Raw genomic sequence first — 101,558 nt, forward strand, 5'->3', positions numbered from 1 at the left:
AGGTGGCCCTCAGAAAGTTGCCCAGAAGAGAACGCGGCCCTCAGGTTGAAAAGGGTTCTTCATCCCTTTGTTAAAGAAAGAAGGCATGGAGTTGGTTGTGGAACTAAAAGCTCAGCCATGCTCCACCCTGTATGCGGGGATGCCCTAACACATGAGTAATGCATGCATTGAGCTACTGAAGCCAACAGAAGTCTTGCTTTCATTCCTGGGAATGAAGGAGGGTATGATAATAGCATCCCGTTAATGCTGTGTAATCTAAACATGAGGGAAGAAATTCGGAGAATGTTGTCCAGGTATACAATATGGGGGGGGGGGAATACAGTGCTATTAAAATATAACTTCTTCCCTTCCATCCTTGCCCCCCAATGATTGCCTGGAATGGCTCTGACTCTTCTTTGAAGTCACAGATACAGACTCACAGCAGCCCTCAAATTCTGAGATACAGGCTGTTCATCAATATAAGCCAGCCTTTATGTTAGCAAGGACTGCACTTTATCAACTTATCGGCTCTTAAGATTAAAACATCCTAGTTTCCCACAGGACTCTGGAGGAAGGAGTGGGAAATGAAGCAAACCAAAAACTTTTTAAAAGATATTTCTTTTTAAAAATGGTCTTCACTGTGAGCTACTTACTCGGAATAGTAACTGAGCAATGTACACGGCATTGTGGTGGATGTAAAAAGCATGACTCAGGGAATAGATATGTCTGGACAGACAGTTTGTAAAAGCTAAGTGTCCTCAGGGTTATCAAGATGATATGAAGAAACAGTGAAGAGGCTGACCCTGGAAGCATCAAGCAGCAACAGGACTGTGGGGACAGGGAAGGGAAATTTAACCCTTTGCCCTGCTCTGACAACCCTCCCCCCCAGTGCTGCTATTTGCATTGGGAAGTAAGCCTTAATTGACACCAGTGGAGGAGTACCTCCTGATTCAAATAACAGTTTTGAGGACTCCAGGGCATTTGTGTCAGCAGCTGGGCTGCAGCAGAGTTTGAAAGACTTATTTTTCCCCTCTCTGCCTCTCCAGTCTCGATCCTGCTTAGGGACTCCCATGGTTATTTACATTATATATATATATAATATATATATATTCTCTATCTCTGTCTCTCTATATCATGCAAGTTTATTGCATTCACCCACAGTTAATGTCACATCTAATTTGGTCCAGCTAAGACTGGAAGAAAAAGCAAGGAAAACAAGGGATGAATGCAAGCAAAAGCATTGTTTCAATTTGGAGTTGGAGACTTAGGAGTTACTAGTGGACTGCTGGTATTCTAACCTTCCAAAGTCCTTTAACCGGAGAGCTATGCTATTGCCAGTACATACAGAGCCATGTTGCCAGATCTAGGCATTTTGTTACTTAAGACTGAGTACTGAACTCATATTCCATCCCGAACACAGAGAAGACACTTGGTGGTTACAAACCTTGTGCTATCTGTTCAGCACAAGCAGGCTGCTGTCCTGGTGCAAGTGGCTTAGCATGAATAAGCAAGCATGTAGGGTACCTCCCCTGGTTCTGCTGCTGCTGTGTACCCCAGAGGTAAGCAATGGTTTGGCTTAGTGTTAACAGATGAACCCGGGCTGATGGGTTGTTTCACTCCAAACAATACACAAGCTGTAGTCAAAGTTTGTTCCTAGGTTACCGCTTTGTCTGGGGGAACTGAACCATCAGCCTGGGTTCACCTGTAACACTAAGCCAAACCATGACTTGCTCCGAGTGGGACTGGGGGCAGAGTGAAACAGCCACCAATTTTTGCTCTGTGTGCCCACATGCTTGCTTGTTCATGCTTAGCCATGGTTTGGGTTAGTATTGCATACAACCTGGGCTGATGTCTAGACTACAAGAAAGGTGGGGAACCATGTGCTCAGTGGTAATGTATTCAGTTAAAACTTCCTTTATGACAGCTTTAATAAGGAGGAGAGCTGGTATTCTGAACTATATAGTAAGCTGAGTGCTACTGTGCTTCTTAAAAGCCTAAAGAAGTGAGGAGATGGGGGCATATAGTTATGCTGATTTCATCACATGACTGGGATCCACAATCAATTGCCTCTCTACACATGACAGCTTTATAAGCAACCACAATATGGTAACTGGTCATCTGGCTCTAACCTCCGAAAAGTAAATGTTACCAAAGTGTTATCAAAGAACCAATGCACAATCAGCCAGTTTTAAGAGCAAAGTAAGCGCCATTTCAATATGTGCATATCACATTTTCAAGTTTTGGCAAAATATGTTCTGCTTCTAACATAAAGGTTGCACATTATATGTTCCATTATATAAAAGTATGGTCTAATTAGACTAAAATTTAAGCAGGGTCAAGAGAAGAATGTCAGACACTTGCATATTGTTAACGGTCATGTATGGGGAAGACATAGGTCATCTAAGAAAGCCTTTAAAGGGTCATCTCCTGCCTTGAAATGTGCTCCCCCCGGCCCCAAGTAACTGCCTTGCTCTCTGAAATGTGTATAAACGGGCTTGACATGTCAAAGACACATGGACAGCAATTCAACTTGGTAGAAGTCCATTATAAGTGTTTCTTAAAGAGGCTGTAGAAGCATAAGGCTGCTTTTTTTCCACCCCTGACCTCAGACAGAGAGGGTAGGTGGTTCACCAAAAGTGCACACCCTACACCCTGCTCACCCCAGGTCCTGGTTGTGGACAAAGAAATGAAGCCGCCTTCTAATCAGCCTCTTCTTTCCTGCTTATGAACCCGATGCAGCAAACTACCCAGGCACACCAGCACTCTTGCACTCGGGTCCTGCTGGTCGGCTTTCCATGGGGATCTAGTTGGCTACTGTGAGAACAGGATGCTGGACTAGATGGGCCACTGGCCTGATCCGGCAGACTCTTATATTCTTATGTTCTCTACTTTATCCTGTGAAACATCGAACTCTCATGGAGTGAGCCACATCTCTGTGTTCTTGATAATAGAGCCATGAACTGCAGGCATGGCTGAAGTCCCTTTGATGGCATGTTCCAATGCTTGTTCCCCTTTTGACTGGCTGCCAAGCTCCTCTTGCCCCCCCCCATTTTTCCAGAGCATCACAGGTAGGGAAGGGTGAGAAATTCAATGCAGTTTGCATTTCAAGTTGAATCTATCAACTTCATACATTCCAAAACACTATGAAAACCAAAACACCGCTATCCTTGAAATTCGCACTTGTTTGAATTTTGCAATGCAGTTTGCCAACCAATGTTTACAAAAATGCATATGTTTGGGGAAAGTGTGCATATAAATGAATATATGAGTGAAAATAACACACAAAATGCATTATATGATGTGAAATTGCTTGCAAAAATCTGTACATTAATCAAAAATGACTACAAAACTGTGTTTCTTAGGAGGTATTCACACTTAAAATGCTGGAGGACTGAATGTGGAGGACTGAATTTAAGATCTGAAAAAATGAGAAACTAAGAGAACTGAAATTCACAGGACTTTCTAACCATAATCACAAGTGAGTCCTTTGTTGTGCAGGAGACAGAACCCAGAGACCAGTACATAAGGGTATAATGAAGCCCCCTTTCAGGAAAAATAAGAGTGTAAGAATTGCCCTGTGGATCAAATGAAAGGTTCTTCTATTCCAACAATCTGTTTCCAACAGCAGGTAGCCAGATGATTCTAGAAGCTTGCAAGCAGAACATGAACGTGATGGTGCCCTTCACCATCGTGTGTCCACGTTATCTGATACTCCATTTAGCTATTCTAGCTTTCAACTAGTTTCTGAAAACTGTAAAAATAAATGTCACATTTTAGCAGTGGCCATTAAGAAGAAAATATGGAATTAGGTAAAACGCAACACTAAATATTAATTATTTTAATCTATCAATTTTTTTCCTGGACCAAGATCAAGGTTTTACTATTGGTTTTATATATCTAATAGCTTAATACTCCTTAATAGCTTGGCCCAGTTTACTTGAAAGATCACCTTGCATGGAACTTGCACTATTACAAGTGCCACATAATGTTCCTTCCACATCTGTGAGAAACCAATCTTTTAGTGTTGCAGAACCTTTGTTTTGGAACTTCCTTCCTAGTGATATTAGGCATGTACCCTTGCTACAGTGCCTTGCAAAAGTCCTCAGACCCCTGACCAATGCTCTCATATTACTGAATTACAAACCCAAAATCAGTTATTATAAGGTGACATTGGTTTTATGTTGGGAAATGTTTGTAAGAAACATAAAAAACCAAAACATGTTGCTTGCATAAGTATTCAACCCCCACACATTAATATTTGGTAGAGACACCTTTCACTACAATAACAGTTTTAAGTCTTTGGGGGTTTGCACACAGCTTTGCACACAGTGGCAGAGGGATTTGGCCCATTCTTGGCAGATTCACTCCAGGTCATTCAGGTTTGTTGGACGTCACTTGTGGACTGCAAAGTTTCAAGCAGCGCCACAGATTCTCAGTGGGATTGAGATCAGGACTTTGACTGGGCCACTGCAGAACATTCATGGTTTTAATATTGGAAATTGTTTAATCTGATTTTAATGTAGACTTTGTATGTTTTTAATTATATGTAATTTTTATCTGGAAGCCGCCATGAGTTCCAGTTTTGGAAAAATTGCGGGGTATAAATAAAGATAATAATAATAATAATAATTCGCCTTTTTGTTCATGAGCCACTCCACTGTTGCTTTGGCCTTGTGCTTAGGATCATTGTCCTGTTGGAAAGTGAATTTCCTCCCAAGCTTCAGTTTTTTAGTGGACTGAAACAGGTTCTCTTGCAGTATTTCCCTGTATTTTGCTCCATCCATTCTTCCTTCAATTTTAACAAGATGCCCAGTCCTTGTTGATGAGAAGCATCCCCACACCATGATTCTGCCACCACCATACTTCACTGTAGGATGCTATGTCTTGAGGCATGGGCTGTATTATGTATGAGCCACACATAGCACTTTTGAGTTTTGGCCAAAAAGCTCTATCTTGGTCTCATCTGACCACAAAACCTTTTCCCACATTGCAACCGGGGCATTCTCATGCTTTCTGGCAAACTCCAGACATGCTTTCAAATGGTACTTTTTGAGTAACAGTTTCTTTCTTGCCACCCTCCCATACAGGCCAGTGTTATGCGGAGCTCATGATAGGGTTGACTGGTGCACCATTATTCCACTCCCAGCCACTGAACTCTGTAACTCCTTCAAAGTGATTGCTGGCCTCTTTGTGGCTTCTCTCACAAGTCTCCTTGTTCGAGTGCTGAGTTTTGAGGGATGACCTTTTCTTGGCAGTGCCTGGGTGGTGTGATGCAGCTTCCACTTCGTGATTATTGATCCAACTGTGCTCACTGGGATATCCAAACACTTGGATATTTTTCCTAATCTATACATTTGTATTACATTATCTCTCACTTCTGCAGAATGCTCTTTGGTCTTCATTTTCCTTCAGATCCACAGCCTGACCAATGATCCTTCAACAGTGGGCTTTTTATCCTGACAGTATAACTTTAATGGTTCACAGGTGGAGGCCAATGGTAAGGTAATTGTGTCCTCGGTGGGGCAATTTCATTCATCTGTATAAACTGGGAGCTTCCACAGCACAGGGGCTGAATACTTATGCAAGCAACAGGTTTCAGTTTTTTATGTTTCTTACCAACATTTCCCAACATAAAACCAATGTCACCTTACAATAATTGATTTTGAGTTTCAGTGTTTCGAAATAAAATATACAGAACGAAATTACAATGTACCATTTGCAATTCAGTAATATGAGAGCATTGGTCAGGGGTCTGATTACTTTTGCAGGGCACTGTATATTGTTTTAAATGCCTGCTGAAATCCTTTTTTATTTCAGTAAGCCTGCCCAGACATACAATTTAGTTATGTATACTTGCTTTTAAAATGTTGCTGATTTTCCCTGTGTTTTACTGATTGTTTTATATTATTTTTGTAGAAACCTCTGAGTTACTTGTTTTATGATGAAGTGGCTTATATAGTTTTCTAAATAATAAATAAATAAATGATTTTTCAACAAACATGAGTGATATTTCTAGATGAATATCGGTTGTCATCGATCACTTCCTATATCTTTTTAGTTTTACTTCTGAGCATCAAGCAATATTGTACACTTTGTGTTGATTATTAGCATGTTAGCAGTTAGCAACAACTGTGATTCATTTCTACGTATCATGCACAGATTTATTTATTTATTTATTTGTAGGCTTATATACAAAATAAACATAGAATCTAGGCAGTAAATATAACACGTTCATACATCAGCATAAAAATACTTAGCCAACATCAGGACAGTGATACACACAATAGTCAATGGTTGTGCTATACTGCAAAGGGAGAACATTCAGCCAGAACCATCAAGCCAAGCATGTTGAGGCATACTTTAATATCCTACAGATGTTCATCCAGACACTTTTTGAATGCAATTCACAGCTTCCCTGAATAGCTTGTGCTTTGGCCAAACCTTTTAAAGAGGTCAGGGTCCCATTGAGCAACCCCCTGTACATGTATGAGCAACTTGCCAATATATGCCTAAAACTCTGTATCCCACACTAGGGATTTTCTTTCCTATAGATGGAGGTAACTGTTTCACGCATGCACAGGGAGGCACATCTGGCTCTGCCCCTTCTTTTGAAGAAAAAAGGGTTGGCTACTCTCATAAAGTATTGGATTAGAGAGACAATCATGAATTTAAATCTTTGCTCTAAGGGCCAGATTAAATGTGCAAGTACATTTAATGAGTCTGCTATGTTTAGCTATTTATTTAAATGTTTGCACACTGTCTTTCTGGACCAAGTTCATCCAAGCAGAGAACAAAATATAGGCATAAAAATGACAATGCAATATCATAATGAAACTTCAACATTCAAAGAAAGGATACAAAAAGACATTAAAATATAATGCAGCCAGTATAAAAAGCCACAGCAATGAAATGTCCATAAAACAGCAGCATGGCCAATAAAACATCTCAATTAAAGGTAATTTCAAATGGGTTTTCAAAGCCTGTTCAACTACTGCAATAGGGTCGAAATAATACCCTTTTGCAAGGAGTTCTACAACATAGGGGCCATTACAGAGGAAGCCCCATCCTTAGTGTCTGCAAATCTAGCTGATCTTACTTGTCATTCTCCCCCACTTCTTCACCCCCCAAATAATAGCCACAGAGTGGGGGTGCAATCAGGATCACCACAAGAAGTTCATCAGGACTATGGGGCCATTGTTTTTTAAAAAAACACCTTCACAGTCACAATTTAGGGAAACAAATGAGATGTGTTACATACATCCACATATATGATATTATAATGTCTAGTTTGGCCTTAGAAAATGGTGTTCATATTCTCCTTTCTTGCTGACAAAAGGAACAACTTGTGTTCTGTCTTCCCCATGGCAGCTTTCCATTCTGTCGTTGCAGCGATATTTCTTGCTTTCCTTTGAATAATCTAGACACTCAAAATGTCTGTTACACTGAAAGGTGATTAGCTAGTCCTGCAGATATAGTCCTCAAAGCCTCTCAAGGTAATTTGGAGAGGAGCACCCTGTACGGAAAAAATCAATAAGGTGGACTTGCTAGCACAGCAGAAATTATATTTGTGCACAAGCGCCACCAAGAGGCCATTCCCTTATTATTCATCTCTCTATTTCTTCTCCAAAAAACACTGAGACTATATGGACTTTATTTATATAGCAGGGAGGGATGAGGAGCCTTTGTGGCTGTCCAGGTTTTGTTGGACTTCACATCCCATCAGCCCCAGCCAGCATGGGAACTGAAGATAAACAGAGGAAGAATATGCAATTAATTTGGTCACATGCATTTCGGCTTAGTTACAGCAGGGCAAGGGTAGGCAATGTGTTTCTCTCCAGATGTGGTTGGACTACATTTGTCAACATATTCTCACCGCCCATATTAACACATTTCACCTCATCATTGTTATCAGCAACGGGTCGAGACTTCAGCTTTAATTTTTGCATTAAATACTTTGTTTGGGATGAACTTGGATAGGTATTTATTTACCCTGCAGGCAACACTTGTTTTCGATAGGGTGGAATGGTAAGACTGAAATCTGAATATCTGGAGGCACTAAAAGTAAATGCAGTTGGCAACAAAAATAATGGGAAGAAAACAGTCTATTGGCATGCATGAAGCACCAAAAGAATACGAAAAGTGCTAGGGTATAATTTACATAATCATTATGTACTGCAACGGGGGCAGGGAACCGTTCTTATTTTGAAGGCCTAATGGTGGTGGCAGGCAGAGCTGAAGCCAGTGGAGAGTCAGAGCCCAAAGTGGATGGAACCACTCCTCCCCCCCTTTATACCACTTCTTTCTTCCTCCCTCCCTCCCTCTCTCTCCTCCTCCCTCTCTCTCCCTCCCTCCCTGCCCAGCAGGCTGCCATGGGAGGCACAGCTCACTCTTGCCAGATTTCTAAACTGATTTTACGAAAGGTCCTCCTTCTTTCCATCCTTCCATCCATTTCAGCTTCCCTCTGGTTTTCCCCATCCAGCCCTCCTTCTCCCCCTTCATGCTCTATGCTCTTGCATGAAATAAAACCGAGGGTCACATACAGGTTCCCCACCCCTGTATTATATGATCATTTGAGTCTCTATTACAAAGCAGGGTAAGAATCGCCTAATATATAAAGGGGGGATGGAAACAAGGCCAGAGAAAATATTTAATTTTAGAAGAGAGATGATACTTTGCACCTATATAAACATTCTCACACAAGCCCTTTTCAGACATGAGTACTGTGACTCCTCTACTTATTCCCTGAATGCATGTAAAGGGTCTGCCTCTGGTCTCTGTGCATTAACTGCACACCTGAAAAGATCTCCTGCACGTACAGCTATATACTGCATTGCTTGTGCAAGATTGCAAAACATCGTGGTGTAACAGACCCTGCTGCTCCCACATGCTAGATGTTCACTGAGTCCACGGAGATTGGGGTCCAGAGCCTGCTGAACATTAATTGAATTTGCAGGGTCTAAATGTAATAATAAATAAATTATAACAATATTAGTATTCATATATATCCTGTGCCATTCCTAAAGCACAGTTTTAATAATAATCAGACCTGGCCACTATCATGCATGAATTACATACATCTACTGCAAATGCTTTAAAACTCTAAGCACCTTAGGAGGAACCAAGCTACCTAATGGACTGCCTTCTTGCGTATGAGTGTACTCATCCTTTAAGATTATCTGATCAGACTGTTTTGCTCATTTCTTTTGTTCAAGGTGAAATTGGTAGGGGAAAGGCCATAGCTCAGTGGTAGAGCATCTGCCTTGCAAGCAAAAGATCCCAAGTTCAGTCACTGGGGTCTCAAGATAGAGCTGGGAGAGGGTCCTTCCTGACACCCTGGAGAACCCCTGCTAGCCTATATAGACAGTACTGAGCTAGATGGACCAACGGTCTGACTCAGTATAAGGCAGCTTCCTATGTTCCTATGTGTGGGGATCTTTTTTGTGGTGGGACCCAGTATGCAGAGCTCCCAGGAAGTTAGCAATACTGTTGCGCCTGAAGACTTATTTTCCAGTGCACTTGAATTATCTGCTGTAGAGAGTTGTTTTCTTTAGTTTTGGCTTTGTAGATGAGTGTGTGCATACTAATTTTAATCTGCTGCTTTTTGTAATTTTTTTAGTGATTTTGTTTTCTGGTTTTGTTGCTATTGTTGATGTTATGTTTTGTCTTGCTAGCTGCTTTAAGGAACGTCCATTTCTGGAGGGAGGAAAAGTGATCTTAAAACAAAGTGTGACACAGGTGTCTTTCGAGGGCCCATTCTTTTATTTCCCATTCAGGGGCAACAACAACATGCATAGTCTTGAATGCCTCTTTGGGAAAGAAAGACAGACAGACACTGGCTTGGTTCCTTTATTTCTTAAGATGCTCAACCAAACAATTGGCTTGGGTTCCAGTTTGTAGCCTCTTATAGTTTATATTAAGATACTGTAGTTGAACATATTTATATTAAAGCACAATGTTGTATTTATTGTGTTACTTTAGAGAAATATGTCAAGTAGGTTCTCTTAAGGAAAGAAGCATGAAAGAATTCATCCACTGTGTAATATGATTATTTGAAGGAGAACAGGACAAGCATTTGCCCTTGGTTGTGGTTTTCACTGATTTCTCCAAGGTTTTTACATCTCTCTCTCTCTCTCTCTCTCTCTCTCTCTCTCTCTCTCTGCGTGTGTGTGTGTGTGTGTGTGTGTGTGATCTGTGTCTGCATTTTTGAAATTTTTGACACAATCCCTGAAGCGTTATCAAGACCACACTTTAAATAAGTTTTTTGGAACCTGTAGCACAACAAAAACAGAACACTGAAGAGTTTGAATGTCTAGCCCATGAAACAATTGAGAGAATCTTCAAGGCTAACAATGCACTAAAGATTGATCTCTGGTTTTGCAATGTTATTCTTTCATAATGTATCAAGTATTTGCATGAAGAAGGGCAGAGAAAAGTGCAAAATCAGCCAGTGAGATCCAAGTGCTTAATTGCATGTGGCTATGGTTGCTGTCTAAAATACAGGGCACGATCCAGCAAATTAAGCACTTTTTAAGCTGCAAATTAAGCATTTTTTAAGCTGCAATCCTATATAGACTTAGAGGGAAGTATGCATCACTGAACAGAGTGCGACTTACTTTTGAATAAGCATGTACAGGATTGCACTGTATGTCCCACTTTGCTCAATGGTGGAATTAAAGATGTGTGATATTACAGTTAAATATATGTATAAATCTGTTCCATTCAAATCAATTGTACATTAAAGGGTTTAGTTTTGACTCATATGAATTGTCATAGTAATCGTGTTTTCCATCTCACTTTTCAGCTGCTCTGACTCTGGGGGGGTGGGCAAAGCTTGAGAATGAGAGGGAGCCTTACCATTCTTGTTCTGCGCTGTGTACCTTTTGCCATTACCCGGCCTGACTTTTCAGACTGTTGCCTCTGCTGCCCTGTGCCAGTGTGCAGTCAATCTGGGCATGGCCTTTTCTCACCTGGCATGTCTGAGCCTTCCCCTCCCATGGCTGGGTGGTCACTCTGTCACCACCTCAGTGGAGAGAATCCTGGCAGGATGGCGATAGGGGCATTTCTGCTTCTGTGATCCTGGCTAGGTTTGTTTTCTGATTTGAACTTTTTCAAAAATCTTCCCAACAAGTGGCTCTTTTCTTGTATCAGTTCCTCTGTTGCCATGTGGTTTTGTGGCATAGTTGGTGTGTGCAGTGCCAGCCCTAAGATAAATAGAGCCCTGGACAAGGAGTGCCTTTAGCGCCCCCCCTCACATGGTCAGCTTTGCAGGCCCACCCAGAGGGTTTATGGGACACAGGTGTGATGCTGGAAGCCCTGCTGCTGCCCCCTACAAGGACCCAGACATGTGTGTGCAAAGCTGGGGGCCACATGCGAGAACATGCACAGACTACATGTGAGAATTCTCACTTGTAGTTCCTCGTTGCCATGGGATCAAGCAGAATGATAGATGTGATTCATTTTTTCTTACTTTGGGATAAGGGAATAGGGATCAGGTTGTGCTTCTCCTGAGTACCTCCTCCAAATGCCAAACCCTTTCCTGCAGAGTTTCTTTCTGCTCCTTGGGGCTCAGTCTCACAGAACTTCTGGCTCTTGCCTGCTGCTGGCCTTCTCCACTGCTCACCCAGGAAGGATTCCTCCCTCAAAGCCTGGCCTCACAACATTCCTATGCCTTTCCCTGTGGTAATTGCCACCGAAAATTACTTTCTAGTGGCACCTTGCCTGGAAATCTTAGTATGGCGTTCACTCACTACTTTAATTCTTTCCTCGGCGGGCCTGGAGTTCTTTCTGTGACAAGAACAGGCCATCTATTCTGCCACAGAATCCCTCCTTAAAGCCTTCCCTGTTTCTTCTCACCTTACCACAAACTCTGTAATTGGGGCTACTTGGCCTGGGCCAAACATAAGCCTGCCTGACCAACTTTATCTCTTTTGCTACACAGACATAAAGATGTTATCTTACCATGATTGGGCTGCTGGCCTAGCTAATAAGCAGGCTCTTCCCTTCCAGCCTCCCAAGGATACATTTTACAGCCAGCTTAAGCCTCAAATTAGCATCTATTCTGTTTCATACACAACTATATAAAACATTTACTTCATAATGGCTTCATTATGTCACAATTACATGTTGAGGTTTAGTGTCATATTACACTGTAATGCACCATTATGAAAACTTAAAACAAAATACCAGACTTCTGGCAATTAATGTGGCAGGATCAGACCAGAGGCCAATGTTATGCATAGGAAATGGGGAGTTACTTTGTGGGGGCCTGGGGGAAATTGTGCCAGTTGCCACCATCCCCAACAGCCCTGCAGCTTTGCAGTGTTGCCAAGTGGTATTGCTTGTGCATAGTGGTGCAACAGACCCTGCTACTCCCAGGCTTTTCCCCAGCAATGCCTAGCAAAAGGGCCCAGAGTAAGCTACCTTTCTTTCTTTCTTTCTTTCTTTCTTTCTTTCTTTCTTTCTTTCTTTCTTTCTTTCTTTCTTTCTTTCTTTCTTTCTTTCTTTCTTTTTTGCTGCTCTGCTTTCAGGGCACTCCTGCTCTATTTCTAGGATTCCAATGAAATCTCTATAATGAGTGTGGGTGGCTCTCAAAGGATGACTCTCATGAAGTGGTAGGCCTCATGGAGTTGTAAGCCTTTATTCTTTATTATGTTCAGCACACACAGAAAATGGCTTCTGCTGCAAGCTCCCCTCCCTGAGCTCCAACACTCCCTCCTCCTCCCCCCCATGGCTAGGAGCAGTTTGGACACACCTATTTTTGTGTCCACACAGCTATTTTTGTGGATGAGGGGCTCATTGGCACATCTGCCACTTAGCAGATTTGCAATAATGAGAGCCAGTGTGGCATAATGGTTAGAGTGTTGGACTATGACCTGGGCGACCAGGGTTCGAATCACCACACAGCCATGAAGCTCACTGGGTGACCTTGGGCCAGTCACTGCCTCTCAGCCTCAGAGGGAGGCAATGGTAAAACCACCTCCCAATACTGTTTACCATGAAAATCCTATTCATAGGGTCACATAAGCCGGGATGCTCAGAGGCACATGTTACTAAATTCTTCCAAGCTACACAGGAAGTGGATTGAACTGTGAAAGACAACCCAAATTGTGTTTGCATTTTGACAAATTTGTAGGGCAGTACAATATCTCAGAGGAGGTCAAGTTTCTTGTGCCCCTGGTGCATTCACTATAGCTGCTCAATTTGCCTGCTTTTTAAAGTTTAAAAGAAATATCTATGGGCTATAGGTACATTCTTAAACTGCAAGGTTTTTTGCCTATTAGTGAATACTTTTTAACATGCCAAGTATATGGGCAGATGAAGAAATGCTACACCAAAATCTCCAACAATACTATTTTTTTCAATTTAGTCTGGTGACTGTGTGTGAAAAGCAGTATTTTGCCAATTGCCTTAAGTACAGGCTACACTGTTTTAATTTTGTGTACACACACACATTGTGTGGCATTCCAGAGATTAAGGCCACAAAGATTAACTAAGAGGAACTTTGCATATGTGTAATTCTCTGCCCACTACACAAAGAAGTGGTGATTGGCTACAATCAGCTTTTCCTGTTTCAAACAATAAAGACTTATGTTTCTTCATACTCAGAAATCCATTATCCTCTTCAGCCTTTTTGGTTCCCACAGAAAATTTAAACAAACAGATTTGATTGTTCTTTCATCTTAATTATTTCAGCCCAAGCCCTTTTGCATAACACTTAGTGGTGATCTCCCAAAATGTCTGTAAGTTCCATTGAGACTTTCACCCTAATCTATTAAACTACAATAAGAACTCTGTCACAAAGTGACAGATTACAAAGAGTGCAAGAAGAACTAAGTCATAATTATTTGAGTAGTAATTGGTGTTTATGTTCCTTCTATGCTGATGCTCACCATATAAGTTTCTTTCTGCATTGAACACTAGCTCAAGCTCCTGGCTGGTTGAAGGAAACTGTAAAACCTTTAGGAAATGCCTTTCATTTTATTCATATGCAATACCTTTAATTTGATTAAAGTAATAGCATAACTTTAGCTAGCTTTTCCATATGTGAAGAGTGGCCAATTACTTGTCCTAAACTGGCTTTCTGGGGGGGAGGGGCAGAGGGAGGCAACAGGAAAGAAGAAAGACTTACGAGTTCTTCATAATACTATCGGTAAACAGAAAAGTTGTGAAAACCTGGCAAATTTGCATTAGTGTACTGATTTTGCATGCTTGATCCTGTCACACAAACTTTGCCAAGGTTACAGTATTTGTGATTTTGTTGGCAGCAAGCGTGGCCAGGGTTGATGGGAGTTGTAGTTCAGCAGCATCTGGAGGGCCAAAGGTTCCGCCACACCCTGTGCCAGCAAATACAATTAGGATTGCTGCATTTTGTTACAAAGAGATATATAACAGCTGGTTGTGTAGCAAATTGCTATAGTCTTTTTCATAATAATTTCATCCCACACTGCCTGTCACAGAATAGCTCAGTTTTTGCTAAATTGACCAAAAGGATGTAAGTGGCCTTTACTTGAACTGGCCCTACATTAAAAGGCAAGCTAAAGAGAGGAGGAAGTAAAAGTATGATCTCTTCATACATGCCTGCTTCCAAACTGTTTCTTCAAGAAAATCTGTTACCAGAATGGTGCTTGCTCCACCCCTTTACAGTCCACCACAGAAAGGGGGAACCTACTTCCTCTCTAGAAAACATAGGAGAACCAAATTCTGAATTGGATTCACAGGACTTCACTGAATATTTCCTCGTTGTGGATAACAAATGAGAACCATTCATAAAGCTGTGGAAGCAAAACGGCTCCACTAAACAATCCATACAGTTCTGAAAAGCTGTTTGCCTTTGGCCATTCGACCTCAGCCTGGTGACACTACACATACCCAAGTCAATTTGTATGCAGCCAGTGGCTGCTGATGGTTCCATGTCAGTGGGACAGTGGAATCCACTCCAGGTTTTAGTCTGAACTTTCAAGGAGCTGTCCAAGGCACTGAATCACCTTGAAAGTTAAGACTAAAACCCAGAGCAGATTCCACTACCCCACCAACAAAAAACCGCAAGCTGCCAGTGTATGTACTAGGGTTGCCAGGTTCATGGCCTGAGACGGATCCTGTACCTTTAGGAGAAGAGAAAGTCAGCCAAGTTCAGGTGTTCTTGCAACACTGTAATGAGAAAAACCACAAGGTGGAATTCTCCCTTCCCCCTGCAGAACTTTTAAAGATGCAGAAGACCTCTTGGAGGCCGGGCCTGGCAACCAAGAGGTCTTCTGTATCTTTAAAAGTTCTGCAGGGGGAAGGGAGAATTCCAACTTGTGGTTTTTCTCATTACAGTGTTGCAAGAACACCTGCACTTGGCTGACTTTCTCTTCTCCCAAAGATACAGGATCCTTCTCAGGCCATGAACCTGGCAACCCTAGTATGTACCCAAATACGTTAATGAAGTCATGATCCAGCTCAATTGCACATGATTACACATAGGAAGAGATAAATAACATGTTTTCTGATGGATGGAACTCAGTGCCAGTAGTAGTTTAAGATGTGACTGCATATGTTTCATGTTAATGCCTGCACAGATTTTCTCTCCTTCTACGAAGACTTGTAAAACTACATTAGTTTAAGGATTAATGAATTTTAGGATGCAGTCTTATACACACCTACCTGGAAGTAACTATCATTAAACTCAGTGGAACTACTTCTGAGTAGACATGCATAAGATTGTTCTGTTACTGATTTATGCTGCCCTAAGGGCCTAAAAAAATGGTTTAATGCTTATGCTACTTTAAGGATTTAAAGTGGCTCAACTACATATGCCACCTTTACAAATTTACAGCAGCTTAAGAGATTATGGACACTTGTACAGTAATCACACCAGAACTTTAATAATCATTATGTTGTAAGGCTATATTCTGTTTTCTGCTAGTTTTTGAATTTCCATAATACATTCAATTTAAAATCACAGGTCAATGTAACAATGGCAAAAGGCTGAAGTGCCTACATTAATGAACTCACATGAAAATACCCACGTGTTAATGCTGCTTATGTTCTAATCTAAAATATTGAAGAATCATTTGAAACTGATATGTACAAATGTGAATTCCAATGAAAGACATTTCCATGATCGTATATTTTATTCAAGCCAACAGAGAACTTGTGTGTGTTTCCTATGCATGTATTTTTTTCCTTGAAAAATGCTAATTCTGTAGTTTGCCCCTGCCACTTCTGGCCTTTTTGTATTGCCTTTACTCTCTTATCTGACAGCAATAAATTTCCACTAGAGTGGAACACCAACTAAGCCAGTGACCCCTATTGCCCAAGCCTTCCAGACAATGGAGAGGGGTCCTTGCAGACACTCCAGCAGTTTCTAAGCCTTATTTGTGCACATTTTCATTCAGCAGCTTGGACTGCGTGCAATTAGAGAGAGTTTTGTTTAAAGGGACCTCATGGGGTCGCAACAGATCACTGGAGCAATAAATTACTGGTTCTTCAGAAGCAGAGGGAGCGTGGAAATTATGGGAGGGGGTGGAGGAAGAGAAGGGATGAGGTGAAAGGGTAAATGCAATTGAACTGAATATAAGAATCTGACTCTTAGATAAAGAAATCACCAGCCTTGTAAATATTGGCACTCTGGACAATGCTGGCTATAACAGAAGCTGCAAAAATTGTTCACTTATATTTAGGAAATGTATGATACTGTCATTGCCTTCTCAATAAAAAAAATAACAGTGGAGAAAAGGCCTGTAGCTTTTTGCACTCAATCAGCAGCAATAAGAAGCAACCACTTCACCCAAGTATGTTTATATGCAAGCCTGCCCAGATCTTTGCCGTCTATGAAAGGAAAGCAAGGACACAGGATAAATGTAATATGTAACATTATGCTACAGTACCATACTTTTGCAGTCCACTCTATCTGATCTCGGAATAACAGCCAACACCTTCTTTTTCTACTCATGTCACCATAGACAGTTTTTTCTTCCATGTGAGCCCTCCAAACAATCCTCTGGTACACTGTTCTTCAACCTTGGGTCCCCAGATGTTGTTGATCTACAACTCCTATCATCCTTGGCCATTGGCTAAGCTGGCTGGGGTTGATGGGAGGTGTAGTCCAACAACATCTGGGGACCCAAGGCTGAAGAACACTGCTCTGGAATGTGCTCATCCAGATACTGAAATGTGTGACCAGGTTGCTATGGTTCTCACCAGCGGCAACTGGTGTAACACAATAGTTAGAATTGCTGCTGGCTGGGTCCTTGATTGCCCGGTTCACACATTACATTGTCCATACAAGAGCATGTCCAAGGATGGTCACAACACATTTTGTGTGAAATAACCCTAATATGGTTTCAGAATGTTTCCTTTAGCCATAGCTATGTATGTGAGAACTAGTAAAATCTTCTTCCCCTATTTTATAGCCATCCCAAGGACTGATTCTTGCATTATTTCTGTTCCAAAGCTTAAACTTAATTGCCAGATCCTTTCTGACACTGATGAGTGAATGAAATCTACAAACTTGTAGGATCATTGGATATGCACACTGTTATAGGAAGTAACCATAACATCATCTATGCTATCCCACAGATCTCACACATTCAGACTTTGGCCCTCTCCAGTATTTTATTGCTGGTGTATTCTGCAATATGTTTTTGATTAAATAATAGCACATTAGTGGTGGATTTATTATGTTTTATTAGTTCTGCAATGCTTCCCCAATGCTACCACATTATTGCTTTCAGGAGGGGCTATAGTGCAACAAAAGCAGGACACACACATCCCACCCAATACTTGTGGTATATAATGTTATGGGAATTCAGCAGGAAACAACTGGATATGCACTGATTGGAAATTAAGCACTATGACTGCCCCCAAACCTTTTGCAGGAGCAAATAAATATTGAAAGCAGGACCGCAGATGGTTCCTCAGACAGCATCATGAGCACAAATCACCCTGAATACAATTTTTTTTTAAGATGTCTGGATGGGCCCATAATCAGTGTGAAATGTTGGGTCCAAGTGCAAGGAGCAACAACACAACACAGATAAAAGTTGGCCCTAACTGTGAATATGAAGAAACAGGAGAAATGCATGAACAGGCCAAACATTTCAAATGTCAACCATAGAATTTCCCCCCAAGCAATTACTATTATTCTTTTGCATTTCATATGAAAAATGTACAGCGGCAAGAATGTATGTTTGATTTTAAAATGGCCCACTTCAGTTTTCCATTTTGCAGTAGCAACGTTTATACGTGATATATGCCAGTCATGTGGCTGACTCTTGAGTGCTAGATTTTTCTTTCACAAATATCCAGTGCTTCCTCTGATCTAGATCAGGAACCTAGCATTAGGAAGGGGGATTGGAGGCTTTAACCCTTTGCTCCCTACTGAGGTTCTAATCCAGTTTAAGAGTTTTGATGGGAGTTTTTTCCCCCATGTAAATAAATTGGGGGGGGAGGCAGCCAGATCAGGACCACAGTGGGTTCAAAGGACCACAGCAAAAGGTTAAAGCCCCCACATGAAAGTCCTATTCCAGATCCAGATTTCTGTTTATAAGAGAAAAACCCAGTGCTCAATTGAACCCGTGATTAATACCACATTTGGTTTGGCCTAAAAACGTAGTTCTATCCCCACACACCCAGGAGTAAGTCTCATTGGCCTCAGTTGGGCTTACTTTTGAGTAGGCATGTATTGCAACTGAAAAAAAATAATAAATCAATGCAGCCTAATTGCATGCGTTTACTCCAAAGTATATCCCACTGAATTCAGTGAGATTTTCTCCCAAGTAGTGTGCCTTTGTGTCATTTGTGAAAAATGCTCTAAGTTAATTGTCCTAGTGTTGTTGCTGAAATTCTTATTTCCTTGTTTGTATATACAAATTTCACTCATTTCAAACACTGTCCCATGTGTCAGTATGTTTCCCAGCGCTCCTGACACCAGGCATACAGCCAGAGCAGCATGGAAGGCATCAGAGAGAAGTAGGGATGGAAGAATCTGTCAGTTTTGGCGCTCTCTCCGTTTCTCATTATTTCCATCTTAAATTCAGTTCTCCACATTTCTGCAGCAATTTGCAACTTTTTTAAAAAAATCCCCATGAAAATTCTTCAATATATTAGTGCAAATTTCTCCATACATTTCTGTATGCAGTTTTTACTATTGCACACATTTTTGCAAGCAATTTCTCCTAATATAATGCATTCTTGTTATTTTCACTAATAGATTCAATTTTATGCACACTTTCTCCTAATCTATCCATTTCTGTAAACATTGTTTGGTTGGAGAGCTACATCGCAAAATTCAGTTAAGTGTGAATTTTGAAGAATAATTCTGTTTCGGTTCTCATATTGTTTCAGAAGAAGTGCAAATATGATAGATTTGACTTTAAGTGCAAACTGAATCGAATTTATCTCCCATCCCTAGAAAGAAGCGAAGGGAGAAAGGTCTCCCTCCCTTCCTCTAGTCCAGGAGTGGGGAACCTCAGGTCCAAGGGTAGAAGATAGCCAGAGCTTGGAAAAGTTACTTTTTTTGAACTACAACTCCCATCAGCCCCAGCCAGCATGGCCACTGGATTGGGCTGATGGGAGTTGTAGTTCAAAAAAGTAACTTTTCCAAGCTCTGAAGATAGCCCTCCAGACCTCTCTGTGTGGCCCTCAGAACTTTTCTCACACCACAACCATTCCCCAAGCCACACCCCTCTCCCCATGCCACACCCCTCACCGGTGCTGTTTCACATCTTCATTGGAATATGTCCTTGAACTCTGACAATGCCTCTTGCTTGCCTGACTGGAGAAGAGAGATGTGTGTACAGAAACTAGCCCACTGTACAAAGGTAAAATTTACATTACTGCTCCCAGGCATTTTAAAATGTATTTTAATAATTGTTTTTATAGTGTATTTTAAACAGTATCTTATTATTGTTATATTTTGATGTTGCTTGGTTTTGTTGCTTGTTGTTTTGATTTTTGATTCTGTTATATTTACTGTATTTATATAACTTGCTTGTTTTATCTTTTATGTACACCGCCCAGAGAACCTTTCTGGCTTAGGGCGGTATATAAATTAAATAAAATAAATAAATAAATAAATCCATACACTTTTGCCTCCCACCCACCACTGGTAGGCTGCTCTCAGAAGACTGCCCAGAAAAGAATACTCCCCTCAAGCTGAAGAGTGCTCCTCACCCCTGCTCTAGTTCACTGCCACTTCTGCCTCAGGCCAGGCGAGTGGGTGGAGCAGGTCACAGGGCAAGGAGCCTCACGGGAGTAGGTGGGTGGGACACTGCAAATTACAATGACAGGATCCAATTTGTGCTCAAAATAAACCAAATCATTTTCAAGGTTTCAAGGTTTTCAAAAAATAGACTGGCTTTTCTGAGCTCAATTTTGAACCTGAGCAGAGGAGTTCTTTCCATAACTGGCATGAGGGCAACATACAATGTAATTGCTTGCAATGGGGTGGGCAACCTTTTTTTATGTCAAGGGCCGCATGCCCCTGGGCTCAGTCTGTTGGGCAGTTGCTGGAGCCAGAGCCAAAAGTGTTCAGGGCCACACAGGTTTCTCTCCCTCTTGCTTTCTGCTGCTCCCTTCTCCCTCTCCCTCTCCCTCTCCTTCCCTGCCCAATGGGCTGCTGGGGGAGGGACAGACTGCAGAGAGGCTTTGCAGAGAGCCACATAAAATTAGGCTGAAGACTGCAGGTAGCCCGCCCGTAGCTTACAGTAATAACAATCAGTAAAGGTTAATCTCTGAAAGATGAAATTAGCAGCTGCCTTTCATATAATTTACCTGAGGATGATGTCTTCACAAAGTTAGTTAAGATCAAAATTAACCAAAACATTCCTGGGTGGGACAGTTCTCTCTCTCTCTCTCTCTCTCTCTCTCTCTTTTGTTTTTAAAGAGCCATGATGTGAAGCTTAGATTATATTAAGACCAGTTAATATGGATTTTTATTCAGTCAGGCAACTAATTATCATATTCATATACTTGCTTTAATGTATCCAAAAACACAGATAGTTGTGTTGGTCTATAGGAAAAAACTCAAAGTCCACATTAGGGTGCCACAGTAAGGTCAACCAAAACATCACAAAATAGTGAATATCATACCAGCTGTTTCTCTCTTCCCACATCCTATTTTGGTTAGGGTTGCCATATTGTCCAGTTAGCCAGGTTTTACCCAGACTCTAGCTATCCAGTGCCCGCTTAGCACATTAGCTGTCCTGGATTCCCAGCTTTCTTTAAAATAAAAAAAAAGCAAGTCTCTAGCCGTTGTGGATACACAAGGCAAAATGTGGAGGCAGTTTTCTAACCATTTTGTAAGAAATCAGCCTATTCCCACCTTCCATTGTTCTTAGCCAAAGAAGGACACCACACCTGTCCTGGAAAAATCAAGAATTTTAGTCTGCCTACTTGCTACATATGTAGAATCTAGCAGTTTAGAAAAACTGCACATGATCACTTGATCAGCACATGCATATCCATAGACTTTCTGGTTGAGTCAGCAAGGAGAAACAGCCTTCATCGCAATTGCCTCTGTGGCTCAGGGTATGTGTCTTAAATTGGGAAGTTGGGAAGATCTGCCTGCCATCATGGAGGATGGAATAAACGGGTATGAATCCACCAAACACTCCTGTGTTTAATAATGCCTTTAATAATGCACAGGACATTTCCCCAGGTGTTCTTTGCTCCACTTATGCCTAATAGGGTCTAGATCAGGGCTTAGGCACATACTAAGTTTTCTTGAGAAGGTGAAGGTGAAGGTGCATGCTGTTTGCAAGAGATCTGGTGTGCCTACTGCACTCAGCGCATCTAGGCTGAACAAATACAAGATGTAAAAGCACACCTCCCTGTAGAAAGGCTAGGGTATTAGCATTTGTATTTTTTGGCCCTGCCCTCACCCTGTTAAATGGTGCTTACTCCCAAGTAAAGTTGCATTGGAATGCAGCCTCACTCATCCTGTTGCCTGGCAGAGCCTCTGTGCAGCAATTCAGAAAAGGCTAAAAAGTATTTTTTGATAAATATCCTTCTTCAAAATGACTGGCAGGCATTTCCCCATGTACTTCATTTCCTCCCCGGGGATTGATACGGGAGCAGCTGCCCTGTCTAATGCTAGAACAGCTTGCCAGGTCTCTAGAATTCACTGTATTAAAAAAAAAAAGTGCCAGCACTCAAGTCTCCATCAAGTTCCAACCTTTATCATAGAAGGTTACATTTCCCATCTCCCTGATCTGGTATGTGAGAATCTTTCTTTCTGTCTGCATTACAAGTTGTAGTGGTGCATTCACTTCACATTTCCTAATTGTTGGTGCAAACATCCTCTTGGTCACAATATTGCCTTTCATTTACACTTTGCTGGCTCTTTGTTTTATGCTGGATTTTTATACTGTTGCACTGACTTGTTTTATGTTTGTTTCTATTTTGTGTTTTATTATGTTTTTATATTGATCATGTATTTTTATTGTTTTTATTTTTGTAAGCTGCCCTGAGCTCTGTTTTTAAGAGTGGAAGGGCAGGATATAAATCCTATTAATCAATAAATATTCCATAGTGTTGGAAACTAGAATCAAGGCATTTAAGGCTGAAAATGTAAGGGTTTTTTGTTTTTTGTTTTTTTAAAGAAAGATTCCTCACATCCTCCCCCAGTTTTTGGCGGTAATTACTAGGCCCAAAAACAAAAAAAACTGGACAATGCAGCCATTAATATGCTTAATTTGCATCATTAGCAAATAATTCACATAAGATGCAAATTAGCCTGCTGGGATTTGTGGAACTGGCAGATGGCAACTTAATTTTGGTTAACATCTAGGCTGATGAATAATTCTGGAGAACTTGAAAAGCTTGCACACTATTGGTTGGCGCCAATAAAAATATCGCCTTACTGTAGATTTTAGATTAATGTGTCCAGTAACTGCAATCCTAACTGTTCACAAGCAGTGCAATCCTATACACATTAAAGCCACACTGAGTTCAATGGGATTTAGTCCCAGGATTGCACCTTAAATATTCTCTTTGATGAATGGGCCAGTAATCTTTTTTTTGGGGGGTGTAACATTTATACCCCACCTTTCTTCCGCCAAGGAACCCAAGCTGTTATGGAAACTGTGCAAGGAAATGATAGGAGAATCTGTTAGGAGAAAGGGGAATTCAGGCAAATTAGTTGCTATCCTCTAAAAGTCAATGATAGGCAAACTGTCAGAAATATGTCTTGCTGTGTCACAAAGGGGTTAAGTGCCTCCCAGAACTCCTTTGGGCAAGCCAAGTAGAGCTCTTGAGGATGGAGTGGTGTCTAGTCTGTTAAATACATGGGAAAATGCCATCAAAGGCCATAAATATCTCATTAGTTTTATTCCCAATTAAGCGTGAAATGGTGCCTGTTTCTTGGAGTGAATGCATGGAAAAGAGTCAAGAACTGGTTGGAGCTGGAGAGGAGAGGAAAGGCAGGAAGGACTTGCTTGGGAAGGTATCACTAGGCAAAGACCTTCCTTCCCTTTACAAGCTTTTTCTCTCATGTCTACCTTCTATTTGCCTGCAGCATCCATGTTGCTGCTCTTTGGCCTCTTCTTACACTGTCTTGAACCTAATGATAGCCTCAAGTCCATCTCTTTCTATTTTTTTATTTATAGTTGATTAGGATTTTCACATCATTACCATAAAACATTACAACCCCTTATTTCCTCCCCAACACCTCCCAGCTACCCCAGCTTCCTCTGCCATTGTGCCACCCTTTTGTGTTACATTTTCATTTCTGATCTCAGTTGTTAGCATGTTATGCAATGTTCACATTTACATGAACAGACAGAGATTAAGATAAATAAGTGTCAGTATTCTGCTGGGGTCCCAGATTAACAACCAATTGTAGAAATGTCCATCCCTGCATTGCATTATGCCTTCCGCTTCTTCTAGGTGTGGGTTTTACTCAGTGAAAAGTTCCAAAAATATGCTCCAAATCTCTTGGAATTTTGATTTTTTTTATGTCATTTATAGAGCAGGATTTTCTCATGGGCTGCTAGGTGCAGAAGGTCTTGTGTCCAGTTTTCTGTGCTTGATGTGCCCTGGGCTTTCCAATGTTGAAGGACTATTCATTTTGCTGCCACTGTGGCTCAACGGAACCATCATTCCTTTGGATAGTCCCCACCTGGCAGGCATGTAGTCAATTATTATGATGGCATTTCCTATTAACAGGGATTTGTCCAGAACCAAGTTAATTCTAGCCTGTACTAGAAGGGTTTGGTGAATGGGCAGTTCCATAGCAGGTGACTTAGGTCAGTTTGTGGCTGTCCGCATCTCCAGCAGTCATCCATGGGTGTAATACCCCTGTGCTTAAGGTGTGCTGATGTCCAGTAGGCCCAGAGGAGTGTTTTCTGTTGAATTAGCTTCAGCCTAACATAATGGGTGGCACAGGACATTTTCCCATTGTGCAGTTATTCTTTGTTCCACTTATGCCTAATTGGGCCTAGATCAGGGCTTAGCGTGTTACATACTGACATGCATAGGCACATTAAGTTTTCTTGAGAAGGTGAAGGTGCATGCTGTTTGCAAGAGGTCTGGTGTGTCTATTGCATTCAGCACATCTGGGCCAAATTTTGCTACTGTGCTGTGCTTAAGTTGTATGACTTGCCAGGCAGCTGCAGGGGAAAGATCAAATTCTTCCTGAAGTGTCCCAAAGGTTTAAAATGCATTATTCTGCATTATGACTGTGTTATGATCTGTGAGAGGTACAGGATACTCCTTTCTGCCCATGTTTTCCATACAGCTAGATTATTGGCTATTGTTATATGTGGGTTGCCCCAGGGATGGAATACGCAGCCTCCAGTAATTTGCCGCCGATCTACTCTCTGCCTGCCCACCACCACGGAGAAGGAGGACGCAGGAGAGGAGGAGGCCCCACAGGTGGAATGATAGAGCAGAGGCCTCAACAGCAACCTCCCTGAGCAGGGCTAGAATGCAGAGGAGGAAAAGGAAGAGGAGGCACCATACCGCAGGGCAAGTGACAGTCCACAGGCTGTGATGGGTGAAAAATCCACTTAATTCTGACCACGGGGGGTTAGAATTAATCAGGGGGGGAGCTCAGCTTGGGGGGGCTGCACCCATTCACTCTGCCCTGGCTAAAAGGCTGACCAGATGAGCCTTCCTTGGGAGAGCATTCTATGGGAGGCTACCACTGAGAAGGCTGCTCAAATGGTAGACGCACCCAAAGAAGAGCATCCACTAGTGTATTGGCAGACAAATATGGAGACAAGTGGTCCTGTAGGTATCTTGGTCCCAAGTCTTGAAGGGCTTTAAAAGTCAAAAGTACACTTTGCGTTGAGCCCAGGAATGAACTGGCAAATTGATTTTCACTGGCAAACTCAGACTGGGGCAACACAACATTAGCAGCTGGCTTCCCATTAGTCACAGGTAAAACTCAGGGGAGAACGGACTCTTGCCAGTTAGGCAATTGCAAAAGCAGTTGTTAATGTTTGTTAATATAAATGCTTTTACTTATAATTTTATATTTGACTTTTGTCTTTGACTTTGAAAAATGGCAATATAAAATATTTCTTACCTCATAGAACTGCTGTCCCAAGTGCCTTTCCAATGTGAAATGGCGAGGTAGTGACAGGGGAACCAAAGAGGATGACATTATGGATCACCAGTTCAGCTGGGGGAAGGCAACACTTGGACACAGTCTGTGCACTCCATTCCCATAAAGCCAATTTGTCCTTTTACAGCACTAATCACCTCTTGAACAGAAAAAGACTATTTGTAATGGCAGCTCCATGACCTGCAGGCACTTGCATCATGCCTTTTGCATATGTTGTTTGGTAAGAACATGCTACCAAAAGTCAGATATGCAATTCATAATAGTAATTTTCCTAGCAAATATTCTACAAAGCACTAAACTCAGTGTCCTTCTCTGTGTACACAGGAACCTTAAAGCAATATTTATGGTCCTTTCCTGCCTAAAGCTACACTACCTTTTAGAATAGCCTTATATACTGACCCAGTATTGCTCCTGTGCTTCAAAACTGACACTCCTAAAACACCATTTAACTTAGAAAGGCTGAAACACAATACCAGTTTTTTTAAAAAGTGAAACCAGAGCCTCATGCAAAATCTAATCCTATTCTTAGCATCATTGAAGCCATCCTGATAAAGCAGAGCTTGTGAAATTCTTTTACTAGAAAATGTAATTTGATATCAAACCCTCCTTAGTATCTCTGTAAAGGGGCAAACGTGTTAAAGGGCAGGTGCCCCCAACTTAACCCTTAACTTAGTTTATTTCTATACAAGGAACTTCTCATCTTCCTAAGCTTTCTTAAATTATGAAAGAACAAGGAAGAGAAAAAGAAAGAGAGTGAAATGTAGCCAAGTATCCTGAATTAGGAAGGAAATATTTCTAAATGCACCTAAGAACATAAGAAGAGCCTGCTGGATCAGGCCAGTGGCCCATCTAGTCCAGCATCCTGTTCTCACAGTGGCCAACCAGGTGCCTGGGGGAAGCCCGCAAGCAGGACCCAAGTGCAAGAACACTCTCCGCTCCTGAGGCTTCCGGCAACTGGTTTTCAGAAGCATGCTGCCTCTGACTAGGGTGGCAGAGCACAGCCATCATGGCTAGTAGCCATTGATAGCCCTGTCCTCCATGAATTGGTCTAATCTTCTTTTAAAGCCATCCAAGCTGGTGGCCATTACTGCATCTTGTGGGAGCAAATTCCATACTTTAACTATGCGCTGAGTAAAGAAGTACTTCCTTTTGTCTGTCCTGAATCTTCCAACATTCAGCTTCTTTGAATGTCCACGAGTTCTAGTATTATGAGGGAGGGAGAAGAACTTTTCTCTATCCACTTTCTCAATGCCATGCATAATTTTATACACTTCTATCATGTCTCTTCTGACCCGCCTTTTCTCTAAACTAAAAAGCCCCAAATGCTGCAACCTTTCCTCGTAAGGGAGTCGCTCCATCCCCTTGATCATTCTGGTTGCCCTCTTCTGAACCTTTTCCAACTCTATAATATCCTTTTTGAGATGAGGCGACCAGAACTGTACACAGTATTCCAAATGCGGCCGCACCATAGATTTATACAACGGCATTATGCTATCGGCTGTTTTATTTTCAATACCTTTCCTAATTATCGCTAGCATGGAATTTGCCTTTTTCACAGCTGCCGCACACTGGGTCGACATTTTCATCGTGCTGTCCACTACAACCCCGAGGTCTCTCTCCTGGTCAGTCACCGCCAGTTCAGACCCCATGAGCATATATGTGAAATTCAGATTTTTTGCTCCAATATGCATAATTTTACACTTGTTTATATTGAATTGCATTTGCCATTTTTCTGCCCATTCACTCAGTTTGGAGAGGTCTTTTTGGAGCTCTTTGCAATCCCTTTTTGTTTTAACAACCCTGAACAATTTAGTGTCATCAGCAAACTTGGCCACTTCACTGCTCTCTCCTAATTCTAGGTCATTAATGAACAAGTTGAAAAGTACAGGTCCCAATACCGATCCTTGAGGGACTCCACTTTCTACAGCCCTCCATTGGGAGAGCTGTCCATTTATTCCTACTCTCTGCTTTCTGCTTGTCAACCAATTCCTTATCCACAAGAGGACCTCTCCTCTTATTCCATGACTGCTAAGCTTCCTCAGAAGTCTTTGGTGAGGTACCTTGTCAAAAGATTTTTGAAAGTCTAAGTACACTATGTCCACTGGATCACCTCTATCTATATGCTTGTTGACACTCTCAAAGAATTCTAATAGGTTACTGAGACAGGACTTTCCCTCGCAGAAGGCATGCTGGCTCTGCTTCAGCAAGGCTTGTTCTTCTATGTACTTAGTTAATCTAGCTTTAATAATACTTTCTACCAGTTTTCCAGGGACAGAAGTTAAGCTAACTGGCCTGTAATTTCCGGGATCCCCTCTGGATCCCTTTTTGAAGATTGGCGTTACATTTGCCACTTTCCAGTCCTCAGGCACGGAGGAGGACCCGAGGGACAAGTTACATATTTTAGTTAGCAGATCAGCAATTTCACCTTTGAGTTCTTTGAGAACTCTCGGGTGGATGCCATCCAGGCCCGGTGATTTGTCAGTTTTTATATTGTCCATTAAGCCTAGAACTTCCTCTCTCCTTACCACTATTTGTCTCAGTTCCTCAGAATCCCTTCCTGCAAATGTTAGTTCAGGTTCAGGGATCTGCCCTATATCTTCCACTGTGAAGACAGATGCAAAGAATTCATTTAGCTTCTCTGCAATCTCCTTATCGTTCTTTAGTACACCTTTGACTCCCTTATCATCCAAGGGTCCAATCGCCTCCCTAGATGGTCTCCTGCTTTGAATGTATTTATAGAATTTTTTGTTGTTGTTTTTTATGTTCTTAGCAATGTGCTCCTCAAATTCTTTTTTAGCATCCCTTATTGTCTTCTTGCATTTCTTTTGCCAGAGTTTGTGTTCCTTTTTATTTTCTTCATTCGGACAAGACTTCCATTTTCTGAAGGAAGACTTTTTGCCTCTAAGAGCTTCCTTGACTTTGCTCGTTAACCATACTGGCATCTTCTTGGCCCTGGTGGTACCTTTTCTGATCTGCGGTATACACTCCAGTTGAAGTTCTAATATAGTGTTTTTAAACAACTTCCAAGCATTTTCGAGTGATGTGACCCTCTGGACTTTGTTTTTCAGCTTTCTTTTTACCAATCCCCTCATTTTTGTGAAGTTTCCTCTTTTGAAGTCAAATGTGACCGTGTTGGATTTTCTTGGCAATTGGCCAGTTACATGTATGTTTAATTTAATAGCACTGTGGTCACTGCTCCCAATTGGTTCAATAACACTTACATCTCGCACCAGGTCCCGGTCCCCACTGAGGATTAAGTCCAGGGTTGCCATCCCTCTGGTCGGTTCCATGACCAACTGGTCTAGGGAATAGTCATTTAGAATATCTAGAAACTTTGCTTCTTTGTCATGACTGGAACACATATGTGGCCAGTCTATGTCTGGGTAGTTGAAGTCACCCATTACTACCACATTTCCTAGTTTGGATGCTTCCTCAATTTCATATCTCATCTCAAGGTCTCCCTGAGCATTTTGATCAGGGGGACGATAGATCATTCCCAGTATTAAGTCCCTCCTGGGGCATGCTATTGCCACCCACAACGATTCTGTGGAGGAGTCTGCCTCTTTTGGGGTTTCGAGCTTGCTGGATTCAATGCCTTCTTTCACGTATAGAGCGACTCCGCCACCAATACGTCCTGCCCTGTCCTTCCGATATAGTTTATATCCAGGGATAACCGTATCCCACTGGTTTTCTCCATTCCACCAGGTCTCCGTCATGCTCACTATATCAATGCTCTCCTCTAAGACCAAGCACTCCAGTTCTCCCATCTTGGTTCGGAGGCTCCTAGCATTAGCATACAGGCACTTGTAAGCAGTGTATCTCTTCAAGTGTCTTTGGCACTTGTGGTTTGGCCTGTGGTAACATACAAGGTGACGTACAACATTATGCAGGGCTGCCTATTGTTCAGAAATGTCATCTCAAAATACAGTTGATTAGGGTACTAACTGAGACTTGTACAAATTAAATGTTGTGCTATCTTCTTAGTGAGTTCCATTTGTTTCTAAGCTCTTCCAAAGTGCTGGTGTTGACCTTTAAAGCTGTGACAGTGTTAGCCTATATGAGCCTATTGAGAAGTCAGCCCTGTTGCCTTCAATGGAACTTAATACATGGAAATTGTGTACAGGATTGAAGCCCATTTCAGGATGTGTTAGGAGCTGCAGATCTGTTCATTCACTTTTCGGACCTTACAATGAATGTTTGTATGCTGGAAGGAGGCGGGGAAAGAGAGCCTGCCCTTGCAAAGCTTCATCCATCCCACATACATATACATTCAGTAAACAGCTAAATAACATCTGAAAGAGTTCGTGTGAACAATAATCATGGGTAAAGAAATCAAGCCATACTCATGTTGTACAGCGATGAAATGCTGAAGCAATATGCCCAAAGAATAATGCACCAAACAATCCAGAATGCCCTCAAACGTAGAATAATGACGGACAACAGCAAGTTATGTATAGATGGATCTTTACTGATCCCTAAGACAAAGGTTACTCGATAATACAATTCTCTTACTCCGTCTAACATCCCCCACACCTTGTGATTTGACTCCCAAGGCTTTATACACTTTCGGTTCAGTGCCAGCTGCAGTTTGTCCTTGGACAGCTGCACAGTTTTAACCCATTATTTGTCTTTCTGGAAACACTTCACTGTCCAGAAGCCTACAACTAAGGCATATATGAATGAGGCCTACCTAAGAACAAGAAGAGCCTGCTGGATTGGGCAAGTGGTCCATCTCGTCCAACATCCTGTTCTTACAGTGGTGAACCAGATACCTATGAGAAGCCTGCATGAAGAATCTGAGCACAACAGCACTCTCCCCACCTGTGATTCCCAGCAACTGGTATTCAGAGGCATACTGCGTCCAACAGTGGAAGTAGAACATAGACACCATGGATACTAGCCATTGATAGCCTTATCTTCCATGAATTTGTCTAAACCTCTTTTAAAGCCATCCAGGTTGATGGCCATCACTACTTCGTGGAAGAGCGAATTCCGTAGTTTAAGTGTGTGAAGAAGTACTTTCTTGTGTCCTGAATCTTTCAACATTCAGCTTCATGGGATGTCCATGAGTTCTAGTGCGATGTGAGAGGGACAAAAACTTTCCTCTATCCACTCCTCCATGCCATGCATAATCGTGTCACTTCTTACTTGTCTTTTCTCTAAAATAAAAACCCACAAATGCTCCAGCCTTTCCTCATAGGGAAGTTGCTCCATCCTCTTTTATCATTTTAGCTGCCCTTTTCTGAACCTTTTCCAACTCTACAATATCCTTTGTAAACAGTATTGCAAGTGCGATTGCTAGCACCATCGATTTGTATAATGGCATGATATCAGCAGTTTCTGTTCATTCTGTCAGCTGAGTCTGCCTTCCACATGGCATGTGCATTTATGTGTTTTAATTATACTCATTCTCATTTATTCTCTCATATCCTCATTTATTATCCAGATCTCTTAACACCACAGTGAATTCCATGTTAGGGATCATTAGGAAAAAGACCGGGGGGAAAGTGTCAATATCAAAATGCCATATTGCAAATCTATGGCGCGCTCACCCTTATAATACTGTGTACAGTTCTGGTTGCTGCAAAAAGGATATTGTAGAGCTGGAAAAGGCACAAAAAGGGCAAACAAAATGATCATAGAATAGTAGAGTTGGAATGGGCCTATAAGGCCATCAAGTCCGACCCCCTGCTCAATGTGGGAATCCAAATTAAAGCATACCCAACAGGTGGCTGTCCAGCTACCTCTTGAATGCCTCCAGTGTTGGAGACCCCACCACCTCCCTAGGTAATTGGTTCCACTGTCATACTACTCTAACAGTTAGGAAGTTTTTCCTGATGTTCAGCTGAAATCTGACTTCCTATAACTGGAGCCCATTATTCCTTGTCCTGCACTCTGGGATGCTTGAGAAGAGATCCTGGCCGTCCTCCACCTGCTTGCTTTCCTACTTTCTTTGCTGGGAAGGATCATCCAGAGCCAGCAGTAAGGATGGGTGAGAAATTCAATTCACATTTCAAGCCAAATCTATCAAATTCACACTTTCCAAAAAAATACGAGAACCGAAACACAGCCATCCTTTGAAATTCACACCTATGTCAATGTAGCAATGCAGTTTGCCAACCAAAGTGTTTACAAAAATGCATATGTTAGAAGAAAGTGTGCCTAAAATGAATATATGGGTGAAAATAACAAACATAAATGCATTAGATGATGAGAAAATGCTTGCAAAAATGTGTACATTAGTCAAAGCTTCGTACAAAAATGTGTTTATTAGGAGACATTCACACTGACATGCTGGAGAATTTTCAGGAGGATTTCTTCAAAAAATCACAAATTGCTGCAGAAAAGTGGAGAACTGAATTTCAGATTGGACAAATGATAGAACCAAAACTGACCAATCTTTCCATCCCTAGCCAGCAGTGAGCACACAGAATGACAGGAGATCATGGAAGTCATGGAAGATGTGGCTATCAATTGTTAAGCCAAAATGGCTATATGCATCATGCCTCTGAATACCAGGTGCTGGAGAACAACAACAGAAGGTTACTTTAGTTCCTACCCACATTACAGTGGGGACTGATCCTCTCCACTGTGCCACCCACCTGAGAGGGCAGTGAGCAAATGGGCAGAGAATGGCAGATTGGCCAATGGTTGTCGCTCTAGGCAATGCCACATGCCTGACCCCCCCACCTCCAACCATTTACTCCTGCTTGTTCTCTCAGCAGCAAGCTAGGGAGGAGTGGCCTGTCTGGTGGGGGGGGAAGGGGCACAGATGCAAAATCAATGCCCAAGGTGCCCCACAACCTGAACCTGCCTCGATTAGCTGCTGGGCTTTTTGTAGTTATTCCAGGTCAAAAGGTGAAAACCAGGGCCTGCAGAGTGAAACAGCCTCCTCAGGCAGCTCGTTTGGGGTGTTTTGGAAGAGCAGCAAATGATTTGATTACAGTGTGATGTTACTCCCAGGGACGGGAGATTGCAGGGTTTTTTCTGTCTCAGGTGCCAAAATGAGACTTGGGTAATATCCACATTGACTTGCGGAGGGGGGGTGCCATCTGCTGTTTCCTCTCGGGCAGCAAACTGTCTTGGGCCTGGTTAAAACACATACACACATATACACACAAGTTCTGAACCATTTTCTTCGAAAGTTTTCTTGCCAAAAAGACAAACCACGAGGGAACTGAAAATGAAGAACGGCCCCGAGATAGTCGTGGCCAATCCTTGCCGGCCGATTGTCAGATGGCTCCGCCCATTTGCCCTCCCAATCCCCCTCTCGATTTGTATTTTAAAAAATTGCCAGAAAGCTCTGGTGTGGCTCAGCGTTGTGGGCAGCGCGTCCATCGGTGCGTGGCAGGAGCTTTCGGAGGGAGCTGCATGCAGCCGGCGGGAGGCTGAGACTCTCTCGCGCGCGCTCTCCCTTCCTTTTCGCAGCCTTTTTATTCCCCCACGCCCCCAATAGCCTCCTGGATTCCCAGACAGGACCCTTTTAAAGCGGGCAATCTCTCCCGCCCAGATCTCCCCCCCCCGCAACCCGGTCCAAGATGCTCCGCCGCGACCTTTTTCTCTGGCTGCTGTTCCTCGCCACGCCTGGCATCGGCTCAGCCCGCGGGCTCTTTCTCTTCGGGCAGCCCGAGTTCTCCTACAAGCGCTCCAACTGCAAGCCCATCCCGGCTTCCTTGCTCCTGTGCCGCGGGATCGAGTACCCCAACATGAGGCTGCCCAACCTGCTGGGCCACGAGACCATGCAGGAAGTGCTGGAGCAGGCGGGCGCCTGGATCCCCCTGGTGCAGAAGCAGTGCCACCCGGACACGCGCAAGTTCCTCTGCTCGCTCTTCGCGCCGGTCTGCATCGACGACCTGGACGAGACCATCCAGCCTTGCCATTCGCTCTGCGAGCAGGTGAAAGACAGCTGTGCCCCGGTTATGTCCGCCTTCGGCTTCCCTTGGCCTGACATGCTGGACTGTAGCCGCTTCCCCCAGGACAACGACCTGTGCATCCCTCCGGCCAGCAGCGACCACATTCTCCCGACGCCCAAAGAAGGTAAGAGGGCGCCTTCCTGCTGCTTCCCCCGTCTGCAGCGCAATCCTCCGTGGCATGTTCATAAATCCCCACTGTATTGGACTTGCTGTTTGGTAAATGTGCATAAAACTGCCGTCTACACGTTTATTGTAAGCAAATCCAGTGTCCAGTGCGATTTACTCCTGTGGACTTGTGTTATAGGACAGGCTGCGCTTGAATATACTCCTAAACACATTTACTAGGGCTTACGCTCCACCAAAAACAGTGGGACGTACTAAATGAGGCATCATTTAGCGTTACTTCAGAGTAAATGTTCACAGGGACTGCAGGCCAGCAGCCCGACCTTTTGCCTAGTTACTTGGGAATAAATCACAGTTTGTTCAATTGTGCCTTCACCCAGGTGAGTATGAATAGGATTTCAGCATTAAGCTACCAACCTGAGCATAGTTATCAGTGCCACTGAATTTCCTTACAGCACAAATAAGCCTTTTTTTAAAAAAAGCAAAAGGTTGCAAAAGTAGCAAAGCCCCATACAACACAATAAAATTCCTCTCTTTATCAAATGTCACAACTATCATCAATGTATCTTTTTTGGAAGTGTGAGTGCAATTTTTGATCATCAGCCTTCTATGATAGCTATCCGTTTTAAATCACTACAGAACCTCAGACATGTCTCATGTTTTGGGAACGTCACAACACCAAAGAACGATTCGATGGATGTCTTCTATGCCAGAAAACTACAGTTTAACAAAACAAATAATATTTACAATTATCCTAGGCTTTGAAATACTAATTGCAGTCCTAAGCACATTTAGGCTGCAATCCAGTGCACACTTACCTGGGAGTAAGCCCCATTGAACCCAATGGAGCTTACTTCTGAATAGGCATGTATTGGATTGCAGCTTTAATCAGAATGAAGCCAAATTATATTCATTGATCCTTGCTGTGAAATCCTATACGTGTTTACTCAGAAATAAATGTCATTGAGTTCAGTGGGACTTACTCCCAAGTTAGTGGGTATAGAGCTCTGCTGTTGACCTCACAGTGTGGGTTATTAGAGTGTAACTGTTAGGACACAAGCAGGTTTTTCCAGATCAAGACTGCAGCTATGCAGACCAATGCTAAGTATGTTTATTCAGAGAAAGTCCCATAAACCCCATAGTAAGCATATTTAGGATTGCACATCCTAACAGTCTGATCCTATACTTATATTTATTTGGAAGCAAATTTCATTATGTGTGAGTGGGCTTACTGACAAGTTACAGAGGATTGCTACCTTAGTCACAGTACTCTCAATTGTTGGAACTGAAATAGCAAACATAGGCTGTTAGTCATGCTCAGAGCAGACCCCTTGAAATCTATGGACTTGAGTCACCACAATCCAATTGATTTCAGTGAGTCTCATCTACGTATGACTCAGTAGGGTATCACCCATTGTAATTTATGGGATCCTTTCACGTACCACTGTTCTGTTATCCCATTTAAACTGGTTTTCAACTATTGTGGAGGTTTTGTCTTTTTTTAAAATGATTGGCATATATAGGAAGGCTTGTTTTTCTCCCATTCATAAAAATAAGGTGAGAGAGCATGCTACTGAAGTCTGAAGAATTGTGTTGATAAAAGAAACAAATGCAAAGAGCATAAAATCAATGCCTTTTTTTAAAAAAAGAACTGTTTCCAGCTAGCACCAATATAAATGGTTTTAATTAACTGGGGGGGGGGGAGAAATGTAGAGAGAGAGGTGACAGTTTCCCAAGTTTTTGAAATAAAGGACCAGAGAGAAGAGGGAGATTTCTGAAGCAAACCCATAAGGGAAATGTTGTGCATTGTACTGTGTCAATCTCCTTTCCTCCACTCACTGCCCCCCATCCAGGCATTGATTTCTTTTTCTCCTGGGAAAGCCTAGGGATGCGAAGGGGGGGAAAGCTTTAATCCCCTTTACATACATCTCCTTTTCAATATCCCATTGAGCGTTCCCACTGAATTTGTTACGATATTTATTTAACATAACTATTTGGTTTTCTTTCAGCATTTTTTCCTAAAACAGAATGCATGTAGCACAAAATACTCCAAAAGCTGCCCCGCAGCTTCTGATGAAGATACTGAAGGGCTTTGTGCCCTTTCCTTTGTATTTCACAGTTTCTGTCCTCTTGCCCTAGAGTTGGTTCTACAAAGTTGATGTGCAGAGCAATCCTATGTATTCTTTAACTCAGACAAAAGACTCACTGTGTTCAGTGGGGCTTATTCTCAAGGAAGACCACAGTGGATCACAGTCATAGATTTTTTTAAATAAACCATGTTAAATTAAAATAAACGGGGCTGATTCAAGAAAAGGGTAGAATCTAGTGGCCATAGCTGTGTACAAAAGGAGTATACTTTGTTTCCAAACGCCACCTGCTGTTCTCTTTTGAACATCTCTGCTGAAGGTTCTCTTTTCAAATATATTTTGTTCTAGCACCAAAAGTCTGTGATGCCTGCAAAAGCAAGAGTGAGGATGACAATGAAATTGTGGAAAACCTTTGCAAAAATGACTTTGGTAAGTGTAAAAACAAAAGTCACTCATGATTAAAAATGGGAAGAATTTTGGTCTTTTTCTGTCATACGTGACTGTCATGATAATTGGTCAGTGTTGCAAGACAGACACGCAACCAACATTTGGCTTTCTTCAAAATCAAGTGGATTTAACCTTTGGTATTAGCAATGGGGCATTTACAGTAAAAACTATTGAACATGCAAAATGATTTGGATGATTAGTCCAATAGGGTACCAAACCTCCAAGTTGTGAATTGTTCTTCTTTTGAATAAACATGGCAACCATGTTCCACTTGTTATTAACAAAGAGCCTGTTGCTGTGGCTTATAGCACCTGTGCAGTGGCAGTGTGTTTGTTGCAGGAAGCCTGTGGCTAGTGGTCAAGCACCCAGCATCCGTTGCAACATTGCCTGCCTTTCCCACATAGGAGTGACTAGCAGCCATTCACTTATATGGAAGGAAGTAGCAGGGTGCACTCTGGAACCCTGTTAAGGTAGAAGCTAAAACTGGTGTTGGTGACCCTAGTGTCTTGATTTAAAAGCACCCTCCCCTCCTATTAAACGTGTATCATTTGCTTTGCCCCATAGCAGTCAATAAAGACTAATCTGGTTCGCAATGGCTTCTTTCAGCATAGTACTATTACTATTTAATCTAAACTTTTGTATGATTTTAATTATATGTGTGCTTTTATTTGGAAGCCGCCGTGAGTTCCAGTTTTGGAAAAAGGGCGGGGTAAAAATAATGATAATAAATAAATAAATAATACTATTACTCCATCTTCCTTTGCAAAGCCCCACCCTGAGTTCCATACCTTGGTCACTTCCGAATGTGACAGAACACAGAAACTGGCTAATTACATGAAGAGTTGTGATATTTAAAAAATATCTGAAGCAATAATACTGGAGTATCATAGGAGTTTCTGTGATCCAAAAAGTGTACACAAAAGTGAACACTGTCATTAGAAATGCACACATACATATTGTGGAGTTCTCCACTGGGCATGCCAGAAGCAACATAATATGTTAAAAGGTTTTTATGACTTCCACTTACAATTTTCTGACTGTTGTGTGCCACATTTATGCTTATTCATGGATAAAGCTGGAAGCATACTAAGTAGAGCCAGGCTGCAAAGTTATGCTGAATGCCTTGGCTCCTTTCTGTTTCCTTTCTGACCATTTTGCGAGGAAGAGAAGATGAGGGGGGACTGAGCTCCCGTCCTGCTGTGAATCTGAGACCATCAGGGTTTATCCTTTCCAGCTCCGATCTCCTCATGAAGGGGGGAAGGAATGCTGAGCACCCAGTCTTGTGGGAACTAAATCAGATAGGGATTTCTCCTGACTTGGATTATTAGGTGGTGAGGAAGCTGAAGAGATGGGAGAGGGGGCCCGAGGTATGTTCTCATTTCCTTCAAATTTTTCTGGCTTGTATAGCATTTCTGACATGCAAAGTGCTTTACAGATCTTATGTTCATCTATAACAATTATGGCAAAGCCTTTGCATTCCAGAGTTACTTCTTTTTTTACAAACAAAAAAAAGCTTCTTTTAAAAATCCTAACAATCCAGGAACTATTGTCCCAACTGCTTTGGAGGAAGCAGGCTGAGAATTATGTTACTGAGATGAGACGGATGGCATATTGTAGCAAAACATAAACATTTCTGGGTCACAAGTAATTGGAAAGGCCTCTTGAGAAAGGCAGATAAAATATGAGAAAAGAGTTGGCATAGAAATAAAGTTTATTATTATAAACACGTTATAATTTTATCAGATTATAACTGAGAAAGTATTTGTGGTGGAATTTACAGGGATTAATATTCTTACCAGAAAGAAATTGCAAAGACAGTGAGTTACTTACGTGTAACTAGTCTTCAGTTTTCATGTGGCACATCCAGCATGAGATTTTCAGATAAGTTTTCTTTTTTTAGGGCCAAGCATGTTGTGTAGGTTACTTAATGAGCCTTGTGTTCCCCTCACCGACCTCCCTTCCAGTTATTTTACCAAATCAAATGCAGCTGTTAAACCAATTCTCCTTCTCTTTGGCCTGTTCTTTCAAATACAGTACATGAGTAATGTCGATTCCTTGCAGGTTCACCTAAGAATCTTTCTAACCTCATAAATTAACCCTAGAGTCTTCAGCAACAGCTGCGATCAAATGTCCTATGTGATGTAGGCCTTCCCCTCTGAGGCTTTTGTGAGAATACATTGTGTCATGTTTAAACCCTAATGTACAATTAATGTACAAAATGGGGTGGTTGTTTTTCCTTTTTGTGTTGGCAAATGAATTAAAAGCTGGAGGGAGAGGTCCATTTAGAGCAGTTTTGCTTTTTTAAACAAAGAAACACACCCAATGGTTCATTCAGACTGAAGTGACTTGCATGCCCTTGGTGGCTTTAGAAATGGAGCCACCTGCTGTCCGTTCTGTCAGCCCCTGACAGTTTAATTAGCAATAGAAGACCTCCCTCCCCAGGTTCCCTTTCTGTGCACTAATGGGAAAAACCTCTCTCTCTCTCAATGCACTCCCCTCCCCTCTCGCCGTTATCCCTATTAGCTCTGAAGATAAAAGTGAAGGAGATCGCCTACATCAATGGGGACACCAAGATCACTCCGGAAACAAAGAGCAAAACCATCTACAAGCTGAATGGGGTGACAGAAAGGGATCTGAAGAAAACTGTGCTTTGGCTCAAAGGTGGCCTGCAGTGTACCTGTGATGAAATGAATGATATAAATGCACCCTATTTAGTGATGGGACAGAGGTTGGCTGGGGAGCTGGTGATCACCTCGGTTAAGCGATGGCAGAAAGGTCAGCGGGCATTCAAAAGGTTCTCGCGCAGCATCCGCAAGCTGCAATGCTAGTTGGTGGCCACATTCGGTCCCATCTAAACACCAGCCTTGAGCTTTTCCAAACCTCTTGCACCTATCTGCTTCAGATGCAAAGCACAGCAGGTGTGGGGGAGGAAGAGTTGTTTGTATCTTGGGAGGGAGGGAGGTGGAGGAAAAAAGAGCCCTCCCAAATCTTGTACATATAGTACAACTATAATTACAAAAATCATGAGTATGTTTTTTATTTTATTAAAGTATCTTGCTTAGAGCCAGTTATTTGCATTGGTGTGAAATGTGACTTAGATATTTTTAATCTTTCATTGTGGTTTTCCATAGGTGATGTTATGTGTTAGTTTGTTAACCATCAAGCCCAATTGGTCAGGTTCACTTTTGATTTGGTGGGAAAAGGCCACCATGAAATGATGTTGCCCTGCCATGACAGGGCTTCAGAAGATAGCAAATTCCAGATGTGGATACTTTTTGTCCTATTTGGAAGGAAGGGCTGCCATCTGAAAATGATTACCACCTGGACACTTTCCCATTTTTGACTACAATTCAATGCAGTGATAAAAGGCATGCTTTGACTTCAGTGGGCTTGAGCATGCTTAAAGTGGCAATCCTGCGCAAACTTACTTGGGAGTTTGCGCCATTATACTTAGTGGGACTTCTGTAAATATGCACTGTAGATCTGTATTGAATTGTGGCCGTTATGTTTTATGTTGGCCTTGATTATTGAACCTAACTTGATCTAACATAAACATGCCATTATTTTTGTTCACTATAGAGAAATTACCATTGTCACATGTGCTACTTATGCAGGAACTGCATCAATAAAGGCATATTAACCATTTGCACACAGTATTGTATACAAACCTGTTAATAGTTTTAAACTGACTGAATGCACATTTGAGGAAGGTTTTTGTTTTGTGTTATTTTGGCACTGCTGCCTTCACAAATTAAACCTTTCTTTAGTCTAACTGTAATATAAGTAGTGGTTTTTCTGAAAGAGTTGTAAAATATTACTTTAACAAACCTTGTAAATATTTCAGATAAACATTATATTCTTGTACATAAACTTTACATCATAGTTTACCCTTTGTCTTTGTTTTTTGCGGGATCAAAGACGGCTATGAGAAAGCCCTGTATTGCCAACACTGGCCCATGGAAATATGCAGCATTTTAAATGAATGTGTACTTGGATACAATCTTTATGTCCATTCCATTTAGATGCAACCCCATTATGATGCGTAACAATGTTGTAATGTGGTAACAGTATAAATGAGAGTTCACAGAATATAATAGGATTTGTCTGCTTCTAATACAGAATTGTTTTAAAAGATGCATAAATACCAGTGAAATTGCTCAGGTTGAGCTGCTCCTTGTGCTTTCCTCATTCATCCATTTTTGTGCTGTAAGAGGCCATGATATATTCTCCCATATTCTCCCATACAATTTTCTCATTGATTTAAGTTCTTTTCGATCTCCAACATTATTCATATTTAAGACAACCAAAGTTCTGACAGAGGATGCATGAGCAATTTATGCACATTCTTTTTGCACTCTTAGTGTAAAATCTTCAAAACCTTGCACCTCTCTTCTGTGGTGAAATGCACATATTACAGGTTCTCTTCAAGCTCACAGGGTAGATCCCCTTTAACATCATATGATTCAACATCATACGATTCCCAATCAAATGGGAATAAATTTATGCCCAAAAGGTACTCTGTACATATTTCCCTGTGATGAAAAGCCAGAAACAGGAACCAGGAATGCATCAAGAGCAAGGGATAGGTTGGGATGTCCTCTCAACAGAGAATTACATATCAGAGAAAGAAGACATCTGAGCACATATGCAACTTCAGCTTTTAGCTTGGATTTTATAGAGAAACATGCACACAGCATCTGTTGGTTAGGAGTGGCTTTTGCCAGCTTCGGCTGATAAGGCAGCTGTGGCCATTTCTGGACAAGGATAGCTTGGCCACTGTTGGCCATGCACTGGTAACCTCCAGGCTGGATTACTGTAATGCACTGTATGCGGGGCTGCCCTTGAGGTTGATCTGAAAGCTGCAGCTGGTACAAGATGCAGCAGTGTGACTGCTCACTAAGGCAGGATATCATCAACATGTTCCCCCGCTGCTGAAAGAATTGTACTGGCTGCCCATTAGCTACTGGGCCAAGTTCAAGGTTCTGGTTTTGGTGTACAAAGCCCTACAGCTTGGGATCAGGATACCTGAAAGATAGTCTTACCCCTTGTATACTCAGTTGATCACAATGCATTGCAGGTGTGGGCCTCCTGCAGATACCATCGTATCAGGAGGTCCATTCGGCACAATATAGGAAGCTGACCTTTAGTGTAATGGCACCTACCCTTTGGAATTCCCTCCCCTTAAATATTAGACAGGTGCCATCTCTGTTATCTTTTTGGTGCCTTCAACAAGCCTTTTAGGTAGAGCCTTTACCCCTCTTATCTGTGTTGATGATGGAATTGCTTTTTAAGATGCTTTTAAATATGTTTTATTTTTAAAATGTTTTTAGGGTTTTGTCATTTGTTTGCCACCCTGGGCTCCTTTTGGGAGGAAGGGCAGGATAGAAACTTAATTGACGATGACAAAAAAAAATAATGTGCACCTCAACCCTGTTAAATTAGAACAATCATGCTAACACTATGATGCATTACCTTTGCACAGTGCTAACAGAACAAGATAGAATATCCACATTTCAATTGACATAAGCCAGGGATGGAAAACCTGTTGCCCTCCAGACGTTGTTGGACTACAGCTCCCATCATCCTTGATCATTGGCCATGCTGGCTGGGGTGATGGGAGTTGGAGTCCAACTACATTGGGTGGGCTGCTGGTTCCCCACCCGTCTTAAACACTTCCCTTCAATAAGGCATAGAAAAACATTTTAGGGGACATTTCCTTGTTTGATATTGATACACTTTTTTTCTATTTACACTGCTCTTTTAATTCATTTCTGCTTTAAAATGAATTATATTGGTTTGTAATACAGTTATTGGAGGGCAACAAAAATGTGTTTCTCTGATTTTAAATATAGGTTGATCAGTGGACACCTATGTTCTCTGAAAGCCTAAATTGATGTACCCTGCTGTACTTAAATCCTTTTTTTTTTTTCAATAATTTTTATTCAGATTTTCATAAAACATACAAAACAAAACCATAAAACATTCAAAGACAAAAAACAAAATCAAAAATAGTTAGACAAAAAAAATAAATAAAAAGTAAAATATTGACTTCCCATTTGTCACAGATCAAATCAGTTATAGGTCTACAATGTATAACAATCCTGTCTCTTAAATCATATTATAAAATCACTTTCCTCCAGTAGTTATCTTACTTAATCATCAAATCTCATAAACATTACTTTATTCTTTCCACAAAAAGTCAAAGAGAGGTTTCAATTCTTTAAGAAATATATCTATCAATTTTTCTCCAGAAAAGCATGTCGATTAATCCATCTCATTAATAATTATAATAATCTTATTGTCATAACCATAGTCAAAATAAACATTTCGATTAATTCATCTCATCAGAATCTGTTAGGTTCAATAATTTCAATAGCCATTATTCTATTATCCCTATTAGTTCCATCTTCCATCTTCCATCTTCAATAGTCTTGTTAAGTCCAGTAATTTCAGTGTCCAATCTTCCATTATCAGTATTCCGTAATAATCTTGCTGTCATAACCATAGAAATATTAACTTCCCATTTGTCACAGATCACATCAGTTATAGGTCTACAATGTATAACAATCCTGTCTCTTAAATCATATTATAAAATCACTTTCCTCCAGTAGTTATCTTACTTAATCATCAAATCTCATAAACATTACTTTATTCTTTCCACAAAAAGTCAAAGAGAGGTTTCAATTCTTTAAGAAATATATCTATCAATTTTTCTCCAGATAAGCATGTCGATTAATCCATCTCATTAATAATTATAATAATCTTATTGTCATAACCATAGTCAAAATAAACATTTCGATTAATCCATCTCATCAGAATCTGTTAGGTTCAATAATTTCAATAGCCATTATTCTATTATCCCTATTAGTTCCATCTTCCATCTTCCATCTTCAATAGTCTTGTTAACTCCAGTAATTTCAGTGTCCAATCTTCCATTATCAGTATTCCGTAATAATCTTGCTGTCATAACCATAGTCATATAGTAAGAGTCTAATGGGAATTTCCTCTATCCCAAATATTTTCTTGCCATCCATTCTGAATAGGTTGCTGGAATACTGCAGTAAAATCATATCTCTGTTCTTTTTTACAAAATGTACTGGCTCATCTCTTGAAAGTTTTTCCCTTGTCACATGGCTGCAATTAATTCCATAGGTTTTCTCTATATTAGGCTCCATCACATCATTCCAGTCCAGAAGATTGTCCATGCCATTGATAACTTTATCTCTAATATCTTCATTAATTTCTTCAGAGATAACATTGAATTCCAAACAGTAGATTTTATTTCTAAAATCCATAAATTCCAAATCTTTTTCCTGTTCCACGTTTGTTCCAGGCTCCAGGGTCTCCTCTCTCACAGGGACCCCTATTTCTTTAAACTCCTGGATCATTTTGCACAATTCAATTTTCAGCTCCTTACAACCCTGTCGCAGGGTTCGTTTCGTTATCTCAATCTCATCCATTATTTTCTGAAACCTAGTTACTTTCAGATTCTCAGCCACTTTCTTGATTGCCATTTTAAAAGAAAAATATAAGAGAACCACTTCTTATTTCAGCAACAATTGGGTTAATACTCCAAACTTGATGACATCACAGTATAAACAGAGCAGCCAGCCTTATCTCACTATGCTTAGGAAAACAAAATGTAGTTCCCAGGATCGAAACAATTAATGGCGTCGTCAGGAAACAGATTCGTCAAAATAAAATAAACCAAAAAGAGAGTAGTCTCAGACAATATAATATTCTTCAGAATAGAAATCAGGAATAGAAATCTCTCTTCTGTGTATATCTTTAGAATGCAAATCCAGGACAGCTTTTTGCAACAAAAACAGAGATAAGCTGTTAATTAGTGCATAGCAGAGAAGAGTTATAGCTCACCGGAAAGATGTCCAAAGCCGATCAATCTGGCAAATCTCCTTTTACTGCAACAGTTTAAGTCAAGTAAAAAAATATAGAAAGAAGGGTGCTTGCCTGTTAGTCCGTTCTCTCTCTAAAGAAAAGATGAACGTGTCGCTTTATCAGATAGAGCTTGTTGAAAATCCGTCCTTGTTTGTCGGCTGGACCACGTCTCATAAATCAATGAAATCTAGTCCTCCCAACAAAAATAGGCTTTGAGGTTAATCTCTTCGTTTCTCCCTGCCCGGGAGAAGTTTCATCAGTCAAAAAAAAAAAAGTTTTGACTGATTTATATCTGAATAAGCTTCTTTTGCGGCGGGAGCCCGTCCCAAAAGCAGGCACAGGCTAAGTCACCCTTCCCGGAAGTCCCCTGCTGTACTTAAATCCTATGAAATATTGCCTGTGGAGCTTTTTGTTTGGGATTTAGTGAATTACAACACATGCTACTTAACCTCATTCTGTAAGGTGTGGGGTTTGTTTGTTTAATCAATTATTTAAAAGATTTATTTTCTGTTCTATAAAGCAAAAACTTCTGAAAACAGCAAAGGTTCCGTTTACGTTCTCACTTGCTGCGATTCCAATGGCCTTTCTTTACTCTTGCTGCAAAGTTGTACAGGTAAGTCCATAAAAGTCATTCACTCATTCACACTGACCTATATTAGTTGTGACCTAAAAAGAAAAAAGAACCATCACTGCTAGTAAAATTTACTGCCTATTCTCCTCGAAGTAATTTGTACCCTAAGGCAGGGACAGAGAACTTTTAAGATACAGCTGGTCATGGACCGAAATAAACATTGATTGAGATAAGATACAGCTGGACTCCAATTCCAAGAAATCCTGGCCAGCATGGCCAGTGGCCCAGGAATGATGGGAGTTGAAGTCCACAAATATTTGAGGGCCACAAATTACCTATGCCTGTCCTCAAAAAATTACAACTGTTTTAAGTTCCTTAACTTGGGTTGCCAGGTTCTTGGCCTGAGACTGATCCTGTATCTTCAGGAGGAGAGAAGGTCAGCCCAGTGCAAGTGTTCTTGCAATTCTGTAATGAGAAAAACCACAAGGTGGAATTCTCCCTTCCCCCTGCCCAACCTTTAAATATACAGAAGACCTCTTGGTTGCCAGGCCCGGCCTTCAAGAGGTCTTCTGTATCTTTAAAAGTTGTGGAGGGGGGAGGGGGAATTCCACCTTGTGGTTTTTCCCATTACAGTGTTGCAAGAACACCTGCACTGGGCTGACCTTCTGTTCTCCTAAAGATACAGGATCAGGATCAGGCCATGGACCTGGCAACCCTATCCTTAACAGATGGCTTGGTTAAGTTCCTTTGTGGGGGAGGCTACCTAGAGTTTATCGTTGGTGGTATTAATGCTAATGATCAGTTTGACTGCGTGAACCTACAATGAAACAATACAACGATTTCTCAAGTTAATTTGCCACACTGAAGATAAGAACAGCCATAATGGGATTTTAGGCAGGAGTGGAGTGGCAAATTCAGAAGTACAGGGTCCCTTCACATTAGTCACAGCCATGCCTCTTCCCATTTTTTATTTTTATGCTGCTTGTTAAGAATGAGATCCTTGTTAATGCCTTCTTTCACAACAACAGACATCCCTATCAGCTAATCAGCTTGAAAGGACAGTATGTTAAGCTACTGGGAAGAGTCTTCTCAGTGACCGATGCACCTCCTTTCACTCTGATTAGCTCCAATCAGCATTAAAGGACAAGGAAGCTTGTTAGAAGACTCTTCTCAGTGGCCAGCACACTCCCCTGTCATGTCAATTGTCTCATAGGATGTTGGAGACATAGGAACCCTGCTGCGATCCTGCTCCCAATAAAGTAAGGGGTCCATGACTCCCCCAAGACCCTGAATGACTGCACCCCTGGTTTTAAATAATGAAATAAGTTGCTTGTACAAGGCAGTCTTTCCAAATCTGGATTTGCTGGGGATTGTATCCTCTTTCCAACAAAAGAATATTGTTGGAAGGGCAAATAGTTTCAGATGAGAAGTGTCTATAAGAGGGTGGGTGTGCTATTGACAATTTTAATTGCTGTAAACCGCCCAGAGAGCTTTGGCTATTGGGCGGTATATAAATATAATAAATAAATAAATGTAATAAATAAATGTGTTGTTCCCTTTCTAGGCCACCTCTAGTGCAAAGCAAGCTCTTTCCCCAAATAACATGCAAAGCCCAACCCTGCTATGAACAAAGCTATGGCATTAGTTGCACAAATCTCATTCTTTGAACAATGCCCAAAGAAAATCTAACATGATTAATATTTCAATCATACACTCACTGCTTGATTGGTTTCTTTTCTGCCTCTGATAAAATGCTTTGATGGTGGTTGTTTTTTAAATAGGCTGATCTAGTGCTCATCACATCTTCCCCATGCTCTCCCCTATGTGCTACACGTGGGAATATTGTAGCACCAATTAATCCCCCTTTTCTGTCAGCAGCTCCCACAAAACAGTTGAGAGCTGCCAATGGAGGTTGAATGGTAACAGGACAGCTAAGTAGGTCTGGATCTGGCCAATCCCTGGATGTGAGACCATCTTGGAACCACATGTATGCTACCTTGATGTCCTTGATGAAAGAAAGGTGGGATACAAACAAAATAAAATAAATAAATATGATAGATGACTGGCCCATAATATATTGCTTAAAATCAAAGTGTTAAAGAGAGACCTGAATGCTGTCATCATGGGAATGTCACCTGCATCCAGTGGCACACAAGGAAATGAGAGATGAACTAGATATGACCCTTATCACATATTTTGTTCTTGTGTCTTTTTTTCCCTCTTCAACAAATAGCTAGCAACAGAGGAAGAGGGCAAGGCTGAGCCAGATCAGAACCATTTGTCCCTGCCACAATCCCGATTAGAATCAGCCATCCCTACCCATTCTCTGCACCTGCTCTGGCAATAGGAGGAAAGCATCAATAGATGCCCATGGGCATTTTCCTCCATTATTAATAACAGGTGCAAAGAAATATTGCAGATGGGACCACATCAGAGGCCAAGGGTTAAGAGTTCCCCTTTCTCTGTGTCATAATTCCAGTCAGGGCTGTCAGCCTCCTGTACAGGCTTTTTGTTGAAGAAAAATCAGATATGTAAAGAAAAACTACCTGACAACATCAGCTTCACAGTATTTTCTGACAACATGAAGTACAAGTTCTTTATTGTTCAAAATGGTTAAAAATATGCATAAAAATGTTAAAATCATAGACTTTCTCCCTATTAGAGGATAACTCAGTAGATCTAATAGTAACAACCCCTGCCCAATAATGAGATATTCTTTCCCCCAGCACAAGCCTAACCCCTTTTTTTGTTTACATCATCCCAGAAAAGAGATTCCAAGCCAGTAAATCCCATACAGTGAGAAAGTAATCAAAGGCTTGTGATCATGTCAGAAGTGAGTATCCAGAAACAAAGCTACACAAGGTATTGAATCAGTGGGTGGTTCTGTGGCACAGGGTGGCACAGGTTCCAAGCAAAACCAAAATACTGTAAGTGGATCCCTTCATAAAGTTTGGAAAGCCCTGGATGAAAACACTTTCTCTCTGTTACCAAATATAAAGATCAAGCCAGAAGCAAGAAAGTATAATGAAGGCACACAACTCCCTTATCCTGTAAGGATGCTGGCTCATCAAGGGGGCTGATCTTGCACAATCCTGACCAATATAAAACCATAGCAATTAAGTTTATTATTATTATTATTATTATTATTAAGTTTATTAAGTTTATTATTATTATTAAGTTTATTTCTACCATGCCTTTTGGGCAAAGGCCCTCAAGGCAGCTTACAAAAAAATAGGCACAAGCATAAAAATACATCAGTGAAGGCAATACAATTTACAAAAATTAAATAACAAATATCATTTTTTTTTAAAAAAACAGCAATTACAACATAATTAAAAAACAATTACAATTTATACTTAAAAGTTCCAGTATATACTAATCCTTGCAAGGCATTTAATCTGCATAAGAGGAGAAATGTATTGTGCTCTTGAGCAATTTGTCAAATCTTGGCCTTCTGTCTGAGCCTTAGATCCACTATTTAGCTATAAAGCTTTTGAAGTATATACGAAGGCAGACGTGTATAAAGCCTTTTCAGGTTTCAGTTTAGTTACGGGTAAAGAGCTAAACCATGTCCTCCCAATTAGATCTTCAAATAGCCAGATTAACCATCATTTGTCCTTATTCTAGGCACATGCACCCTGCTGGTTGCAACTGTCCAATGCCAAGTCATTTATTTCCCTGCTACTGCCTGCCAGGGGGCTGCTTCATTCACTTCCCAATCAGTTTTCTTTTCATGTGAGCATAACAACCACAACAGACCTTACTATGAAATCTTTTTATTTATTTATTTACACCACCATTTTTCCTTATTTGGTTGTGAAAGGGAACAATGAGAGGTAGAAACTAAATGGACTGCTAACACACTAAACCAGAAGTCATCTGCTTCTCTTGGCTCTTTGAAGTTATGTGGAAAACACACAAGTGAAAATATTTGAATAGAGGAAATAATTTCCCTGTGGCTGCATGCCATATATCTATATACAGATACCACAAGTTTAGAGGGTGCAAATGTTCCTTCTATAGAATGTTTTCTTATGGGTATGCAAGCAGTATTTATAAATAAAGTATACATTCATTTGATTTTTTTAAAAATTGGGTAATATTCAACTAAGGTCACTTCCAAGCCATACATTTAAAGCACTATTATATCACTTTAGCAGTCATGGCTTCCCCCCCCCCCAGCCTTTAAGGAACTGTAGTTTGTTAATGGTGCTGAGGGTTGTTAAGAGACTTCTCATAGAGTACCCTAAGCAAACTCCTGCTTCCAGGATTCTTTGGAATAAGCCATGGCTATTAATATGGCACAAGAGTGTTTTAAATGTTTAGCACAGGTGAGGCCCAAGTCAAAATTCAGAGTAGCCCATTGATTTCCTGGGGTCCTCTCTGACTATGACTGATGTTGGGTGTCACCCACCTCGTCAAATATGAGTGATTCTTCTATTTAGTGTGGTGTAGTGGTTAAGGTGTTGGACTATGACCTGGGAGACCAGGGTTCGAATCCCCACACAGCCATGAAGCTCACTGGGTGACCTTGGGCCAGTCACTGCCTCTCAGCCTCAGAGGAAGGCAATGGTAAACCACCTCTAAATACCGCTTACCATGAAAACCCTATTCATAGGGTTGCCATAAGTCAGAATCGACTTATTTATTTATTATTTAATTTGTATCCTGCCCTTCCTCTTCAATTCCTTTTCAATTCCTTCTACTTCTGACGTTCAGATGAGTGTGCTGGTCTTATGTAGAATGAACAGCACAATCTACACCCAAGATGGGGAAACCATAGTTTTTAGAACTACAAAAATCTTTAGGGTGGGGAAAAACACCCTAAGGATCAGGGGAAACCCCCAAAACAGCCCACTGGGGACCAAACATGCTCAGTAGCCAAGAAAGGACTACCTGTTAACAGGAGAGGGGACAGAAAGAAAACTGAGTGGGAAGGGAAATGGAATGGAGTATTCCTGCATAGGGTATAGATAACTGACTGAAACCGTGAGTGGGAGCCCTTAACACAGCAACATTTTGTTGCAAGCCCCACTTGTTTGCCATAATGATAATATGAACATTTTCAACCAATCTGAGTCTGTCACCTGCTGAACTGAAGAAATGTTTGTTTTCTTTGCTTGTTTGTTTAGAAAATTATTCCTCTTTCAACAGTATAGCAAATGTGCAATTCTGGGTTTCCTCCACAGCAATGCATGACAAAGGAAGAAATGGTGATCAAGAAGAACCAAGCTATCACATCATTCTATGCACCAATGAAGCAGGCAGTCCTCCACTGAAGTAAGCAGGTGTACACTACTAGCACATAAAGCATACATTCTGCAAACACAAATGTTGATCTACTGTGTAAAATAAATAAAACACTTCAGATATGTCAGCATCTTGTGCTGGCTTACAGCCAAACTAGACATAGCGCAAAATGCACTGCTTGCAGTTGTGCTTAATAGCAGGCATGGAGGGTGGGATTTTCATAGGGACAGTGATGCATCAGCAGAGAGATGAACCCTGTCCTTCCCTGCTATAGTGCCAGTGAAAACTGATCTCCCCCAAAGCTGCTATTAGCCTGGGCAAGGAGGGTGGGAAACATCCAATAGAAACTTCCCTCTGGGACTGCAGATGGGGAAGGATATTCAAAAGGGTTAAAAATGCCTCCTAATGAAAGTCCTATGCAACTGCTATTAGCCGAGGAAAAAATCCACAAAAAATAACTGCAAGTGAAGCTTTTACTGTCATCTGTAGTCTGGCTTCCCAGCCTTTCCCAACCTTTGGGTCCTAGATGTTGCTGGACTATAACTCCCCAACCAGCATGCCCAATGGTCAGGAATGATGGGAACTGTAGTCCAGCAACCTCTGAGGACCCAAAAGTTGGGAAAGGCTGTCCTGGGCCATACAAAGTGTGGTCTTGGCTTGGCTTTGATCAAAGCCACCATTGCTTTCAGTATTTCATCCAACAATTGTCTGCTGAAAAGGAGGCATTCTTGTGTACTTGTCACACTCCTGTTCTCACACAGAGGATGCCTGAGCAGCTTACCTCCACTAGGTAAGCTTTTTGCTGAAACCCATCCAAAACTGTATCCATTCATTCACAATGCTCTGTTCGGCACTCACCTCTACAACAATGTTTAATTTCACAAATGGATCAGGTTGTACTTTGCACAGAGCAGCTGCCCCTTGCTGTTTCTGGAGAGGCAGGAATTGGGGTTGGATGGAAGGAAAAGCAAGTACATTCTAGCACTGGCTGAAACTGGTCCTCTGCTCTCTCGAAAGTATTCTTCTGACTCTTTTAGAGAGCACAGTAAAGTTTCTTTATTCTTTTGTTGTGTGAAGGATTAAGCTAACATTACTGTTGAAAGGTGTCCATGGGGTTGTGGGTTTTTTCTCTCCCTACCAAATGTTTCTCCAAACCTCTGCAGCCTCTCCAGCTGCTTGCATTTCCTAATCTCAAACAGCCAATAGGAGGACTTTATGGTGTCTTCCCCTGGGTTTTAACTGAGGCATGGGAAGCCAGGGAGGGTGGCTACCAAGCACCTGAGACCAGTGCACTCACTGACTTTGTATTTAAGGGAAATCCCTCTCATTAACTTTTTTTAATCTTTCTTCACTGATTTCTTTAAAAAGTAAAAAGGGTTCACTTTAAAAGCAAACAAACAAACAAACAAAAAATCCACTGCAGTCAGGCAGCATCCCTGCCTTTTACTAAACACATGATGAGGTTTTCAGTACGTGCAGGGACCTAGAAAAGGCTACAGAGTACAGACCACCAGAGAGATGATTTGTAGAATGAAAGGTAGGCACCCCTTGGCCACCTCAAAGTCAGCTAAGTGGAACAAAGCTCACACATGAGACTTTCATCAAAATTTTCTCCGTCCTTTGAGAATTTTCAAAAGCAATTTCTTTTCTAAAAGGCATAATAATGACTAAGGGCTCATCCAGACGACTGTATAATGTGTGACATGACCGCTTTGTGTTCTCATTATTTTTCGGTCGTCCTGATGACGTCCCGCACAAAAGCGCATTTTTGCATGGTTAAATCCGCTTTGGCACAACCGCGGAAAATGCACTTATCTTTTTTAAAGCATGAATCATCCGCTGCAACGTTAGGGGCTCGGATGTAATACCGCGGACTTTAGAGCAGGAGGCGTTCTGTGGGTGGTCATTGGGGTTTCCCCATTCCCCTTCCTTCATTTTCAGCCAATCACGTATTTCCACTTTTGCGCATGTGCAGGAATGTGCTTGGAAAAGCCCAGGAAACTGAACCAATCAGAACCACGGGATGTTATGTCGTACTCCTCAGATGTGGAAATGTGCATTTCCGCATTTGCACACAAGGAGGTACTACAGTGGCTGGGTAAACTCCCCTTAGCTTCTCCTGCTTCTCAACCTGAGGCAAAGTGCGTGTGTAACAAAGCCCTGGTAACAGGACAGAGGTGAAGAAATCCCTTCGACCGAACCCTCCTGCCGGCTCTGTACTTCTTTCTGCTACTCAGGCTGGTTGCTGGGTCCTGGAGTGCCTCGCCAAGGGCGAGTGAGCAGCCAGGGGGAGGGCAAGCTAGCGAGGGGTGGGTGGACCGCTGGCCATGTGGTCATCAGCCTCAGCACTGGTCGCTGCACTGCCCAGGCAAATGGAAGCCAGGGGCAGTAGCTGCAACAAAAGGCGGGGGTGTGTGCTGGCCACAGCTGATCGGTTCACTGCACTGCCCCAGCAGCAAGCGGCAGTTACTACAAGAAAGCCGCCTCATGCCTTGCCCTTTGCTTCATGCTGCCTCTTGGGTGCTCCTCCTTCTGCCTGGAACGTCACTCTCCTCTCCTCTCTGGGCTACTTGCTTAACTTTTGGGAGGAAGGGAGGGAGACAAAACAAGCAGAAGCAAGCTGAGGTCCCATTCCCCCTGCCCACAAACAGGAGAGGGAAGTAAGCTCCCTGCACCTGCTCCTTCTCTGGCCAGCGAACGATGCATGCCCCTACTGCTAGTCATGTGTGAAATGGAGATGGCTCGTGAGCTCAAGGTCGCCTGGGAACTTTCCCCAAATCCCCAACTTGCAAGAATCTGCTTGGTTCCGCAGTAGTAACTGCAAGGCACATTGCAGCTTCTGGTCTTGGTGGCCTTAAATGTAGGGGTGGTTAGTAGGGAAGGGGAAGGAAGGGCACCCTGCCTGCTTCACACTTGCCCTCGGCTCAGAGCACTCGCAAACTTCCAGGGCGAAGGAGATCGGCACAGACCTGGCCCTGGACTCCATGCTCTACCTGGCTTGTAAGAGCAGTTAGGTTTTTTCCCCCTTTTCTCTCTCTCCCCCTTCTTCCCTTTTATTTTGCCCCTTTTAAGGATGAAAGGAGTGTTTTTGCTCACTGCAGAGCTGCAGAGCTGCTGCTAATGCCTGCTACCAGTGCTTGTTAATTTTACACTTAAGTGGAAATTGTTTCAAGGTGAGCAGATACATTGTATCCAAAACAAAATAGTTGCAAAGCATAATAATCCGATCCCTTTATGTCCATTTTGCAGAGCTGCTGCTGCTGCTGCTAGCTGCTGCTTGTTAATTTCACATTTAGGGGGAAATTGTTTCGGAGTGAGCAGATACATTGCTCACTCACCCTCCGCTAGCTCCCTTGCTCGTCCTCCATTACAGCAACTTAAATTCAAATTTCCTGCTCTTGCATCCAAGCGCCTGTGTGTGCTTCGGTGCAGGGAGCACACGTCATATTCTGTGGACCAATTGGCTCATAGGGGCGGAGTTAGAGGTTGGACTTTGGGGAAATCTGGAAAGAATGTTTGATGTGTGGCCGAAAAAACAGCGGTTTTCTGGACATTTTAAAAAGTAAAAAAACAGGCGAAAAAACAGGAAAAGACAGAAGTGGGGACTATCCAAGCACCACGCGAACAGGCAAAATGTGGATTATCCAGGTGAGTTTGGATGAGCCCTAAATGAGGATGGTGGTTTACCAGGGACATGTACCACAATTCCTGCCATCATCAGATCCAAGGGGCTCTGGCGATGGTGGGCCTTTGCAGCCATGCTGGGGAAGACTTCAAAAACCCTTTTCCCTCAGGAGCGATGTGGCCATGCATGCCTGTCGCATAGCGGGCAGAGCAGGGTGGCTATTTAAGCCCTGCTCAGTCTGCCCTTGGCCTCTTTCTGGCCTTACGCTACACCCGCCCACCCTTCCTTCAAGCAGTACAAATGTAACTGGTCGCCTCGGGGCCGGGTAGGAATTTTTAGCTCGCCAGCCTTCATTTGCTGGCAAGTTTTTTGCCTACCCTGTACTGTTCTTCTAATTCAGCTGATTCGCTCAATTTTATTTGGCTTAATTTGATTTGGCTGATTTGTTGCCTGGCCTTGTAGTTTAATCTGTAAATAGGTTATTTGGTCACGTTTGGATATGTGAATATGTGTGGAATTTCACAAGGTAGAGTTTGGTGAGCACCCTTAGGCATCCTTTAAGGTGATCTGTGGGTTCCGAGGCCTGCCTTCCAGGTTGTGCGGCCTGTTGGCAGGATAAGGCTCACCTTTGGGGCTAACCTGTAACACCCACTCAGAGTTGTGCTGCCCTCAGGGGGGGTGAAGCAGGAAGGCCTCCCTAACCACCCTGTGGGGATGGGGCCCAGAGAAGGGGATTGGGATTGGACCACCCCCTTTCCCATGGCAGGGTGTCCTTGCCCAACTGGGTATGAGACAGGTTACACACTTTTTTGTGCAGATCATTTTATTATGCAATCAAGCATATAATTGGCTTTATTCCAACAAACATGGCCCTTGATTTACCCACACTTCATCTTGTCTTACCTCTTCATTTCCTGGCTATACGCTGCAAATTAGGGCCTACCTCTGCTAACTAGGAACACTTGGCACATACTGGGCCAGATTTAGGGGCAGGTATGCAGGGTGCTAGACTTAGGGGCCAGCTCAAACAAATAGTTCAAACTCTTCCATCTTCATTTGTAATGGCAGGTAACATTGACTTGCATGGAGTTGTTGCATTCATATTTATGTTTTGGCTGTTGTTGTTTATTCATGGGGAAAATTTGTAACACCAATGCCCATTCAAACACATTTATGATGGGACAGAGATAAGTCATACATACAAATCAAGCAACGAGACGACAAATTCAAAATAAAAGTATTCCCAATTAGCCTAAACAAGGATGAGCAGATGAAGGAGGAGCCAAAGCGACTCCTCTCCTAGGGCACCATTTGGTTTAGGGATGGGCTTGGAGATGCATACTCTTGCCATGATGAGTGAGGGACATAAGAAATGGGCCCGGTGTCTACTATAAAGTGCCTATTGCCCACCTTGCTTGCCTCTCTCTCAGAAGAGAGAAAACTCATAGCACCACTGCCATCCGCCATGATGATCTCTTGTATCCTGCTGTGCACACTTGCCCAGCCCCGTCCAAGCCAGGGAGCAAGCACATCAGGGTATATTTAAGTATACCCTCACCCTTGAACTTAGACTTCTCGGCAGAAAAGTCACAACTTATTAAGAGCGCTGAGTGATCTATTACATACATACATACATACATACATACATACATACATACAGAGAGAGAGAGAGAGAGAGAGAAATCTCTTAAAGAAAAATGTATGCTTAGTGTAATTCATGAAATTTCAATCTAAGGGAATCCCTGAGAGTGTGTGCTATAAATTATCCAGCAGGCGGCACTCTAAGAGCTGAAGTCCTATTTTCTGGAGGAAAAAGCTACATATTTTCATTTGATTCAAGCAAGAAAGAAGAAAGAAAATTGTGATATAAAAATCGATAAAATAATAGTAATGCTATAATTTGCATGTTTCTTGTGTAAACAAAACTGAATCCTAACAAAACTGATCCTCCATAAAAATGTTATTGAGCAAAGATTTACTACACACCAGCATACTGATATGCTGTCTCACTTGTGGAAACTAGCCCTGACAGTCAAAACCATGGCAGAAGTTTGCTCTCTTGGTTTTGTAAATGTATGTCTATCAATTAAGGCCTGATTTAATGGGCAAGGTTTGCATGCGTTTGGTATGGAACTATGGCTCCTCCAAGGAAGGACTAGTTCAGTCAACATCAATATATGCTGGGCTGCAGGTGAAAATACTTATAACGTTGGTATTTTTTAAAATACCCATATGTTCCAACTATTCTTATTTACTAGGGTTCCCTCCTTTTGCTGTAGAAGAAAAAACATTGCTCATTCTTTTATGTCAGGACCAAACTAGACAGTATATTAAATACTTTTTTTGTTACATAAATAGTAACCATAGGGAGACCTGATCAGGGTGAGGACTGCCTCACATAAGGGAAAAGGGTTTAATCTTTCCCCCCTGCACTATAGTTTTAATGAAAATCACCCCCTCAGACTGCTATTTGGTCTGAAAAGAAAAGTTCTTTCCCGACCATTAAATACCAATGATACTTTATGCGGCAATGATATGTGCATTCAACATACAATTTAGTGTAGACCTTCGTGTTTCAATTGGCCCTTGTCAGGAATCAGCCCTTACTCCAAAGCTGTCTGTGAGTCATCCAGTCATTTGAAGTCCTTTGCAGCTCTGTGATTCTATGAGAATGCATTTAGATGGATGCCCACGAGAGACCAAATAACACCTCTGTCCCATCCACAGACTGGCTCTTAGCAGTACACAACCTGCCATGTTACACACTGCAGTTGTTCAGACATATATTTTGAACTATTGATTTATACAGCCACAAGATATATACTATAGTCAGCATGGATTTTTTGCATTCTGCTATGATAAATTGGAAGTATCCCCCATGCCATTCTGATCCTTTCCATAAGCTCATTTCAAAACAAAACTTTACGAAACTTATAGTTGTGAACTCAGAAATGCTTGCTTAACAACCCTGTAAATGTTCATGGTGATACACAAAACAGTCAGAGTGTCTAAAAAAAGAGAGAGAGAAACCAGAGCCCTTTTGGACTTTTTTCTGTTCTCATAATCTGTTGAAATTCATTACAAATCAGCCATATTCACAGAGTACCTGTAATCCTAATACTGACCTTGCCCCATACTCTGACCTTCATCTTCTGCAGTGTAAACATTACAAAAATGCCAGGCTGATTTTTAATTAATTTTGCATTGAACTGAATGATAGTGTCGGGCATGCTCAGTAAGAACCAATTGTCAATGTTCTAAAAGCCATACTCACAGCTGCTGGGCTTGCCTAATCAGGGGGCCACACCCACACCAGACTTTGATTTCAAGTGAGACAGTCATGGCTTCCCCCAGAGAATCCTGGGAAGTGTAGTTTGTGAAGGGTGCTGAGAGGAGACTCCTATTCCCCTGAGGGAGCTCCAGTGGCCAGAGTGATTTAATAAGCAGCCACTCTGATTGATGCTCTGTGAGGGGAACAGGGCGTCTCCTAGCAACTCTCTTTTTTTTTTTCAATAATTTTTATTCAGATTTTCATAAAACATACAAGACAAAATCATAAAACATTCAAAGACAAAAAACAAAATCAAAAATAGTTAAACAAAAAGAAAAAAAGAAAAAAAAAACAAAAATAAAAAATAAAGAGTAAAATATTGACTTCCCATTTGTCAAAGATCAAATCAGTTATAAGTCTATAATATATAACAATCCTGTCTCTTAAGTCATATTATAAAATCACTTTCCTCCAGTAGTTATCTTACTTAATCATCAAATCTCATAAACATTACTTTATTCTTTCCACAAAAAGTCAAAGAGAGGTCTCAATTCTTTAAGAAATATATCTATCAATTTTTTTTTCCAGATAAGCATATCGATTAATCCATCTCATTACTAATTATGATAATCTTATTGTCATAACCATAGTCAAAATAAACATTTCAATTAATCCATCACATCAGAATCTGTTAGGTTCAGTAATTTCAGTAGCCATTGTTCTATTATCCCTATTAGTTCCATTTTCCATCTTCCATCTTCAGTAGTCTTGTTAAGTCCAGTAATTTCAGTATCCAATCTTCCATTATCAGTATTCCATAATAATCTTGCTGTCAAAGCCATAGTCATATAGTAAGAGTCTAATGGGAATTACCTCTATCCCAAATATTTTCTTGCCATCCATTCTGAATAGGTTGCTGAAATACAGCTGTAAAATCATATCTCTGTTCTTTTTTTCAAAATACACTGGGTCATCTCTTGAAAGTTTTTCCATTGTCACATGGCTGCAGTTAATTCCATAGATTTTCTCTATATTGGGCTCCATCACATCATTCCAGTCCAGAAGATTATCCATGCCATTAATAACTTTATCTCTAGAATCTTCATTAATTTCTTCAGAGATAACATTGAATTCCAAACAGTAGATTTTATTTCTAAAGTCCATAGACTCCAAATCTTGTTCCTGTTCCACGTTTGTTCCAATCTCCGGGATCTCCTCTCTCACAGGGACCCCTGTTCCAGTCTCCAGGGTCTCCTCTCTCACAGGGACCCCTGTTCCAGTCTCCAGGGTCTCCTCTCTCACAAGGACCCCTATGTCTTTAATCTCCTGTGTCTCCAAACAATAGATTTTGTTTCTAAAGTCCATAGACTCCAAATCTTTTTCCTGTTCCACGTTTGTTCCAATCTCCGGGGTCTCCTCTCTCACAGGGACCCCTTCCAGGGTCACCTCTCTCACAGGGACCCCTATATCTTTAATCTCCTGCTTCATTTTACTCAATTCAACTTTCAGCTCCTTACAACCCTGTCGCAGGTTTTGTTTCGTTATCTCAATCTCATCCATTATTTTCTGAAACATAGTTGTTTCCAGCTTCTCAGCCACTTTCTTAATTGCCATTTTAAAAGAAAAATATAGGAAAACCACTTCTTATTTCAGCAACAATTGGGTTAATACTCCAAACTTGGTGACATCACAGTATAAACAGAGCAGACAGCCTTATCTCTCCATAGTTAAGTAAACAAAATGCAGTTCCCAGGATCGAAACAATTAATGGCAGTCGTCAAGAAACAGATTCGTCAAAATAAAATAGACCAAAAAGAGAGTAGTCTCAGACAGTATAATATTCTTCAAAATAAAAATCTGGAATAGAAATCCCTCTTCTGTGTATATCTTTAGAATGCAAATCCAGGACAGCTTTTTGCAACAAAAACAGAGATAAGCTATTAATTAGTGCGTAGCAGAGAGAAGTTATGGCTCCCCAGTGAGATGTCAAAAACCGATCAATCTGGCAAATCTCTTTTAAACAGCAACAATTTAAGTCAAGTAAAAGAAAAATATAGAAAGAAGGGTGCTTGCCTGTTAGTGCGTTCTCTCTTAGAAGATAAGATGAACGTTCGCTTTAACAGATAGAGCTTGCTGTTGAAAATCCGTCCCACCTTCGTCGGCTGGACCTCGTCCCATAAATTAATGAGATCTGGTCGTCCCAACAAAAATAGGCTTTGAGGTTAATCTCTTCGTTTCTCCCTACCCGGGAGAAGTTTAATCAGTCAAAAAAAAAAGAAAAAACTGACTGATATATCTGAATAAGCTTCTTTTGAGGCAGGAGCCCGTCTCAAAAGCAGGCACAGGCTAAGTCACCCTTCCCGGAAGTCCGTCTCCTAGCAACTCTCAGCACCCTTCACTTACTCCACTTCCCAGGATTCTTTGGGAGAAGCCATGACTGTCTAAAATGAAATAAAGGCCTGGTGTGGATGTGGCCAGGGCTAGCTTTGGTTTAAATTTGGGTGGGAGGCTACATGTGCCTGCTGTAGAATAAAAAGGTGGGGGAAACACTGAAAAACAATGATACTGTTCACAATGTTTTCCTTTTGGAAAGGAAAGGGGCTTCCCTTCTGCCCATTGTCTGCCCACCCAATCTCCTCCCTCCTCCTCCCCTCCCCCTCCCCCTTTCCCAGGTCAGTTTCATCTATGCTAAGCATGATTGCAAAGGAGTAAATCCCACTGCACTCAAAAAGCATGAAATGATCAAACCTGCCCTCCTCCCTCCTATCCCCTCCCTCTTGCCCCTTCCCTCTCCCTCCCTTCTGCTCCCCCACCCCTTCCAATCCCCTCCTTCCCCATACTCCTACTCCTTCCCCTTCCTCTGCCCTTCCTCTCCCCCCACAGTCAGTTTTACCTATCCTAGGACTATGACCTGGGAGACCAGAGTTTGAATCCCCACACAGCCATGAAGGTCACTGGGTGACCTTGGGCCAGTCACTGCTTCTCAGCCTCAGAAGAAGGCAATTGTAAACCCCCTCTGAATACCACTTACCATGAAAACCCTATTCATAGGGTTGCCATAAGTCGGAATGGACTTGAAGGCAGTCCATTTCATTTTCAAGCATGATTGCACAGGAGTAAATCCCACTGAACTCAATAAGCATGCAAATGATCAGACCTGCCTTTTCCCTCCGTCCCCTCTCCTCTCTCTTCCCCGTCCCTTCTTCCTCCTCCCCTGCCCACTCCAGGCTTCCCTCCCCATTGTCAGTTTTACCTATCCTAAGCATGATTGCACAGGAGTAACACATATCTGTTGGCTATAGGTACATTCTTAAACTGCAAGGTTTTTTGCCTGTTAGTGAATAACATATTACAGGACAATGAGTCTCACTAGTTTCGTTTCAGTTACAGATGAGGAAGACATCTGTTTGGTTTGTATTTAAATATGAACATGACTGATGCATAGTTCCAAAAGCAACATGTGAATCTATCTTTCAAAATCTGCACTTCTCCAAATTCTTTTTTTTTTTTTCAATAATTTTTATTCAGATTTTCATAAAACATACAAGACAAAATCATAAAACATTCAAAGACAAAAAACAAAATCAAAAATAGTTAAACAAAAAGAAAAAAAGAAAAAAAAACAAAAAGAAAAAATAAAGAGTAAAATATTGACTTCCCATTTGTCAAAGATCAAATCAGTTATAAGTCTATAATATATAACAATCCTGTCTCTTAAGTCATATTATAAAATCACTTTCCTCCAGTAGTTATCTTACTTAATCATCAAATCTCATAAACATTACTTTATTCTTTCCACAAAAAGTCAAAGAGAGGTTTCAATTCTTTAAGAAATATATCTATCAATTTTTTTTTCCAGATAAGCATATCGATTAATCCATCTCATTACTAATTATGATAATCTTATTGTCATAACCATAGTCAAAATAAACATTTCAATTAATCCATCACATCAGAATCTGTTAGGTTCAATAATTTCAGTAGCCATTGTTCTATTATCTCTATTAGTTCCATTTTCCATCTTCCATCTTCAGTAGTCTTGTTAAGTCCAGTAATTTCAATATCCAATCTTCCATTATCAGTATTCCATAATAATCTTGCTGTCAAAGCCATAGTCATATAGTAAGAGTCTGATGGGAATTACCTCTATCCCAAATATTTTCTTGCCATCCATTCTGAATAGGTTGCTGAAATACTGCTGTAAAATCATATCTCTGTTCTTTTTTTCAAAATACACTGGGTCATCTCTTAAAAGTTTTTCCATTGTCACATGGCTGCAGTTAATTCCATAGATTTTCTCTATATTGGGCTCCATCACATCATTCCAGTCCAGAAGATTATCCATGCCATTGATAACTTTATCTCTAGAATCTTCATTCATTTCTTCAGAGATAACATTGAGTTCCAAACAATAGATTTTATTTCTAAAGTCCATAGACTCCAAATCTTGTTCCTGTTCCACGTTGGTTCCAATCTCCGGGATCTCCTCTCTCACAGGGACCCCTATTCCAGTCTCTAGGGTCTCCTCTCTCACAGGGACCCCTGTTCCAATCTCCGGGGTCTCCTCTCTCACAGGGACCCCTTCCAGGGTCACCTCTCTCACAGGGACCCTTATATCTTTAATCTCCTGCTTCATTTTACTCAATTCAATTTTCATTATCTCAATCTCATCCATTATTTTCTGAAACATAGTTATTTCCAGATTTTCAGCCACTTTCTTAATTGCCATTTTAAAAGAAAAATATAGGAAAACCACTTCTTATTTCAGCAACAATTGGGTTAATTCTCCAAACTTGGTGACATCACAGTATAAACAGAGCAGACAGCCTTATCTCTCCAATAGTTAAGTAAACAAAATGCAGTTCCCAGGATCGAAACAATTAATGGCAATCGTCAAGAAACAGATTCGTCAAAATAAAATAGACCAAAAAGAGAGTAGTCTCAAAACAGTATAATATTTTTCAAAATAAAAATCTGGAATAGAAATCCCTCTTCTGTGTATATCTTTAGAATGCAAATCCAGGACAGCTTTTTGCAACAAAAACAGAGATAAGCTATTAATTAGTGCGTAGCAGAGAGAAGTTATGGCTCCCCAGTGAGATGTCAAAAACTGATCAATCTGGCAAATCTCTTTTAAACAGCAACAATTTAAGTTAAGTAAAAGAAAAATATAGAAAGAAGGGTGCTTGCCTGTTAGTGCGTTCTCTCTTAGAAGATAAGATGAACGTTCGCTTTAACAGATAGAGCTTGCTGTTGAAAATCCGTCCCACCTTCGTCGGCTGGACCTCGTCCCATAAATTAATGAGATCTGGTCGTCCCAACAAAAATAGGCTTTGAGGTTAATCTCTTCGTTTCTCCCTACCCGGGAGAAGTTTAATCAGTCAAAAAAAAAGAAAAAACTGACTGATATATCTGAATAAGCTTCTTTTGAGGCAGGAGCCCGTCTCAAAAGCAGGCACAGGCTAAGTCACCCTTCCCGGAAGTCCACTTCTCCAAATTCTAACCACCATTCTGTGCAATGTCATTTCACATCCTACCTCAGTAACGAAAATACAGCACAATTTCCTTCAGCACACATACAAACAGAAATACAAAGTCAGCTCAGCTTGTGTCTATTTGTAGACATCCTTCTTTCTGCTAGGCTGTACTAAGAACTACTCAGTTCCACATCTGTGCTTGTATGCTTTCATAAGGGCATCAGTTTTGCACCGGATCTACATTAAGCCACAGATCTTAAACTGCAGTAAGCAATTGGGCCTGCTGTATTATCATGGTGACAAATTTAACATTACTTTTAATCTGTAGCTCTTTTTCAATATGCATGCAACCTGCACCTGCATCTTGTAACAATCACAAACATCCCAGGTCTTCTAATCCAAATTGTTTAGCATCCCATTTCACAAACCAATTCACATGCACACAACAGCATCATTACAGGCAGGCATCTTGTGCATCGGGGAGGGGGGGAACACCCCAAAGTGACAGTATGGTAACGCCAGTAGTCCACAAATCCACTCCACACCCTTGCGTGCAGTGGGCAGTGGCGTCACTAGGGGGGTGCGGGGGGTGCGGACTGCACCGGGTAACACCATCCGAGGGGGTGACACCCAGAGCTGCACCGCCCCTAGGCACCGGGAAGCAGGGCAGTTGCAGGGACCCAGGGAAGCAGCAGCAGCAATGACAAAGGGCGCACCAGAGAGGGGGAGAGAGAGAGAGATAAGCGACCCCTACCCCCAGCCAATAAGCCATGAGGGCCCGCCCCCAGAGGAAAGGCAGTCTGCGGGGCCAATTGGCTGCACCCTCCCATTTTATCTTCGGCCTCGCTTCCCTCCCCCTGCGAGGCTGGCGTCCATGCCCCCTCCCAGTTGCCTGGTGAAGCCTGAGGCCTGGCTGGGGCCTGCTCACCACTTGCCGCCTGCTGAGCTGCCGCACGGCTTCAAGGCCAAAGACCTCGTCTTTGCCAAGTTGAAGGGATACCTGCACTGGCCCGCCCAGGTAGGTCTGTGTGAGAGAGATTAAAAGAGCAGGGGGGAGGGAGGGAGGGAGAAAGAGTGCTCCTTGTCACCTGGCAACCATGCCCCTCTCTCCCTCCTGCACTGGGTGACACCAACCCTAGTGATGCCACTGGCAGTGGGATGGGTCACCCCCAAATCTACCCTCATCCCGTTTCTACTAAACTGCTCCTCTTTCCTTGTCACCACCAGCTAGCACTGAGCACGTCCATCTTTGCAGAAGGGAAGGGAAGAGACAGTTACTAGAGAATGTTCTTTTCCACTGCACTTCTCATAACACTTCCAAAAATACAACATAATCCCTTTCATCCTCTGTCCTGAGTTTGGGGGTGGGGGAGAGGGAATCATTATTATACTGTGCTTCAGAGGTGCTAGCTTCCAAAATCCACAAAACTGTGTGGATACAAAATCTCACCTTCTGGGACAGGTTGTGGTGGTTACAAAATTTTCATTGGCAACCACAACCAACCAAAATTTGTGTACTCTCTGGAACATACTTTTTAAAGAACCAATTAAAATGTCACAAAGTGGTGAGCAAACTTTCCTGTTCACGAGATGGAGTGGAGGAGGCACATGTTATATGAGCTTTACTGTTGTTGTTTTGGTTAGACTGTGGTAGGTAACACCTTCTCAGCAACTCCTTCTTTATAAAGTGCAGACCTGGGACTTTTCCATCATGCCCAAAGATCTTTTTTGCACCTTGCACTGCCTGAACTAACTGAGCTTGTATTATGTTGCCACCTCTGACAAACTTCTGACTGGTACTTTTCTATCATGCTCAGTGATATCTTTTTCCTCACCCACTTGTTTTCTTGAGATCCAACCTGAAGAAGAGATCTGGGGAACCCAAAAGCTTGCTTGGTGCCGTGTGCTACTTCTGTTGTTCTCAATCAAAGAATTGCCCTACTGCAGGGGTGGGGGGAATCTCTGGCCTACCAGGCCTGCCAATTTGGCCCATGCAGCTGTTTCAGGCAAACTACCCCCACCTGAAGTCCTACACTTGATGTCAACCAGCTGGTTGTTGAGCATTTAGGGAGCTCTGCATAATGGACTTTCGCAGGCACTGCCTATTACCTGTCCCACACCTAAGACAGGTGGGTGTGGCTTGCCCAAAATGGCCTTCAGGGCCATATGGGCAGGCCTGGTACCCCAGATTAGACCCATGGGCCAGAAGTTCCTCACTCCTGGCTTTCAAAGAAGACAAATCCATGGAGATGAGATCTTATACTGTTCTTCTGCATATCAGTTTTGGTGGGGGGACAAGAAAGTTGCTCCCCTCATGTCCTGCTTGTGAGCCTGGCAGCATCTGACTGGCAACCTTGGAAACAGGACACTGGATGAGATGGACCCTTGATCCATCAGGGTTCTCTCTATGTCCTTAAGATATGAAATAAATAAGGTCAAGTAGCTATGCTGATTTTGGAAGCCCCTCCCCACAGTGGTGCTTCTGTCAGCTTCATTATGTAGTTTCTGTCATATGCTGAAGATGCACATCTTTACCCTGGCCTTTGACACTTTGTGTGTGTGTGCACACACATGTCTGTATGTGCTTGTTTGGTTTTTAAAGAAATGAGGTGCCGGTACTGAAATCTTTATATAACTTCTGTGGGTACCAGCACAAAATTGTTGCCATGGGCAACAAAAGAAGAGGTAACAGTAAGTACTGTCACAAAAAGCATGGTATATATGCTGTAACCCACCCTGGGATCTTATGGTATGCTGTGAAGGGCAAGTAAGAAACTGATAAATAAACACAAACTGAGACCTAACCAAACAAGTTTTTAAGCAGAGTCTAGCTGGACACCTATCAGGAATGCTGTGGTAATGCGTTTCTTGTGTGGGTAGAGGATTTAGATTACTTTTGAGGCCCCTTCCAACTCTATGCTTTTTTGACACCACTAACAAAAATGAACATTGAAACTACATAACAAAATTTAGTTTGCACTTTGAAGATCCTTAGAAAGTTACTTTGAGAGAGAGGGAGAGGGTTTTATGGCCGATTCACTAGGAACAGCTTAGTATTGGGACTCCGACTTTACAATACTCTTGAAAGCCGAATTTAAAGTTAGCCTCATTTTTTTCAGTGGAACTATGCCAGGAAACATTTTGACCCCAGCAGTCCAATATATAAGAATAGGATTTCACTTAATGTTTACACCAGTCACAACAACTTGTGTTGACCTCTGCGTAATTATCATTATTATTATTTACTATAGGGGAGGTTTTAAAAAGGGTGGGTAACCTGTAGTCCTCCAGATTTGCCACCCTACATCTCCCATCATCCCTACCCATTGGCCATCCTGGCTGGGGCTGATGGGACATCTGGAGGGCCAAAGGTTAGTCACCCATTTTAAAGTATTAGGTGGTATGCGGGGTGCATCAACAGTTGGTGATGTATTTCTAAAAGGAGTTTTTACAGACTTGCAACTGCAATTGGAAATGCTTGCTTACTTAACCTACCAGTGCAAAAGCAGAGAAGATACTGAAGCAGCTCAGTAGTTTTCAAATCACTTTCTGCTTTCCTCTTAACAGTGGCTGGTCCTCTTGAGCATCACCTTTATACATTATCATAAAGCTTTACAGGCTTTAGATGTTGGGAATGTCATTTGTTGCAAGTAGAAGTATTGCTCCTTTCTTCTTTTGTTAAAAGACAGAGAACAGTGGGAGAGCACATGCTAGATGATCACGGCAACGTTACACACCAAACTTTTCAAAAAGTGTGTGAGTGGCATTTTATGGCTTTTTAAAACTTTTTAAAAGTTGAAAAAATAAGGTGGACAACTCACCTGAAGCAGAGGGAAAGTAGACAGAGGACAGAACTTGGGGTCAATTGGCTAATTGAGCACATCTGCCTAATGCAGGGGTGGACAATCTGCAGGCCTTGGTCTAATTTCACATGGCTCTCTCAATCTAATTTCAAAAGCCCTCTGCAAGCAATTGGTTCAGAGCTCTGGCAAGAGAGGGGAGAAGAGTGAAAGACAAGGGGTGGCAGAAAGAGAGAAAAGAAGTGACTGGCTATACACTTTTGGTTCTAGCCCCACCTCCTGCTGTCATGCAGTCCCAAGATTATCCCACAAGAGTATGTGACCTTGGACAGAAAAACAGTTCCCCGGCCCTGGTCTAATGACTTGCCAGGACAGGGAGAATGGTATGTGTTGTGTAGCAGGCCTCTTTTCAAATTATGCCTAAATGCAGCCTAACTCTCTGATGTATTGTAGGCTATTTGTAGTCACCAGTATCAGTTGAAGTGACTTCACAGTTGCTAATAGCATGTAGACTAGGTGAAGATGCCACCTGAACTTTTTTAAAAAAACAAACCAACCATCTGACTTAGCAAGATCCAGTCATGTTAAATTATCTGAGTCAATAAATACTGCAAGTTAGAGAGTGTCAGGCTATGGCAGGAGTGGAGAAATTTGTGGTCCTTCAGATGTTGATGGACTACAACTCCCCATCATCCCTGACCACTGGCCATGCTTCCTGGGACTGATGGGATTTGGAATTCCAACAACATGTTCCTCACCCCTGAGCTAGAATAGTACTATTATTCCTCCTTTATCTAAGAAGTCAGCCCAGCAATTATAGTCCTATTGGTTTCATGGCTATAGCAGCAGCAGTCTACACTAAATATCTACTTCCCAAAAGTGAGGCCTAGGAGGTAGAAAACAATGCATTTGCTGATTAGCGGTTGAGTTTAATGCCAATTTCTCAATGTCAGACAACAGTTTTATCCTATTCATGTTTACTTAAGTTAGTCCCACCAATTTCAGCACGGCTGCTTCCAAAAAAGTGTGCAAAGGATTGCAGCTTTCATGGAAAAATATGTCATAAACCAGCTATTTTCAACCGGTGTGAATAAAGTGTGGGTTGTCACGGGTGATTTTCGTAGGCAGCCTTATGAATGGTGGAATGTGACGTTCTCTCCCCACCTCCCATAATTGATATGGACGACTACTTTGATATGCATTCTCATTGTCCAGTCCAGTAGATGCATGGGGGGGGGGGGGTTTGTCACAAAGAGTTCACACAGTTTCCCCACCTTTCTTCCTTCCATACACACAGCTCAGACTCTGTGTTGTTAGCTACTCTGCCAATGTCTATTCTAGGGTAAATTACAGGGCTGTACTAGAAGTAACCTTTGTGCGTCTACTCTTGTTGCCATTATTATTGTTGTTATTATTATTATTGCGATTAGGATTTCATATCCAGGGTTACAATAATATATTGTTACAACAGTATAAAAACACAGTATTAAAATCAGTTAAAATAAATAACAATTTAGTAGGTGGTCTTTCCTAGGTGGTCTTGGCCTGGTTTATACATTTGTCAGTCCTTTTTGCATAAAAGCTCAGCTTTCTTGGGGTGTTGCTGCATGAGAAAAGTCTCAAACTACCAGACTGTCAAACATGTCAAGATAAATAGTTTATTTCTATTTTGTTTTAGTTATTTTGTGATTTCTGAATTTAGTTCTGAATTATTTTTTTCAGGACTTATTAGACATGGATGGATTTTTAATTAAAAAACGTAAGTTGGACGATGACTATGAATCAGGCGTGGCTGGCACTAGTTCAGATAGTAACACACATAGTGCCGTCAGTGTTAGTTCTAAAACCGTCATGCGCCAGTATAATGAAGACTATTTGTCCTTCGGATTCATTTCATCGGGAGAAGTGCCACATCCTAAGTTTGTTGTTTGCGGTGAGAAACTGGCAAACCAAGCTATGGTTCCAAGTAAGCTGAAAAGACACCTTCACACAAAGCACTCACATTTATGTGAGAAACCAATTGATTATTTTAAAAGGGTTATAGCTGATCAAACACATCAGGCTAAACAATTTACCAAAATCACAACTACCCGGACATAGACTGGCTGCATATGTGTTCCAGTCATGACAAAGAAGCAAAGTTTCTAGATATTCTAAATGACTATTCCCTAGACCAGTTGGTCATGGAACCGACCAGAGGGACGGCAACCCTGGACTTAATCCTCAGTGGGGACCGGGACCTGGTGCAAGATGTAAGTGTTGTTGAACCGATTGGGAGCAGTGACCACAGTGCTATTAAATTAAACATACATGTAACTGGCCAATTGCCAAGAAAATCCAACACGGTCACATTTGACTTCAAAAGAGGAAACTTCACAAAAATGAGGGGATTGGTAAAAAGAAAGCTGAAAAACAAAGTCCAGAGGGTCACATCACTCGAAAATGCTTGGAAGTTGTTTAAAAACACTATATTAGAAGCTCAACTGGAGTGCATACCGCAGACCAGAAAAGGTACCACCAGGGCCAAGAAGATGCCAGCATGGTTAACGAGCAAAGTCAAGGAAGCTCTTAGAGGCAAAAAGTCTTCCTTCAAAAAATGGAAGTCGTGTCCAAATGAAGAAAATAAAAAAGAACACAAACTCTGGCAAAAGAAATGCAAGAAGACAATAAGGGATGCTAAAAAAGAATTTGAGGAGCACATTGCTAAGAACATAAAAACCAACAACAAAAAATTCTATAAATACATTCAAAGCAGGAGACCATCTAGGGAGACAATTGGACCCTTGGATGATAAGGGAGTCAAAGGTGTACTAAAGAACGATAAGGAGATTGCAGAGAAGCTAAATGAATTCTTTGCATCTGTCTTCACAGTGGAAGATATAGGGCAGATCCCTGAACTTGAACTAACATTTGCAGGAAGGGATTCTGAGGAACTGAGACAAATAGTGGTAAGGAGAGAGGAAGTTCTAAGCTTAATGGACAATATAAAAACTGACAAATCACCGGGCCCGGATGGCATCCACCCGAGAGTTCTCAAAGAACTCAAAGGTGAAATTGCTGATCTGCTAACTAAAATATGTAACTTGTCCCTCGGGTCCTCCTCCGTGCCTGAGGACTGGAAAGTGGCAAATGTAACGCCAATCTTCAAAAAGGGATCCAGAGGGGATCCCGGAAATTACAGGCCAGTTAGCTTAACTTCTGTCCCTGGAAAACTGGTAGAAAGTATTAGTAAAGCTAGATTAACTAAGCACATAGAAGAACAAGCCTTGCTGAAGCAGAGCCAGCATGGCTTCTGCAAGGGAAAGTCCTGTCTCAGTAACCTATTAGAATTCTTTGAGAGTGTCAACAAGCATATAGATAGAGGTGATCCAGTGGACATAGTGTACTTAGACTTTCAAAAAGCGTTTGACAAGGTACCTCACCAAAGGCTTCTGAGGAAGCTTAGCAGTCATGGAATAAGAGGAGAGGTCCTCTTGTGGATAAGGAATTGGTTAAGAAGCAGAAAGCAGAGAGTAGGAATCAATGGACAGTTCTCCCAATGGAGGGCTGTAGAAAGTGGAGTCCCTCAAGGATCGGTATTGGGACCTGTACTTTTCAACTTGTTCATTAATGACCTAGAATTAGGAGTGAGCAGTGAAGTGGCCAAGTTTGCTGATGACACTAAATTGTTCAGGGTTGTTAAAACAAAAAGGGATTGCAAAGAGCTCCAAAAAGACCTCTCCAAACTGAGTGAATGGGCAGAAAAATGACAAATGCAATTCAATATAAACAAGTGTAAAATTATGCATATTGGAGCAAAAAATCTGAATTTCACATATACGCTCATGGGGTCTGAACTGGCGGTGACTGACCAGGAGAGAGACCTCGGGGTTGTAGTGGACAGCACGATGAAAATGTCGACCCAGTGTGCGGCAGCTGTGAAAAAGGCAAATTCCATGCTAGCGATAATTAGGAAAGGTATTGAAAATAAAACAGCCGATAGCATAATGCCATTGTATAAATCTATGGTGCGGCCGCATTTGGAATACTGTGTACAGTTCTGGTCGCCTCATCTCAAAAAGGATATTATAGAGTTGGAAAAGGTTCAGAAGAGGGCAACCAGAATGATCAAGGGGATGGAGCGACTCCCTTACGAGGAAAGGTTGCAGCACTTGGGGCTTTTTAGTTTAGAGAAAAGGCAGGTCAGAGGAGACATGATAGAAGTGTATAAAATTATGCATGGCATTGAGAAAGTGGATAGAGAAAAGTTCTTCTCCCTCTCTCATAATACTAGAACTCGTGGACATTCAAAGAAGCTGAATGTTGGAAGATTCAGGACAGACAAAAGGAAGTACTTCTTTACTCAGCGCATAGTTAAACTATGGAATTTGCTCCCACAAGATGCAGTAATGGCCACCAGCTTGGACGGCTTTAAAAGAAGATTAGACAAATTCATGGAGGACAGGGCTATCAATGGCTACTAGCCATGATGGCTGTACTCTGCCACCCTAGTCAGAGGCAGCATGCTTCTGAAAACCAGTTGCCGGAAGCCTCAGGAGGGGAGAGTGTTCTTGCACTCGGGTCCTGCTTGCGGGCTTCCCCCAGGCACCTGGTTGGCCACTGTGAGAACAGGATGCTGGACTAGATGGGCCACTGGCCTGATCCAGCAGGCTCTTCTTATGTTCTTATGTTCTGACAAAGCTCAAGCAGCAAGCTCTGCCATTGCCGAAATTGTGGCAAAAAAGATGAAATCACATACAATTGCTGAGTCAGTAATTTTACCAGCATGCTGTAAAATTGTAAATATTATACAGGACATGTCTCAAGACATTGAGTCACAAGTGATAGCTAACATTAAAGAAGCCGATTTCTTTGCCATCCAGTTGGACGAGTCAACTGACATCACTGGAAAAGCTCAACTCCTAGCATTCGGCAGGTTTGTTTGTAATGGAGACATCATTGAACAATTGTTATTTTGCAAATCACTTCCAGAAACAGCAAGAGGCCAAGACATTTTTGATGTTGTCGACATCTATTTCAATTCTCACAATTTGTCATGGAAATCATGCATCAGCATCTGCACAGACAGTGCTCCCTCTATGTCAGGAAGCCTAAGAGGATTTGTCGCACTGGCCAAACAAAAGAACCCTGGCATTGTTTTTACACACTGTTTCCTGCACAGAGAGGCCCTCATTTCAAAATCATTACTACCTGAACTCCAAAAAGTACTGGCTGAGACTATAAAAATGGTTAACTACATCAGGAGTAGGCCATTAAAATCGAGGTTGTTTTCAGCACTGTGTTCTGCCATGGAAGCTGCTCACACACAACTTCTACTGCACACGGAAGTGAGATGGCTATCTCGAGGGCGGATGCTTTCAAGGTTGTATGAACTGAGGGAAGAACTTCTAATTTTTTTTACGTCAGAAGAGTCTGAGCTGGCTGACCTGCTTAGTGATAAGACCTGGTACAATAAAGTAGTATTCCTAGCTGACATTTTCCAAGCTTTGAACACTCTTAACAAGAGCATGTAGGGAAAGAATGAAAATATTCTTGCTTGTACTTACAAAGTTATCTCCTTTAAGGAAAAACTAACACTGTGGGGAGCCAGAATCAAAAAAGAGAAAAAAGTTGAAATGTTTGAACTGACAAAAAGTTGCAGACTGGACAAAAATCTTGTCGATTTAATTCTACAGAGTTTGTCACTGCTGAGTAAAAACATTGAAAAGTATTTCCCGTCACTGTATCTTCCTTGGACTGGGTGAGAGATCCGCTTGTGTTAAGTGTGTGCGAGTCAGCAGAATTAACTGTTGCAGAAGAAGATGAGCTGATGGAAATCAGAAATAATAGAGGACTGAAACTGAAACACTCATCAACAGATATGGCCTCATTCTGGTTGTCTCTCCAAGAGGAATATGCCATCATCACAAAGATGGCGATTAAAGCACTTCTTCCTTTCTCAATATCTTATCTGTCTGAGGCTGGTTCCTCTGCTATGAAGAGCAAGAACAGGTCGCGGCTTCAAACACTGGAGGATGACTTGAGGGTATGCCTGTCAACCATCCACCCTCGGACAAGGGACATCATGAAAAATCACCAAGCACAGATTTCCCACTGATTTATTTTTTAAAAAAGAACACGATTAAATTTTAGTTATTGAACTTTAAACACAATCTTAGTACTAATTTTTTAAATGATAAAATATATCCTTAAAAAACTAATGGTGTGCCTTGACAATTTTAGCGCCTCGTCAGTGTGCCATGAGATGAAAAAGGTTGAAAATCACTGTCATAAACCCTATCCACCACTCTTCAGTGGAACTAAACTAGCATAAATCCAAGTACTTTCATTTGACTGGGTTGTGGTTCAGCATCTGTTAATGTCCATTCAATGGAATGATTCATAAGCAAATAGCCACATGTTTAATAAAACTGTCTTATTACAACATTAAGTGCAGGATTTTGCCAGCAAAGGCTTCAGTCACACAGTAAAGTATGACTACATTAGTCAATGTATTAAGTAGCACGTGGCGAACTGAAAGAGAACGCTGACCACAATAAGTGCTCCCTGCCCTTCCAATTTATAAACAGCAATCTGTACACATAAGCTCTCCACAGCTCAAAATACTGAAGGCAATGGGACAGTCCCTGCTCGTAATCAATTCCCATGCATGCCTGGTGGAACAACAAGCCTACTGCATGAGCCCTGTCCTCTTTTTCACCTGGTCATCCTAACTGCCAGTTGTCTGTTCCTATTACATACTTCACATTAGAGAGGAGCACCTCTCAGAGCTGCTGAAACTGGCTCAGTCTGAAACGATTGCATATCCTGCATTCTCTTCTAGGATTTTATTGCCGTTTTCAAATTAAACCAAAATATTTGCTCTTGATCTTCATCCCTTGGCCATTCAAGATAGGTTTTTGTGTTCATTAATTTCCTCAGTTTACAAAATCTTTTGGGGATAGTTTTCTCTGGAATAGGCTCCAGCAAGATCAAAATCGCTGCATCGTTGTTTTCATCAAAAAGCCGGAAGTGAGAGAAATCGAGTTCGTACTTGCACCACTCACTCTGTACAAAGTGCTCTGACAGCACGAACAGAGTTTTAGAACTCTTCTCAATGGAATCAATAATGTTGTCCACAATCCATTTGCCAGGCATAAAATCCCTTTTATGAAGGCAGAGTTTAAATGGGGGACTAGCTTGCTCTAGCTCCTGCACCATTACATTCTCCACCCATTCAGAGTCCTGCTCACTGTAGGAAACAAAGGCATCGTAGCAGATTTCTTTATTGTGAGTTCTTTGGGGCTTGCGTTTTACTTGAAGCCAGGCCCAGATCATTTGCATATACCAGATGGCATGAAGCTTGTAGCAAAGAATTGCTGACATCAAGATGATCAATAGCATCACGATACAGATGGAGGACATCATTAAAGTCATGTGACAATCAGAGAGTCGTAATTGGACAACTCCCACTTGCTTCCCCCTTACATAATCTGGAAATTCACAGATGTAGTTTTCCGGCCACCCAACAAAGACCTGAGATATTCCTTGATGAGACTGAATGAAGTAGATAAATTCACATGAGCATCGGAAATTATTGTAACGTGCATCCAAAGTCTCAATTTTTGAAAATTTTCCAAGTTGCTGCTTACTGAACTCAAATACTTTGTTTTCTCTAATATTAATGATTCTAGCACTGGGAATTAAGAGAGCATCTGGAAGGGTTTTCAATCTGTTGTTTTTGATGTAAAGCTCCTGTAGGTGTGGCAGGCTCAGTTTAAAGTTATTGAGGTTATTGTCACTAACATCCAGTACTTCAAGACTTTGAGGGATGCAGTTTGTGAGCATGTTTAATTTACAGCCAGAGATATTTAAAAATTTCAGACTTTGGGGCCATATGCACGAGCCTGGCATTTCTTCAAAATTATTTTGGCTTATATCCAAGTTAATAAGATTTTGTCTACGAGCTACACTTTTTGCTACCACTCCAATCTGCTTCAAAGGATTTTTGCTAACATTTAACGTTTGTAATCTAGGCCAGGCATAATCACACAATGAATGATCAAGATACGGATCTAGCAACAAATTCACACTGACATCAAGATACAACAGTGAATGGAAGTGTTTTGCAAGTTCGCAGGGAACCAGATAAATGTTTGCATTTTCAACTGTAAGTTTGGTAATATTCCCTACAAAAGTCATAACAGTAGCAAGATTTGAAAATGAATAAAACATGTCATTTGTTAAATTTCTGATTGTTATCACTTGCAGGGCATTTGGAATGTTTTGGATACCATGGAAATCTCCAGTGCCTTGTAATTTGGAATCTGTCAACTCTAGCTCTTGCAGTTGTTTCATACTAGCAAGGATGGGTGCTATATGAACAACAGAGCTATCCGAAAGTTCAACATTTCTGAGGATAACTTTCTGCACAGCCACAGGAACCACTGGATCAGATAAATAAAAGCTTGGAATTTTAAGCTGACGATTATTTCTCAGTTCAAAACACATCACAGAATTTGTAATATCAGGTACAATCACAGCTAAAGTGGTGATAGAGAAACCATTGAAGATAATATGATTTATGAGCTTTATTGGTCTCAGAGTTCCTAGAGCATATAGACTGAGGTTGGGTCCCTCAATCTCCAGTTCTTCAAGAACTGAAATTCCTTCCAGGTCTTGTGTCTGTAAAGCAGAGAAGTGGTCATTTCCAAAGTACAGGTATCTCAGGTTTTGAAGGTCAGAAAACAGTGGGGTTTCACCAAGCATCTGGTAGTAGTTACCTTTTATGTTTAACTTTTGTAAGGAAGAAAGGTGTCTGAACCAAGAGGGTAACAAGCGTGTGAGGTTGTTCTTTGATAAATCCAAATGTTCCAGCTTTACAATGAAGCGGAAAGCATCCTCATCAATTGTCCGAATTTGATTAGATTGGAGCAAAAGAATTCTCAGATTTACTGCAAACTTCAGGTCCCATTCTCTAATGTGCTCTATATTGTTGGAGGTCAACTCCAGTTCCTTGATATCTTGTGCTAGACCAGAAGGAATTGTGTGTAAAGCCTTTGAAGAATAGTTGCAAAAATGAGTGGCATCACAAAATGGATTGATCTTCCGTGCAGAAAGACTCACAGCTCCAATAACAGAGATGAACCAAAGGTTCTGGATTAGCTCAGTCATGATTATCTAAATGTTAAAAAAAGGAAAATGGCAATAAAGCAGAAGCATAATTATGTGGATTTTTTAATTTCACTAGTAAAAGCATTTAATAGCACAGTCAATATTTTAATGCCTTTTGTACAAAGTGCTAAAATAATTTCACTGATAGAGGAGCTTGACTAGAGGAGAGCTTGATTAGAGAATAAGTCAGGCAATTTCCCATGGCTTCAGCTTATCCAGCCTCTAATATATACAAACACTATTAACAGGCTGCTGTTGAGGAATCCCAGTGGGTATTTGGCAGAGCTGTCACTAAGGGTACTGCCAGCTTGGAATGCATCCCATACATGTGCAGTACACCAAGATGCCAGTCCACTGTTTGGCATCAACTATACTGCATGGGCAATAGATGTCCCATGCTACAGTTTAGTTTATGAGCACTGATATCCTAATCAGACTGCCCATGTAAATCAGGCTTACTCTACATGGGCCAACTCCAAAGGGACATCAGAGGGAAAAGTGCAGAATTCTACCTGGCCCATTACTAAGAAGCATCTAGCCAGTTTAATGGCTGGCCAGTGGGGTTGTCACCACCTGAACAGATGCTGTCCTGTTCCGTTGGGTCACATCTACATCAGTAATTCCCAGATTGAGTGTTATGACTAGAGATAGGGAAGAAATTAGATTCCATTTACATTTAAAGGCAAGTCTACCCAACTGGCAATTTGGAAATTTATTTATTTATATATTTATTGTATTTATATACTGCCCTATAGCCGAAGCTCTCTGGGCCATTTACAATAACTAATATGCAAACCAAAACACAGCCATCCTTCAAAATTTGCGGTTCTCCAAATTTTGTAGTGCAGTTCTCCAGCCACACAATGTGTCCTAATATACACATTTTAACACAATTTTGCCTAATATACACTTTTTGCAAAGTAGAGTTTCCTAATATTTATATTTTTCCATAATATGATGTATTTTTGTATGTTATTTCACTAATATATGCATTTTTATGCACACATTACCGAAGTATATGCATTGTTGGTGTACATTAAATTCAGTTGCAAAAGTTTGAATTTTGAAGAATGCCTGTGTTTTGTTTGCATATTGTTTCAGAGGGTGCGAATTAGATAGGTTTGCATACAAATACTAACAGAACCAAATTTCTACTCCATCCCTAAATACAACCCACACAATTCATTCTAATAAGGGGAAGGCAGAGGACTGTGGAAACAACCACAGAAGCCACACTATTCCAGGAAATATGTAAATAGGGTTTTTTTACAATGTACTTCAGAGACATAAATGTGCCCACTGTTCAGAAGCTTCTCTCAGTTAATATTCCCCAATCAGTGCACCTTGGGTACATGAGTGTCAAATCTATCTGTGGCAGAAGTAACACCCAGTAAGTAAGACAGTGAGGGCCATGTTTTTATATTATATATTTTGTGATATATCTGCATATACACAAAAATATGGGCTCCTACTGGAAGGAAGGATGGGATATTTATTTATTTATTTATTTATTGCACTTGTATACCGCCCCATAGCCGAAGCTCTCTGGGCGGTTTACAGCAATCAAATTTCTAAATTTAATAAATAAATAAAGCATAAATAGATAATAAAGCATAACATAAAACAGTCTGTGTCTATGCTGGAATTGCTTTTTAATGTTTTTAAACCTTTTTTTAAAAAAATGGTTTTAACCTTTTTTTAAAAAAGCTTTTAAAAATGTTTTTAAAGATGTTTTGTTTTAATGTATTTTAAAGTCTGTTTCTATGATGTTTTAAGTGTTTTGGCGCTTTTGAAGGAGGGTGGGATATAAATCAAATAAACAAACAAACAAACATCACATGCATAAGACACAGACTGCACTCTGCAAGAAAGTCTGCTGTAAAAACTGTTGGACTTACATGTAGAAAATCAGCATAGCAGGCAAAGGGCTGGACTAGAACCTTTCCATCTGATGTGCTGCTAGTTTTCTATCTGAAAGTTGTTTTACATTAAATAAAAGTGTTCTCCCACCTGCAGACTAAAGTGGCCAAGCCCATTCTATCACCTCGTCATTTTACTAGTTTATTCTGCTGCATATGCTTCCCTGATGGAATTTTTTTATCTCACTCATTCTCCCAATCACTGTGAATGACACAGGCCACCAATTTACCAATGGGGAAAGCGAAGTGATTGGCTGAAGGCTGCTTAGCAAGTTCATGGCTGGACAGAAATTTGAGCTCTGGTCTCTTCAAGAGCAAGCCTAACAGGAGTAATTTCCAAGCCATTTTGAAGCAGCCAAGTTTTCCTTCTGCACTTTCTGTTCATATGGCTGCCATCCCAACTGCTTTTCCTTGGCTGAACATTGTGCAAATAGAAGGGAAAGTCCCAATCATTGTTTGTTGCCACTGCCTGCACTTTCATATTCATGCAACAAAGGCTGGCGACCTTGATTCATTCCAGATGTTTTTGCTGGGAATGTCCCTGGCACATTTATATCATAAACAACTGCACAGCAAGATTGACTTGAGAAGAGATGAAACTTTTTTCTAGTCTGCTCTGCTGTTGTCAAGTAGCAATTTGGAAACAACAAGCATTAGCCGGTATTGGGAACCTAAAAGCAATTACACACTTGCACCGGTATTTATAGATTGACAGCACAACCCAAACCGTATCTACTCAGCAGTAAGTCCTATTGAATTCAGTGAGGCTTGCTCCCAGGCAAGTGGGGTTAGAATTGCAGCCTTAATCTTTTTCCAGATTTTGGGCAAACCACCACCAGGTATATAATGGATATATGTTTATGTGCTGCATAGTTGCATGGCTGACTGTACAAATGCACATGACATAACTTCTCTAAAAACTGGGTTCTGAAGCACAGGATGGGGAGCACCCTCAAGAGGGTGAATGAGATACCTGCAGGGGAGACTCAGGAATGACTAGAGAGCCTACAGCTGCTTATTATATACAAGCTGGTGCTGGCCTTAATGAACAAGGCAGAATGGAACTCATCTGGCCAAAGAATGGAGTAAGATGGCAGAGGAAATGCAAGAAGCTGCCTCATACTAGGTTACATTCTTTGCTGATCTAGCCCGGCCCTTTCTGCTCCAGCCTTCCCCAACCTGGTGCCCTCCCGCTGTTGGTGCTACACCAGCCCCAGCCATGCTGATAGGAGCTGTAGTCCAAAAGAGCTGAAGGATATCAGGTTGGCCTACTCTGACTGGTAGCAGCTCTCCAGGGCTTTCAGCTGAGGTCTTTCTCACCACCCAACCCTTTGAACTAGGCTCTATGGAACGGGGAGAGCATGGGCAGAGGGAGTGGGCACCCCTCCTTTTGCAGTCTGTACCCTGCTCCTGCTTTCCATGTAATCATTGGTCACCACTGCATAGAGTTTAGTCATAGAGCAAACATTGTATCCAATGCACAACAGGAATGAAAGTAAGAAATCCTACAGGAGTTTTCCCCACCCCACCCCCGGGCTAACAAGAGTTAAATGCGTGAATAAAAGAAAACCAGTTTTGAATGCCTACTCTAATGTCCCATTTCTAAACACTTGGACAGTGAAGGCAAGGCAGAACAGAAACATGTTTCTTGCACAATGTGTTTCTATTGTGCAAGAAACATTTCCAGACAGTCTTTTCTTGGGTGTCAAGCACCCTGAACTGTCAAAGCCATACAGGAACCATGATGATCCATACTGCCGCAAGTGCAAGACTGGCGTTTAAGGGTCCAAGGCAGATGATTCAGTCCAGTACTAAAGCTGTAGAGCAAAAGCACTACACTGGTTGCGACTTCTTTTTGAAACACACATACACACACACTGGATGACGTACTACATTGAAAGGAAATCTGCCCTCTGAATAGTTCAAATGGTGCTTCCACAGAGGGGCTGCTGCAGGGGCACCAGGTGCATCCTTTGACGCTACACTGTACCAATGGCAGCTGATTGGAGAAGGTGCGTTGCCAATGCACAATACCAGAGGGCAAAATCTGTCTTGGGGCTGACCTCTTGCATGCCCAGTTTTGTCCTAAAATGTAGGAAGTTCCTATGAGCATTTTTTTCATGTCTCTCAAAATACCTTTGATTCCTTTTAGCACCATTTGCACACCTGTGATATAGTAAGAGAGAAAGTGGGAAAGGGCTTTTAAAATCAGCACTACCAAACGCACCATCCGAGCCAGTGTGCCTGTTGCATCCCAACTGCATAGGGGAGATGAAAAAGAAGTATTAAAAAGTACAGCCCTGTGCACGCTTTCTCAGAAATAAGTCCCATAAACTCCATGGGAGTACTGCAGCATAAACATGGATAAAATTGCACTGTTTTAGCGCAATCATAGACTTGAGCTGCAATCCTATACTTATCTGGGAGTAAGTCCCATTGACCTCAGTGGGGCTTACCTCTGAGTAGACATACATAGGCTCGCTTTGGTAAAAAGCAGACGGGTCAAGTGACGAGAAGAAGAAAGCAAAATAAGCATGAAATATTAAAAGTAAAATACGAACCATCAGCGGATTCAGAATCTCTCCCAAGAGACCGAAAGGCTGTGATCGAGTTCTGAAAGGTCTTTTGCGTCAGCTGCACACGAAGCGCCGACGGGGATACTCGGGGAGCGCCGAGTCTCTACAGCGCTAGAGTCAGAGTCGCCTCGCGGCCCTAACGGATTCTCCTCCGCTTCCTCTCTCTAGTTTGGTCTCCTGGGGGAAAGTGCCTCCAGCGCCGAAGGTGGTTTTCCTCACCAGCCGGGAGATGACGGCACCAGAATGGGAGGAGCGGAGCGAGCATCCGTCCCGTTTCGCGGCGGAGCCCAAAGTCAGAAGTTGGCTTGAGTTGCCGGAATTGGCCGGGTCGGGTCGGGCATGAGAGATGGGGAGGGGGAAGGGAGGAGAGGGGGCGTTCCCCGCCAGCCACTCTCTGAAGTGAGCCGAAGAGCACCACGGTGCTGGTTGTCCGCCAGACGCCACTCATGAGAAGGAATGAAGAAAAGCGTCGGATTTTCAGAATCGTTAGTATGACTTTCAGAGCGACAGAGGATGCTTGTGCCGGCCCTTTAATCCAGAATAGCGGCTACAGGGTTTTTTACAGTAGCATAGCGGAGAATTCAAAAGGGCAGGTTCCTTCAGGTTAGTCATAGCCACGCCCCTCCCCTCTGTTTGCTGTGGGGTTGAGAATAAGATCCTTGTTAATTCCTTCTCCCGCAATGGACGTACCTAGGAACCGGTAAACATGAAAGGGGAGAGTGTTATCTGGCTGACTTGACTCTTGTCATTGGGGTTGGCTCCAATCAGCAGGAAAGGACAAGGAAGCATGTTAGAAGATTCTTTTCAGTGGCTAAGACACTTCCCTTTCATGCTGATTGGCTCATAGGATGCTGGAGATGCTGGGACCCTGCTCCCCAAAAAGTACAGTAGAGGGTCTAAGACTCCATGAAGACCCTGGACGACTACACTCCTGGGTTTTGGCAAGGGTGGTTGTTGTTGTTGTTTTGCACTGGAGTGAGAGCTGCACTACACAGAAAACAGACATAACGGCTTTTCCCCTCGTTTCTGTCCCAAGCAGTGAGTATTGCCCCCAGGAATAAATAGTGGTTAGGAGCACAGAAGAAGCAAAGCTCTAAGGGCACGCCTTATCCAACATGTTAGATTTCGTTGGGTGGGGTGTGTGTGCAGGGAAATAATACTCCATCTGAAAAGAGGCTTCTCATAAGTCCGTCTTCCTGATTGATAGAGAACGGGCGAGGCCAAGACATTTTGCTGCATGAAGCGAAACCCAGATGGTGCCTTCCCTCCCCCCCCACCCACTTTTAATAAAGACGTGGGACCCCGCCCTATGGATGTGGTGGGTGGGTGGGTGGGTGCTGCAAGGTATCATTGATGCTATAATAGTAAGTTAGTGAAGGATCTATACTGGTGGCGTCAACATAAGAAGAGCAAATTCAGAAGTGCCTGGTCCCTTCATGATAGTCATGCCACACCCTCTCACAGCCTCCACCCCCTTTTCCACATTCCCTCATCTCCCTTGGTCTCCCTGGCCTCTTGCCAAGTCTACACTCCACTGCAGCAGATGCCAGTCAGCATGAAAGGGGAGGGTGTGTGTAAACTACTGACTCACCTCCTTTCACTCTGGCTCCAGTCAGGACAAAGACTCTTCTCAATGGCTAACACCCTCTATTTTCATGTTGATTGGTTCGTACATAGGGACCCGACTGGGACCCTGCTTCCAAAAAAGTAACAGGTCTATGACCCCTCACAGCCCCGGACAGCTACACCCCTGAAGAATAGCCTGCTGGATCAGGCCAGCATCCTGTTCCCACAGTGGCCAATCAGTTGCCATGGGAAACCCACAAGCAAGAGCTGAGTGCAAAGAGCACTCTCATCGCCTGCAAGTTCCAGCCACTGGTACTTGGAAGCAATTGCCTCTGCCCAGGGAGGCAGAGCATAGGTGGCATGGCTAGTAGCCATTGATAGCCTTTTCCTCCATGAATGAGTCTAAATGGAAATGGACTGCCTTCAAGTCGATCCCGATTTATGGCTACCCTATGAATAGGGTTTTCATGGTAAGCAGTATTCAGAAAGGGTTTAAGCCCCTTTTAAATCCAACCAAGTTGATGGCTGTCACTGCTTTCTTATGGGAGCAAATTCCATAGTTTAACATAGTTTAACTACACTAAGTGTATGAAGAAGTATTTTCTTTTGTCTGTCCTGAATCTTCCAACGGCCAGCTTCATTAGATGACCACGATTTCTAATGTTATGAAACTAGGACAAAAACATTTTTCTATACACTTTCTTCTTGCCGCTTTATTAGTTGATAAGTTTGTTGATGCCTCCCCAATGTTACCCCAGGTTTGCCATTTGGAGGAACACTCTTGCATTATAGCACAACAAAAGTGTACCAAAAAAAAAACAAACCCCTCCCAGAGGATTTGTGGTATAAAAAGTTAAAGAATTTCAGCAGGAAGCTATAGGATATGCACCAACTGGAAACAAAGCAGTATGTCTGCCCCATAACTTTACTGCAGGCACAAACAGTATTGAAAGTGTTGGAATGTATGAGGTTCAACTCCAACTTGTGGGTTGAGGCTGCATGGGGTTAAAAAGGGTAGCTAGAGAGGAGACATCTTGGTTGCTAGGCTATACCTGTCCTTTGATCTCCTGCTGTCTCTTCCTTTCTGCTAGACTGATATGCAGAGGATGTTGATCCCAGTTCCTTCCCTCCTTCCCAGTCTTCTGTCTCTCCAGAGGGGAGCAGACATCTTTCCTTTGTCTCTCCCTCTCCTCCAGCATGAGAGCAAGCACTGGGCTCAGTGCTTGCTGCTCCATCTTAGCTAGTTAGCTAGATATAGGACTCTTTCCTATCAAACATGTACTTCCAGAATAAAGTAGTTATTTCTTATTTTAAAGCTTAAAGTCTCTGTCTGACTAATTTGCAGGGAAGGTAGAATCTTAGCGAAGATTCAAACACACACACATAATCTCGCTCAAAACTCTCCGTTCCGCAGCGCAACTCTGCAGGGTCCTACAGGACATTGGGCCCAGTGTGCTATAGAAAGTGGGACCACATATAACCACCATCATGAGCACAAATAATCATGAATGCCGAATAAAAAGGACATTTGGAGGGGGATTTGTGGCATTATTCAAACATTCACTTCTGCCTTCTTGTGCCCTTCTCAGATTCCTTACCCTCTTGCATAGCAAGGCCAAACTTTGATGGAGTTAACCTCAATATAGGTAGGCTTAGTATTGCCTCATTCTGATTACCAGTTTAGGGTTCAGTTATAATTTGTATGTGAAAAATGTCTTCCTTTCATGTAACTTCAGGGATGCAGTAATATATATATTAATATTAGGAGGGGCAGCTGGGAGTTGCTTGTCTAGACAGGGCTGGCGCTATCATTAGGCAGAGTGAGGCAGCTCCTTCAGGTTGGCATGGAATGGACAGAGCTTGCCCTGTGCCCCCTAAGCTAGCCTGCAGTTCAGATGCAATGGAGGACGCAGTCCTTTCACTGGTGCTGAAATAAGATTGAAGTGACAGTGTGGCCACCTTTCAGACATAAAATAGGGGGAGGTGTCATCCTGTCCTTTGCATCAGGCAGCACATGTCTTGGACCAGTTCTGGGCAGAGACCCCAGAAGCTGAGGAGGTGCTCAAGGCGTGCTGAATGTTTACCTGCTTTTCTGGTGAATTTTTACACCTACATTTTTTAAAATGGGGGACTAGTAACATTCTAAGCTGACACATCCATGGCTACTAGCCATGATGGCTATGTTCTGCCTCCACTGTCTGAGGCAGTGTGCCTTTGAATACCAGTTAAAGATGGGAAGAGTGCTGTAGTGTTGAGGTTCTGCTTGTGGGCTTCTCATGGGCATCCGGTTGGCCATTGTGAGAACTAGGGACAGGTGAGAATTTCGATTCAGTTCGTATTTCAAGCAGAATTTATCAAATTCACACTTTCTGAAACAATATGAGAACCAAAACACAGCCATCCTTTGAAATTCACAGTTATTAGAATTTTGGGATGCAGTTCGCCAACTAAACAATATTTACAAATATGCATGTATTAGGGGGAAGTGCACATAAAAATTAATATATGAGTGAAAACAGCAGGCAAAAAGGCAAGAATGAGAAATGGCTTGCAAAAATGTGTAGCTTTGTCAAAACTGCCTGCAAAAATGTATTTATTTGGAGAAACATGCATTAAAATTGTGAATATTCATTAGGATTTTTTTTAAAAAAATTGCAGATTACTGCAGAAATGGAGAGGACTGAATTTAACATTAGAAAAGTGAGAAGCTGAGAGAACCGAAACTGACAGATGTTTCCATCCCTATTGAGGACAAAGTGCTGGACTAGATGCTCTTCTGTTCTTATTGTAATATTGTTGAAATGAGTTCATCACAGTCCTAACAACTGTCATGGCAACTGACCACAAGGGTATGGATGAGGGGAGAGAGACTCTGTTGCCATCAGGGGAGGCTGCTTCCACCTGCCTTGCCCCACCCTCCAGCCTTCAAAAGGGAGCTGCCTCAAGAGAAGGACTATGAGGGGAGAGAGACTCTGTTGCCATCAGGGGAGGCTGCTTCCACCTGCCTTGCCCCACCCTCCAGCCTTCAAAAGGGAGCTTCTTTAGGAGGACTTTCTGATCTTTGGGTTGGGCTGTGTGGGTTGGGGGATAGCTTCTACTTTGTTGTTTAGTTTTATTGCTTCTTTTTTGATGTTTATATACTTTTATGTCTGGTGTTTATATGCCTTTATTTTGTACGTCGCTCAGAGTGGCTGGGTTTCCAGCCAGATGAGCGACTAATAAATCGAATAAAATAAATAAATAAATAAATAAAATATGGGAGAGATTTATTTTATTTCTTTGAGAGGGTTTACATCTGACTCTTCCAGATCAGAAACCGCTGCTCAGGGTAACTTCCTTTAAAAAAAAATACCCCCCAGCCCCCCCCAATCAATTAGGAACAAAATAAAATCAGAGCTAGATACTGAAAGCAAAAGTAAGAGTCCAGATTGCTAAAACTCACCCTTGTTTGTGACACATGACTGCTTGTCCTGTATGTTTACAGGGTTTTGAAAGTATTTCAACCCTCTTAGTCTTGTTATGAAAATAAACTAAAATATAATTTCCAAGGGCTTGGGGAATGGAAGGCAGGAAACAAAAGAAGGCATTCCATAGTCTAGGTGCAGCCACAGAGAAGGGACTTCCCCCACGTCACATGTGACTCCACCACTGCCGGATGCAAGGAAGAGGCGCCCCAGCAGGCCTTAAGGAACTGAGAGGATAGTATTGGTGTATAGCACACCTACAATGTAATATGTGACCCAGAGAGTCTCTTCAAAAGACGTGGATTTAACCCAGTAATGTCAGGTTTAATTCACTGGCTTCTTTAATCTGACAGCTTTTGGTATGGCTGGACTATGAATCAGACTGAGTGTAAAATTATCAAATTCTGAATTAAAGAGATCTGGCACTAACTACTTACAAAACTGGAAAGCCAGCTGTGTAAGGCCATTCCCTTCTTGTGATGTAAAGAGGCTGCTCCTTTCTTGTGACAGAGCTTTGAAGCCAAAACTAATAAGTAAATAAAGACTGCCCTGTGTTCTCTGTGCACTTGCGAAATGCAGTACATTTTCAAGTACCACCATGCCCGAGAGCCAGCTCTTGGAGCACTTTAGAACTGTTCTGTTTCTTAATTGTGGATATTTGTGATTGGGATGTGTACAATGAACACCTACTGCTGTAATTACTAAAATCTGTAATTACTAAAATCACATTTACTTCTCAGGTCTTTTTAGATTACTTTATTATGCCTTCTCATTTTATCTGTCAGCTTCCTTGGGACCTGCACAATTAACAATCTGCCCTTTGCTGTTAAGGGTGCGCTGGGCAGGAATCCAAAGGAATTCCAAAACAGTGAAAAGGTACACTGCAATTTTATTGAATACCAGTATAATGCATTTGCCCACGAAGTTATAGTACAATGCTTATGCCCACAAGGCCCCACCTACAACAAGGGATATTATTATTATTTATTAAGGTATGTACCACTTACTTGCCAAATTGGTTTCTAAGTGGTTTACAAGTATAAAAACAATCACTAATAATTGATGGTTCACTTCAGTTGTGCGTGACACATTCAGCAAAGGAGGGCATCCATTCCTCCCGTTTTTTGGGGAAGCAAATCCTGGACATTTCCCGGTTAGTCCAAGGAAAGCCTTTACCAATGGAACATAGCACACTGTTCTGAAGTCCGTTGACTAGGGAGTCCTTTTTAAGAGCCTTAAAAAGTTACCTTGTTTTAAATCAGTGCAATGGGAGCAAATTGTGTTAAACCGTTCTCACTTAAAGGTTTCCCTCTGCTAGCTGTTCCTTTTATGCTATTTTCAGCAAAGCCAGTACACAGAGAAGCAAACCACTCCTTATGCCATCCTGCAGTACTGAGGTCATCCAAACAATTTAGTAGTGTCAGCAAACCAGTATAGTAAGTTCAGCAGAACAATGTATGAATCTCAATCAATGAGCTCATAAAAATTCCACAACATATCCTTTAACTGTGGTTATATTTAGATCAGGTGCCCACAAAAGGTCTTAGTAAATTCCTCCAAAAAATCCATAAGCAAGATGCTTATTTAATGCTGTTTTGTGCTTTATCACACCTCAAACCAAACCCCAACACATTCAAAACTGGTCTTGTTGAAGCTGATTCTTCAGTTCTGAGGCAACTTGCGTAATGTTTGAATATAGAAATGCAGGTCCAAATTTACTCTTATCCTCAGTAACTTCCAGAACCTGTCAGCCCACCCTCTTTCCTTTCCATTCCATGAAATGAATGGAGTTTTTCTTCTAGCTAGTATATGGTTGTTCATCTGTAAGTAGCTGCTCAGCTGCTAAATGCTTTTACTGTGCTTTTCCCTGCCAAATTTCTTTCCTAGTGCTTGGCGTTTCTAACAGGATAGGATGTCTGTGTGAAATTATTGTCCTCGTGAAGGGATTTGTGTTTAGAGGGACTTCCCCATCAGCCCATTTCAACTCTCAAGGAAAGTCCCAGAATTTTCCCAGTGTAATTGAAATAGTTTTAATTGTATTTATATATATCATCTTAACATTGGATAAAATCAGAAGCACTTTTAAAAAATGATATGTAAACATGGGGGTTATTTTATGATAGAAAACATCTGATGAGTAAATCACTTCAGTGAGATGGTATGATACACTTTTGTCTAAAATGGGGGCAGGGAACCTTTTTCAGCCTGAGGGACACAGCCAAAAAGTGCCAACCCTGAGAAGAACTATGGATGCTACTCTTAACTTTGATGGGGGTGTAGTGATTTCAGGGTGTGTGTGTCTTAGACCCTTTACTTTTTGGGAGCAGAGTCCCAGCTGGGTCCCTATCTCTCCAGCATGAAAGGGGAGTGTGTTGGCCACTATGAAGAATCTTCTAACTTGTTTGCCCTTTCCTCCTGATTGCAGTGAATCAGAGTGAAGGGAGGTGAGTCAGCCAATGAGAAGACTCTTCTCAGTAGCTAACACACTCCCCTTTCATGCTGACTGGCTCCTGGGGAATCTGTTGTTGTGGGGAAGGCACGTGCAGGAAGAACTGTGGAGTGTGGAGATAACAACGGAGAGCAAGCAAGCGAGTGACAGGGCATGGCTGTGAGGGGGCATTGTATGGCTATCCTGAAGGGACCCTGCACTTCTGAATTTGCTTCTACACTACAGCCTTTGAATAGTGAGCTACATTCCGGCCATGAAAAACCAGAGGTTTCCACACATGCACACACTTCACCGTACAGACAAACACTGGACCTGCCACGACAGTTTTTTCTGCTCACAGAGGTAAGTGAGTCCTCCTAACCATTTCAGCAGACAGCTAGAGAAGGAGTAGCCAACATGGTTGCCCTCCATATGCAAAGACTATCAATATGCTATGCAACAACTGAATAATAAACAAACAGCGGCATGCCATAACATGCCACCCTGACAGCTGACAAGGAGTTTGGTCATCATGTAGCATTTGCACACTAAGAGATGCTGATGCTCTCTAGCTGGTACCAAAAGGGAAGGAACACTTGTGATTTACAAGAGGTTTATGTTACCATGTGACTCTGGCCTGGCTGATTTCACCTAGGAATCCAGGACTTTGGCATGAGCCCTCCAGCCACTGAAGCTAGCATACATGGCTGGTTACATCCTGTGGCCAATCTTTAGCTGAATCCCTTGGGAGAAATGGTCAGGCTCACCTGAGGGAGTGTTGATAGCTGTGAAATGTAACTGTTCCAAAAAGACATGGACAGGGTTAAATCACACTTTAGAGCCCAAGGCCATGGAGAAGCCGAAGGCTGCAGCTGGCAGGACTGCTGCCAAGGCTATAAAGTCCTTGGGAATCATCTCTGAGGTGTGCGGGGTGCATTTTCGAAAGTGAAGGCGTAAAGAGAGAAAGTAACTTGTGTAACTGCTTTTGGTTTATTGAATCAGTAAAAGGATTCATCTTACAAGACTCCAAGTGTGTTGTCTCTATTTAAATCGTCCTGGATTTATACTGTGTCACACTGGCACACGCATAGCCTTAACAGGCACTTTGCAACAAGGGTTATGGGCCCAGGTTGCCCAGTTAAAACCAGTATAATCCAGTGACAAGAAGTCCAAGGGGAGTGGACTGGTGTTTGGAGTAAAGGAGATCGGCTGCGGCAAAGCTGACTGACGGTGTTTTTCAGAGAGACACAGTGAAGCAGTGTCTGGGAGAAAAATGGCAGTTTCGCTTTCGACAGGAATGCCACTGGAACGCCTAAACGAAACAAACTACTTAAACTGGAGGCTAAGAATACAGGCGTTTCTCACGAAAGAGGATTTATGGAGCGTCGTAACTCAGGAACCCCCATCGGATCCGCCGCCTGCACAGTGGGTGAGGCTGGATGAAAGGGCACAATCGTACATCATTCTGGCTGTGATTCACAGTTGCTACACGTGCAAGATAAACAAACTGCTAAATTGGCTTGGAAAGCCTTGAATGAAGCTCATATTCGAAAAACAGCGAGCAGCAAAATACACCTAGCTAGAAAGTTGTACCAACTCAGGCTGACAGATGCTGTCACGATGTCTGAACATTTGTTGAGCATTTCAAAGATTTTTGCTGAGTTACAAGAAAGAGACGTGACACATACGCAACTACAGAAAGTATATATAATTTTATCAACGCTGAATTCATCATGGGATAATCTGATAAGCTCCCTGGAAGCGATGCCTGATGCGGATTTGACACTCCCATATGTGTCCGGAAAATTATTGCAGGAATGGGAGAGACGGCAGGATTCCCTCGAACAGGAGAAAAGAGAGAAGCCAGAAAGGAGGACTGGCAGGACTGAGTTAAACGTCAGGTCGTTTGGAACAAAGGCATGCTATAGATGTGGGTCATTAACACATCTTCAAAGAGACTGTGATTTGCGGCAGAACAGGCAAAGGAGAAAACAATCGCAAGTGCAGCTGGTGAATGCTGACGGAGGAGAAAGGAAAGACAGAGACTGTGTAAAATCAAACAACAGTGATTGGATAATAGATTCGGGGGCTTCACACAGCCTAATAAGAGACACAACATTGTTCAGGACTATGGTTCCAGTAACATCAGAAGTAGTGTTGGCTGACGGAACACGGAAACAGATACTGGCCAAGGGGACAGTGGAACTATGTGTGTTAAACACTATAATCACAGATGTTTTGTATGTTCCAGATATCAAATGTAATATTCTGTCTGTGTCTAAACTAAATGCCATGGGGTATACTGTCATATTTAGAAACAAAATGTGTGAGCTATGGAAAGGAAACAAGAGATATATAAAAGGGATGCTCAAACAGTCTCTGTTTCATATCACACTGAATACAGCTAAGTATGCCCAGGTAGTGAAGGAAAGGATACATACACAAACAGTTGGGAATAGGAACGTTGTACGTACACAGATGAAAGCCTCATTAGCATTGTATGGGGTTGTTCCCCCTAGTATCGAGGAGGCGATGGACAGGGACCCAGTAAACATAGACGAGATCAAACAAATGTCTGTGGTTGAACAAAACAGATGCCAGGCAGCTATGCAAGATGAATTAGAGGCCATGGAATGTAATCAAACATGGACATTGGAAACACTGCCTCCTGGTAAGAACGTAATAGGTTGTAAATGGATTTTTAAATGAAAGAGATCCAGCACAGGGGAAGTAATACGGCACAGGGCACGTTTGGTTGCAAAAGGATTCTTGCAAAAACATGGTACAGACTATGATGCACTTTTTGCCCCAGTGGTAAAACATGAGTCTGTTAGGCTCCTACTGAAGGTAGCAGCTATAAGGGGAATGAAAGTGCATCATTACGACATCAAAACTGCGTTCCTATATGGGAAATTGCAGGAAGAGATATATATGCAGCCTCCACCAGGGTGTGTGACACAACCAGGACTGGTATGTAGGTTACATAAATCAATATATGGCCTAAAACAGAGTGTGAGATGTTGGAACATAAAATTGGATGAAGTATTAAAGGCCATGGGGTTCCAGCGTTGCATCGCTGATCCCTGTGTTTACATCAAACAAGGAAAAGAAATCTCTTAATGCCTAGATTATGTGATGATGTAACATTAAGGAAATGTGAAAAATATGTAGAGTGTGAGATATGCAAACAAACAAAGGCAACAGTGGCTCCAAAACAGAAGGAAGCCGAGAGTCACACGAGTAAACCATATCAAACAATTCACATAGACCTGGCAGGACCATTCCAGAGGTCACAGGGTGGTGCCAGATATTTCTTAGTTATTGTTGATGAGTACACAAGATACTGTACAGTTTACCTGTTGCATTCCAAGAACGAAGCAGAAGGGAAACTGAAGCAGTTCATACATAAAGTGGAAGTGCAACGTGGTATTCATATACAGCAAATTCGATCAGACCAGGGTGGTGAATTTACCAGTAAGTCTTTGGAACAATATTTAGAAAGTAATGGGATTAAACATGCTTTGACTGCTCCATTCTCCCCGTTTGAAAATGGTCTGGCAGAGAGAAAGAACAGGTCCTTGCAGGACGCAACAAGAGCCATGATAAAAGATGCTAATCTAACGAATGCTTTTTGGGGGAAATGCATGTTGTATGCAACGCACATTCAAAACAGATTGATACACAGTGCAATCAACATGACGCCCTATGAGAAACTATACGGAAAGAAACCTAAGCTCCAACACATTCTCAAGTTTGGTGCGAAATGCTGGGTTCACGTCCCTAAAGGCAAGCGCAGGGGGAAATTGGCACCCAGGGCACAAAAGGGAAACATTATGGGTTTTCAGAACGCCTATTATCGCATCTGGCTGCCACAAGAGAGAAGGGTGATATTTAGCAGAAGTGTGAAAGCCCAGGAGCAGGACTGGGATGATTCTGTGTCAGTTGAGCTGGAGCACACACAAAATAACACTGAACAAAAGGAGCAAACTGTTAAGCAAGAAGAAGAGGAACAAGCTCTTGATAGTTCAGAAACACACAGCAGCCCAAAACCTGAGATTACATTAAGAAGGTCTGAAAGATCTAATCTGGGGAAACTGCCGGAAAGGTTTCAAGTCAGTATCCTGAAAACACAAAACATGCAAGGGTATACAGGGTATACAGAGACACCAGAAAATATGAAAGATGAGGAAACATTATACCTAACATGTTTCAAACCAAAAACGAATGCTGACTGATGTATAAACAAAACCATTGAATGAAGAAGTAAATGACAGGCTGATAAACAGAATGGGAAAGTGTATAATAAAAGTATAAAAACTGTGTAAATGTATCAATAAAAGAATGATTCTGAGAATGAAGAAAAAAACAAACTGTAAACTGTAAAACTGAAAGATGTAGAGATGTGAAACAGAACAAATGTATATATGCTCATGTCTATTTTGGAAGGTGGGGGATTGTTGATAGCTGTGAAATGTAACTGTTCCAAAAAGACATGGACAGGGTTAAATCACACTTTAGAGCCCAAGACCGTGGAGAAGCCGAAGGCTGCAGCTGGCAGGACTGCTGCCAAGGCTATAAAGTCCTTGGGAATCGTCTCTGAGGTGTGGGGGGTGCATTTTCGAAAGTGAAGGCGTAAAAAGAGAAAGTAACTTGTGTAACTGCTTTTGGTTTATTGAATCAGTAAAAGGATTCATCTTACAAGACTCCAAGTGTGTTGTCTCTATTTAAATCATCCTGGATGTATACTGTGTCACACTGGCACACGCATAGCCTTAACAGGCACTTTGCAACACCAACAGGGAGTTGCACATTTGTGGAGGGACTGGGATATAATGCAAGGTGCCTTGGCTATTATTGGACTCTGGTGATGGCTCTCAGCATCATCACATGGGTGCAATTGCTGTTTTTAGTAGAAGAAAACCTCACAATACTGATAATCGTGAGAATACTGAAGCATTTCTCCAAATACTTTTAATTCATGTGGGAAAATATGTATAAAAGGTCTTCATTCCTTTCCTCCCGTGGATCCGTAAGGAGTTCATTTCAGTCCTTGTGGAAGAGGGCCCCTGAGACCACACTGCCAAGGGTGCATCTACTGTGATTATTTGTAGGGTCTCTGTGGCTTCTTTGGACAGGGCAGAATAACACTGCTGAGGTCTCATTCTTCCCTGGCAACTTTTTTCAAAATTTCTCTGAGAATGATATGCTGAATTTGGATGATTTTGTCTCCTCTAGATTTTGTCTCCTCTAGATTTGGCTGCAGAAGTCTCCAAGGGTGGAGCAGGGCTCATCCTTAACATCCTCATATGAGGGGAGAGAGAGAGAGACTCTGTCACCAGGGGAGGGCTATTTCCACCTGCCTTGCCCCACCCTCCAGCCCCAGAAGCCTTCAAATGCAGCTTCTTTCAGAAGACTTTCTGGCCCTTTGGGTTGCGCCGTAAGGGTCAGGAGGATAGTAGAGATTTTTGTATGAGCTTGGGGGTTGGTTTTTAAATATTTTTGCTTTGGCTTTATTGTTGAGCTTTATGCTCATTTATACTTTGATGTATTTGTATATATATATATAATGTTGTACTTTATATTGTTGCGCACCTCCCCCAATCTCTGAGCGGTGAGATCTCAGGGGTCCCTGTGCTCATCCAGAGTTTGGTTTCCTTTGGGAAGAAGGTCAGCGGAGACTGCGGTGCCTTTATGAAATATGGATTATTTACACACATTCCAACCTGAGCTTAGGATGGACGGGTTCAAGGCATCAACAGTCCAATATCCAGCTTTCCCATCCATGTTACAGGAGGCATCCTAAAGCCATGGTACAGAGGGATAGCCTCTCTGCCTGCCTCCAGCCCCAGCCATTCTCTAGACCATTCTAAAAACACTCAAAGCACAAACTTCTGCTAGCCACCAGGAAGGGGGGGGGAGGCTCTCCTGAAGAGTTTCAATGACAAAAAGGTCTTCCTGGCACATTCACCAGTTGCTGGGCAACTGATAGACCCATTCTCCTACCTGGCCACTCTATTAGCTTAACAAAAGAGAGACTCATCTGACCAGCAGGGCAAGTTCTTCATTCCAAGGCACAGGATTCCAAATCAGAGGCTGGAAGGGGACCCACAGGGATCATCCATTCCAACCCCCTATGCTCATAACACTATTATGTATTGTTGTGCTGCAGCATTTGGACTGTTTGTTTGTGTGAACCTCTTTGAGCACATATGTATTTGTGGGAAATGCGGTATATTATTATTATTATTATCATCATCATCATCATCATCATCATCAAATAACAACAACAACAATAATAACAATAACAACAACAACAATAATAATAATAGCCTTTCTATAAATATTCCAGAAAGATAACTGTTTCTCCTCCATCTGCAACTAGAAGTAATGCAGGGGATCTTCAATAAGGACCTCCCACATGTAAAAAAGAAAACCTGAATACTAGCCAAGGGAAAATGTAAATGGACTGCGTTCAAGTCAATTCCGACTTATGGCAACCCTATGAACAGTGTTTTCATGATAAGCAGTATTCAGAGGGGGTTTACCATTGCCTTCCTCTGAGGCTGAGAGGCAGTGACTGGCCCAAGGTCACGCAGTGAGCTTCATGGCTGTGTGGGGATTCGAACACCTTAACCACTACACCACACTGGGAAGGAGGCACAAACTAGGTTCATGCTATAGTACTGAGGGACCCTCTCACATATGTCATTTCCCCAATTAAGGGTGTCCAACCCTTTCAACCATTAAACCACAGCAACTCATGGGCTGACCATTTCCCTTTTATGCTGTGAAAGCAAAAGTATTTTTGGTAAAGCAATAATGTGAAAGCATTTTTGAATTAACACGTCTTTTGCCTTTACTTTCTCTAAAGTTCAACAAAATAGGCAAATATTCAACTGTGGGGATTTCTCCGTAAAATAAAGTGGCATATATTAAGTCTGTAAAATTCAAGATTGCAACAATGAGCTATTAAATGAATTATTCATGCCGAATATAGAATAGCACAATGAAGAGATACCACCAGACTTGTTCATTCTCAAGGTTTGATAGGAGCCAGAGGGCTGTTTGAGTGTCTAGCAAGTGCATGCCACCAAGTGCACTTAATTTAAAAACAACATGATGTGCTAGGTTAGCTTGATGGTTCATGAAAAGTTACCACATATGAAATTTTACATACAGCAGTAAAATTAATCACTTGAGAAAATACTATTTTGCTGAGGGTTAGGGAATGTGATTCAGTAACACAATGCACATTTTGATTTTATCAGAAGTAGCTGGTGGCTCCATGCTGAAGCATCTTGGACAGCTCCTTGAAAGTTCAGGCTAAAGCCCAGAGTGGATTTCACTGCCCCACTGACAGGGAACCACCAGCCACCTCTGGAGTTTATGGAAAATGCAAAACTTTGGCAGAGGGATCAAATTTCATTAAGTAATTTTCTGCAAACATGATTTATGGTTATTTGTTCCCCAGTTCCAAGAAGATTTAACTTACTGAAACTGGCAGTAAAAATACATTTATCTTTTTGTCAAACTTAATTGAGATTCTTCTTTTTATAACAGAAATAAGCATTTCATCAATCAATGAATATTCCATGCCTTTGTTCTCGGCATTCTTGATATCTGAATCTGATATCCTTTTCCCCTCCTTTGTATATATGGTTATGAGAACCATGAAATTGCACACTTATGGGTCACAATTTTAAAGCCCTCATCCACAAGGAGTGTTGGACTGAAAGATAGTGACTGGCCTAAGAGCTTCATAGCTGATTGGGGATCTGAACCCAAGTCTCCCTGGTGCAAATTGGACACTCTTAAGCACTGTATAACACCAGCTTTTTCCTATATACGAGCAATTTAAAATGCAATTTGAAGATCTCTATTAACTCATAACAAATTATTTCACTTACATTAGCCCACAGTTCATACACACCAAGGAAAATGACTTAAGAGCTTTGCTTTCAATTTTTGTGTGCATTTTAACAACCGTGAGCTGTATCCAGTGCTTTTTGTGTGTGACCATACTCAACAGTATTAAGTAGTCATCTTTTTTGATTTTACAGATAGTGAGTGAAAGGTTCAGTTAGCTAACATGCACTTCCCCACTGCATTGTGAACCCATTCAGGACATTATTTTGTTTTAAATGAGGGTTGTTACTTCCCAGCTAGCAAGAACCTGCCTTTTTAGAGCTCCCATCTTCTTTTAACTGGGATTGTCCTTTTCAGTGACACTTCCCTCAATAGGTAGTTTTGAGGTAGTTCTTCAGACATTGCAGCTGGGCAGGTTTTGACTTGCTATCCTGTCCCTGTATGTCACCAATACTCAGTTTAGCTCAGTGCTAACAGTTATCCCAGGGGTTGCTAATCTTTTTGGACCAGCGGGCACATTTTGAATTTTGAGAGTGCTGAGGGCACCAGTCACAAAACAGCGGCCATGGAAGCATGGTATGACACAAAATGGCTGCCATGGTATAGCAAATAATTAGAGTACAGTCTTTGCTGCTTCTCCCATAGGCACTGGGTTGATGACCCCCAAGTTATCCAATCTGTTCACATACCCAGATCACTTCAGCTCATTTCCATTCAGTACTTCTGCAGTTTCCTCACTTTCACAGTTCCTCTAATTCAGAAGTGGGGAGTCTTTTTCAGCCCAAGGACTGCATTCTCTTCTGGGGCTTTTTAAGTATTTGAGTAGTTCAACATAAAGTTAGGTCACTCGAATGCTTGGCAGTGAATTAAATATAGTAGGTATGCGTCAGTGATGTGGTTGCAAGTATGTTTAAGAGACTGGCTCAGTAAACTGGCTGCAGCTATCAGAAAGGCAGTTCCCCATTGCTGTTCTCAGGGGAAATGGACAATTGGAGAGCTACTTCCCAGATGAAAAGCCACAGGTTCCCTAAACCAGTGCTTGGAAGGTTCATTTTGAAAAGGAACTAGTTCCAGTTAAAGTTAACTCTTTTCCAAATGAACTAGTTCAGTCCAAGTTCATCCGAATAAACTTTTTAGATCATAAAGTGTTCATCCTCAGCAAAAAAACATTGAGCATTCAGAATGTTACAAGCTACTGTGCTGAAGTATAGGGTCTAAAGGTAAATTGGGGGCTACACAGAAATAATAGTATGTCTGATAGACAGAATGTCAACAGGTGAAGCTTTCCCCATCATTGTATTTCCATGCTAGAAAAACATAACAGCAACAGCAGCACCTCCATAATTAGCCTTGAATGTTGCCTTAATGTTTTGCCTTCTAACTTTCTTTAAAGCTGTTTGATTGACTTACTTTTTTAAAAAACAAAATGAAGGCTAACCATTCAGGCCTTGCTGGGGGTGGGAGGGAGGGGATGAGCATGAAGGTGAACTAGAAATTATTCAAAATTCTACCTCCAATTGAACTTAATTCAGCTTTAGTTCCCCTGGCAATTAAGGGAAGTGCTTTCAGATTTGAGATTTTGACCTAAGTTCAGTGAACTTCCTTCAGTTGAACTTGTTAATTTCAAGCACTGCCCCAAACACACAACACTCTTTTCCCAATTGTACTTTGCATGCCCCTGCTAGCAAAGCAGTTCAGGCAAGGAAGGCGGACGTAGAACCAGGCCTGTGACTATGGAACATTCTGTAGATAAATGCCAACAAGCTACATGTCAGTGTCACTTGCAAGCTTTAGTTGCTATATAAAGACATTGCTTCAAGAAAAAGAAAACCAAAGTGGGTTTTGGGGGTGCCATCTTGGCAAAGAAAACCAGAGAGTGTTTTTGGGGTGCAATCTAGATTTCAGGAAATGTGAGTAGGCTTCCTATTTTCACAATTGTAGACAAGGAGGGATGCGTGAGAAACTACTTCCATTTCCGCTGCAACCTTCAATAAAAAAATAAGGCAGAATCAATGCTTTATCAATCACCCTTTGTGGTTCTGCATGGTTTCAGATGTCTAGAATTATATGTTATAGTAAACGTCATAACTTTTTTTTAAAAAGGAGCATAAAACAATCTTCGGAAAACTTAGGATACAGGATGCTATGAAATTATAACAGATTTTGAAAGTAAAAAAAAGAAGGAAGACTCCAACTTAGAATATATGGACCACCAATCCTGGATAATGTCTTGAACTGGGATACTAGTGAGTCAGCCCCTTTTTTGTTACTATTTCTACACTTTTCCCCATATGCCATGAAATATAAAAACAGAATGTCAGATATTTATGTTGTATTTCCTAGTTGCTTGTCAATTTAAAATTTTCTGCCAAAGAGAAAGTGGATGGAAGCCTCTGCATTGAGAATCACAGCAAACAAAAAGGAAAACAAAAAAGTATCAAACTTGTAATGTCTGTATACTGTATTTACTAAATAGGCATCACTGTTTTTCCACTTTGCATTAATAGTAGTACTGCCATAAATCTGTATACAGTACTTGGTCAATTTTTGGAACAATGTTTCACTTGGGACTGTTTCAGACATGAAAAATGTAGCCTTTCCTGAGCTGTACATTTTTAAAAAAATGAAGCATTGCATGAAAGCTTTCCCCATGTGAAAATACTCCCTATGCACGAGAACATATTATGGAAAAGGCTGAAGGCCACTCTGGATGGGATGCTAATTGTGCACAGGTTTGTTCTGTAAATAACAGTCATGGAGCAGCCCGAGGAGCCTCAGACACTGCAGGGTAGAGGGGAAGTTTAAGTGTCTCTCTCTCTGCCACAATAATCTGTTCACTAACAGGCAAAAAATCTTGTGGTTTAAGAACATACCTAGAGCCCACAAATATTTCTATCAAACTTTAAAATGCAGGGCAATTGGGCAGCTATAGTGAATGCACCAGGGGAGCAGCAGACCTGACCTCCTCTCTGAGATATTGGACCGCTCTGCAAATTGATCAAAATGCAAACACAATTTGGGTTGGTCTTTCACAGTCCAATCCACTTCCTGTGTAGCTTGGAAGAATTTGGTAACATGCCTCTGAGCATATGGTGAGTGGTGGTAACACCTGCCATCTCTGAAGATGGAGAATTATATTTTTGTATGTTTGTGGGTGTTCTTCTTACTTTGCTTCTTTCCTGTGTTACTAATGTTTCTACAGAGAATCTAATCTAGAAAATTTTATTTCTCTCATTATTTTTCCTAGAAATCTATGTCAATTTTATTTTTATTAATTTCAAAGCCTTTTTATTGGTCAGTGTCATATGATGGTGAAGACAGCCTTTTGTGTTTCAGATTGGAGGTTATGTTCTATTTGTATTTTGGGTGCATTAACAGTTGAATCTGAAACTGCAATTTAATGTAAAATCAGACTGATTACAAAATGTTGCTACTTCAGCAATGACTCTAGCTGTTGGAAAAAAGAGGATGCATGTTTTCAGCCTGCTAAGTTTAAACCACTTCATTTAAGGCAAGGTGGGCATGGTCAATTAAAAACATAGAGCACACCTAGAATTTTGCTAGAATGTACTTCACCTCCCACTGTTTTATTTTGTGCACACTGAAACACTCCGGATGTCCACTGGAGACTATTCTGCAAAATAGTCAGTGCCATTATTCCACAATTATTTTTTGAGGGATTTTTTAGTGTGAATTTTGCAAAGTGTTGCTGTACTTCATATATTCACAGAAATAGAAACAAAATTATTTCCTTTAGGAAACTTCACTAAAATTGCCAAGTAAATCAGACATATTTAAAGTGACCATCTGAACTATATCAACTGTAATAATAATGTTGCTTCCTCCCTGCTAAAACAAGATCAGCACAGCATGTCTTCTTTCTATTATTTGGGCTGATTGCAGGTGTTGCCACCACTCTCCATATGCTCAGAGTCACGTTACCAAATTCTTCCAATCTACAGAGGAAGTGGATCGGACTGTGACAGACCAACAATCATGCTTAGGATAGGTGAAACTGACCACAGGGGGTGGGGAGGACAGGTTTGATCATTTGCATGTTTATTGAATGAATGAATGAATTTATTATTACAGTCAACAGACCATTCAAGAGAACATACAAAATCGTATAAAAGTATTAGTACACTCATAATTCATCCCTATACAATAAAATAATTAAATTCAATTAAAATCATACTACAATTTATTTGACAGATGGTTGATTCGTTATGGTTTTCCTGTGTTGGATGGCCGCCGCACTAAATTTAGCAACTGCAAATGTCACCTCAGGTAAGTAGTCACCTAGTAAGTAATCTAAATAAAAAACTTGTTCTCTACCTGGAAAAGATCGTAGAATAGGTAAAATTAATTTGGTTCTCAGATCCTGATAGTATGTACAACGAAAGAGAACATGTTCATTGGATTCTGGTTCTTTCACGGCGCATGAACATATTCTCTCTGAATAAGGAATTTTATTGTATCTGCCTAGAAGGATAGCAGACGGTAGGATATTTAGACGCATTAAAGGCTCTACGATAATTAGGGAGCTCTAGGGTCGTCAAATATGTCATTAATGTGCAAAATTTGGGATTGTGTCTTTGCTTCTTAATAAGAAGGTGATTCTGGAAATCAATGTCTTTGAGCCGTTGCTTAACTAGCTGTCAAGCAGCTTCCAGGCTCAATTGTAGTATATAAGATGGAGAGAGACCTAAAGTTGATAGTTTATCATGGATCATTATCTCCCAGGAAGAATGATGATTATCTAAAAGAACATGGGGGGCCAACCCTAAGGGGTTAAAGATCAGTTTTAACCAAAATAATATTCTCAGTTTCCAAACGGTTGCCTCTATAGATTGCAGACCACATTCTAGTCTCAGAATGTGGTTAGGTACACAGGTGGGAACTCCTAATATAGCTCTTAAAAAGGAGTTTTGAATGGCTTCCATCTTTGTAAAATGCATAGCTGTACTAATCTGGGCTCCATAAATAAGTTGGGGAATTATTTTAGCAACAAAAACCTTTCTAGCCGGGGGCATAAGTCGACCCCCTTTAGTATGAAAAAAAGTTATTAGAGACTTAGTCGTACGTCTGGCATTCAGCAGACTAGAGGTAATATGCTGCTGTTGGGAACCTGATGCTTGGAAAATGATTCCAAGATATCTAATGTTTTTTACCTGTTCTATAAGCAGGTTATCAATCCTCCAAACATGTTTGATTTTTTTTTTAGTAAATACTACAACTTTGGTTTTATGATGGTTAATTATTAGGTCTTCTTCGAGGCAGAAAGATGTTAGAGTCACCATTAATCTTTTAAGACCAACTGGAGTTTGTGATAATAGAACTATATCATCTGCAGATAGTAGACAAGGTCTGGGAGTATAGGCCAGCATCGGGGTGTGTGATGGAATGGGGGCAATGGTGGATACTAAAGCATTTATATATATGTTGAATAGTAGGGGAGCAAGAATGCAACCCTGCTTCACGCCCTTAGAAGTAGGAATTTGTTTTGTTAGATGGTCTTTGTTATTACAACGAAACGTAAAGAAGTGTTTCGATACAGACCTTGTATCAAAGCTAATAGGCGCTTGTCAATTCCCAGACATGTTTATTGAGTTCAGTGGGATTTACTCCAGTGCAATCATGCTTAGGATAGGTGAAACTGACCGGGGGGGGAGGGAGGGAGGGCTGGAATGGGGAGGGGAGGAGGAAGAGGGAAGAGGGGAAGGGAGGAGGGAGAGGAAGGAGGGGAAGGCAGACCAGATCATTTGCATGCTTATTGAGTTCAATGGGATTTACTCCTATGCAATCATTGTTCGGATAGGTAAAACTGACCATGGGGGAGGAGGAGTGGGAGGGGGCAGATTGGAATGGGGCAAAGGAAGGGGAGAGGAGGGCAGGTTCGATCATTTGCATGCTTATAGAGTTCAATGGTATTTACTCCCATGCAATCATGCTTAAGATAGGTAAAACTGACCATGGGGAGGAGGAAGGCAAGGAGGGGGAGGGGGAAGGAGGGGATTGGAAGAGGATGGGGATGGAGGCGCAAAGGAAGGGGGAGGGAAGGGGCAAGAGGAGGGGATAGGAGGAGAAGGGAGGGTGGGTTTGATCATTTGCATACTTTTTGAGTTCAATGGGATTTATTTTAGTGCAATCATGTTTGAAAATGGGAGTGGACTGCCTTCAAGTCAATCCTGACTTATGGCAACCCAATGAATAGGGTTTTCATGACAAATGGTATTCAGAGGTAGTTTTACCATTGCCTTCCTCTGAGGCTGAGAGGCAGTGACTGGCCCAAAGTTACCCAGTAAGTTTCATGGCTGTGTGGGGATTCAAACCCTGGTCTACCAGGTGGTAGTCCAACACTGACCCGGGGGAGGGGATGGCCCTTTCCTTTCCAAAAGGAAAACATTGTGAAAAGTATAATTGCCTTTCAGGGTTTCCCCTACCTTTTTATTCTACAGCAGGCACATATAGCCTTCCACCCAAATTTAAACCAAAGCTGTCCCTAGCCACATCCACACCAGGCCTTTATTTCACTTTGGAGTCATGGCTTCTTTCAAAGAATCCTGGGAAGTGTAGTTAGTGAAGGGTTCTGAGAGTT

The 101,558-nt window shown here is 41.8% G+C and overlaps 2 protein-coding genes and 1 long non-coding RNA gene across 3 annotated transcripts; 2 read left to right on the plus strand and 1 right to left on the minus strand.

The window, feature by feature from the left end:
- Window positions 1–32,834: 32,834 nt before the first annotated feature.
- Window positions 32,835–39,923, plus strand: SFRP2 (secreted frizzled related protein 2). The gene is made up of 3 exons (XM_061583928.1): window positions 32,835–33,565; window positions 36,000–36,080; window positions 38,622–39,923. The coding sequence occupies exons 1-3, from the start codon at window positions 33,067–33,069 to the stop codon at window positions 38,924–38,926; spliced, it is 885 nt and encodes a 294-aa protein (XP_061439912.1). The 5' UTR covers window positions 32,835–33,066; the 3' UTR covers window positions 38,927–39,923.
- Window positions 39,924–44,403: 4,480 nt separating this feature from the next.
- On the plus strand, window positions 44,404–49,839 carry LOC133364248 (uncharacterized). Its single transcript, XR_009757891.1, has 3 exons — window positions 44,404–44,607; window positions 47,330–47,398; window positions 49,755–49,839. It is a non-coding gene; the product is annotated as an uncharacterized LOC133364248 (long non-coding RNA).
- Window positions 49,840–70,654: 20,815 nt separating this feature from the next.
- TLR2 (toll like receptor 2) lies at window positions 70,655–80,190 on the minus strand. Its single transcript, XM_061584529.1, has 2 exons — window positions 79,622–80,190; window positions 70,655–75,147 (listed from the first exon to the last, which is right to left on the minus strand). The coding sequence occupies exons 1-2, from the start codon at window positions 79,622–79,624 to the stop codon at window positions 72,808–72,810; spliced, it is 2,343 nt and encodes a 780-aa protein (XP_061440513.1). The 5' UTR covers window positions 79,625–80,190; the 3' UTR covers window positions 70,655–72,807.
- Between the last annotated feature and the right edge of the window lie 21,368 nt (window positions 80,191–101,558).

Source organism: Rhineura floridana, chromosome 9 (assembly GCF_030035675.1).
Source record: "Rhineura floridana isolate rRhiFlo1 chromosome 9, rRhiFlo1.hap2, whole genome shotgun sequence".
Lineage (NCBI taxonomy): Eukaryota > Metazoa > Chordata > Lepidosauria > Squamata > Rhineuridae > Rhineura > Rhineura floridana.

Excerpts from the sequence above, each read along its gene's own strand:
- SFRP2 (XM_061583928.1), top strand. The coding sequence starts at position 33,067 with ATGCTCCGCCGCGACCTTTTTCTCTGGCTGCTGTTCCTCGCCACGCCT. Across the intron at positions 33,566-35,999 it reads TCTCCCGACGCCCAAAGAAG|CACCAAAAGTCTGTGATGCC; the intron begins GTAAGAGGGCGC and ends ATTTTGTTCTAG. Across the intron at positions 36,081-38,621 it reads CCTTTGCAAAAATGACTTTG|CTCTGAAGATAAAAGTGAAG; the intron begins GTAAGTGTAAAA and ends TATCCCTATTAG.